The 144,179-nt window shown below is 36.0% G+C and overlaps 2 protein-coding genes across 3 annotated transcripts in view; both read left to right on the forward strand.

Moving 5' to 3' along the window:
• The first annotated feature begins 20,884 nt into the window (after positions 1 to 20,884).
• Positions 20,885 to 98,582, forward strand: LOC140141234 (transcription termination factor 2-like). Of its 2 annotated transcripts, XM_072163038.1 has the most exons (21): positions 20,885 to 20,949; positions 36,477 to 36,731; positions 37,362 to 37,584; positions 38,530 to 38,764; positions 41,983 to 42,040; positions 43,481 to 43,703; positions 44,675 to 44,924; positions 48,176 to 48,233; positions 50,581 to 50,723; positions 52,319 to 52,462; positions 56,856 to 56,993; positions 59,641 to 59,873; positions 61,134 to 61,330; positions 61,803 to 61,870; positions 63,004 to 63,092; positions 65,213 to 65,304; positions 70,922 to 71,192; positions 72,366 to 72,542; positions 81,613 to 81,914; positions 85,690 to 85,848; positions 94,778 to 98,582. In XM_072163038.1, the coding sequence occupies exons 2-21, from the start codon at positions 36,517 to 36,519 to the stop codon at positions 94,923 to 94,925; spliced, it is 3,423 nt and encodes a 1,140-aa protein (XP_072019139.1). In that variant the 5' UTR covers positions 20,885 to 20,949; positions 36,477 to 36,516; the 3' UTR covers positions 94,926 to 98,582. The 2 variants fall into 2 exon arrangements, with proteins under 2 accessions (XP_072019139.1, XP_072019140.1); XM_072163039.1 differs by lacking the exon at positions 56,856 to 56,993.
• Positions 98,583 to 118,887: 20,305 nt separating this feature from the next.
• LOC140140532 (uncharacterized) overlaps positions 118,888 to 144,179 on the forward strand; it is a 105,861-nt gene continuing 80,569 nt past the window's right edge. The window contains exon 1 of the mRNA XM_072162291.1: positions 118,888 to 119,126. Within this exon, the coding sequence (XP_072018392.1) occupies positions 119,109 to 119,126 (18 nt within the window). The 5' untranslated portion in view covers positions 118,888 to 119,108. The remainder of the gene's footprint in view (positions 119,127 to 144,179) is intronic.

Genomic DNA, 144,179 nt, shown 5'->3' on the forward strand with positions numbered 1-144,179 from the left:
TGATTATTGAAGTGCCTTATTTTATAGATATACGCATACGATTTAGGGCAAGGTCATCATCATCATCATCATCATCATCATCATCATCACTTTCTACATTTTTTCTAAACAACATACTGTTTTAATAAGATTTTTTCTTAAAATGCATGTAACTATAATTATTGTTTAGAGCGTGATGAAATAAAACATCACGATTTTCATCACAAAACAAATATAATGCATAAGAAATCGTTTGTTTTTAGAGCGTGATGATGAAATAAAACATCACGGTTTTCATCACGAAACAAAGTAATACATAAGAAATCAATTTTTCGTGAGTGATGAAATAAAACATCACGATTTTCATCACGAAACAAAGTAATACATAAGAAATCGTTTGTTTTAGAGCGTGATGAAATGAAAATTGAAAGTGTTATACAACTCCCGGATACATCTTTAAAAAAAAATTTCCATCTCATGATTGAATAGGAAGTTTGGTCAAACAGAGTATAAGGCATGATATTGATAATAAATACATAGTCTTAGGAAGCAAAAACATTGTTTAAAATTTCAACCATTTACTAGAAACATTTTACCTTCATTTGTAAATATTTATAAAAACGAAATATTTGGAGCAAACATCGCTTTTCAAAATATTTTTCAACTCCAAAATAACATTATGTTTAGAATGATTTGTACAAAGTTTTCAAAATGTTTTTGGAATGTTATAAGAACGTAAAACATTTTAATAACATTTCAATGTCGCATTATATAAAGGTCGTGAAAACATTTTAAAAACGTGATTGTAAATACTTGGACAAACATTTTTTTTTCAAAATATTTTTTCAACTCCAAAATAACATTCTGTTTAGAATGATTTGTACCAAGTTTTCAAAAATGTGTTTGGAATGTTATAAAAACGTAAAACAATTTAATAACATTTAAATGTCGCGTTATATAAAGGTCGTGAAAACATTTTAAAAACGTGATTGTAAATAGTTGGAATGCAAACAAGGGAAGAGGCCTACGCATCATACACTGGAACATAGAAACATTCAAACATTACAAACTAGCGCACGAGATCAAATTAATGTTGCTTAATCGTATTCTTAATATATCAATATACAGGGAAAGAAGAATTACGCATCGCACACTAGCACAATTAAACATGAATTTACAAATGGAAACATTACACGATAGGCAGACTACCAAAAAACGTTGACAACGTAAAAAGAAAGCAGCAAGTTTAAAAAGCCCCCACCTCGCTCACTTTTTGAAACTTGGTCCCATTTTGAATATCAACAGCAATAGCATCATTGCCATTAACATGCCTACTTGTTATTCGCTTAATTCAATCATTGATCATGAAATTAATAATTATTATAAAACAAAACATATATAGGATATTGGCCAAGAACAACCTTTCTGATCGCTCCAGAATGCTGAAAACTTAATATCGTGATCGGCAAATTAAAGATACATAACACTTCTGCAAATGTTTTAAGTTGATAATTATGACAAAGTTTAAATCAGTATCTTTTATTAAATGGGACCAAGTTTCAAAAAGTGAGCCGAGGTGGGGGCTTTTAAACTTGCTGCTTTCTTTACGTTGTCAACGCTTTTTTTTTGGTAGATTTGCTTTCTTTTTATGAATGAAGCCGAGTAGCTCCAAGCTTGAAAAGTCATCCGTTACGAAGTACTCCATATGACGAATAAAGCGAAAAATAGAAGTTTGAATAATATTATCCTTGATTTATGATAATAAAAATACGAGTATATGTAGCTATACCTATAACTAAAATGTAAGTGGTTCTTTGTAGCCCTGGGGCAATCTAGTTGGATATCCAAATGTCGCCGTTTGTGGGTCTTTGTAGCCCTGCAGGCAATCTAGTTGGATATCTCTATTGAGCGGCGGTTGTTGGCGGTCTTTCGCGGTTCGTGGTATTACTTTATTCTTCAAACCCTGTCCTCTATCGTGGCTGATTTATTGTTTAAGCTTGTTGGATAGCCATATTTCGCGGTGTGTGGTTCTTTGTAGCCCTCAAGGGCAATCTAGTTGGATTTCCAAATTTCGCCGTTTGTGGTTTTTTGTAGCCCTGCAGGCAATCTAGTTGAATATCTCTATTGAGGTGGTTGTTGGAGGTCTTTCGCGGTTTGTGGTTATAATGTTCCTTATCCTTCAAGCCTTGCCCTTTATCGAGGGCTAATTTATAGTTAAAACTTGTTGGACATCCATATTTCGCGGTGTGGGGTTCTTTATAGCCCTATGGGCAATCTAGTTGGATATTTCTATTGAGCGGCAGTTGTTGGCGGTTTTTCGCGGTTTGTGGTTTTAATTGGTAGGATATCCATATTTCAAGATTTGTGGTTCCTGATTCCTGCGGGGCAATCTAGCTGAATATCCAAATTTCGCGGTTTGTGGTTCTTTGTAGCCCTGCGGGACAATCTAGTTGGATATCCCTATTGAGCGGTGGTTGTCGGCGGTCTTTTGAGATTTAATTTTCCCTTTAATTTCGGGCCGCCCTCCTCTACATCCCGAGGATGCTTTTCAAAATTGTAATTATACGGTGTCAAAAATTACTATTACTTGGTATGGTAATTTATCTTACTATGTTGACTTATATTGTTTGTTAAGGCAACTTTCATGTTCGTGGTTATAATTTCCCTAATCCTTCAAGCTTTTGCCCTCTATCGAGGGCTAATTTAGGCCTATAGTTAAAACTTGTTGGACATCCCAATTTCGCGGTTTATGGTTCTTTATAGCCCTGCGGGGCAATCTAGTTGGATATCCAAATTTCACGGTTTGTGGTTCTTTGTAGCTCTGCGGGGCAATATAGTTGAATATTTCTATTAAGCGGCAGTTGTTGGCGGTTTTTCGCGGTTTGTGGTTTTAATTTGTAGGATATCCATATTTCAAGATTTGTGGTTCCTGAGTCCTGCGGGGCAATCTAGCTGGATATCCAAATTTCGCGGTTTGTGGTTCTTTGTAGCCCTTTCAATGGGCAATCTAGTTGGATATCCCTATTGAGCGGGCGGTTGTCGGCGGTCTTTTGAGATTTAATTTTCCCTTTAATTTCGGGCCGCCCCCTCCTCTACATCCCGAGGATGCTTTTCAATAATTTAAATTCTACGGTGTCAAAATTACTATTCCTTGGTATGATAATTTAATCTTACCATGTTGACTTATATTGTTTGTTAAGTCAACTGGACGTGACAAAATATCCTGCTATGTAGACATTAATTTGTTGCTAAATTGACAGCTATTGACTTGGCATAATAATTTATTTCGCGAAGACGATATCCATTTTTGGTATGTCGACTTAGCATGACAATTTATCTTGCCATGTTGATTTGTTTGTTCAGTTGTCTTGGCGAGATATTTTATATCGTCATGTTGACATAATGCTGATAATAAGGCGACATGGCAAGATAATTATCTTGTCAAGTTGTGTCACATCGACGCTTCCGTACTATATATGCTTGATAAATGTTATTTGGATATTTTTTTTCCTGCTGGCCTTCCATACTAGCGGAACAATTTTCCACACCTACAGAGTGTTTGTAATCAACCTACCGGGACGGTATGACAATTGTCATGTTCTACGATAGCTGAAGATGACAGAGAGTCAGGTCTCTGAATCGATTCAACAACCATTCATACATATCACAATCATGTTTTATTGTCCTATTATCATGCGAATTTGCCCGTGGTAGGACAAAATATATTTAAATTAGAATAACAATGAGTAACGTCGTATTGCATACCCTATAATACCTGATCTAGTTTCTTGGTTATTCAGATTTCTTTTGATCCTTGATGGTGTTGTATCTCATTATGCTGTGTTTTTAAATAGGCCCTTAACACAATAAACAATTTCCATGAGAATCAAACAACTTGCTTTAATAAAAAAATAATATCACAATAGCACTGGATGTTTAAAATTATGTTATCCTTGATTAATGACAATAAATTGTTTAATAAAACATTGAAGAAAAAAATCAGTTGGTCACCGGGTTGCGAACTCGGGATAGCGTATCTGGAGTCAAGCGCCCTAACCATTAGACCACGGGCCTCTGCTATAAATTACTGTGTCGAAATACAGCATTTATTATATAAATGGATGCGCCGTCCGATATGAACAAAAGAATGGTGAAAAACTTGATTTTTTGGCTAATGGGGCTCAGAATTTGTATGTAGGGTATCCAGGAAACTGCTAGGGTATATTTGGAAGTGAATCTGAAAAAGTAGTGTGAAGGTGATAACCAGGTAGACCTGTAGCAGTGTCCAAAAATTCTGGATCAGTATGATTTGCAACTAATTTTCGCTATGAAATACCGCGTGAAATGGAAGCAAAAACATTTGTTTATTACGAACAATGATTGACTGTAGGATTGGTGGCCCTTTTGGAATTAATGAGTTGTCACGATATTACACCTGGGACTGTAAATAACATTTAGCATGGTTTTAGATACATTTTGTACCCAGCGAAAAATAACATCGAACAATAGAAGTCAAGTGTTTTAATGTTAGGTGTAAATATAGTCTCAAGGAGCATCTGTTATTAGTCTTCTTTATCAGTCTTTTTTTTTTAAAAACTTGCTGGTCACGGCTACCGCGTGACTCTAATATACCAGAGTAAAAACTCCGGACATACCTGCCTGTGCGGGGACTCGAACCCCAGACCTCTCGCTTGTCGGGCGAAAGCGCCTACCACTGAGCTACACAGACTGTCCCTGATAAACAGGACTCAAGTCTGGTACTTATGGATATGAGCAGTCATGCGGGGTAAACAGTACAAACAACACATTAGATACCAGTGTACGAGATCAATTAATGATGCTTACCCACCGCCTAATATAATCATGCAAACAAGGGAAGAGGCCTACGATCATACACTGGAACATAGAAACATTCAAACATTACAAACTAGCGCACGAGATCAAATTAATGATGCTTAATCGTATTCTTAATATATCAATATACAGGGGAAAGAAGAATTACGCATGGGCATGAAACTTGGTGGGTACAGTCAACATTGCTAGGAAACTGTCTATACATACAAAAACTTCCAACACACGGCTCGGGTTGTTTTGGTAAAGCAATACCAACACCTGTTGTGAACTCGACACCACGAGGGATATCCCATATCCCAACCCGTGCTCTGGGCATCTTATAAAACATAAACATTACACAGCTGTGCGGCCTATTACATTTCCATATTATTTCCTTCTTTAATCACCCCACACTCCCCATCCACCATCCAGGCTTCGCCCATACAGGGTTCTGAAAAGAAACTCACATCTAAACACAACCACTACCATACCATCACCCAACAACCTTACACACCAACTTGGCGTATGCGAAAACCGCTAACCCGAGAACCGCTCTTTTGTTATTACTATCAATAAACCATCAAGAATTTAACAATAATTGTGTATATCTCTGTCTTTGAGTCACATTTGTATACCATATCCAACTTGGACCTCGGGGACAGGGGGGCACTCAACTTTGGAAGTGACGGGTATGTGCCTACCGAGTCGCTAAGTAGGGGCCTATCGGGTACAAAGCGTTATTTTTAAAACTAAGGGGGTCATTGGGTACAAACAAAATAAAAAAGGGGGTCATCGAGTATAAGATTGAAAGAAAGGGTCATCGGGTAGAAAATTGTGAAAAAATGTAGCAAAATTTTGAAACTTTCGCATAATTTGGAAAAATGAAGCAAAATTGGACAGTTTCGCATTTTTAGTTGCATTTTGATGATGCTATTATAGAAAAAATGGGGTTATGGGTAGCCGCAACCAAAGAAAGGGGTTCATTGGGTAGCCGCAACTAAAAAAAAAAAAAAAAGGGGGGGGTCATCGGTATGGATTGTAAAGTCCATTTTATCACGTTAAAATTGGGACAATTCTCCCATGAATTTATGGCTTTGGAATAAACTGAATTCTAAAAATAATAGAATCCAAATTATATGAGTTTGGTCTTGTTGCGATGCATTGCACTATTACACATGTTCTTATACCAACAAACAGCAAAATAGATAAAAATTAATGAGACTGATTGAGACTCTTTTTATGGTTTTTACAACTAAACTAAAAATTTGATACGATTGATTCTAAATATATTACAAAAAATAAGGTCTCTCGTCCCAACGCAAGCAGTCGGGCTTTCTTGTTAGAACGAGGCATTCCCTCATACATTATGTTTAGTCGTGCATTGTGTTTAAGTAAGGAACACTGCGAGTTCTCAACTATGAGGTCTATACCTACACGCAAGTGTGTCCATTAATTACGGAACACTGCGAATTCTCAACTATGTCCACGCCGATTGCGGCGAGGTCAAAACCTACACGCAAGTGTGTCTATGTCCTGTTAAGAAGCATGCTGTTTTCAAAGCCCCATATCGAATTCAGAACTACGCCTCACGCCGACGCGCCAACATAAAACCAAGACCTATAAGCCCTCTATCGAATTACGCTCACGCCGACGCGCCAACATAAAACCAAGACCTATAAGCCCTCTATCGAATTCAGAACTACGTCTGCGCCGACTGCGCCAACATAAAACCAAGAATTGCGTGCATATCCTATTTGGACATGGACGACTTGGTTAATGGCCCATGGTGCGGAACCTTGACTACTCAAATAATGAGTTTTCAACTGCGCTCACGCCGAATAATCCCGGCGAATAATACCTTATGGCTAAATCGCCCTCTCTGTGTACAAGTGTGTTCGGTTATTTGTCTAATTTCCAGAATACGTCTTAAAAGACGTGACTGTAGGGGGATTATTTGTCCAGCTACTAGATAGATGGCGCCGTTGAAGACACTGCGCTCACGCCGACCAACACCGCCGGGTTGTTTTCAATCAACACGCCCTCTCTGTCTGAAATTATTTGTCCAAATACCAGAATCCAAAAAGCCATGTCGTGACTGTAGGGGGATAATTTGTCCAACTACTAGATAGATGGCGCTCGTTGAAGACATTTGTCCAAGTCCCAAAATGTAAAAAGAAATTATGATGTGACTATAGGGGATTATTTGTCAAAATACAAGAAAATATCAAATTGAGGGGGCTATTCCCTTCGAAGCAGCTCGGGGCTGTGCCCATGGTGTGGTGGGTATTGTGTAGTTATGCCAAGAAGTGTATGTATTGAGGTGGATATTTGAATTGAAAAAGTTCAGTGACATTTTTGTGACCCTCAGTTTTTGACCCATGAAAAAAAAAAAACCAGAGGCCATTTCAGCATACATATTTATTTGGATTTTTTTAAAAACTTTTACATAGGCTTATAATAGCGGAGATGCCACAATAACAGGTCCTATGATTTAAGATTTAGAGAGGCCAGTGATTTTGAGGTTTTTGTGCTTCTAAATGGTGTTAAAATTTATCTACACATTCCGATCATATCATTTTACCTTGTTGTTATTTCTGAAAAGTGACATGTGTGTTGAAATGCAGTTTTTGTGAGTACAATTTTTACCAAAAATGTGAATATTAAAATAGCTATAACTTTGAAACTACATTAAGTATGAACTTCATAATTCATATTTGCTGTGGAGAATTATACATGTCATATGTACAGGGTTGTAGCTAGTGATAGTTTTTGTTGTGGGCAACATTTAATGAAAATCTTGCATATTTGGCAATTTTTTGCCAAAATGGGCCAAATTCTTGACTAATCCAATAAAATTGTGCAATTTGGGCCTCTGAGTGGTGGGCTCCAGTGCTAAAGTTGCAGCTGACTGGTGGGCTCCAAAACTGAGTGGTGGGCTCTGCCACAGTGCCACCCACTACCGCCCACTGTAGCTACATCCCTACATATATTCAATATTTGTTAACAAAAAAATTGCATCTCTATATCTTGATGAAATAGTTGGAGGATATACATTATTTTGGTGATTTTGTACAATTTTGACCGAAAAAAAAGTTAACAATGGTAAATAATGGAAAAACAAAATTAAAGATATTTGGAATAAAGAGTATACCTGTATTGATATGAATGTGTACATCAAAAAAACAAAAAGTCAATCATTGCAACTTTCTAAAACCAAATGTTTTTGACCTATGACCTCTTGAAAATCAAGGGTCAGCATAAAATGCTTGTTTTGGGCTGTAAATTGCCGATGCAATTTTTGGGTACAAATTTGAAATTTTGGTTTAAATGGGCATTTGTTTTGTTGCTATAGGCCTACAATTTATACAAAAGCTTTAACTACAATTGATGTTCTTGATGTTAAATGGTACCACAATTTCAGGATATTTGCAGAAGTCACAGGTTGTTCAGCTACCATAGCAACTATGTTTCCCACCATTTTTCAGTTGATTTTGATGGCAAAACTGCCAAAAACTATTTTATGTTGACATTTGATTTTCAAGAGGTCATAGGTCAAAAACTTTGGTTTCAGGAAGTTGTCATGATTGACTTTTTTGATGTACACATTCATACCAGTGTATTGGTATACTTTTTATTTCAAATATCTTTAAAAAAATTAAATTTCATTTTTTACCATGTAGTCTGTAGATAAAATTAACTTTCTTTGTTCAAAATTGAGCAAAATCATCAAAATAATGCATTTCTCCCAAAATATTGCATCAAGATATCATATAAAGATGCATTTTTTTGTTAACAAATATTGAAAATAACAAATTCACAAACTGCATTTTTCTACCCAAATATCTCTGCTCATTTGAAAATGCCAGCTGGGTTAAACAGAAAGATGAGTCTCTAAGGCAACGAAAAAAGAAAACCCTGTTCTACTGGCCCGACTGACCAAGATTTTGAACAAATTTGGGAAAACTTTTTCCATGTACAAATGAATCCCGACCCAAATTTAGGAAATTTCAGAAACAAAGTTTGTTTTTGTATTTTCTCAAATTGCAAATTATTTAAACTTGAGAGTTTGGTGCTTTTTTGGGTCATTTAAAAAAAAAAAAAAAGCTGACCGACCCTACTTGAAAGGTCTGTTCGCCTGTAGAACAGGGTTTCTTTTTTTCGTCGCCTAATGGTTAATTCTAACCTAGCTGGCACCTTTGTCTAATAATAATGCACAAAAATCTTAACTAGAGCAGATAGACCGAAGTGGCCTCTCTACTAATTATCATGGTTGTTTTGTACAATTAGTTGTTGTTTGTATTGTTGTTAGGTTGAGTTTTTGAAGTGTCAACTGTGCGGTGGGTCATAGTTTTTTTGGACCTGAATTTGGCTCGGACTCAAATATAAATGGACTGGGCTCGGCTCAGTCTTGAATGAAGTGGACTCAGGTACAAAAAATGGTCTAATAATTATGTACCAATAATTAAAATTAAACCTGTAAGTCGATGTGGTTGTGAAATGTTTTCAATTATGAAAATATAAATGTTTGTAATTTACAATAAATGTGCATTTGAATGTAAATTTTATTTTTGTTGAAAAGTCCAAGTTTGGAAAATGTGCATTCAGGACAAAGTCTATCACTAAATATGTTATGATTCTTCTCAACTTTCAGACCAAACTTGAGACTTGTCTCAACCTCAAGATGACTCGAAACTTAGGTTTAGTGACTCAACTACAAGTCTGTTGCAAAACAAACAGCAAAAACAGCTATTTACAAAATGTTGGAGGGCAAATCCTAGTGTATAAATAAAAAAAATTTAACTTCATATTAAGACTTGCTCTTACTTAATGGTGGTGTAAGGTGTTCCTCAAGGCAATGTCATTGGTCCTGTTTATTCCATTTTACGGCAAGATTAGTGATCAAGGATGATGCTTTGGATGTTCCAAACTCTACAGAAGTTTGGAAGTAATGTTGATGATTTGACCATTGGTGAGAACAGGGCCCACACTACAGGCTCTATCAAAACGATTGGTACCCGTCAATTTGGATGTTTATTGAAAAGCCTGCCTTTTCCAAATGCAACATTGGAAACTCTTGAAATCTCCAGAATGTATAGTTCATGACTTTTTATGGCAGTTAATCTACAAATTATTTGGATCTGTTTTTTTATCCGACATTTCAATTTTTTTAATTTTTTTTTCGGTCTGTTAAGAATAATTAATTAAATCTGGTTTTATCATTATTAAATTTTTTCTAGTGTACAATATTAAATAAAATATGTTATACTTAATATTGTCATAATATTGATATTTGTAAAAATGATGAAAAGCTACAATGTGAACAATAAATAATATTAATAAAACAAAGCACGTGTTACAGATCTTTAATAGTAATTGTCTCATGGCTAGTAGAACTCAATACATGTACTAGTCTCCAAAATTAGACATGTTGATGTTAGAGGTTTTAAAATCACTAGATATGGTTTTGTTGTAGGACTTTCAAATCAATGCACGAGCCGCTTTAATGTTTTGTAGAACAATGCGGGGGACAATCACTGTTATGCGGGCACCTCACTGAAAAATGGGTGATGGTGATGTGTGGCCGACATTTTTCAATTAATGTTCACCCAATGACCGACCCTCTTTTTGTTTGGTGTTATCCAAATATTTTTGAACTAATGTTAGATAAGCTCTCACCAAATTATCCTTTTGAGTCAACCAGAGTTGTGCAATTTTCCCCACCTCACTGAATTTTCCCCAAATTTTACTCAATTTATTGAGGCTCCTGTTTAACCCAAAACTTGCTAGGTTTCGCTGAATAAATCCATTTGGGGGCTTTCCTACACTCTGCTGTTTCAAGCAGAACATTATATAATATACCAAACTTATTCTCGGCAAAACTTATCCCCATTCCAGTTTTCTTCTACCCGAGCTCTATACATCGCTCCAATTTGAATTAGAAATAACATACAAATGGTTAGGGCTATGCTATTATGAGCCCTGGGGAGGATAAAATGGAGGGGGGATTTGTTTGGCAAAAAAAAAAAAAAAAAGAAGGGGGGCCCAAATTTATTTGCAGGTTGAAATGAGCGGAAAAACTTTTGGCACACATTTATGGGGCACGACACCTATCAAACAGTACGGAAACGTTCAAATTTGAAATAGGCCTATGTTTTGCTCGGCCCCCATATTTTGAGATTTAGATTATCAGTTTTTCATCCACACCGGGAGAGCCTCGGAGGGGACATGAGTGGTAGGCTTAGATTATTTTTTATAAATTGTTCAAATACAATGCAATGGCCCTGAGCAAATCGCACCATTTTGGGCGGAATTTGCCCAATTTTAGAAAAAAGTCCCAAAATGTGTCAGTGACCAGAGGCAATGACCCGCACGGGTTAAAACAAATTACGGCCCCATGAAACTCCCTATCTCGGGTTTGATGACACCCCTTCCGCGCACAGATTCCACAAAGTTCAGGTGTTTAATTCCCGTTTAATTATTAGGCCCCTATAGGCCTAGCTAGGCCTATTAGACCTAGATTCCACAAAGTTCAGGTGTTTAATTATATTCCTAGGCTTATATAATTAAACACCTGAACTATAATAGGCCTACTGGTCTGTTTTGTTCCCTTAGGCCTAAGCCTAAAGTCCATTTGGAAAGCGCGCGAAAGTTTTGTAGGCCTATTGATTGTAAATCAACTAGTTTTTCAAACAATATTTAGGCCTAGGCCAATTATAGGCCTAATCCCAAATAGGCGCCTATCATCATGAATGTTATGACCTAGTAGCGCTTCTTCCCACCCCCATATTTTTATGACCCCCTATATAGGCCTAGGCCTATTCATGGCCCATCATACCCCCCCTCCACCATCCAGTTAATACTTCTACAGGGAGTAGGCATAGGCCTACTGATTTGGAGGTATCGCATAGAATCCAAGATTCTGAGCATGGAGTTGTTAATGATGTGTTTTTATTTACTTTGAAAAGTGTATTTGCATTTCTGTATTTTAATTTTGTATAGGGCCTACCGCCTAAATAGTTGTAGGCGTACTGTACAGGCCTATTCTATATAAATTGCATGTTGATAATTGTTGTGTAAATGTATCGCAGGGCCCCCGTTAGACCAGCTATTTGGTTGAATTGTGCTACCCTGGATTATGAATAAAATAAATAATAAATAAATAAGATAGAATTCAAGAACTCCCCTAAAAAGTAATGTAATATGATTTATGATAGGCCTAATTATGATCTAGGGGCCCTACTACATGACTATCACAGCCGAAACTGATGAAGGATCCGCAATAACCTCCAACCCGATCCAGTCCCCTAATGTTTGTGATTTATTCCGTATTCATTACGTGATAAAGATTTTAGGGAGTAGGTCGAGATTGAGGTTCCCGCGAACGTCGTCTGCTGCCTGGGTAATCGATATCGACACAATTTACAGTCTCAGTAACAGACTCAACGGATCGCTTACATAGCAACATTGACCGGACCTGTGAGTGAACTTTGACGCCATGAGGTTATTACAAAAGCTAAATTTTCTAGAAAACGGCCCATAGATACTGGAATATATATGGCTAAAATTTAGATTGTATTTTTTCTTCCTATGGTATTAATTTAGAGTCATTTCAGAATGTAATGAAATGGGGAAGATCAAATGAATGTCTATGTTTCTCTTTGTTTTTATATTTCTAACGATGGTGCTCAAAAAATCCCTACACCACGTTAATTTGCGTATTTGGGCAATCATATTTCCCTGAATCCGCGATAGTAGTATTCAGGTAGTCAACAGGCGATAATCCTCCTTCCCCCCCTGGGAATGGTGCCTATTCGTGTCATTGACACGAAATAGGAACGAAATGACCTCCGTGCTGTTTGTGTAAATGCCCGGTAGAAAGACGCTGATTGGTCATACTGCCAGACCGACCGTGCTTGTCAATATATAAAATTGATGTAGGACAAGTTCATCTAATTATAGAAGTACGCAAATAAATCTTGCAAAGACAGATGTAAGGAATTTTGAAAATTTGTCAAAAATTGGGAACAATTTCTGAATGAGGCCTACTATTAAAATAAACAACTAAAAAGAATGGGCCTATATACTATCACTTTCCTTCTTTTATTCACGCACTGTGCTTCTTATCTAATTCTAAAATTCCAGAAATATGACAAAATTCTCACTGTCAAAAATAAGGAACTTTAAAATTTCCAGAATAGTGACAATGCTCCATTGTCAAATATTAGGAATCTTATTAAAATTCCAGAATTGTGACAATATGCTCACTATCACGTATTAGGAATTCAAAACAATTCCGGGATTCTGACAATATTCACACTGTCAAATATTAGGAATTTTAAAATTTCCAGAATAGTGACAATGCTCCATTGTCAAATATTAGGAATCTTATTAAAATTCCAGAATTGTGACAATATGCTCACTATCACGTATTAGGAATTCAAAACAATTCCGGGATTCTGACAATATTCGCACTGTCAAATATTAGGAATTTTTAAAATTCCAGAATTAGTTGACAATGTATAGGCCTACATACTGTCAAATATTAGGAATCGTAAATTCCAGAATTATGACAATAAGCCCACTGTCAAATATTAGGAATTAAAACAATTCCGGGATTCTGACAATATTCTGACTGTCAAATATTAGGAATTTTAAAAATTCCTGAATTTTGACAATGTTTTTACTACATGTACTGTCAAATATTAGGAATCATAAATTCCAGAATTGTGACAATATGCTCACTGTCAAATATTAGGAATTAAAACAATATTCTGTCAATATTCTCACTATCAAATATTAGGAATTTTAAAAATTCCAGAATTTTTACAATGTTCTTATATACTGTCAAATATTGGGAATTTTATTGAAATTTCCAAAATTGTGACAATATTCTCCGGGAATATTCTCAGTGTCAAATATTAGGAACTTTAAAATTGAAAACACCCAAATAAATAAAGAAATAATTTATTAAATATTTATTAAATAGAAAACCTTAATAAATAAATAAATAAATAAATAAATAAATAAATAAATAAGTAAATAATTAAATAAATAAATACGATTTTTGTGAGCAAAGTAGGGGCCTACTTGTATGTACTAGGTATTTATTTATGAGCAACGGAATTAAAAAAAGAAAGAAAGGGATTTATTTATTTATTAAAGGGGCATTTCGTGATCCACAGCCTCATTCCCCACTTTTCTCAAAAAAGTTGAGATTTTTATATCACTGGAAACCTCTGGCTACATAATGTTTATGTACAAAATATTTCTTGCAGATTAATTCGTTTTGCAAAGATATCGTGAAATTTGAATTTCGTTCTGGTACACCAGAACGAAATTACAACGTATTGTCTATGGAGAAGTATAAGTGTAATACACATAATCATGCATAACTCGCAAACGCAAAATCGGAATCAACTGAAATTTTGGGAATAGGCTTTTATCGTGGATATGTACTGAAAAATGACATAAAAAGAGGATGCTAGTATCACGAAATACTCCTTTAATTAATTAATTAATTAATTAATTAATTAATTAATTAATTAATTAATTTATTTATTTATTAATTTATTTGTATTAGTAGGAATTGTAACATGCTTGGAATTTTGACAATAAAAACTGTAAAATTCCTGAAATTTGATAGATAACTTTTGCAACAACATTAAAGGGGGGTAACCCTATTGGTTTTGGATATGGATTGTCTTTAAAATTACATAATAATATCAAATATCGCCTCCTTTATGCTGCTTTGTGAAAAACGAGAGCATTTTCAGCGTAAATGTGAATAAATAGCCAAATTTGCAATCCAATACCTTGGTATACGTGAATTGCATTCTGGGCAGGCAATGACGAATGCTGACATGCTGTACAATGCCCGGCCCGTATTGAACGGAAAATGGTTTTTTTTGGTACCGTTACAGAAAAAAAGGAAACAAAATATATTTCCCCTTGCAATATGTACATTTCAAATGAATATAAAAAAGTTTGGGTAAAATGGAGAGGAAAAAAACCCTTCCGAGACCGGGTTTTGAACCAGGTACCTCTCGGGTAAAAACAAACGCGCTAGTCAATTGAGCTATTCAGCACACCACGCTAATACCGTTGCCGTTTTCATAACTATATACGGCGCACCGTCTTGCGGTGACTGATATTTCGCTCATAATTCCCTCCCAGAATTCCAAAGTATTTACCATTGTTTACAAACTGGTATACCTGTAAAACCGCTGTGATTCATGATTTCTCGAAATACATCGACTTGGAGCGTCAAATTTCAGGATAGTAATGAGAAAAATAGTATCTATTATGTGATACCAAAACCTCATCAACAATGAAAAAAATCGGGGGATGATGCTGTCGATCGGGTTACGGACCTTTAAGATATTTCTGCAGCGCGTCACCACCACCATTTGAGTGTGGCTGGGAAGTTAGATAGACGTTACGGTATAACGTATTATGTGAGGGATTTCAATGCACTTAGGCTATGCGGGCTGATCGATAAAGTGATTTCAAGAGATTTAAAGGGGTATTCTGCATGGTGACTAAAACATCAGAAGCATTGTAAAACACATTCAACATAGGCCCTAGGCCTACGTTCATATAATAATATAATATGTGTAGGCCTACGGTACCGGTAGGCCTACTGAATTTAAACAATGGACGAAATCGTTTCTTGTTTTATTTTTATTTTTTTCATTATTATTTTATTCAAGTTCATTCATTCATCAATATTAAAACTATATTAACACCATACAAAAGACAATTGACTAAATTCCAGTATATGCCTACCCCCCTACCCTCTACATTACCGGTACCGGTATTAAACTGTAGGCCGCAGCGGCCCAGGCCTAGGCTCATAGGCCTACCCGTTTCAACATGTTCCGTACGGCACTAAGGGGCACCTGATTGCTCATATTTTCCCTGTTTTTAATTGTGAAGACTTACTCATTCTTTCATTTCTCTTGACAATTTTTCATTTGCCCGCCCTATTCCTTTTAAAGGAATTTTTATCTCCCAAGCAGTGCATGAAGGATCATCCTGCCACTTTGTTTATGTTGTCATATGGCAATGCATGTGACTTTTATCTTTGTGCTTCTCTTGTTGTCTTGAATCATGTACCTTATTGAATCAGTGGAATTGTAAAATTGTGTGTAAGGGGCTGTGCAATAAAGTATGGGGGTAATTTTTTTAATTGTTCCCCCCCCCCCTTTTGGCCTGCCAACAAACATTGCTTTTCCCCCAATCTTGGTCTGTCAAAATAAAATCTTTGCAGCCCCCCCACCAATTTGCACCTGCCCAATTTGCAAACTTTAACATCAGGCTATCATATTCCTCAAAGGGGTCCCAAATATAGGGGGGGTCATACAATTTTGATGACCACAATGTAGGAGTCACAAGATGACCACAAATAGTGTGTTTATTTTATTCAAAAAGACTGATTTCAGTACAATTTTAGCCTGTTTAGGGGATAGGTGTATTGGTGGTGTACATGGGGGTCATAAATTTTTTGTTCCCGAAATACAGGTAAGGTGGTTGTAATTTTATTAACGCAGACCTTTTAAAAAAAAATTTGGGACCCCCTTCCGAAGAAAATGATAGCCCCCTAAATGTGCTAGAATATGATGGGAGTGTAGCGAGCAGGAAATGTGCATATTTAATATTTCTGCAAATGTTTTCCAAAAGTTGCCAGTAAATATGTGCCCAAAATTGCTTCCCTCCCCCAACCCCCTCTCGTCGTGCCAAAAATTGCTTGTGCCCCTTCTCAGCTTGCTAAAAATCTTATCCCCCCAATTTTACCATCCCGAGGGCTCATAATTATTGTAGGCCTACATAGCTCATACCAGGCTACTGTGGCCGTGCACTGAGCAAATAGGCCTACGGGTCGTTTTGGGAAAATCATGCCCGGTCGTATTTTGCTTTGTAACTTCACTTTCAGTGAACCAATCCTCCGTCTCAGAATTTTTTAATAAGAAAACATCACTCCAAATCCAAACATTATTTCTTAGTTTCAGGTCCTAAAATGAAAAACTCAGCTTGCCACTGGCATGGTTTTGGCAACATTAAATTTTACACTAACTTGAAAATTATGAGGAAATTTACGTTCATTTTTTTTGACATGAAGGCGGAATGTAAAACGATGTTTTTCGATATTATTTTAACCAAGCCAAACCATTAATGCTGATAAAAGTCATGACTGTAGTGATTATATTCGTCAAGTTAGTTTCAATTCATCCGATCGCGTTATTTATAGACAGTAAAAAGGTGAAATTTCAGTATAGTAATATGTAGTTTACATCAAAAGTGACATTTCCGATTTCTTCAAAGTTCCCGCCTCCCGGTCCGCGCATGCGCCGTGCGTTTGTCACAAACCGGCTGGTACCGAGACTAGTCCTATATCAACCTCTTGTGAGCCCTGTGAGATTTGGAAATCCCCGAAATTTAAATTTGAATCTGTAAAACTCTGACTGCTCTAGTCGGGATTATGCACTTTCAGTTTCTCACGCGTTTGAACGGGAATTGGATTGCGTACTTTTTCGATGTCTAGTGAGCAAATTTCTTCAATATTTTGAGAAAATGATGTCAAATTTTCTATTCTTTATTGTTTGGTAATAATGTCTTTTGCCAATAGTATGTTTAAAGTTGTAATTTTGTGTTTTTGATCGCAAAGATCGGATATTCGTTCGATTCAATTCTGAACCCTTCGCAAGGGTGCCGATTTCGCAGAACTTTGACGATAATTTTGCCTTTTGGACACTAAAATGCATTCGATCCTTAATTTTGTTTCAACCGAGTCTTAAATTAGCAAGCACAATAAGGTTGGTACCACTTTTATATACATTGATAAAATTTTTAAGATTTTTTTTCAAGTTTCTAGCCGGCTCAAATCGTTAAGTGTGTATTTCCCATTGACATCCAAAATGGGAAATACGAGTCTGATGGACATAGGAACGGCGTCCATGAGACTCAGCGAGTCTAGACTGCTCTGACCATGGAAATAAGAGAATAAGAAGGAACCACAACTTCATGGTGATGAAAGTACCAGTCAAATTGCCGACACTTCACATAATCCCCAATTACTGCAATCCTATCAAGCGCGATCGATTTGATGACGTCATAAATTTGCGAGTCTCATTTTTTTCGTCAATTTCCGTTAGTTTCCGATATGTTCGATTCGCCCGTAAATTACCGAAACCAGCCGAAATTCGCCGATAACTCGTGTGCGTATTCATGGAAATAGTGCATGCTGGGACTGTTTCAATATGGCGTCGTCACTCTCGACAGTTCGTGAAACGATTCATGCAACAAATGAAACAATTTTTGCAGATATGGAAAGCGTATTTCCAACTTTGGAAGAAATTGGTTGTGCAGAAACCGAAGAGAAATGCGAAATGTGCGATAATATCATCTACAGTGGTGTAATATCGTGCAGTATAAATGGTAGAAATTGTGGTGTTTATCATTTTTATCAGTTTTATAATTACCGTACTGACGCTAGTATAATAGTCCCACCTTCGAGTAAAATTCCATCCCAAATTTTCAAAAAATTTCAGAAATTTATTTATTGTTTTTGTTTATGTCATACTCTATTAATGGTTTTTTTTTCGGCTTTGGAGTATCGCTGGACCTAGACCTAAATGCTAGGATCATTCATGGTTGATTTAAAAAAAAATAATAAAAAATTGTAGGCCTATGTGTTTTGAATAAATTTGTACTCATGTCATAGGCCTACTCTATTTAATGATTTCAAAATGCATTGAATTTGTATGCATTTTGAAAACATTAATAGAGTATGACATGAATACAAATTTATTCAAAACACATAGGCCTACAATTTTTTTTTTAATCAACCATGAATGATCCTAGCATTTAGCTCTAGGTCCAGGGACACTAGCTACAAAACCGAAAAAATAAATAAATGATGTGCCAAGGGGGGGGGCAAGCTTTTTTGCACACATTTTTGAATATATCCTCCCTACCCTGGGGAACATAATTATTGCACAGCCCCTTATTCATTCTATTTTTTTCTAAAGGCTAAAATAACTCCAAAATAACAGCCAAAATCAGACACTTATATGGCCATTTTTTTTCTAAGTTCTAGTAAATTTTACATGATTTCAATTGTTCAGCAAATCAGGGCCGTAAAACATTGCTTGTTTGTTTTTTCTATCGCCTCACCCATGGAAATAAGTCACTCGTGCCTGGTGAGAGGATCTATTACATGTAGCTATTTGACCACTTGGATTTGTATTGTAAAAAAATAAAGCAAGTCACATGGACTCCTCCCCCCCAACTCAACACAAAAATTGACAACCATGAGAGTTACCAAATAGCGGATAGCGTGGAAAAGGGGTAACTTTTTTACCAGTAACAAGTAAAATTATTAAACTAAAAACCCAGAAAAACAGTAAAATTGGGAAAATAGGGGTATTTAATTTGGACAGTCCACAACGTTTGACCGTGAAATCAGCAAAATAGGGGGTATTTAAATTTGCACTGTCCGCAAAATTTGGATAAAAGGGGTACCGTACTTGGGAAAATCCGGTAATTTTATGTCAATATTTAGTGTCACTGAAAAGGGGTGTTTGAAATTCTAGTCATTGAAAAGGGGTGTTGGAAATTCTAGCTAGTCTAGTCATTGAAAACCGCAAAAAAGGTTGTTTTTGGCCAAATTTTGTCCTCGGTTTTGCATGAAAAGCGGGGGTAAATTTGATGAAAAATCATTGCAAAGGGGGTCTTTAAAAGATTTGTGTTCAGTTGGGGGGGGGGCTGGGCATGGACTCAGTCATGGAAAAAATCAAATATTATTTAAGCTTTTTAGCCTTTAGCTTTAAGCTTATCATGAATTAAAAAATATCAGGAATTTCGATCCCATTTTTGCCAATAAACCTGTCAATGTTGTATCAACAAAAAATAAGACTTTCTCGGAGAAGCTTGTCGTATTTTATTTTGCATGAAATCAAGTAACATTTACAATAACAATCAATGTCAAGATAATGTGGCATATCAACATATCAATCAATCACGAAAAAATTACACGTTCAAAATCATGATTGGAGAAAGCTTAAAACTTGATGTGCTTCGGGAGATCGGTAAAACCGGAAGTAGAAAGTCAAAAAATATGCCAACTTTTTCGTCAAAATTTGGCATTTGGGAAACTTTGGGATTGTAAAAAACGTTGCCTACAGTATTCTTTACTCGTGTAACATTCTATATTTAGATCATTCTACGTTCGCAAATGTTCGGAAATATTACTTTCATTTTCTTAAAATTTACTTCTATTTGAGGTCACAAAATATCACAAATTGATCGGCAATAATAGTACTTACTTTGCTTGATCGTAACTTCGCGAAAAAGTGATGGATTTTGATGCGGTTTTCGATAAATTACAGCTGAATATTGTTGTATTTCATTTGCCTCGAAGATGTTTGTAAACAATGCTACCATGGTATCACTGCGCATGCTCTAAAAATGAACTTCCGGGTAGGTCAAAAATACGTCATGCGATTCGATTGTTCGTGAAAAATTACTTGCGATGTCCTCCAGTGACTTTTTCACTCGCTCAGGTGATTATCGGCAATGTGACTGTCCCAGAGAAAATAAAGGTAGAGAAGCGACACTCTCTGCAAACTGCCCATACCGTGCTATACCGCAGCTGAAGACATCTAATACAGCAGAGTGAGCAGACAGTACATGTACAATGTGATTCTCTCATTTATAATTAGGATTACGTCATTGCCAGAGCTTTGTTTTGTGAGCGGTACCTGAGCGGTACAAAGAGTATAAGTCCGCCCACCGCTGTCAATCATTCTAATGAACAAATAAACAAGCTCTGGCAATGACGTAATCCTAATTATAAATGAGAAAATCACATTGTACATGTACTGTCTGCTGTACCATATGTCTTCCAACAAGTGCCGGAGTGTCGCGGGCCTGACTGTCCTGGAAAGGAAATCGATTGGTTGTGTACTCAAGCCTCTTCTTTTCATGAATGAATGGGTAAACGGGATTAGAAGTTTATGGGTTTTACGATCGAATGAAGTTGTGGTTCCTTCTTATTCTCTTATTTCCATGCTCTGACAAACAAAGAAAAGAAGTCAACTCAATTGTTTGGATTTCAACGGATATCATTTGATGGTCACGGTAAGATTTAGACTGCGGAACTCAGTCCTCAATGATAGTCAGTCATTTATCTTTTGGTCGTTATATGACTATCATTTGAGGGACTGAGTTGTTATAATATATCTTCCGAGGTGCAATTTCAGACAATAGCTGGGGATTAGTGGGGCAGAGGTTATCTATTGAATCCTTTCATGACCACTGAAGCATAGTCAAGTATGCCAAGGACACTCGGCACAAATTGAAAGACCATCACAAAAGAATGCATGCATGTCAGGTCATCGACACCAATTTGGTGTTTGTTATGACACAAATTTTGTGTCTGTTATGCACCTCGAAATATGTACCTTAAAGTCTGTATCTAGGTAAGATTGTTGGCAATATCGTATTTCACGGCCCACTATTTTGGCGCCAAAGTAGGACCCCCTAGCTTACTGAAAATTGGTCGCACTATACGCAAATAGCAAAAATGATGATGTTTTTGAATTGTTTAATGTTTTCTTGCTGTATTGTCCTATAATCTTGTTAAAAAATTTGGTAAGATATGTAGAAATGTATCTTGGTGAAAATTATAGTAAATTTAAAAAAAAATGAAATAAAATACAGTTTGCCAGTGTTGCTTTTGTCTTTGTTGAGAGCATTTTCTTTCTAGGCCTATTGTCCTATCCTACTATGCCTATTAAAACAAAATTGGGAGCGGTAAATCGTATAGTTATAGTACATTTTGTAAACGTATGCGTTTTTAACCCGGGTTTTTAACGGAATAAATAGCAATCCAGAGGGCCTATACTATGGCATGCCATTTATTCCGTCAAAATTATGCAGATAAATCTGTTATTGTCGCGTGTGGGCTATAAAATGACGGAATAAATCATAGTAGTAGGCCTAGGCATAAAGTATGCAATTTATTCCGTCAAAATTTTGTCTGTAGGCCTAATAATATAAAAATGTTTTTTTTTTAATTATCAGTTTTATTCTTTTAACGGAATAAATCGAATCAGTGTCACTTCCCAATTTTTAAACACGGGATCAAGTCATAACATGTTACAGTAATAATGGAATAAATCATAGTAGTCCTAAGCATGAAGTATGCAATTTATTCCGTCAACATTTTGCCTGTAATAATAATAATAATAAATCTTTTATTGTCGCGTGTCGGCTATAAAATGACGGAATAAATCATAGTATAAAGTATGCAATTTATTCCGTCAAAATTTTGTCTGTAATAATAGGCCTATTTTTAAAAAAGCAATTGCTTTTTTAATTATCAGTCTTATTCTTTTACGGAATAAATCGAATCAGTGTCATTTCCCAACTTTTAAACACGGTATCAAGTCAAAGCATATAACAGTAATAACGTAATATGCAAATATTTGTTGATTATATACATGTATACATGATCATGCTGACATTCTAGTGCCGGTATGGTATGAGATATAGGCCTATACGATATTTTTAGAGGTAATAATAAATAATTCAAGCGCAGTTGATTAATTTGCTTTATTCCGTACCTACCGAAAGGAATAAATGTAAAAACTAGGAATGATTTCAAAGCAGCCTACATTGGCTTAATCATACAGCAATATTCTGTGTTACAGTCTTAACGGAATAAAGGCAAAATCAAGTTATAGGCCTATTGCGTTGATTTATAATTATTTTAATCATGCTAGGGGCCTGTTTTTTGTGACGGCATGATATAGGCCTATTTTTAACGGTTTATTGTTGAGCAATCTCACAATATATTATAGTGTCATAGAATAAACAGTTTTATAATTTTCCGCCTTTTTAAAACTTAAGTTTCCGCCAAAATGTTCCCGCTCTTTCTAGTTTAAGCTTGTTATAGCCCCATAAAATCTTCTAAACCCGCTTTTGCTGCTTAATTTATCCCCCAAAGGAAACCCTCTTTCTCGTCCTCCGGACGGGGACTTGTTTTTAGTTTTAGCTTGTTGGAAAGCCTATATATATATATAATCGTGTTTGGCGGCCCACCCTATGGGAATATTCAATTATTTGCGTGTAGGTGGACCGCCAAACACGATTATATATTAAGCTTGATGATGTTCGACCCTATATATATAATCGTGTTTCATGCGGCCCACCCTATGGGAAAATTCTATTATTTGCGTGTTGGTGGGCGCCAAACACGATTATATATTAAGCTTGATGATCCAAGTTCAGTTTTATAATTTTCCGCCTTTTTAAAACTTAAGTTTCCGCCAAAATGTTCCCGCTCTTTCTAGTTTCAGCTTGTTATCTAGCCCCGCCACATCTTCTCGTCCCCGCTTTTGCTGCGCGGTTTGTCCCCCCACAGGCAACCCTCTTTCTCGTCCTCCGGACGGGACTTATTTTTAGTTTTAGCTTGTTGGAAAGTCTATATATTTATAATCGTGTTTGGCGGCCCACCCTATGGGAATATTCAATTATTTGTGTAGGTGGGCATAAACACGATTATATATTAAGCTTGATGATGTTCGACCCTATATATAATCGTGTTTCGGCCCACCCTATGGGAAAATTCTATTATTTGCGTGTTGGTGGGCGCCAAACACTGATATATATTAAGCTTGATGATCCAAGTTCAGTTTTATACTTTTCCCGCCTTTTTAAAACTTAAGTTTCCCACCAAAATGTTCCCGCTCTTTCTAGTTTAAGCTTGTTATATAGCCCGCAAAATCTTCTAAACCCGCTTTTGCTGCGTAATTTATCCCCCAAAGGAAACCCTCTTTCGTCCTCCGGACGGGACTTATTTTAGTTTTAGCTTGTTGAAAGCCTATATATATATAATCGTGTTTGGCGGCCCACCCTATGGGAATATTCAATTATTTGCGTGTAGGTGGCCGCCAAACACGATTATATATTGCTTGATGATGTTCGACCCTATATATATAATCGTGTTTCGCGGCCCACCCTATGGGAAAATTCTATTATTTGCGTGTTGGTGGGCCGCCAAACACGATTATATATTAAGCTTGATGATCCAAGTTCAGTTTTATACTTTTCCCGCCTTTTTAAAACTTAAGTTTCCCGCCAAAATGTTCCCGCTCTTTCTAGTTTAAGCTTGTTATATAGCCCCCATAAAATCTTCTAAACCCGCTTTTGCTGCGTAATTTATCCCCCCAAAGGAAACCCTCTTTCTCGTCCTCCGGACGAGGACTTATTTTTAGTTTTAGCTTGTTGGAAAGCCTATATATATATAATCGTGTTTGGCGGCCCACCCTATGGGAATATTCTATTATTTTGCGTGTAGGTGGGCGCCAAACACGATTATATATTAAGCTTGATGATGTTCGACCCTATATATATAATCGTGTTTCGGCCCACCCTATGGGAAAATTCTATTATTTGCGTGTAGGTGGGCCGCCAAACACGATTATATATTAAGCTTGATGATGTTAGACCCTATATAATTTCACTTGCACAACTACGCAATCTCTCGTCTTTGTATTTCACCGCGCACGACAGAAAAACATCCAAATACAGCTCGCAGATATTATTGATTAATTTTCAGTAAGCTAGGGAGTCAAATTTTGGCGGCAAAACAGTGGGCCGTCAAACACGATATTGCCAGATTGTTAAAATGGCATTACACGGAAGTTAATTAGTTAAATGTATGATAGTCCTGCTTGTCTTATGGGATTAATACTGGAGTGTACGTACCACATAATATAAAATACTGCGAAAAAAAATAGTACGTACGAGGTTAGCTCGAGATACTCTAGCTAAATTAATACAGGTTTACATTTACTATCTTACATTATCTTGCTGTATTTCAGCTAGAGCTCCAAACGACAAGCTTCCGGGTTTTTGGAGAACAATACTGTTACGTAAGATGAAGAAGAAACCCGCCTCGAGCCCGCCTACAGTACTCATTATTTCATTGCAATTTGCCTCCACACATTACGTAATCAACACAAAGCTTTTGTGAGGATTAGTGAGTGGATAAGAAATTGACAGTGGAGGATACGAAGGACACGCCGATTGTTAGTTGTCAATCATGAATTGCCGCAACGTATTAATATTTTACTGCATGTCATTCCGCAAACACCAAGACAAATTATGCCGTATTTTTCCAAAGATCATCTCATATGAAGTAAGCTGAATGCGATTGTAACATTCCGATCGCTTTTGATCACCTATTATCGGCGAATTTGCTTGAAAACATGTGAGTTCATGTTGTGTAAACATAATTAGCATAGACACAAATGAAATTACAATGCAATACAATGCAATTTGAATGCGCAGCAGATCTATAGAAATAACGTTGCCCGGTTTTATGCAGAATTAGACCCTGTCTGTACGAGGTCGAGAGGAACCCATACCGTAGGTACATGAGTAGCTCTGCACAACGGTATGGGATGAAGTGTATACACAAAGCTAGTGCAACGTTGCACTAAAAAATACAAGGCTCCTGTAGCTTAAATAGTTGCATGTTTGTCATAATATTAATTACACAGCTTCTTGTACTTCTTGTCTAAACTCTAGATCTTATGCTTGTAATCAGTGTCCGAAATAAGGAAAATATCATGGAGGTTGTCCCGAGGAAAACTAAAGCATGAATTCTGCTTGTCCTCAAAACATTTTGGTTGTCCCCAAAATATATATGTCATGTTTTTGAGTGCAAAGAATCCAAATAGTGGTTGTCCAGGGGATAAGTACATAGCTCAATGGTTGTCCCCAGTGATTTTTGGACAAGAGGACAAGAGGATAAGTGCTTATTTCGAACACTGCTGAAATTGTAATTACCCGGTAATACCCCATTATTTATTCAGAATATAGTAGGTATGCTAGGTGAATTCAAATTTGCCATCAAACTGCATCATTTTACATATACAATTTATATCAAATTAAAGCCCTTAAAGAAAGCCAAAACTGAAAACATTTTTGTCATAGCACTTTCCGTAACAAAGGTACATCTTGTCAAAGATTGACTTTCATCAAAAAGATTCTGCTAGCAAAATTCCCCAAAATGGCATTTAGGGGTGTTTCTAGATCTTAGTCTCATGGCGATAGCAGCTTTTTTTAATGGAACTGCTATCAAAATCCTCTAAAATTCCATAATGCGACTTGATTATCACCATAAAAATCATATATTTGGGTCAAGTGAAGTATAGAAAACATATTTATGTAGGTTTCCTTCACCGACCTATCCTCAAAAAAAATTCAAATTTCTATGTAAATATGGGCGACTTAAAAAAAAAATGACTCCTTTCAGTTTCCACCCTATGTAAATTGAAATGATTTTTAGAGCAGGTAATTATTCTTAAATATGAGTTATGATGCCCACCTTTCATTACCAGAAAATTTTTTCTATGGCTGCTTCAAAAAAAATATGAGAATTTTGATGCCAAAAATGGTCAGGAGGGTAACGTTTTTTGTGGACATTGAAATTCAACATGAAATTTCTGTAAGCTATAGCAAAAGTAAGACCTATTCAATTTGATTCCTGATATTTGTTCCAGTAACATGTACCCTTATATTATAATTGTACTAAATATCTGTGTAATTTATCTTTTGTAAGTACCAAAAAATGTGTCATCTACCAATGAAGTCAACATTTTAAAAAAAGGGGGTCAAATTCTAATTTAGCAACAAAATCACTCAAGAAAGAATATTAATCAACAGCTGAAAATTCCAGTTTCCATATTTTGAATAGGTGTTCTGTTACCTTTCATTCAACATTCAATGCTAAATTGATGTTTGTAAATTACATTTTCTTATTATAAATTTGAGTTCAAACTGTGTACCCTAAGAATGTCAGGAGTGTAACATTGAATTTTATCCTGGATTTTGACAATGTTATTGCTGATGAAATTGAGCAATCATATTTTTCTGTTGTTGTATCTAGTGCAAATAAACTAATAATGATGGAAACAGACATGCTATGTTACATGTGTCTGCTTCATTGTGCATTAAGTTGGTTGTCAGGAGTGTAACACCATTTTAAAGTTACACCCCTGACAACAAAACAACACCAATGCACAATTGTAAAGTGAAATTTATGGCAATATTATCAATAATATATCATGTAATCATATAAACTAAAGTACAAACAAGAAATGTCTTTAAAAAAGACAATGCCTCAAGAGATTCCAGCAGGCACCATTTGTTATTAGCTTATAAGAGATACTTGAAATGCTAGCTTTAAGCCATCTTGCAATGGTAATAATTCTGATGTATTTAATGCAGGAATACCTGCATGCCGGGTGGTAGTCCGAATAATCAGTCCCAAAACAAAATATTTACTGACATGATCGATGGACCCTGCATTTTTCAATATATTGATGCTGTAGCCTTCGTACAGAGTGAAGAAGGGTACACACAAGGAAACTAGGGTATAATCACGTATCATGTGCCATGGATGCGTATAGATAATATAGGGCCTCCTTCAACTCCCAACTTGTGACCACAGAAATAGCTTAATAACTGTGTAGAAAATACAAATAAAATTGAAATTTTGACACCAGAAACTTCAGGTTGAAAGTTAAAAAGTGTCAATTGGTACACCTTGATACAGACGTTATCATACAGTGATAGTAAGATTTTTTCAAATAAAATCTCTTTTCTGTAAAATTGATTGCTGTGCTGAAAAATGTTGCATAATGGGTACTTGCTTTTTTGTACAGTAATTCATTGTAAGGTACCGTCAATGATGGTCACAGAATTTGGCAAAATACATTTGCCCATAGCTTTGCTAATTATTTTCCTACAGACATGGTTGACCCCTCTTATTTTAAATTAAATAATCACCTTTCTAAACAAAACAATTTCAATGTGAAATACCGTACTTGCAGTACTTAAAAGTACTAAAAAGTACTAAGCAAAAAACCCCTTTTTTTCTAATAATTTATCCCAAGCGTCATTTATGTCGACAAATTGTTTGCAAATCCACAGTAGGGTTGCAAATATACCATATGACACTTTCGAGTGCGACAATTTGTACAGATAAATTTATCACAGGTATTTTTCTATTAATTTGACCATTCGTCTACATATTACCAAATATAACCCATTTTGGGCTACGGTTTTTCCATGAAGGTCATTTATGTAAACAAATTGTTCACAAATCCACAGTAGGGTTGCAAATATACCATATGTCACTCGGAGTGCGACAATTTGTACAGATAAATTTATCACAGGTATTTTTCTATTAATTTGACCATTCGTCTGCATATTATGAACTAAAAAGGACTAAGCAAAAAAAACCCTTTTTTTCTAATAATTTATCCCAAGCGTCATTTATGTGGACAAATTGTTTGCAAATCCACAGTAGGGTTGCAAATATACCATATGACACTCGGAGTGCGACAATTTGTACAGATAAATTTATCACAGGTATTTTTCTATTAATTTGACCATTCGTCTGCATATTACCAAATATAACCCATTTTGGGCTACCGTTTTTCCGTGAAGGTCATTTATGTCGACAAATTGTTCACAAATCCACAGTAGGGTTGCAAATATACCATATGTCACTCGTAGTGCGACAATTTGTACAGATATTATCCCACAGATATTATCCCACGACCAAGCTGTCAAAATCCCAAGATCCAACCTGGTCAGCCACCAGAGGTCATTCCTTCCATCCTCAGCTCACCTTTGGAACGCTCTACCTGGTCCAATTATCTCTAACCCCCGGGCTCTAACCAGAATCGGCTGAGCTTCAAACAGGAGGTTAACAACTATCTTGGCGCCAACCCATCAGCGATATCATACCGATAGCAGCTGTTAATGCCTTGCATAGTTTAGACATAAAAAAAAAAAAAAGATAAATTTATCACAGGTATTTTTCTATTAATTTGACCATTCGTCTGCATATTATGAAATATAACCCATTTTGGGCTACCGTTTCTCCGGGAAGGTCATTTATGTCGACAAATTGTTCGCAAATCCACGGTTACTTTTAAGGATATTAATATACATGGCATAAAATGTGACAATTTATCAAAATAATTTTAAAATGAACGCTTTTATGGATATTTGCCAATACAATATACCGTACATCTGACATGGTATATATGATATAGGTATGCTTGTGTAGGGAAACAAACTTGGCAGCTTACATAGACAATAACAATATCGGAATTAACCATCTAACAAAAACGGACTATCTGCACCTTAGAGGTATCGAATTAAACAACTTGCCAAGAACTATATCTCTTTTTTAAGGTACTTCTTGACAGTCGGCATGAACACTTGACAACAAATGATTTGAATATGAATTATATGCATCCTTCTATGGTCAATAAATGTAGTAAAATAGACATGAGCCCCTCCAGCAAAAGGGCTGCCAGTAATTTAAATGCTAATGTTTATGTTGATGATATTGAAAATTCTAATCCTGATTCTGCAATTTATCTACATATAATGCAAAGTAATTGTAACTCAAATGTTAATCATGTTCCTTCAATTGGTAATGAAAATACTATGTGCAATAATGAATCTTATGACACCAATGATATTAATAGAAGTAAGAAAAGATCTTCTAAAAACTATAATAATTGTGGTGAGTGTTCTTGTAAAATTGATAACTGTAATTATATTGTGTGTAATAACTGTAATCTTGACTTCCATTTATCTTGTACTGATATGAATACTTCCTGTTGTAATAATATTGATTCATGGATCTGTAACAATTGCTTTTTTAGAGTGTGCAATGATGAGCTTCCATTTGGTGAAACTTTTATTGATTTTAAATGTTCTCTTTCAAAAGGTTTTAATATATAGCCCATGTAAATATCAGAAGTCTGCGTTATAAAGTTGATCATATCAGAATATTACTTGATGAGAATAACATTGATATTTTATGTTTAACTGAAGCATGGCTAAATGATAATATTGACAATGGTGAACTTCATATAGATGGTTATAATATTAGTAGACTTGATAGATATATACAAGATGGTGGTGGGATTTTATGTTATATTAAGGATGGTATTGTTTTTAATGAAAATCTGATTTGCATAATAGTAATGTTGAAGCACACTGGATAGAGCTCAACCTGCCCTACTCAAAGCCTATCCTTCTGGGTACTGTATACAGACCACCTGACTCAACGGTTGATTACTTGAACAAATTAGATTTTATTTTTCAAAACGCTACATCTTTATATGATGATGTTATTGTTGTTGGAGATTTTAATCTTGATATATGTAAGCGCCGAATGCAAGTAAAGTTAAGAAAATTTCAACTCACAGTAACCTTAATCAATTAATTAGTGACTATACCAGAATAACTGAGACAACTAAAACTATTATTGACTTAGCATTTGTATCACAACCTAACAAAGTATCGTGTTCAGGTGTGCATAGTTTAGGGCTTTCTGATCATTCGCTTATTTATATTGTACGAAAAAATAAGAAAATTAAGGCTCCACCAAAAACTATTAAATCTAGATCTTTTAAGAACTTGAATGAACATGACTTTGTTGACACTATTAAGAAAACGAATTGGGATGATGTTATAAAATGTTCTAACGTAGATGATGCACACCATACTTTTCAAACTATGTTTGATGATGCCTGTAATTTTCATTGTCCTGTTAAAGAGAAGCGTGTCAAGGGTTCATTACCTGATTGGATTACAGGAGATTATATAAAACTTTCTAAAGACAGGGACTATTATTTTGCTAAAGCTCATAAAACCAATAATTCTGATGATTGGAATATGGCAAGACACTTAAGAAACAAAGTCAATAAACTTAATAAGACATTGAAAAGGAACTATTGTAACAAGGCCATCAATGAAAATGTAAAAGATTCTAAGAAATTATGGAGTACAATTAGGAAAATAATTCCTAAGAATAAATCGAATGTTACTAATGTACAAACTCAGAATGGGTTCACTTCAAATGATAAAGAAACAGCTAATCATTTTAACACTTACTTTACCTCTATTGGAAACACATTAGCTGATGAATTTAAGTGTAGTAATGATAGTGTTCACAAACTCAATAATGATGTTGAAAATGCAGATTTTAAATTTGATATTATAACACCAAGTTTTGTATTTGATCAAATTTGTCAGTTTTCAAATAACAAAAGTACTGGTATTGATAATGTGTGTATTAAACTCTTGAAATTAGCTGCTCCTGTCATCTGTCACCCCCTTGCACATATATGTAACCTTTCCATGTTAACTTCTGTCTTTCCTACTGTGTGGAAAAAGCAAAGGTTACACCTATTTACAAGGATGGTGGCAAGAATGAAGTCAGCAATTATAGGCCTATATCAGTTCTGCCAATATTATCTAAAATTTTAGAACGAACCGTTCATGATCAATTGTACAACTACCTTACATTAAACAATATTTTAAATCCATGCCAGTCAGGTTTTAGACTTAATCACAGTACTAATACTGCTCTCCTAGATGTAACTGATTATATCCTGAATAACATGAATGATGGTAAAGTAACCGGGTCAATTTTCTTAGATCTTAAAAAAGCCTTTGATACGGTAAATCATGATCTTTTATTTGATAAATTGTATTCATATGGTATCACTGGCATGTCACTGGACTGGTTCAAATCGTATCTGAGTGGTAGATCCCAAGCTGTCAATATAAATTCAACTCTCTCTGATTTTAAAGATATTAATATTGGGATACCACAAGGATCAATATTGGGTCCTTTGTTATTTATTATTTTTGTTAATTCTTTACCAGAATCTGTTAATTGTAAGTGCGTAATGTATGCAGATGACACAACTCTTTTAGTTAGTTCACCAGATCCAACAATATTACAGTCTAATCTCAAGAGTAACCTAGATATGATAGCTAAATGGTTCAAGTCTAATAAACTCACTTTAAACATTAAAAAGACTAAGATCGTGCTATTCGGCTCTAGACAGAAATTAAGTAAATTTAAGGATATATCTCTTGCCTATGGAAATGAGAGCATAGAAATTGTAAATAAATACAAATATTTAGGTGTAGTATTTGACCCAAACTTATCTTGGAGTGAACACGTAAATTATATGTCATCTAATGTATCTAAAGCGTATCGGTGTAATTGGTAGAGTCAAGAATTATCTTCCACCTAGTACTGTGAACATGCTCGCTAAAGCTCTAGTCTTCCCTCATTTTGACTATTGTAGTTCTGTTTGGAATAATTTCAATGCTAATTATCATCATGAGCTCCAGGTCTTGCAGAACAAGCTTGCTCGAATGCTTCTCCATGCTGACATCAGAACTCCAATTGACAAAATGATGGAAGACCTGAATTGGGTAAAACTAAATTGTAGATGGGATAATCAATCACTGATTGTTACTTTCAAGTGTCTTAAACAAATAGCTCCATCTTATCTCTCATCTATTTTCAGTTTTACACATTCAAGTCATGACAAAGGTACTCAAGTCAAACTCATAATGCCCTGATTGTTCCTACATGGAATATTTTTGCTGGTAAAAGAACATTCAATTACAGAGCTGCAGTACTCTGGAATAATCTTCCACTGAACATTCGATTTCAAACTTTATGGCCATGAGTATGTATGAGTTCAAAAATGCTATTGCTGTTTAACAATACTGTGTATATATTTTGTAATTATGTTTTTGGTTTATGATAATAATGGTAATGATGTAGTTCCTATTATTTTCATCTTTTTTCATGCCTGTGTATATACATTACTGTATTATTTTCATATCCTCATTTGTATTATAGTATTCTTTGTATTTTGATTGTTTAATTTATTATACAATGTATATTGATATTGTCTGATCTGGACCTCTTGGGAGATCAGTACTTATGTATTGAAAGAGCTTACCAGAATAAAGATAGATTGAATGAATGAATAGGTGAATTCAAATTTGCCATCAAACTGCATCATTTTATATATCAAATTAAAGCTCTTGAGTAAACAAAGCCGCAAAGTTGTCCGCACCCCAATAAAACGTCCAATTATGTTTTTGTTTACGTTAAGGGTGTCAAATTATGTTAATTAGTTTCAAAGGCAGGGCAAAGGCAGTGGCAGCGCACCTGCATGCTACAACTTTTCACGCCAACACAATACACTAATGTTGACATAGCCTGAATTAGGCCTTCTATCCTGTCATCGGTGTGAGGATATTATGCCTGTAGTCTCAACTATTACATGACACAGTAGAAGCAACTATTGCATGACACAGTAGAAACTCAATTAACATCTAAATTGTTTATTCAACTAATTGATCAACATTAGCATGTATTCTGTGTTCTTATGGAGAACCTATAGTTAAAGTGAAACTTTTGAAGGACAAATTAATCAGGGTTGCCAAACCACACCATGAATAGGCCTACTCTGCTTTGTGGTAGTGCTATGTTTAATGTTATCAGCATAATGTACGATCAGGTATGATCATAACTTTATATGAAATAGAGTGTAAGGAAATGCGAATAAAATTGTCTCAGCTGCACAGTGGTGTAGCCAGGACTTTTCAGAAAGAGAGAGAGAGAGAGGGGGGCGAGGCAAATTTCATGGGGGGGATTGTCACAAATGGGCTAAAGAGTACAACAAATTTATCCAAAATGGGCTAACAAATAAAAAGTACAACAAATGCATAGAAATCTAAAATATCAGATCAGCCAGCAGGCCACAGGGGCCAAGAGGGATGTGAATAAAATTGTGTTCATCTGCTCAGTGATGTAGCCAGGACTTTTGCAGGAGGCGGGGCAGAAGGTACATTTCAAGGTGGGGGACAAACTTGGATGAAAATGATAAAAAATGAGCTAAAAGGGGCAACAAATTTGTCCAAAATGGGCTAAAAAGTACTGCAGAAACAAATGCATAAAAATCTTAAATATCAGAGCGACCAGCATCCCACAGGGGCAAGACATGATCTAATTGCAATTTCAAGCCCGGGATTTCAAGCCATTGATTTATATGGAAAAGATACTAAATATTATACTTCTAAGTTCTAAATGAGCGTGTTTATACTGAGCGTACGGCTTTTTGACCCGCTATTTTCCGGGCACAAAATACCGATCATAATCCGGCCACCGTTACCCAGCTTGTTTCTACTGAGACCAGAAAGCCGTGTCTCATAGACGATGCACGGCATTTTTTTCCTGTAAACCGAAGTACGGAAAACAGATTTGACGGTTAATTATATCCTAAATTTAAATGTCTCACGGATGGCAGCTCATGGCATATGACCTACAATCACAGTTTAGTATTTTCGTAAAATCCAAATTGCATTAATTTACCAGTGGATCTAGTAATTGGCTATTATGATAATTAATTTACAGCTCATATATAACCAACTCATTAATTATAAAGATATAACCAACTCATTAACTAGGGGGCCTATAAAAAGTAGGCCTAGACTAAGTAAAGTCATATCCACTTTACTTCATCAAGTTCATGCGAGTCACACATGTGTCCAGTGTATATAATATCGGAAAGAAGGAACCTACTACATCATAGGCCTAAGCTAGACTATACAAGTAGAATATAAATCGCGTTATTTTTGCAACACGCATGTCCTCGACCCGGCAACCAATGACACGGCTCGTTTCTACTGCGCAGATTACACGCTTTGACCCGGCATGATCCACCTCAAGAGGTGGTTCACGAAAGGCGAGCACATGACCCGGCATGACACGGCAACCGATTACCCCAAGTCGTTTCTACTGGGCTCGTTACCCGCACGGCACGGCACGCGACGGCATGGCCCGAATTTTACCCTCAGTAGAAACACGCAGAATGATCATCTCCTCTCATACATTAATCATATTAAATAAAACATTTACATGTACACAAAATGTACAAAATTTACCAACCGCGAAAGACCCTGACCGCGAAAGACGGGTGACCGCTAGTTGCCAATATTTTGCTAAAAATCCATGCATAAATGTTCAGGGTACTTTTATTTTGCATACTTTTGCCTTGAAGTGTTTCTAATATGTTCTAATGTATTATGCAGTGAAGCCACCCCCTAATTTGCATAATTAATTAGCATTTATGCAAATTAGCTCATTAATTATGCAAATTAGATGGCGACTTCACTATATAATACACTAGAACATATGAGACTGACTGTACACCACGAATGAGTCATAAAGTCGGCCAATTGTATTCTGAGTTACAGTGTAAAATGTGCATGAAGGTCGTATTCACCTGTCAATTTGTTGCTATACATGGATCTCATTTTGACAGCTCCCGGTCAAACACCTTTGAAACCAATCAATAATCCTATTGTTGAAGAGGATAATAAGCTTCTACCTAGATGTTTATAGAATTCTTAAATAGCTCTAGTATTTGTTTGCTTTGGCTAAATCCTTTTCAAGTGATGGGTTACAAAGCATTGTAGTTTAGAGGTATGTACTATAACTGGGATAATAATGTAAAAATGGTGCTCCAAATGTGGGACCAAATGCCTTCAATTGGGACTCCCATTTTTCAAAATTCTGCAAATTCGGAGGGGGGCACATCTCCACTCAGACATCCACCTGCACCTGATTTGCAACTTTTTCTTGTTTTATTTAACAGCGCTAATTTGCTTCTTTGCTATAATATATATTGAGCCCATATATTCGTGATAATTGAGTGGCCCTGTATAAAAACGGCCCATGGCACATTTTTGAAAAATAGAGGGCGCTGTTGAAAAATGTCAAAGGTCACCAAAGGTCATCCATACAAACATAACACATGAATGTAACTCGGGAATGTTGTCAATTTAATCTTGCATCAAATTTCTTATGTATTTTATTGAACATTCGTACATTTACAGTGCCGATTTCTCCCAATGATGAAAAATGTGCCATGGGCCGTTTTTATACTGGGCCACTCAATTGTAAGAATAGTGCAGCAAATGCCTTCAATTGGGAGTTCATTTTTCAAAATTCTTCCATTACCGAGGGGGGCACATCCCCCTCAGACATCCCCCTGTGCCGTGCTTGCATGGCGATATGGCCGCTATGCAGCCATTACTTCCATCTTTTAATCCTAAATATGCAAAAACGAACCCCCTAACTCGGGAGGGCTGGCTACAGGCCTGTATTCTTTATTGCAACCCCATGAAACAAATACTAACTTGTGTGCGCTAAAAGTTTGACCAATTTTGTTTCACAATAGATGGTTATTTAATTTTAAAAACAAGTTGTAAATATTATGAAAATGATATCTGAAAACATATGTAGTAAGATATGGGGTATGGGCCTTTACAGAATAGCCTCATAATTGACACAAAATTGCATTTTGGATTGACATCAAAACATCTTTATAGGCCTATAATATTAGTGCTTAAATTTGTACATGAAAAGATCGAAGATTCGCCTCTCCCGTATCCTGGACAGATGTAAAATAATGCAGTTAATTGTCCCAGCCATCCCCGGGTACCCAGGGGCAGGGGTTGCAATTGACATGTGCATAAATGATAAAATTGGATGCTTATATACGCCCAATGCTTTACATGTATTGGTCTTAAAATGGACTTGACTACATGTACGTTGTCCAATATATTAAATTCATAGCTCGACCTACATAAATCTCAATCTATCCAATTTTATATCAAACTTGGTCATAGGGCTTGGGTTCACTACCCTGATCTTTGGGTGCCTTTTTGTTTTTTAATTCTAGAATCATTTAGAAAGACCACATTACCACAACAAATTCCAAGATGTCTTATTTGTCTAGTGGTTATTATGGCAGAGACTGTAAGGTGTATGTAGGAAATCTCCCCAACAACGCAAGAAAAGGAGAACTTGAAGATACCTTCAATCGCTATGGTGGTCTGAGGAACGTCTGGGTAGCAAGGAATCCACCAGGTTTTGCTTTTATCGAGTTTGAAAGCAGCAGAGATGCTAAAGATGCAGTCAGAGAACTGGATGGAACGTAATTAAATTTTCATTGTTCATCAAGGATCAGTGCATGTGAAATTTAGTGTTACTTCAACTTGGAAGCTATGTGCTGACCTAGCATAAAAAATGTGACTTTTTAGACGAAGTAGGAATGAGCAAAATAAGTGATTTTTAAGTCTAGAAAAAGATCGCAGGGGTGGATATTAAAATAATATTTAAATTGTCATTTTCAAGTGAAAGAAACATCAAAAATAAGTATCAAAAAATCTCAAATTTGGGCGTGGATGAAAGTGTCTCTCCTAAGGGTACAAAGCGATCCTATAAACTTTCCTTATTGGGGGAGGGGTCATATAGTCGAGCTGTTTACATAAATATTTTGTAAAAATGTAGTTTATAATTTATTAGGTTTTGAAAGCACTTGAAATCGTTAAATTATAGGACGTCATCAAACTTTTGGTTTGTCCTAAGGGTGCTCTGCCCTTAAATGATTATAAGAATGACCTACCCAAGTTGTACATGTAGTATGATCATCAAGATGACTTGTTACTAATGCTAATTTATATAGCAAGTACATTGTAGGCAAACTGTTTCACAGGGAACACTTTATGATTATTTTCAATGTCGCACATTTATTCTAATCAGTTTTGTATCTGCAATCCTACAGACGTATCTGCGGCGGCAAAGATGTCAAAGTTGAAATTGCCAGAGGACGACGTAGGGGTGGTGGTGGCGGCAGAAGCCCACCACGTAATAGACGTGATGAGAGTTGCTACGAATGTGGGAAGCGTGGACACTTTGCACGTGACTGTAAACAGAGATCTGGTGATGGAGAAGGATTTAGGGGTGGCAAAGGAAGGCGTGGTCAAGTGGTTACAGGCCCACCAGAGGTAAGGCAATTGAGCACAATTCAAGTTGGTATCTGAGGTAATGGGTTTTCCATAAGCTATTGAAGTGCATCGAAAAGTGTACAACAAAATGCCCATGGATATATCAACTGAGAATGCTAGAATTATAAAGCAAGTTAAAGTTCAGTATAATTTTTTTAAATTGCAATGTATATACTAATTGTCTTAATTATTTGGAAGTCACTACAAGTGGTGAACATTAAACATTTTCCTCCACCTGCCAATTGGGTGAGTAGATCTTTGAACTTCCTTGTTTAAAAAGACAAGGTTACTACGTTGGCATGCATAGTAAAACCTACAAGTAAGGTTCCAAGAAAAGTGTCAAATGCTCAAAATAAATAAAACATTAACAGTGTGTCTCAAAGCATTTGTTTTTGTGGGTCATTTTCATAAAATTGTAAAAATATTTCTCCCATTTTGGTTTGGTTCATTTTCATAAAATTGTATTAAAGTTTATTTGCTTCTTTTTTAAGTCAAGTAAAATCTTCTGAAAAAAAATTACCCTGACTTCCAATTTTGTCTGTCTTGTTAAAATCCAGCATCAAAAATAAAATCCTCATGAAATATTCGGCAATACATTACCGTACATGATCCCTTTGTGGCATATGCAGCAAATTATCTATTTATCATGAATCCGATACAACTATTATTAGTAATTGTGCTAAATAATTTGATATTTTTTATCAGTTGCTAGCTACATCTTTGTATAGCATTCCTATTGAAAAGTGAACAGTACAATTACAAATACATTAGTGATTATTATGTATTTAAAAACTATAAATAGCCAGGTGTGTTTTTAAAGATATTTGAAAAATAGGATCTTTTGGTTAAATTTGTGAAAAATGTTTTGTAAGCAAACTGCACAAGCATCATTATGATTATAATGCTGTTCCTGTTCTGTTCTTTACTTTTCTTTAATGTTATCAGAATTCAGTATCAAGAAAACCGCTCCAAACAATTAATAAGACTTCACAATCAAATCATTCCGAAGATCAGCAGAGATTGACAGCCAGTAAGAAGATAGTAAGTCTGGATGGAAGGATGCAAGATAAGTCTGGCTGGAGACAACATGCATCAGAAGATGATGATTGTTTCATTGTTGCTGAAACAAAAGCAAGGAAGCCTTCTGACTCCAGCAGTACCAGTTCCTCTGGTGCTCAAAGTAAGCTATTCGATTTCTACATACATGTATATCAGCAGTACAGGGGACCTATTCATCAGGCCCAACGTGTCAGTGGTGTTTTGAGATGATACAAGACAAGACTATAAATTAACATAAGTGAAGGACATAAGCCGGGGACATAAGTTGGGACTGTCTCTGGTACTAAAAGTATACCTGTGTGTAATTCATATTTTCTGATTTGCGCCAATATTCTTATTCTTACGTCGCAAGTTTCGAATTGCATGGCGATTTTAATAACAGCTTTTTCATGCACTGTCTGGATGGCCATGTCTATTCCCTATAGAGTGCCAATTAGTAAAGGAGCTATTTCATTATAAATGACACATTCACAGGGGCGTAGCCAGCCCTCTTTGCCAGGGTGGGCAAGGCTCCAAAAATTTCACCCAAGTTAATAATTAAATAGAGCGAAGCGAGCATAACGAGCGGAGCGACCACTGGCGTGGGGTCCAGGGGCCTCTTTAGGGCCCCTGGTGAAATCAGAGGCAAAGCCCCGAAGCTCATGGGTTTTGGGCATTTTTATACCATCAGGTGAAGCCTCCTTGCATACATTTGTAAAAATTTTGCCATGTAAAAAATGTAAAGTTTTGATTTTAGAATTTTTAATATCTGAAAGGAAACAAAAATGAATTTACAATGTAAGAAGTAGAACAAGAGCTATATAGAAAGTCATGCGAGACATGACACACAAGCCGACCTGTTAATGGGTCGAGTTTGAGCAATTTAGAAATTTGACCTTTGACCCCTAAACTTTGACCTTTGGGGTCATAAATATTTTTAATATGTTTAGAATGTTGTAAGAATAATTCCTGTTGAATTTGAGCTCGATTGGACCAATTTCGAAATTTGACCTTTGACCCCTATAACTTGACCCCTGGAATTGCTTCCCCACAATAAAAATGCAAGTTGTTGTTTCTTTCTTCTTTCATTCCCTTTCCCTATTCCTTCCCCCATCCCTCTTAGGCTTCCCTTTTGTTTTTCATTTCCTTTTCCCTTCTTTCTTTTTTCCCTTCTTTCCTTTCTTTTCCCTTCTTTTTTTTTTCTTTCCCCTTTCCTTTCTCTCTTTTCCTCTTCTCGCTCCAAAATTTCCCCAGATTTTTCCAGGCGTGCCCACCCCTAGCTACGCCACTGCACATTCACAAAAATAGCTTTTATCATATCTGGTTGATATAATTAGGGTGATAATGCAGTGTTATTAACTTTATTCTAAGTATGCCACAAACTACAAGCTACTTGAGCATTTTTACAGATTTCTGTCTATATTTTGTATAAAAAATTTGCCAAAAGGTACATTTTTAACCCAATTTTGGAGTCTCATTTCATTTTGCCCATGTATTCTGAATTAATTCTTTGACAAATTAGGCAATGTGCTTGTTGCAATGAAAATATGATATGTGTGGAACATCATGCAAGTTGAATGGTGAAAATTGGTGCAAAATGTTAAAATTCGGTAGATTCTTGTAAAATTGGCATTTTCGTTAAATAAAAAAATGAGTGTACGTCCTCTCCAGTACATGCTTCCATTTTGTTAACATTAAAGAGGAAATATAAACCCTTACTCTACCTGTATAATCTGTGTTATATTACCAATTGATGGGACAGGGCACTGATTTAGGAATTCATTTATTTTACATACAGTAGACCACTTGTTCTTGATACCACAGTTCCGCGTTAAAAATGTGTTCTCTTCAGAAATGAAGTTAATTACTAATTGTTGAAATAAGAAGGGTTATAGTATTTAATGTGAAATTTGTAGAGGAAGAGTGGTCTTCCTTCTACCAAGGTGGCACATGATTTGGTATTCATTGCATTTTTGCAACCCTGTATCCACGATTCTGTTTGCAATTTAACACATGTCCTCTCCAGCACAATTATGTCACTTCCATGAATTGTTAAACAAACAGAGCCATCTCTACGTGAAAATTTTGCATTTTGTTGCAAGTTATGCTTACAAACCACTTTAGTGTACAAATTATTGTCCAGTTGTTGAGAACACATATGGTATCATTCTGCCATTAATTGAACTTTGGTTAACTAAAAATTGCAATATTCCTAATTTAACCAGAACATTACCCCTGTTTGTAGTGGATTTTAATTGCTGGGGATCTTTTATGCAATAATATTGATAGTTTCTTGTTAATGCAGCTATTTCTAAAGTTTAAGTATGCTTTATTATGTGTTAAAAAATTGGTCCTATCCAGAACAAATGACACAGGAGGGTCTTTTATTAGCCCATTTATACAGGTTTTCCATGACTAGTACAACCGATTGATGCAGAATCCTCACTTATGCATCGGTGTATCTATTGGGCAGGACAAAATTACTATTTCATGAATTTTTCATGTGAAGATAAAGTTTAACCTTAAAAACATGTAGTAATTTTGCATCTGGATGAGTATCAATTTACTAATTGTTTTATATTGAAACTGGCATATTTAAGACACTGAAGTGTAAAGGAACATACAACAATTATTACAGACTAAATATGAGTAAGTATGAACCCAATGTTGGTTACAGATACTCTTTCAAAGTTGTGTATTAAATTGTTAAACAAAATGTTCTCTCCAGATGGCAGCTATGTTTTACACAGCACAAATTCAATTTCATTTTTTAAAGGTTCCTAAGGGTTTGACACTCTAATATTTTGAGAATTATTGACACCCCATCTGAACTTTGAAATGATAATGAATTTGCATGAAATAAAATAATGAGTTTTTACCCCTTTTGAGACTCATTGTTGTCATTTATAATGAAGTAACCCAAAGAATATGTTTACAAACATGCCACACTGGACATACAAAGAGCAACCCAACACAATTAACATAGTGTTAATTTTCAAACTGGAGCGTTTTCTTGTTAATTATGCTGGCCTCCAATTAATCCTATTGGCTAAAACGAAAAGACCAGTGAAGAAAAACGTGAGCAAGCACGTCATGATTAAGATGCTAAGATCACATAGATATCTCTTGAACTGGGGTTCATTGGATGTCAGTTGCTTGATTTTGCAGTCAAAAATATCGAGAAACCTGGGTCAGTAAATTTTTTGCTGGGCCAGTAGCTTTACAATCTCACTGGCCCAGAGTAGAAAACAAAAACTTAAGTCAGACCATGATATTGGGGATATTTAGGTGATTTACATTTTATTTTTATACAATCAAAAGAATCAATTGTCACTTGTTTTTGATCAATTAATTTTGCAGCACAACAGAAGGAGCTTTTATATGGTGGTCGTATGACGGCAGTGAAAAAACTCCACAGGTTAGTAAAATATGCAATGTACATGTACCAGAGCTCTCTATATGTGAAAAGATCCTGGGATATCAGTTTAAGTACTTTGACATATGTGATGCGATCTGCTCCATAGGGGCCAAAGGAGGCATATTTTTAAAATTGAGTTACTATTATAATTATTACCTTAAACAAACATTAGGCTATCAGATACTGAAAATACCAAAGGTATGGCATAGTTGGTTTTAAAGTCTGTTTTCTTACGTATTTTATTGTTGCCTTTATCTCAATTTCAAATTTGCCGTCTTTGGCCCCTATGGACCAGATCGCGTCACATATGGGAGTTGTTTCTTATGCCCATCATTTTAGTAGAAAGTATGACTTGAATTAATAATTTGTGATGCTTCTGACAAGGTGTCACAAGAGAGTTCCCAAAATACAATATATCGATATTAATCTGAGATGGTATAAGGCCTGCTGATTACGAGCTGATCAAACTAAGTGTTTATTGCATGGTGGTCCCAATCATTGTAAACAGCAAAACAACACAAAGCGAAGGTATGCCAGCATATTAAACTTCATCTTACAGTTTCTTTTGTGATGAGAAACAGTGATTTTATGTCAATATATAGTTCAATTACATGTTATTAGAGAGTGTGCATGTAGCAGGAATAACACCAACATTTAATCATAAAGCAGTATTAGAAAGTTGTTACTAACTATAGCAGTAAGGTTACAGAATTTTTGTGCATGTCCCGATTTCATGGAAGTCAAATTTGCTGAACCTATCCACAGTGTAAATGGGTGTGGGAAGCTTGGTTACCATAAATTGATGTGTTTTTCTTTCTTTCTTCGGAAATACATTGATTTGGAATGTCAAATTTCAGGATGGTATGAGAAAAATAGGATCTATTAAATGATACCAAAAATCTCATCAACAATGAGGTAAATCAGGGGGATGAGGCTGTCGATCGGGTCAAGGACCTTAAACTTGGCAACAGATACAAGTGAAGGCCATAACGCTGTAAGGTCAATTCAAAAAAAAAAAAAAAAAAAAGGTTTGTCTCAAAGCTCACGATAAATTTAAAAACAAATGCGAAATGCGATTTAAAAAAAAAAAAATTTTATTCCCAACTTTTTCATGGTATGGGGTCATATAGTCGAGCTGTTTACATAAATATTTTGTAAAAATGTAGTTTATAATTTATTAGGTTTTGAAAGCACTTGAAATCGTTAAATTATAGGACGTCATCAAACTTTTGGTTTGTCCTAAGGGTGCTCTGCCCTTAAATGATAATAAGAATGACCTACCCAAGTTGTACATGTAGTATGATCATCAAGATGACTTGTTACTAATGCTAATTTATATAGCAAGTACATTGTAGGCAAACTGTTTCACAGGGAACACTTTATGATTATTTTCAATGTCACACATTTATTCTAATCAGTTTTGTATCTGCAATCCTACAGACGTATCTGCGGCGGCAAAGATGTCAAAGTTGAAATTGCCAGAGGACGACGTAGGGGTGGTGGTGGCGGCAGAAGCCCACCACGTAATAGACGTGATGAGAGTTGCTACGAATGTGGGAAGCGTGGACACTTTGCACGTGACTGTAAACAGAGATCTGGTGATGGAGAAGGATTTAGGGGTGGCAAAGGAAGGCGTGGTCAAGTGGTTACAGGCCCACCAGAGGTAAGGCAATTGAGCACAATTCAAGTTGGTATCTGAGGTAATGGGTTTTTCCATAAGCTATTGAAGTGCATCGAAAAGTGTACAACAAAATGCCCATGGATATATCAACTGAGAATGCTAGAATTATAAAGCAAGTTAAAGTTCAGTATAATTTTTTAAATTGCAATGTATACAAATGTATACTAATTGTCTTAATTATTTGGAAGTCACTACAAGTGGTGAACATTAAACATTTTCCTCCACCTGCCAATTGGGTGAGTAGATCTTTGAACTTCCTTGTTAGAAGACAAGGTTACTACGTTGGTATACATAGTAAAACCTACAAGTAAGGTTCCAAGTAAAGTGTCAAATGCTCAAAATAAATTAAACAACAGTATACATGTATATACTGTCTCAAAGCATTTGTTTTTGTGGGTCATTTTCATAAAATTGTAAAAATATTTCTCCCATTTTGGTTTGGTTCATTTTCATAAAATTGTAAGTTTATTTGCGTCTTTTTCAAGTCAAGTAAAATCCTCTGAAAAAAAAAATTACCATGACTTCCAATTTTGTCTGTCTTGTTAAAATCCAGCATCGAAAATAAAATATTCATGAAATATTCGGCAATACATTACCGTACATGATCCCTTTGTGGCATATGCAGCAAATTATATCTATTTATCATGAATCCGATACAACTATTATTAGTAATTGTGCTAAATAATTTGATATTTTTTATCAGTTGCTATATCTTAAATGTATAGCATTCCTATTGAAAAGTGAAAAGTACAATTACATATACATATTGATTATTATGTATTTAAAAACTATAAATAGCCAGGTGTGTTTTTAAAAATATTTGAAAAATAGGATCTTTTGGTTAAATTTGTAAAAGAAAAGTTTTGTAAGCACATTAACTGCATAAGCATCATGCATTATGATTATAATGCTGTTGATGTAACCTGTTCTTTTCTTTTCTTTAATGTTATCAGAATTCGGTATCAAGAAAACCGCTCCAAACAATTAATAAGACTTCACAATCAAATCATTCCGAAGATCAGCAGAGATTAACAGCCAGTAAGAAGATACATGTAAGTCTGGATGGAAGGATGCAAGATAAGTCTGGCTGGAGACAACCTGCATCAGAAGATGATAGTAGTGATGATGATTGTTTCATTGTTGCTGAAACAAAAGCAAGGAAGCCTTCTGACTCCAGCAGTACCAGTTCCTCTGGTGCTCAAAGTAAGCTATTCGATTTCTACATACATGTACATGTATATCAGCAGTACAGGGGACCTATTCATCAGGCCCAAAGTGTCAGTGGTGTTTTGAGATGATACAAGACAAGACTATAAATTAACATAAGTGAAGGACATAAGCCGGGGACATAAGTTGGGACTGTCTCTGGTACTAAAAGTATACCTGTGTGTAATTCATATTTTCTGATTTGCGCCAATATTCTTATTCTTACGTCCGCAAGTTGCGTAATTGCATGGCGATTTTAATAACAGCTTTTTCATGCACTGTCTGGATGGCCATGTCTATTCCCTATAGAGTGCCAATTAGTAAAGGAGCTATTTCATTATAAATGACACATTCACAGGGGCGTAGCCAGCCCTCTTTGCCAGGGTGGGCAAGGCTCCAAAAATTTCACCCAAGTTAATAATTAAATAGAGCGAAGCGAGCATAACGAGCGGAGCGACCACTGGCGTGGGGTCCAGGGGCCCTCTTTAGGGCCCCTGGTGGGGGTCCAGAGGGCAAAGCCCCCGGAAGCTCATGGGTTTTGGGCATTTTTATACCATCAGGTGAAGCCTCCTTGCATACATTTGTAAAAATTTTGCCATGTAAAAAATGTAAAGTTTTGATTTTAGAATTTTTAATATCTGAAAGGAAACAAAAATGAATTTACAATGTAAGAAGTAGAACAAGAGCTATATAGAAAGTCATGCGAGACATGACACACAAGCCGACATGTTAATGGGTCGAGTTTGAGCAATTTAGAAATTTGACCTTTGACCCCTAAACTTTGACCTTTGGGGTCATAAATATTTTTAATATGTTTAGAATGTTGTAAGAATAATTCCTGTTGAATTTGAGCTCGATTGGACCAATTTCGAAATTTGACCTTTGACCCCTATAACTTGACCCCTGGAATTGCTTCCCCACAATAAAAATGCAAGTTGTTGTTTCTTCCTTCTTTCATTCCCTTTCCCTATTCCTTCCCCCATCCCTCTTAGGCTTCCCTTTTGTTTTTTCATTTCCCTTTTCCCCTTCTTTCTTTTTCCCTTCTTTCCTTTCTTTTTCCCTTCTTTTTCCCTTCTTTTCTTTTTTCTTTCCCCCTTTCCTTTCTCTCTTTTCCTCTTCTCGCTCCAAAATTTCCCCCAGATTTTTCCAGGGCGTGCCCACCCCTAGCTACGCCACTGCACATTCACAAAAATAGCTTTTATCATATCTGGTTGATATAATTAGGGTGATAATGCAGTGTTATTAACTTTATTCTAAGTATGCCACAAACTACAAGCTACTTGAGCATTTTTACAGATTTCTGTCTATATTTTGTATAAAAAATTTGCCAAAAGGTACATTTTTAACCCAATTTTGGAGTCTCATTTCATTTTGCCCATGTATTCTGAATTAATTCTTTGACAAATTAGGCAATGTGCTTGTTGCAATGAAAATATGATATGTGTGGAACATCATGCAAGTTGAATGGTGAAAATTGGTGCAAAAATGTTAAAATTCGGTAGATTCTTGTAAAATTGGCATTTTGCGTTAAATAAAAAAATGAGTGTACGTCCTCTCCAGTACATGCTTCCATTTTTGTTAACATTAAAGAGGAAATATAAACCCTTACTCTACCTGTATAATCTGTGTTATATTACCAATTGATGGGACAGGGCACTGATTTAGGAATTCATTTATTTTACATACAGTAGACCACTTGTTCTTGATACCACAGTTCGCGTTAAAAATGTGTTCTCTTCAGAAATGAAGTTAATTACTAATTGTTGAAATAAGAAGGGTTATAGTATTTAATGTGAAATTTGTAGAGGAAGAGTGGTCTTCCTTCTACCAAGGTGGCACATGATTTGGTATTCATTGCATTTTTGCAACCCTGTATCCACGATTCTGTTTGCAATTTAACACATGTCCTCTCCAGCACAATTATGTCACTTCCATGAATTGTTAAACAAACAGAGCCATCTCTACGTGAAAATTTTGCATTTTGTTGCAAGTTATGCTTACAAACCACTTTAGTGTACAAATTATTGTCCAGTTGTTGAGAACACATATGGTATCATTCTGCCATTAATTGAACTTTGGTTAACTAAAATTGCAATATTCCTAATTTAAGCAGAACATTACCCCTGTTTGTAGTGGATTTTAATTGCTGGGGATCTTTTATGCAATAATATTGATAGTTTCTTGTTAATGCAGCTATTTCTAAAGTTTAAGTATGCTTTATTATGTGTTAAAAAATTGGTCCTATCCAGAACAAATGACACAGGAGGGTCTTTTATTAGCCCATTTATACAGGTTTTCCATGACTAGTACAACCGATTGATGCAGAATCCTCACTTATGCATCGGTGTATCTATTGGGCAGGACAAAATGACTATTTCATGAATTTTTCATGTGAAGATAAAGTTTAACCTTAAAAACATGTAGTAATTTTGCATCTGGATGAGTATCAATTTACTAATTGTTTTATATTGAAACTGGCATATTTAAGACACTGAAGTGTAAAGGAACATACAACAATTATTACCGACTAAATATGAGTAAGTATGAACCCAATGTTGGTTACAGATACTCTTTCAAAGTTGTGTATTAAATTGTTAAACAAAATGTTCTCTCCAGATGGCAGCTATGTTTTACACAGCACAAATTCAATTTCATTTTTTAAAGGTTCCTAAGGGTTTGACACTCTAATATTTTGAGAATTATTGACACCCCATCTGAACTTTGAAATGATAATGAATTTGCATGAAATAAAATAATGAGTTTTTACCCCTTTTGAGACTCATTGTTGTCATTTATAATGAAGTAACCCAAAGAATATGTTTACAAACATGCCACACTGGACATACAAAGAGCAACCCAACACAATTAACATAGTGTTAATTTTCAAACTGGAGCGTTTTCTTGTTAATTATGCTGGCCTCCAATTAATCCTATTGGCTAAAACGAAAAGACCAGTGAAGAAAAACGTGAGCAAGCACGCCATGATTAAGATGCTAAGATCACATAGATATCTCTTGAACTGGGGTTCATTGGATGTCAGTTGCTTGATTTTGCAGTCAAAAATATCGAGAAACCTGGGTCAGTAAATTTTTTGCTGGGCCAGTAGCTTTACAATCTCACTGGCCCAGAGTAGAAAACAAAAACTTAAGTCAGACCATGATATTGGGGATATTTAGGTGATTTACATTTTATTTTTATACAATCAAAAGAATCAATTGTCACTTGTTTTTGATCAATTAATTTTGCAGCACAACAGAAGGAGCTTTTATATGGTGGTCGTATGACGGCAGTGAAAAAACTCCACAGGTTAGTAAAATATGCAATGTACATGTACCAGGGCTCTCTATATGTGAAAAGATCCTGGGATATCAGTTTAAGTACTTTGACATATGTGATGCGATCTGCTCCATAGGGGCCAAAGGAGGCATATTTTTAAAATTGAGTTACTATTATAATTATTACCTTAAACAAACATTAGGCTATCAGATACTGAAAAATACCAAAGGTATGGCATAGTTGGTTTTAAAGTCTGTTTTCACGTATTTTATTGTTGCCTTTATCTCAATTTCAAATTTGCCGCCTTTGGCCCCTATGGACCAGATCGCGTCACATATGGGAGTTGTTTCTTATGCCCATCATTTTAGTAGAAAGTATGACTTGAATTAATAATTTGTGATGCTTCTGACAAGGTGTCACAAGAGAGTTCCCAAAATACAATATATCGATATTAATCTGAGATGGTATAAGGCCTGCTGATTACGAGCTGATCAAACTAAGTGTTTATTGCATGGTGGTCCCAATCATTGTAAACAGCAAAACAACACAAAGCGAAGGTATGCCAGCATATTAAACTTCATCTTACAGTTTCTTTTGTGATGAGAAACAGTGATTTTATGTCAATATATAGTTCAATTACATGTTATTAGAGAGTGTGCATGTAGCAGGAATAACACCAACATTTAATCATAAAGCAGTATTAGAAAGTTGTTACTAACTATAGCAGTAAGGTTACAGAATTTTGTGCATGTCCCGATTTCATGGAAGTCAAATTTGCTGAACCTATCCACAGTGTAAATGGGTGTGGGAAGCTTGGTTACCATAAATTGATGTGTTTTTCTTTCTTTCTTCGGAAATACATTGATTTGGAATGTCAAATTTCAGGATGGTATGAGAAAAATAGGATCTATTAAATGATACCAAAAATCTCATCAACAATGAGGTAAATCAGGGGGATGAGGCTGTCGATCGGGTCAAGGACCTTAAACTTGGCAACAGATACAAGTGAAGGCCATAACGCTGTAAGGTCAATTCAAATAAGGCAAAAAAAAAAGGTTTGTCTCAAAGCTCACGATAAATTTAAAAACAAATGCGAAATGCGATTTAAAAAAAAAAAATTTTTATTCCCAACTTTTTCATGGTATTTTGAGAAAAAAGTCTGATTTTCGCCGATTTTTTATGGAAAAAACTAAAAAAAATTGAAATAAAAAAAATTTCCGCATTTCTTTTTTGTCAAATCGTGTGATTTTACAAACGCGCGCGCAAGCTTTGAGACAAACCTTTTTTTTTTTTGCCTAATGAGAAAATATCAATTCATTTCTAGTGAAGACACAGTATATAGGGAAGGCATTGTAAGACTTATAAGCTGAAATCTATGCTGAAAAAGGAGGGAACGTTTATTGAAAATATATGAAATAAGTTAATGCCACCCTAAAACAAACAAACAACAACAACAAAATGGGGGAAATGAAACCACTGAATGAATGACCCACTATTTGCAACATACATGTACCTGCTTTAAGGGCTGGGGTATGAACGTTTGGACAGTATTTATTGTGGGACATTAGAGCACACCAGACATACCGAATTGCATTCTGAATATGAAGAATGTCCTTCTGATATCAAATAATTTTGATTTTTTGAAATTCGCAATGTAATACACATTTTATGGCAAATCATTAAAAATTGATATTTTGATATTTAACAGTACTCAAGTAAACTTTATAAATCTGATGATTTATACTTAAAGTGTATGTAAGTGGGATGAAAAGCCGATGATCAATTGAAAATTTTGACCTTTCGTATTGAAGATATGAATTTTTTCCCAAAACACGTATTCGGAATGCAATTCGATATGTCTGATGTGCTCTCATGTCCCACAAAAAATACTGTCGAAACCCTCAAAATGCTCATTCCAGATCCCTTAATAAATAAATAAATTTCGGTGTTTTGTATAGCGCCTTTTCCCAGATCTCAGAGGGATCAAAGTGCTGTAATTTCACTGCCATGGTGAATCATCACAATCAGATCGCATCAACTAGGCTGGTTGCAGCCGAACTTGGCGCAAACCTATCCGCACTTAGATTGTAACATCCACCAATTATCTTTGCAGCTCCCCAAATTCCATTGGGTGAAGGAAGTTTTTGATAACCAAACAACTAATCACCGATTTTTGAAAGCAGGAGATCCCGGAGAAAACCTGCGAGAGCGAGCATGGAATCGGGATAAATCAAGTGCACATGAGTCCTTGGGCTGCACCGGGCTTTGAACACGGGAACTCAATGGTGAAAGGCGAGGAAATAACCGCTGCGCCAACTCGCCCAACTCGCCTTGCTTTGTGTTTATCATTTATAACATTTTCTTATTTTTGACTCAGTTCTTCTGAAACAAAGCCACCAGCTGATCAGGAGACCAGAGATCCAGAAGGTCTGATGATATCACTGATGCCTCATCAACAACAGGCTTTGACTTGGCTTATATGGAGGGAACAGCAGCAACTTCCTTGTGGGGGCATTTATGGTAAAAAAATAGTCTGTTCTTTATTGATGGTAGGTCAGTGGTAAAGGCCAATGGCTAATGATCGCAATATTTGTTTTTTTAAACCCAGATTGACTTTGCCTGATATTTTATCTCGTTTAGTTAGATGCTATATATAGTGGGGTCTGGGGATAATCACAATTCAAGGCCTATTGAGAAGTTGTAATTTTCTGACCATCGGCAAAAAGAAAATTGTTGTGTTGCCCTTAAATGGGAAAAATCAGGATGTTTTTTAAAGGGGCATTTCGTGATCCACAGCCTCATCCCCCCACTTTTCTCAAAAAAAGTTGAGATTTTTATATCGCTGGAAACCTCTGGCTACATCATGTTTATGTACAAAATATCTCTTGCAGATTAATTCGTTTAGCTAAGATATCGTGAAATTTGAATTTCGTTCTGGTGCACCAGAACGAAATTACAACGCATTGTCTATGGAGCAGTGTAATAATACACATAATCATGCATAACTCGCAAACGCAAAATCGGAATCAACTGAAATTTTGGGAATAGGCTTTTTTCGTGGATATGTACTGAAATATGTCATAAAAAGAGGATGCTAGGATCACGAAATCCTCCTTTAACCTTCAGTTTTTGAAAATCCCCAAAATATTAAATATTCCATGAGGAACAATTGGCAATTTTGACACTGGATAATTGTTAGATAATCAATTTAAGACTAGTCTTTCAATAAAACATGTATTAAGTGGAAAACACTGAGACTTTAAACATGTAAAAATCATCATTCAAAAAAAAAATTGCAACCTTGATTTTTCAGGATTTAGAGTCGGTCGTTGAGAGCAATACAACAATTGTTTTTTCCCTTGGCCTTATTGATTTAATGTTGTTATTTTCAAGTGAACGACACCAATTAAATGTAACTTGACTCTGTTATTAACATTCAATGTGCTATTTAAGGTATCATATCTTTTAGAGAAGGCATTATACACGAAATGATTCAAAACTGGAGAGGATGAACGGCATGGGCAGTAAATTTTAGCATGGATATTGCATTTCTAGCTGTGGTGGGAAGTTTTGATGACCTGGAATACAAGTTTTTTCAAGAGACACTTTAGTTTGATGCTGTTTCACAAAACCTAATCCATGTCAATGAGCCATCTAAGGCCTAAAAAAAGATTGTATTGCCCTTTCTGACCGACCCTAAAATCCGAAAAAATGATACGTTTTTTTTCCTTCCATATTTGAATTTTCATACAGTTGGTATAAAATTCACAGAATGTTTTGCCTCTTTGTATTTTGTATGGCACAGCTCTGATACGTTAAAAAAACCCAAGCCTGACAGAACCTTATAGATCATTGTTTACCATGGTATTTTGTGGTGAACTTGCATTTTTAAATGTTGTATGTGGCAAAATATTTTAAAAAAAAGTAAACCAACCGACTGATGACCCTGACTTTGGGGCTTTAAGGGCAAAACAAATTTTTAGGCCTAATTTACTCTGAAGAAATGTCACCATTTTGCATTTACCTAAAAAAACCAAAATTCTGAATAGTTACAGGAATAAGGGAACTTACATTTTCAAATTTGAAGAATATTTTGTTATTGTTTTCTTCCTCAGCTGATGACATGGGGTTAGGAAAGACCTTGACCATGATATCATTGGTCAAGAAACAAAGGGAATTAAACCAGCTGACGGAACAAGACAAAGAACATGATAACAAGGAGAACAAACAAGATGATAAGGATAAGGAAAAAGATCAAGGTGAGTAGCTTCTTGTTTGGATTGACCAGATAGACAGTCTATTATGTGCATGGATTAAGGTGTTATGGGAGGGATTGGGTGCTAAAAAAGCAATTTTTGGAATTTCTCTTAGGATATTAAACTTTCAGCTTGTGTTTTTACTTTATTTTATACAAATCGAACATAGCGTTCAAAAGTTGTGGGTGAAAAACTTTCAACCGATGACGCGAACAACTGTCAGAATGAGCATTTTTCCTATATTAACATATGCATTATATTACTCATGTATTCTATTGCTTTCAAACAGTGTTATTTAAGTAATCAACTAATAGAAATTAATTACAGGCCAAAATACATCAATGGCACAGAACAAATTGCTGCATATATAAAATTCAAGTGATATGACAGTAAAAATAACTATTTCTTATCATAATATTATGCTAATTAGCTAATTAATATTCATATTTCAATGTTATAACTTTAAAGTAGATGTGGAGGCAAATGTACCCCCCTGCAGAGCTCAAAATTGGCAGAAATACTCTCTAAACCATAAGCTAGAGCATGGCCTTGGTTTGAAATTCACAAAGTCTTTGCTTTTTTCAGCAGGACAGAAGATACATGTGGTACAAAATCAGTATAATGCCTGGTATTATCCCCCCCCCCTTAACCTGTTGTGTTTTTTAAACCAAGACCAAGCTCTAGATCTTTTCAAAAGCTTTCATTTGACACCTCAACCAACTTCATACGATATTTTATTGTCGAGCTATATTTTTTTTAATATTAAGCAATTTGGGCTAATTAAATATGCTAATTAGCTAATTAAGATGCATTGCATAATTTGTTTTTTCTTAACATTTTTACTTACGTTAAGACATACTTGTTATATATACCAAATATGGATTTACTGTGATAATTATAGAGAAAAAATCTCAATCCCTCCCATAACACCTTAAATTAGAAAGGTGGGTAGATTTGCATCAATCAAGATTTGTTTCATGCTAAGCTCACAGCTTATTGGACTGGCAAGTTCACAGTTTGATTATAAAACTGTTGTTGAGGGGATGGGGGGAAAAACTGTTTTACAGGCCCGACTGACCCATATTTTTGGATTTGGGATTTTTGCTAAAATCACGTAAAATCAGATATTTTGAAAATGTTTTGAAAAATCATATTTTTTGCCAGTTTTTTGAAGATTTCTGTGATATTTTAGGGTAATTTTAGCCCAACCAATCAACCCTACTTGAATAGTCAGCCCGTAAAAAACAGGGTTCGATTATTGCCGGCAAAAACCTGTTTTTGCCGGAAAAGTGGCAGTTTTTGCCTGGTTTAAACCGGCAAAAATGGCAAAAACTGGCAAAAACTCACATATAGTCAGTCAAGTATTAAAAAGTAACACAGAAACCTCATAAACATTAAGGAGGCACACAGGATCACTAATTATCCATTATTATTCACCTCATAACTCGAAAACTATTTATGTAAAGTATATAAAAGTATACATTTTTTTGAACGGAAATGAGCTCATAAATCCATTTAAAATGACAGTTTTGGGTCAAAAAGTACAATTTTCGAGAAAATCCCAAAAAACGGCTTTTTTGACCAAAAATTTTTGGTCCGCCATAAAAAAATTATTTGAAAATCAAAAACTGTAAAACATAAATTTTATTAATTTAGACAAATAAATCTAGAAAGTGTTTTTTTATTTTTTCGAAATTTTGCTTAGTTTTTAAAATATAGGCAAAAAATCAGTAAAAACGTGTGACCCGTGTTCAAATTTTTGAATCATGGGTGATAAAAAAGTTCTAGGCCCTAATTTAAAAAATGAAAAACACTATCTAGATTTTGGCCATATCTAAACGTTTGACTTAAAAACTTACCTCAGTGATGCTTCATTTAGACGCTATGGCGGACCAAAAATGGTTAAAAGTGGTCAAAAGTGAACTTGCCGAAAATCGCGATTTAGAAAAACACAGCGGATTTTAGGTCCATTTTTGAAGATTATTCCATAAATATATAATCCGGTGACTTGTGACGTTTGGTCAAGTTAGAAAATGAGAAGGGGCGTCCAACTGCAGCAGCTTGGCATTTTTTTGGTGATTTAGAAGGTAAAGTATACAATATGACAAAATTATCCGTGCACATTCGGCAGATGTTTATCCACATGGTGTAGCCATTTTATTTACTGCAGTCTTGTTTCCATGGTGCAGCAGAGCTTCCGCAAGGTCGCGGCGTCAAGCGTCGGCGTTTGAGGAGCAACATGGCGCGCGGACAGACAGACAGGTTACGCGAATAAGTTGCACAGTGCATGGCCGTGTTGCCGTGAACGAAACCATGATTATTTAAGCACAATTTTGTCCTGTTCCGTATAAAAAGATCATGCTCTGTATTAAAATTTGCGGACATCAGAACATTAAAATTAGCATAGAATAACTGACAAGCAATTATTTTAGCAGATAATCAGGAAGTTTTATGAAATGAAGAATAAATTGAGACATAATCATGATAGGGCCTAATTGCGATTTCTGTTTTGTACTAATTTTCATAATTTTGCTTTAAAAATGCAATCTTCAATCTTCAATTGTTTTTAATTTATCGTTTTTGGTGATTTTCTTTCTTTTAAATTTTTTTTTATGGTGTTGACAAATATTGCATTTTTATGTTCATTGTCCTTTTCTGAACAGCAAACATGATGTTTTTACTACTCGTTGCTTTTTAGTTGGTGCTTGAGAGGCACCACAGCGGCCCGTCCGCGCCAACGATAGGCATTTTAACGCCCGTTATAGCTAGGCCTACACCACAGGAATCCCAAGTAAAATAAGATTCTGATGTGTCGCATTACTCAATATTCCGTTTTTGTTATTGTAATTGTTTGTTGTTATCATATTTTATTTTTAACTTTTACGGAATATCAAACACGTACAAAAGTCATAGGCCTATTAGGCCTATAGGCCTAAAGCCACAATAAAGTTGTAATTTATTTTGTACCGCATAAAAAGTGAATAAAACTACAACAACAAAACTTTAAAAAAGTGTGTCTGTTGTTGTTTTCAATCAAATAAACGTGTAAAAAGTGGGGTAAAAGTTGTAATATGTCTTGAATAAACTTCTTGTAAAACGGACAAAAAGTAGGCCTAGGCCTAGGCCTATATATATGTTAAACGGGCAAAACACGGAGAGGTCACAAGAAAACTGAAAAACACGGAAATTTACATAGCCTAACAAAACCGAATTTCAAAAGTAGAAAACGGAACACTTATGGCTTTAAATTAGATTGTGGTTTATGTAGTAGGCCTACCGTATATAGGCATCATGCTATAAAGAGCGTTTTAAAACACTGCATGAAATTCACGAAAAAATGCTTTAAAGCAGTTTACCTTTTAAAGTAGGCCTATGCAGAAAACATTATAAACGTGAAAGTTGAAAGCCAGACAAACATTGCAAATAAAAAGGCACTCGGCCAAAACATTCGCAAAAAGTGTTGTAAAACCAAAAGCTTTTATCGCAATCATGGTATATAGTAGACCTAATAGGCCTACTAATGGAAATGTAGTTAAAATGGGTTATGAAAAAAGCGTGAATTTGCGTTTTCGATTATATTTCTCGTTTGAAATTATTATTTAGCATTAAAACATTCATGAAAATGCTTTCATAAACGTGTGCTCGCTGTGCCGATTTCAAATATCGACATTTTTGACTTAGAGTTGTAGGCCTATGCCTTGATGGTCGATATAATATATTGAAATGTCAACGTTTTTGACATTGCGTTAACGGTCAATCAGTTTCATATTTGCCAACCTCACAATCAAGATAATTTTGCCACTTTTTTTAGCACGTAGTGTCCGGAGGAAAATAAAATGAAAATCAACTGAAATAATACATTTGAACCAAACTTGAGTGTGTCAAATGAATAATAGAAATGTTCACATATTATTAGGGTCAGTTGGCTTTGAAACGTTCATAGGCGTAAATTTATTTTGTATTAATTAGGCCTATTATAGTATATTATCCAACTAATTTAGTGTACTTGTTTAGAATGCTATCTTACAAAGTGCATTGTGTTTTAATTTATTATACTGTAGGCCCTATTATTCATTTTCTTTTATTATTGTTGCAATGTAAGATGGAAAAAACATATGTGAATAAATATTGAATTTAATTGAATTGCGTCCTCTTTTTATGAAATTTTTCAATAGATATAATATTCACGAAAAAGTTTCACGATATTTTTGCTAAACGAATTAATCTGCAAGAAAGTTTGTTTACAGAAACATTTTGCAGCCAGAGGGTTTCCATTGTTATAAAAAAATCTCAACTTTTTTTTTTTTTTTTGAGAAAAGGGAGGGGAGGGGGTGATGCTGTTGCTGTGGATCACGAAATAACCTTTTACGCAAACTCTTTCTTGTATTGATTTCAGGGAAGGCAATTGGAGAAGAGGATGACAATGTCCCACTTTCCCACATACAGAAATCTCAGATAAGGACGGACGATGATGATGACAATGTCCCACTTTCCCACATACAGAAACAGATGGCAAAGACTGGTGAACAAATAGGTAAACTTTATGTTGCATTCTCAAAATTGTGAAAAACTTCAAACATGAACACGGTAAAAAAGAAATATTTGGATTACAACAAAATGAAACCTATATCTGCTTATGTGATATCTCTTCTTAGTTGATATCCTTTAAACCATGTAACATTACGGATGTTCAGTCAAAGAAGGCATTAAACGGGCATGAGATTAATCCCGGAATTCCCTTTTTCCCCTTTTTTGTGGTCTTTGGGTTCACTGTAAATTTGAATTAAATGGGTCTGTAAAGGGTCGAGAAAGTTTTATTGACATTTGTAACACGTGGTCAGAGGCTCTCAGAAAATGTGTGTTTTCCCCATATTTTTTTACATATTAAGTAGGCCTAACCCAGCAAATACAAAAACCCTATATTGGCCTAAATGTACACAGAAATTTCCGATGATAAATTAAATGAATTGTTTAGTGTTGTGCTTGTAAATTACAAATGATTTTTCGATCAATTTATGCTTATAAGCATGTATTTTATGCAAAGCACTATTAATTTTCATAAATGATAATGTATTGAGATGCATGGTATAATTATATTCGGAATTTTTAGAATACTATATACAAGTCATGAAATAGGCCTAAATGTACACTTCATTTCCGATGATAAATTAAATGATTTTTTGTAGTTTTGTGCTTGCGTGGTAATTACCTATCATTTATGGTTATCATTGATCATTTGTATTGCAATAGGCCTACATATAAAAAATAACGAAATGTTTTATATTTGGAGTTAAAATCAGACTGTAACATAATAAATTATTGATTTATAGAATATGACTAATATTTTAGTCTCTCATAATGACAAAAATCTTACAAAAAGTTTTGTAGAGACAGGTTAAAGCGTTGAATAATGTGATTTTTAATGAAATTACGATTTCAAAAATAGCATTATCTTGAAAGAGGGTTATAGCTTTTCCTTTTAGGCACAAGCCCATTATAAGCGACGTTGTTTTAGATGTTTTGTATTAATAATGAAAATAATCAGAATTGTAGTTGTAGATGTTTTGTATGAAAATAAAACATTAATTTCGGGCGTTAATAAACTGATGTTTGTATTTGACCCTATTTTACCCGTGCTTCTGAGTATTACCATGCATAACACGGAGTATTCCGTAGTATTTGTCAGCCGTGCATGCCGATCACCAGAAAGTGCCGTTTCACATAGTGACGTATTTGCGTCGTATTCTTTAAACGCGAAGAAATGCATGAAATGCCCCGTTTCACATACTGACGTATTTGCGTCGTATCTTTCAACCACAAAGAAGTGCATGAGATGTCCGTTTCACATACTGACGTATTCTATTTTTTTATGATTTTATACTATTAAGAGACAAAATATTAACTAAAACGCGATATAAATATGAACTTTGATATATTCTTCACATTTTGAATAACATTTTGTGGCACTGATATGTTTCAATCAAACATACAAGGACAATACATTGCATAAAAATTTCAAAGCCGGTTTTCTCGAAATACGCATTTTGCAAATACGTCAGTATGTGATGCGGCCGACGAGTTAAATAGAACCTAACAGTCTTATGCAGCTATTGATTTTATCTTGTTTGCACAAGTACTTATATGTTAGTGTAATTTCTATTGTCCTCCCCTACCATGCATGCACACACATTTTGTGCAGATGAAAAACTGACAAAAAGTTTTAAATTCCATTATTTCCTTCTGTTTTATGTGAGCTATTGCCAAGAAAATTATAGAATATTTTTCTGAATACCTGTTGTCTATGATTATGTATTTTATTTATCATTAGAGGTAAAATATCTCAATAAAACAAGCGCTTAAACTGCACCGGAAGTCTCTGAAATTGAAGCTACTTTGTGTACAGTTCAATGGAAATTTATTGGAAGTCGGCAACTCAATATCTGGGTGAAAATGAAACAGAGGTGCTGATTGGAAGTTGGAAATTACGGTAGTAAAGTTCAGCCAATCAACACAAAGTTAATATAGAATTGTTCAGCACAAGACAAGGTTGTCAGTGGACTTTCTGTAATTTTCATAGCTTATGTGGTTTGCGGTTATGATGCTTGGTAAACTACGAGTGCAAAATTACATGAAAATTCTCAAAATAGCAGTGTGAAATGTCATCATACTGCACTGTTATACTTTGTTCATCACTCATTTTACGGTTTTAATTTATTTAATAAAAATATGATTTATATATGATAATTTAAAGCAAAATCTAAGCTTTCTAAAGCTGTTTCTGTAAGCTGAATATGTTACTTATAACTCAAACGCTGATCGTTGGAAGAAAAAATTGCTCATTACGGCCTATCTCTCACTACACAACTTTTGTGCATTCAGCCTTGCAGAGTGACTTGATGCTTATATGGACACAAGAAATTCATATGGGGCATGTAAATGTAATGTCACAACATAAGCAAGTATTTGCAACTCATTTACCAATAAGGAATTGCCAAATTCTTATCTTTGCTTTCCTTGTTGATCATTAGTTTTAATAGTTGCTAGAGCTTTAGACCTGTAAACCAAAGGTCCATGTTTTTAAATCTTGAATGATCAATGGAAAGGAATCTTTTATTCATACTATGTGGTGATGAAATTGATGTTACATGTTAGTCTTTTTTTTTTCTCTCCCTTTACTTCAGCATTTATCAAGTCAAAATGCACACTAGTCATCTGCAATACAGAATTCCTCCTGCTGCAGTGGATGGGAGAGATTGAGACGAGATGTAAACCAAAGGATATATCCATGTATCAATACCATGGCCCCAAAAGAGAACAGGATCCAAAGAAACTAGCTTCCTATGATATGGTCTTCACTACGTACAACATTGTTGGCAAAGAGTGTGCAGAAGATAAAGGGGACCAGCCAGCAAAGGTATGTATATCTGGTCATATAATGATATTATTTTCTTTCTGTCTGTGTGTCTGCCTGTTATGCTGTCTGTCTGTTTCTTTCTTGCTTGCCCTATTTTCGTTTAAGTGTCTTTTGTTTTGTTCTTGTTCTCTTTCTCTCTCAACTAGTCTCTCTGCTTCATTTCATTCTCTGCCAAATCTGCATAATTAAAATGTGCACCTTTTGAATGGCACACTTAATATCACATTGTTTTAACTCAAGGTATGTGCACAATTAATGTTTTTAAATTTTGCAGGGTTCAAAAATTGTTGCGGATATACTATCAGCAGTGTGCTAAAGGTTATGCACTGCATAAAACATGCCAATCTGATAAAAAGAACCCTGCAGATAATAAACACATCACATAAAGTAATTACCACCTTCATTACGAGATAAGGCGAAAAAAAAAGGTTTGTCTCAAAGCTCACGAGTGGTTTGAAAACAAATGCGAAATGCGATTTTTTTTTTTTTTTTAATTCTCGACTTGGTATTTTTATGGTATTTTGAGAAAAAAAATCTGATTTTCGCAGAATTTTCCCGGAAAAAACTAAAAATTATTTTTTTTTGAAATAAAAAAAATTCTGCATTTTTTTAAAATCGCGCGATTTTACAAATGCTTGCGCATAAGCTTTGAGACAAACCTTTTGGGGGGGGGCCTAATAACTCAAAAACTATGCATCAAAATTTTAAAACTGAAAAACAAATTCAGTTGATGGCCTCATGTTTGTCTCAATGGCTCAAAATGTGTTGTTAAAGTGACCCTTCAAAAGAAAAAGATTCAGATTCAAAAGTTGCATCTTAACCCATGGATTGAAAATGTTGCTTTTGTTGTTGGAGTACCTGGTTGTCACTGGTCACCACAGGCATCCTTGACCAGTCATGTACAGAGAATGTAATGGTACAATGACTTGAGAAGGTTTTTAGTGTAACTTTTGAATCTGCATTTTTTTGCAATCAAGGAGTCACCATGGCAACACATTTTGAGATATCAAGACAAGTGCGGTATCAAAATTTGCAGAACTAAAATGGGTATCTTTATGCTATTTCAATTTTAAATGTGATGCATAGATTTTGAGGTATTGTCTCATAATAAAGGGGTGATTACTGTTTGCTATGATATTTTAACCTGAGTAAAAGGTAAATGTGGCTGTGGTATTTAAAATGTATTTAAATATTTACAAAGTAATAATTAACAATCTTAGAGAGGTTAGACATCTTGAAACATTGTCATTTCTTGATCAGGATGCCACCTGTACAACATCACAACCAACCTTACTCCAGATTGATTGGGAACGAATCATCTTAGATGGCGCACACAGCATCAAGGATCACAAGAGTCGGAAAGCCCGCTCTGTGTGTCGACTCAGGGCCAAGTCTAGATGGGCAGTTACTGGCACACCTATTCAGAACAATCTCTCAGATATGTTCTCATTATTAAGGTATGTACAACCCAATCAAACAATATGACAAAGATAGCAAATAAAGTAAATTTCCATGTGTTACATTTTGGTCTAAAATGATCAATGATTCACAATGTTGTGGTCTTAAATGAAAAAACCAAGGATTTGATTGATTAATCTGTTCATAAATCAGAAGTATTATTTGTAATATATAATATATATTTATTTGTATCCACGGCCATTGAAATGTGCATTTCTGAAGATCGTTAGACTCATTTTCCAGTCGTTTTATTGTGACACATAATTTGCTATCAGAGGTACACGGACACATTTTTGGTAAAAGTGGAAATTGAAATCAGTCAGAAAAATTAAAAAAGCGGATTTCCGCTATTTGAGAGATTTTGAAAAAATCAGAATTCCGCCAAAAATCTGAGATTTCACAGGCCTGAAAAATACTGTAGATAGAGATATTTAACGATTTCTTCAATTATCTGTGATTCCTCTTTTGTAGGTTCCTGAGATGCTCATCACCATTTAATAAGTACGAAGAGTGGACGGAACAAATAGACAATAACACACGTTAGTTGTAATTATTTTGTATGGTATAAGGCCAAAAAAAAAAATTGTTGTGTTGCCCTCAACCGTCCGACCCTAAATCCTGAAAAATCAGGGTCGCGTTTTGTTTTATTTTTTTTGAATGATGATTTTTACAGATTTGTTCAAAAAATCAATGTTTTTCACTTATAATTAATATTTTATTGAAAGACTAGTCTTTAATTGATGTCTAACAGGTATCCAGAAGTCAAAATTGACAAATGTCCCCTAATTGAAGAAGCATTATTTAATATTTGAGGGGATTTTTAAAAACTGAAGGCTTAAAAAAAAAAAAAAAAAAAAATCCGACGGTCCGATCAAACTTTCCCATTTTCCCACTTGAGGGCAACACAACAATATATTTTTTTTGTGCTTAATATGGCACAAGGTCCCTAATTTCAACCCATACATGACACATTTACACACTATTGACTTTGAAAAAACAAATTCTGAATTTAGATTAGAAGTTAAGAATTCCACAATGCCCCATTATGATACATTATAAACTTGGAGAAATGAACCTTGAGAATATGTACTGTCTCTGTGTTGAATGTTAATCGGTCAGTCTCATGAAGCTTGCAGTAAGTTTTTATAGAAAGAGTTAGGTATAACTTGTGGTTCTGATTGGATGTTGAAAGCACTCTGTCCTTTGGAGGGGGTGTGCTGTTATCATTCTTCTTTTTAATGAATATGTTGGTATATATGTTGTGTAAGAGTGGATGCATATGAAGTGTGGTCGTTAGCGTGTGGTGATGGTGGTGGTAGATTGCAGTACCATTAAAATGCACTAGAAACAGCATTTGCAGTTGCAGGTGTTCATGTTCATGGTCAGCCCTTTGAAACTCAAATGTTTATGTCTGCAGAAATAAGGTGAATAAAACTCAAGTGTGTATTTTTGTACACATTCGTTGGTGGTTATGTGTGTGAACATATTTCATGATTGTTACAGTATTAAGTACAATATCAGGCCTCTTTGCAATATCATTTATGCTATGTTTTACAACTAACAAATTGTCTAAAATCCTTCAATAAGCAAGGTGAATGAGAAATAATCAAAAATGTAATTACGTCATAAATTTATTCTCAAGCATTTATTTTAACTTATCTTTCACTCTTAGTAAAAGGCAGAGAGAAGCTGAACATGTTGGTGAATGATTTGCTTCTGAGGAGAACCAAGAACCAGGAAGGGACCAATGGCAAACCATTGGTAAGTGACTAAATGGAATAGGTTGAAAAACGTGCACATAGGATAAGATGTTAAAGATGCATTTCATTCTTCTTATTTGTAATAATTAAGTTGGATATCCCTGAAATGGCTAAATAAAATACTATAAGCTTCTATAATTTTATTCAACAATATGAATGTGTCATAGTATAATCATGAATATATTTCTTAAATGAAGTGTAAGATCAGCTTTGATTGGAGTTTTGGCATATCGGAAATCTGATATTGTGTAAATAATTGTAGGAAATCATGAAAGCTGACTTAGCTGGACATTATAATGTTCCATTTTTCACTACCAAGATGATGAGTTTGAATATTCCTTTTCTCTGTTTTCTGTGTGTTTGTCTCCCCTGAACTATCAGTGAGAGACTGTTAGTGTAATTGACCTCAGGGATTTAAAAAAATCATATCATAAGTAACATGTTGTAACGTTATGAATAGTCTGTGCTTCTACTAAACACATTACAAGAAATAAGTCCCCCTCTCAAAATTACGTCATAACATCGTAGAATAAAACTTTGTACCAATAAAACTGAGAAATAATTATATGACTGTTTGCTAAGTGTTGTGTGAAAATGAAAGATGTCAATGACTTCATGGCTGAATGAGCCCAAATTAAAGACTGCCCGTTCCAAAAGTCACAAAGTAGGCCTATTCTTGTTAACTGCAAGGTGTATTGGGACAAGGAATGAGACTGACCATCTTACCACTCACTGTGCTGAGCTCTGCATCAAGATGGGGATTTGCATGGCTGAATGATCAAGAATGTTCACTTGGTGAGGATTTTAAACTGCACCCAACCACAGTCCACATGGGTTTTGCATTAGTGACAAGCCATGAATCAACTTTTGTGGCCTACTTTGTGACTTTTGAAAAGGGCAGTTTTTGTCTTCAATATTGGCTCATTCAGCCCTGAAGTCATGGACATATTTCATTTTCACACAGCATTTAGTAAACAGTCATATAGGGCCTAATTATTTCAAAGTTAGTTTTATTGGTACAAAACAAAACCTTACAATGCTATGACGAAATATTGGGAGGGGGACTTATTTTTGTTGATGTGTTTATATTGATGATGTGTTGCGGTTAAAAATCCCAACATAGAAATAGAACTTAACAATGCATCGTAACTTTAGATTTTCAGACTTATGATACATGTATGTCGAAAAGACATGCCTATACGCTGGCGAAGTTACGTAATAATCGGATTAACTACCATAGCAATAGGTACAAACAATTTTTGATTATTTCGCGCTGCACTACTACGTTCATGTGGTACCTCTGCATTGAACCATAGATGTCAAAGAAATGCTAATCACTTGCACCTATAAGATTAGTCTCTTTGAAAAGAGCGGTATTGTATTCAATCTATTATATGATTGACGACAGGTGATGAGTGCAACCTGCTTGTAGTGCAGCGCGGTATATTCAAAATTGTTTGTACCTATTGCTATGGTACTTAATCCAATTAATTACGTAACTTCGCCAGCGTATACAATTGAATACCAAATCACATTTGTTCACCGCTTGATACAGGGTGTCCCAGAATGATCTATACCGTGTTTGAAAAAAATATTAAGAATATAAAATCAACAGTGTATTTGATTTTGATATGTGCCATACAATGCACACCTACTAACACTGTGACTTTCATTGTTTTTTTTAGCCTGATTCGTTTTGGCGTGACATTGTTATTATTGAAAATGGACGAGAACTTCATGTGTGTAATTTACAGCGCAAAGGCCTCATATAACACATGGATGCTTTATCAGTCACCATTGCCCAGCCATACTGTGCAATATATTGGAGAAACCATACACTCTTTTTATAGGAAATACACCAAATTTGGCACAGATGTAAAGCTTACAATGCTGAATAATTCTTGATATTTTACAAGATTTCAATATGAGTTCAGATAATTGGGTTGAAAAACATACTTTTATGTGATTTTTACCACAATTTTAATCCAAATATGTCATTTTTACAGAGGATATAACTACCTCAATGAAACATTGCAGCAAATTTAATGTTCACCTTTACGGAGTAGCTGCAGGTTTGCCAATATTTAATATACTGTAGACATAAATTGTTTTCCCCCTCAGGTCAGTCTACCAGCGAAAATACACCACACTCATAACCTGAAGTTATCACCAAAAGAAAGAACAGTGTATAAAGAACTGTCAACCCAGTACAAGTAAGTGATTTATTCTCTCACCCTACTTCACTCTTATATTTGGGATCTGCTGATCATGATGATATTAATGGGCTGTTCCATTTGAAATCCATACACCCCTATGGAAAACATGACCTTAATCTTCCACACAGGGAGTGTGGATTTCAAATGGACGGTAATTACCTGAATGTGTGACTCCATTTGAAATCTACACTCACTGTGTGGAAGATTAAGGTCATGTATTCCATAGGGGTGTATGGATTTCAACTGGAATAGCCTAATGATTTTACAGGTGTGTCATGTTAGGAAAAAATAGTACGCCTCATAGCGTTTGAAGATTGTAAAATCTAATGCAGAATGCAGTTTCTTTTTTCCTCTCCCCCCCCCCCCCACTTGAACTGGGTAAAAATAAACTTGAGATGCATGAAACTGGCTGTCAAAACCTACATTCTTATACAAATGCAGTGGAGTTAAGGTTACTGCCTCTTTTGAGGTTTTGAGCAAAAAAATTGGATGATTTTGCCACATTAAGTATCAAATTTGGCCCAGAAATAATCATCGGAAAAATAAAAGTTATACCTCATCTTAAAGGTAAAGGTTTATATATTATTATTTTTCCATTGCTATTTTAATTTTCAGACTCTGATTGGGACTGGGAGTGAATGAACTGGGTCATTGATTATAGCACTCGCTATTTTTTTTTGGACCAGTCATTTCATCAATTTTCCTCATTCCGATTTCTAAACCAAATTGTAGTCATCTATAAAACATCCCATAATAACATTCTTGCTATTCAGTTTTGATATCTCTACTTCAGAAATAAAATTACAAGTTGTAGAAAACCTAAATTTAAGACTGAAATTTGTATTTTTAAAAAAATTTCTTAATGAGTCTAGCTTTCATAGCTTGTTTAATTATTTTCAAAAAATTAACTTTGCAAGATATGGTGCATATCTTCGCTACATGTGCATACTCGAATTTGGGGATTACGATCAGCCAATTTGAAATATCAATTTTTTAGACGGTATGGTCAACACTTTTAAGCTTTTACACGATTCAGAGATATGGTCAATCGCGTAACATTTCTTTCAATTCTATGTTACTTATTTGACAAAGTGTCAAACGAAATTCACCCTCATAAGCCACGACAAGACCCGGTTGCTTGTGTACTTTGCTACTCACAATCAAATGGCTGCAACTGGTTAAATTCCTGATTTTCCTGGCAAGAAGACACGGAGAAATTTATATTTCACGCCCGGCCATGTGTTTACGTTTCATGAGGTCATGGGTCAATCCGGCAAATCGAGATGTACACACTTGGAGAAGACTGCCGCGGTTGTATTCATGTCATTGAATCAATAGACCTTCAACAATATTTGGTTGATCATTTATAATAATCATTTTTGTGAGCCCCGGGTTTCAGTAAATCTAATATAGGCCCATATCTTCCATATAAATATGTTTTCACAGCACTTCTTGCATGCCCGGGCTGTATGCAAAACAAAACACTACTGCAAGTTACTGGGCGCGGGCCCTGCTGGGCGCACGGTTTCAAGCACAGCGATATCCCGATTCCCGTTCGTACATCCCGTTTTGATATTATATGCCCAATTTGACGACGTTGCCGCACTGACGTTCTAATCGGAAACGCTTCAACTTGAGATTTAGTCTCCTTCACAATCGGTTTATGCTGTGGTTTACGTCGTTCTAAACACACGTCGTTCGTCCTTACAATATGCAGTCTGGACTCGAAACTAAGAGAGTAATTGGTGTATACCATGGAGCTTTTAATAAAGGGACCTCACGCAATACAATCAGAGTTTGTTTTCATTAGCAACGGAGACAAAATAGGGGAAATTACACATTGGCACTTTTTTCAGGATTCATGTTATTTTATATGAAGGGTATGTATGTCTTCTTGTCAAAAAAAAAAAAAAAATTTTCCCTATGTCAAGGTCATGACCCAAGAGAATGTACCCTTAAAGCCATATTATAACATTTCTGTAAAAATTGATTAGTATTTACCGTAACTACCCGGGTATAAGCCCACCTTCAGCTATAAGCCCACCCCCTATTTATCAAAACATTCTGGGAACAAGGGTGCACTCAGGTATAAGCCCAGTACTAAATTTTGGCCAAGTTCTTAAATCAAATCAATGCTTTGCTCTCATATTTAAGAACAAGTATAAAAAATATCAGTTGATAATTAACATTCCACACTTATAATTTTAAGAAGTTGACATAAAAGATAGAAATTTACTGGTACATTGGGCATATACCGTAAACGTTCGCCTAATGGCGCTATGGAGTGCATGGAAATGAAAGAGCGCCATCCCTGTAAAAGCCGACTATTATCACTGATCATTAAGGGTACGATGTAGTTAAAGGTGAAACCTATCGACACATACAATTATGAACAAGATCGAACAAACTTGTTCATGATAATGCGGTAATCATTCACCTGATACATTGTGGCCCAGTGAGCAGAGCATTAGACTATAGTGCGAGGATAAAGAGAACTTGTGGAGAAGATTGATGGTTCGAATCTCATGCAGTAATTTCTGACAGATTATGATGTCTGTCAATGTTTTTTTCTGATTTGAGGAAATTTTATTCTCTATTATATCTTTAACATTGTTTATATAATTTTATTATTTTATCTTGTATGTGTCTTTTTTCATGCTTTGTTTTTATCGTTTCATTTTAATCAAATGTTGTAATGAACCCATTTGATTGTATAAGCATTTGTTATGTGTGTGAGACGAACTTTCAATTCAGCGGGGGTCCTTGCCTATACATCAGTGGTCATAAGAGGTATATCATTTTATTCCAAGGGGGGGGGTCCCAAATATACGGGGGTCATAAAGTCTTGGAAAGAATAATAGGAGGGGGTCATAAAATGTTTTAGGGAGTCACACGATGACCACAGAAAGTGTGTTATTTTATTCAAAACGACTGATTTCAATACAATTTTGGGGTTTGGGATCATAAAATTTTTGTTGCCGAAATAGGGGGTGCGCAATTTTATTGACGCAGACTTTTTGTAAATTTGGGACCCCCCTTCCGAAAAAAATGATAGCCCTCTTAGAGGATTCAAAAGATAACCTCTGTCCCAATAATCCCTAGCTATATTTGTTTGCAACTGTTCCACGGAGGATGTATCATATAGGCTCAGTCTTCAAATGATATAAATAAAATTTGAATGAGTGAACGAACAAAATCATACAACGACCAACTGAATAGAGGCTGTGCATATGACGTATCATCCCGTAAATATGGCGGACTACTCAAATGCATTCAACAAAAGCATGATTGCATCTACCGCGACAGTTTGTCTCACACACATAACAAAATGCACTACGATCAAATAGGTTGATGACAACATTTGATTGAATGGACTGCACTACGCCATGATTACGGGGAAGAAACCGGTTCAAATCCTTTGTTTGGAGCCAATCGATAAACGCAAGGCCTCTACAGCTATCATTGAATACTGGCTAGGATTCCACAACACAATGAGAACATGTTATAAAGGCGCTTTGGAAGGCACACAATACCCCAATGGCTTTCCATATTATGTGCACTCAACAACTATTCAGTATCGAAGCCCGGTATTGAAGTTACGTAATGTTACTATGTCAACGGGATCACATGCTTAAGTAATGAACCACGATCGAAACAATCAGTACACAAAAAAGGCATACCAAAATAGCGTGATCGTAATGATCGCCATACAAACAGTGCTTGGTTCCGATACCATCACGGAGTTACGTAACTACCGTGGTCTGATAGTTATATGATCAATGGTCTGATCTACTTGGGTTCATCCTTTTAATAAAAGAAAAAATAGCTGATCATTTATAATGCATAAATGAATAAAGTAATGTAGTTACACAATTTGAAACATTGAGGCCGTTCTATTTTTCAAAGGTCATTTAACTGTTAAATGTAGTGGAATATATCACGCATTGATAGGTAGCAAGTGGAGCAAATTTTGTCAGCGGTTTTTGTTGCCGTTTGTTCGCAGTGCCTATTTATCTAAAACAAAATAAGAAAATTAAAATTAAATTTAAAAAAATTCACAATATTCGTTAGTAAGATGGGGACAAAATCCAAAAACATTTCTTGACCCTTCTTCACATAAAAGTGGGAGCAGAAATCAAGATTCGAACAAGTACCATTCGCCATTCAAGGCGCACCCTCTACCGACTGAGCTAACGGGTCAGACAATAGCAGGGTGTAATTTTCAACTGAAGAATATTAAAAAATATGAAGAAATTACAATGATATAAAAAGATTTACCAAAATGAGTTAGGTATCACGTATGAATCGATTTATAAATTAAGTCAAATGGCACTTTGAGAAAGAATACCTGAAGAAACTCCAAAACATCTGCTGCTCTAGCAACTAACCTAGTGACCTAAAGTATTGGGTCATGTCACGATATTTTTTCTGAGGCATTATGTCCAGGTTGCTCAATTTAACATACACGTATCCTTAATGCTGTTGAGATTTTACAAGGATGGCGCTCTCACATTTCTAAGAATCCAAAAGCGCCATTAGGCTAACGTTCACGGTATACTCATGGGGGTGATTGTTCTTATTTTTAAATTCAGGCACTAGCCCTTCCCCGGTTATAAGCCCATCCCCATTTTTTAAGTGAAATCTGCCATCTAGGGGGGGTGGGCTTATACCAGAGTGGTTACGGTATTTTCCATAAAATCTTAGCTTTTACTGTCAGATATGTCCCCTTTTAATTTTGAGCCGAACAAGTAAGGTAAAGTAAAGAAAATTGGAATTTACTAGCGCCTATGCATGTTACTCCAGCGGTTGTAATACGGTACGACCCTCTGAGGTGTGTGTGTATGTGTGTCCCGCACGTCGTGTACCTACTCTGTTATCGCATACGTGTTCGACTAATATTTCCATTGTAATTTTTATAAAACGACGGTTCCTTGCATCGTTTTATTCAAAATCGCGGATTTTGACAAAACTACAGCACCTAAAGTCTTGATTTTTTCAGAGTATTTTTGTTTACTAAAATACATTACAATCGTGTAAAAACCAGAATTTAAAAATTTTTTGAGGGTGTTCTCCTCAGCAAATGTTATAATATGGCTTTAAGCAGTGGTAGAAGTTTTAGCAGCAGTGGTACTTGGTAATGGAAGTAATAGTAGGAACAGCAGGTTTGGTATCTTAAATGGGAAAATTGGTTAGACAGTCTGAAGAATAAAGTCCACTAGGGTCATGCATGTTAATGTGTCATATCACTTACCACCAATTACAAAATATAAACAATGCCAACACCAATTGACAACTGAAGGACAAAAGTAGGTATACACTGGTCTAGTAGCCTTGGTCTTGGGACAAATATGACATCCCACAATTAAGTACATCTATTAACAGGCAGTAAAATTTTACTCCTGTTGACAGATGTGTCAATTCCCTTTAAAATTATTTCGAACTTATTTAATAGCTAGAAACATTATTGATCTGTCCCTGTTAACTTGAGATAACATGCGTGCTGAGAATGATTCAGGTTATGGTACATGTACGATTAACTATGTTTTCTGGATCCCATTTGAAGAGTTGTAGAGCATTCTCATAAATATTATTGTTATCAAATATTTTATTACAGATCACAAGTAAAAGCATACATCAAGATGCATGAAGACAAACGAGATGGGGTGACACCATCCAACACCAATAGCAATGGTGATTACCGAAGCACTGCTAATGCCTTTACAACTCACAGTGAATCTCAGGGTAACATTGGTATAGGAGGCAGCCATCATCAACCAGGAGCAGACACTGACAAAGGCAATCAACCTATTTTGATCTTCAGTCATATTCTTGTCATGTTACTGAGATTAAGGCAATGCTGTGAACATCCGAGTCTACTGAAACAGGTACTTGGGGATAAATTCTTACCACTTATCAGCTGATAATGTTACGCGCGTATTAAAACCTGCCACACACAAAGATCTTTACTGCAGAGATGCCACTCTTCAGGTTTTTAACAGGGGTGTGAAATCTCCGCTACAGAGCAATAATCCGCTTTTTTTCATTTTTCTGACTGATTTCAATTTCCGCTTTTCAAAAATCAAAAGTGTGTCTGTGTACTTCTGATAGCATTACATGTGTGTCGCAATAAAAACGACTGGGAAATGAGATTAACGATGCTTGAAAGGTCATGAACCCGGCCCATACCCGGGTTATGAAACGCAGGTCATATATAACATCATCGCGATATTCTTTGATTCCTCGTTCTTACTCATTGTGTAACATGTTTGTTTGGGAACTGCGCCCATCGGAATGAGTTAAAAATGTCGTCGTGGTACCTGTGGGGAAATACGAAATACGTGATTGTTTGTAAGTGATTTTCAATCCGAACCATCCATCGGAAGTTTCACATTTGATTTCATAAAAATCATATGGAATTAAGAGAAGATACATCATGGCTACCATAAAATGTAATTTTGTCGAGCGACACTCACATTTAGGCCATGAAATGGAAGCTTATAATCTTCAATTTATTGCTGGTGAAATACACGCGGAATAGCATTGAATTTGTACTGTAGTTTGGTAGGTAAATTTTCCAATTTTTTTCGAAACCCACTGGTTAGTAAATTTTCCGCTTTTTTTTTTAAAGCCATTTCACAGGCCTGTTTTAAGAAGTATAAATGCTAAGGTGTTTATTTATTTTTAGTCCATTTTAAGGCTTTTTATCCAAAAATTCACATTCTTCTTCAGGTCTTTCTCACCATTTTCAGGTGTTTATAGTGGAACTTAGTCTCAAATTTTATGATCTTTGATTTGTTTTGTTCTGGCAAATAAAGCAGCTGAATATTTAAGTAAATCTTGGTGTACATTGCACCTCAAATGATGACCCCAGCTACAGTTGCTTAGTTCCGTTACCTGATATCTTGTATACTTGGTAGTATACATCGCACTGGATATAATTACTTCACTGGATCACTATTTGCATGAAAGAACTTACTTTGAAGATTGACTTTATTATCAAAGTACATCAACTTTGTAATTTTACATTGCTATTTATCATTAATAATTTTTTCATCCAGGCTATTGAAGATGAAACATGCGAGTCAGATGGAATTGAATTATCACTAGTAGATAAGATGAGTGAGATGGCAATAACAGATAATTGCACTATAGCTCGGCCTAGCGGCGACTCACAAGATATACACTCTGCTCAAGTCAGGTCCATGATTTCAGATAGAATGTTTGTCAGCTGTAAGGTAAGTGGATTAAATGATTAATTATTATGAATGTAAAATTTTCGTAAAGATTGTGAGATGTAGGCTGAATCAATTCCCAAATCCGCTTTACAACTTTAGCACCCAGGTGTCCCCTAAGACAAAACTTATGACTTAACCCCATGAGAACTACCTGCCGATTGGCCAAAAAGAAGTTTTCATTATCAATCGGACCAATCAGCAACATTGTTAGAAAAATTTCACCCCGCAGAAATATTGTAGTGAATTATTTGCAAAGCTCCATTCTGATTGGTGATTAAAGTGAAGATATCATGTAATTGACCAATCAGAGGCAATGTTAGATAGGCAGGTAGTGCTCATGGGGTTAATATAATACAAAACTTTGACTTGGTACAAAACTTTGACTCGATACAGAACTTTGATCTCTGACTATCTGGCCAAGGTATAGTCTAGTAGTAGGGACCGCAGAGTGTATTGTATAAAACAATCATATCTTTTCACCAAGGAGGACAACTGTTTATGAAGCAATTAGACCTGCTGAATATAATAAACATGTACATCAAAAACTTAAAATATCATGACCCTGTATGCCATTTGTTCTAACAACATAATTTCTATGTATAGTCTGGTCACTCCATCTAAAAAGACTGCTCACTATAATGAAAGACAAAGATAAAGACAATTTATCGCGTCTGACGTCACCTGTCAATCAAACACGAGCACGGTTTGTTTACAAGTGTCGTGATGATGACTTGCTGAACGCGGATTTATAACCGGGCGCCTTATTGTTGATTTTGCACCTTTCGACATGCAAACCATCTCAAAAGTTAGGTCTTTATAGTAGGAAACTTTCTTTGGTGAAGGCATCATGTCCACAATGCCTAGAAAAGCTGCTTTTTGCCTTGTAAAAGTACAAACTTTTTCGCCATTTGCTGCTATTCCTTTTCTCCGATCAGCACCAGATAGATCGGTCTTTTACGCGCTGATTAAACTGTGTAAACCAATCAAGGATCGGAATTGACAGTGACATCAGACGCGATAAATTGTTTTTATCTCTGTCTTTAATTATAATACACGGTTCCTGGATTTTAAGCGCGCGTTGCATTGTGGGATCGTCTGCTGATCAATTTCGGTACAGGTGAACTTCCGGTCCCCATATTGACCCGTAGTTTAGCATGTGTACCGTCTAAACATCGACAACGTTGGCACAGTAATACTATTTTTTTCCAATTTAAACATCAAAGTTGTTCTTTATCTTTACAGTAAATGATTTAACAGTAATTTGCTACATTTAAATCATCGTTGATATCGGCAAAATTGTGAAATTAGCAACAGAAATTGGGTGTTTTGTTAGTACATAAGCTTACCATGTACATGTGTTATTTAGTAGTACAGTGACCAGCGCAGCTGTATCTATTAACACAACAAATAGGGGTGCGAGTTGCTTACAACGTGTACCTAGAGACAGAAATGCATGCACTTTCCAATATAAAAGTGATAGTAAAATGATTGCAAATGGAGATTTGATCCATAATAAAAAGGTAAAATGGAGAATTATTAAATAATGCAATAAAACGGTTCCAAGTTTAGAGCAAATGCAATGTAAAGTAGTAAAAACAGTCAACAGAAGTCTTGCAAAAAGTCAAAACTAGTATAACTAGTTAAATAATGAGAATAATAAATATTCAGATTTAAGGGGTCGAGCTGTCTTGTATCAAATATCTCCGAAATGAGAGAAATTTGCCATGTTTGCTGTGAATTTTTGCCTAGCAATATTGATCATAGGTTCAAAATTGATGGTGCATATCAATGACCAAACTCTCTAGTTTTATATTTGAGCCTGATCACTTGTGTAAGGTCTTAGGAAATTATGTAAATAGGCGTGTATATTTGATGTTACATTATTGCTCACGCACTTTCTAGTGGCAAACGGAAGGTTTCATGAATTTGCTTTGCGTCGATTTCGCCAGAAGTTCGCCTTAATATGTTGGATACTCTATATAAATAATTACGGTACTTACTTTCAACTTGAGGGCAAGGCATGTGACTTTATTGGTATCGTTTGTGCACACAATTCATCGTGATTTTGCAAGCTTGGAAACGCCTATTTCTTATTGCAATTTTGTCCATCAAAATTTAAAAAATGTCCCACTTTTTTAACGAAAAAGACTTCTACACCCATTCCGTTAGCGAAGAAACCCAAATTTGTGTGTATTTAGTACATGCATCCTATTCAAAACGTCCACTTTAGTGCTGAGTTTTGCCTTTATATGTCATATCTACAGAATTGATGTTATGGAATTTTTTAGCATAAATTCATTGATTTTACTATTTCGTACTCACCGCCTTGCCTCGAAATTTCACACATAAGAAGGCCAAACACAAGCGTTGCACAGTGGTTACTATGTTTCTTCCGATTGGTGTTTTGAATTAGTATAAATCCACATTTTCCTGGTAAAAGTCCATTGCAATACTTCATAACTAAAAACATGTGTCACTCTGAGCAGCTCTGGATTCAGTGTCGATATATTTATCATCATTTCAAGGGGTCTCAATGTTGGTTGTCAATATACGCTTAATGTATAAAACCGAACTTAGTCTCTGGCCGAGATACTGCCCAGATCATTTTTCTACTGCCAAAATATGTTCTAAAAGCCTTCTAAACATTGATCGCCGACTAACGACTAAAATTTACAGGGACCGGCTTATTCTATACACTGTTCAATAGCCTTATTGTGATCTGGAGCTAGCGTTTTTTTTCATAAATATCGCTTCGAGCATCTATTGGAGTATAAACCATTCGATAAAGTAGGCTGAACATATATCGGAAAAAACGACAACCAATATCCTATATTCCAACATGTATAATTATTTTTAGAGTAATTTGGTGATGAGTTATTAGTAGAATTTAGTGTCGAGTTATTAGTAGAATAATAGAGTTATATCAGAATGGGGTATTTGGGGGTAGCCGGGGGTAGGGGTGTGTTTGAAGTCGATGGAGTGTGGATTTATTGATGTGAGTGCAGTAGGGGGGTGTGTGGGATGTGCGTGTGTGAGTATTAAGGGTTGCGAAGTGGGGTGTGTGCATAGGTGAGGAGTTGGAAGTCAGAATTAGGATTCAGAGAGTCAGGGGTTAGATAAGGTTTGGGGCTAGGTTTAGGTTTAGGATTAAAACTTTAAGGTTAAGGCGACGTTAATAGGGTTATGGTTGGGGTTAGGTTTAGGATATATTTGTGTCTTATCATTAATTGTGAACAAAAAGAAAGAAAGAAAAACAATAAAAAGATACATTTCAGCATATACCTTCATATTACATAAATGTTTCATTCAGTCAAACATTTTACCTCAATCACCCTAAGAAAATAATACCACAAGGCAAGGGCAAAAATTAGGAAAATGTACATTTTTCGGCAGGCATAATTGATGATGTTTTAACGTGAAATGTGTACAATATTTCAAAACCAAATTGTTTTTGTATATGACAACGGATCAATATTTAATATGCCACAAATGGCCATAATTATTAAAAGATATGCGCACCCTAAAACAAGCAACCCGCCCTACACACCATCACATGTTACGCCACACTATAGGCCTACATGCTACCACACAGAGAATGCTGCAGTATTTTAAAACGTAGTTTAAAAACTCTGCAAAGTAAATCACAACTCGGCAATATTATATTCCACAAATATGGACATTAATGTATTCGGATCACTGAGGTGTGTCCAATTTAGACATTGGAAATGATTTCTATAAAGCTTAACAATATCAATTGTTATACCTTTACGGTTAAGCTCGGTTGGTTTATTCAGGGATGAGACATGGGACAGCTTTAAGGTGATAGAGGCACAGGTGTGTAGTTCGATTCCAAAACCACTAACTACCATTCATACCTGTTTTTATCTGTATTATCATTCGAATTGCCTGTGGTACCTTATACGATGTCAAAATTTTATATCGATGATGAGGTTGACATGAGTGACATTATATTGTATACCCTCTGTTGCTTTAGACTTGACCAAGTCTTTTGACTAGCCCTACTAGTATAGGGCCTTTTGACTGTGGTGATCCAAAACCATGCATGCATAAAACCTGGCTATGTCCAGAGAGCTGCTGCCAGTGACTGCTAATTCCCCAGAATATCTCGGGGACAGCGGTTAGTGGGTTGTGAGCTGTCACTGGGTTTTTAGCAGTTCTCAGTATATAGCATGGTGTATATAATGTGTAATATAAAAAAAAGGCCCTGTGGTAGGGCTATCTTTTGTTTTGACATGGTTAGAACAGTAAAATTAATTTTCAGAGAAAATTCATGTAGGCTGTATAGGCCTATGCCTAAATTACTAAGTTATAAGAGGTGTGCGACATATTATCATTATCATTATCAAGATATCATAGGCAAGCCTTGAAATAAGTGGGCGCGGGGAGCAAATTTACCCTCTTAAAACCATCAATTGCTCCTGATCCTTGTAAAATTCACATGAACTAGGAGCAATTTTATAAAATAAATTACAGTTCTGCACTTGATGCAATCGTGCTGGTATGCTGTATTGTATATATGCAGAAAAGCGTTTAATATTGAAAATTGCTCCTGTTTCTTCAGAAATTGCTCCTGGTTCTTGTAAAATCCCAGTGAACCAGGAGCAATGTTCAAAACCAATTGCTCCTGGTTCCAGTCTGCTTATTTCAAGGCTTGATCATAGGCCTATTATTTTGTATTTAACATAGGCCCTACTTATGGTACTTTATGAAGTAGTGTCAATGAATCATAAAAAATTCAAAAATTCATGTAGGCCTATATACCAAAATTATTAACTTCAAAATCTTCCAAACAAGACATAAAAGGTATAATTTACGAGGACACTATTTTGGTGCCACACTCTACATGCATGTAATCTAAGACCAATTGTATGGTATTGAGTGTGGATGATTTGGTCAGTTTCTTGTGAGAACACAATTTTTGGTCCTACATGTATGTAATCTGGTGCCAGGTGCAATGCTAGCCATTTACATGTAAACATTAAAGAAACCACCATGAGTTAATATCAGCACATTTATATTTATTGCAAGCTGGATTTGACCAGGGATATGAGACAACACAACCGGGGGGCATATAAAGCAATTGTTGAATAGGAATATATTGTATGCTTTCCCACATGTGACTAAGGGCGTTCTCACTATGCCTGTTTGATACAGGACGTGGACTCGATCCTACATCGAGTCCACTTCCAAGCATAGTGAGAACGCGAAATAAGTGGATTCGAGCCTACATCCAGGATGTAGCATCGAGACCACCTCATTGAGGTAGTCTCGCATTCTAGGACGTGGTATCAAACAGCATAGTGAGAACGCGTTTACAAGTGGACTCGATCCACTTATACCGGAATTGTTGTATACACAACCTTGATGGCCGTCGTTGTACTATAGGCCTATACAATATACATGTCTACATTATATAATTTTCCATGATAAAATGTAAACATGCATTTTTAACTTAAAATTCGTAGCTGGTATTATAGAACAAATTTATACATGCATGCTTTATTTCATAAATTTAAAATATTTATTTTTTATGCGGAAAAAGTCGAGGGGAAAGTGGATATACACGGACGTTCGTTCGTTGTTAGAGATGCTTGCCGTAGTTTGATGAGCTGCATGCTTCTCGTGCAGTGTGAAAACAACGGCATCGCGGCAAGATACAGATTTTATCCAGTTTCAGAATTAAACAAAAGCGACATTGGGCTTTACAGTATAATACAAAAGAATATTCAGGTGTCATATTCGTTTTTGAGGTGTACATTTTGCTAGACTGAGTTAAAATTACCAATCAAAATTAGTATTTTTGATGGTGATTTAGAAGTTGTGTTGCGTGTGAATCGGCGTGCTTGACCAAAATCAGAAATAACAACCCGATGTATTTCTCTCATTTTACACGTATAGGCCTATATAAAATAACAGTTTTTAGAAGTGTTTATTTCAGATCTTTCCAAATACATGCATATATCACAAAATAACATATCCATAGATTGAAGGAATATATCAGGAGGCCTGGAAATAAAACATGATCTTTCCAAATTGATAGTCTACAGTAAAGTTTGATTTGTGCTGTGAGTTCGGCTCAAAACATGCATTGGAACAGAATTTGTGACGTCATGGTCATATGCATTGAAGCGCTTGATATTATAACATCCGGGTAAGTGGAGTCGATCCTACATCAGCATTTCGGTGTTAGTGAGAACGCGAAATCAATGTGGACTGAGTCCACTTGTATGTGGACTCGGACCTAGGTACGAGACCCCATGTCTGTAGTGAGAACACGACCTTATAGAACCAAAGCCTTGGGCCAAGGCTACTATAATTGCTTTAAGCAATGCATTATGTAAAGTCACAAAATTTATTATTCAAGGTCTGACCGTCTGTTATGACCTGGCAACAGACACGCCCACGGTACAAATAGTTGTAGCTTGTAAACATGGTAAAATATACTGTTTAAAAAAAAAAACATTAAAAAATGATACTTTAAGGTATTGTTTTGTTAATTTTTGTATGGCACATCATACATACACATGTGCTGAGGTCAAAAAGGTAACAATGTTGTTTTTGACCCCTGATTCACCTGTCATTCAAAACAACCCCTTAAAGTGAGTAATTAAATAGATGTGGTGGCGAATCGTTTTTATCATAAAAATTTGTTGTAGAAAAGGTGCAAATGAATCGCGTAGAGTACAGAGGTTAATAGTGCAGGCATTGGAAAGCGTACGTTGTGTGTGTGGTAAAATTGCACTACTTTGCTGTATATCAAATTCCGGGGTGGGGGGGGGGGGCACTCAAATATTTTTTGGTTGGGGTGTGCCACTGCCAGTTTCGAACTTGAGGTCTAAGGAACTGATCGGCCGGTCAAAAAGGGGGTCTAGGGAACTGATCGGCTGGTCAAAAAGGGGGGTCTTGGGAACTGTTTGACTGGCCAAAAGGGGGGTCTTGGGAACTGATCAGCCGCCAAAATCTGAAAAAACTCAGTAACTAAACCATGCAGGCCAAACCAGGGTTCAATTTCGTTGTGTTTTTGCCACAGATTTTTGAAGGAATCGATTTCACTTTGAATTGTGCATTCAATTATTAAATCAGGAAAACCATTAACGCAAAATAGGTCTGGTTTGGCCTATTACGATGAAAATCTTAGCAAAGCAAAACAGCATTCGAATCAATATTACTAGACCCTGCAGACCTACAATTTACAATGTACAGCCTACTGATAATTATAGCAGCAGCTAGCAGCATTACATAAAAGCCCACCATAAAAACAAACCCATAAGAATATTTTTTTCAGTGCCGAAAAGAAAAACATTTCAACTACCGTACATTGAACTGCATGAGATAATTGAGTGAAGTGTGCAGAATTTGACACCATTCCACTAGACCAGTAGATCGTAAATTACCTTTTAATTCACTGTTATGGCCAGCTACAAGGATGTGTACATAATTATTTGAGGTACTTTTCCTCATATTTGGCAATTTTATTTCCAAAAGAGATCTCAAAATCCTTTATTTCTAGCAAAATGTTCATCAGCTGAAGGCGTCGGCAGGCACTCGGCAGTGCTGCAATCACTGTTTACAAACAACCAACCAGTGTTGCCACTACTAAAAGGAGCCCAAAATCCCGCCCAAAGTTCACCTTATTCCTTACAATGTGTTTCAATGGGGAAGAAATTTATGGAAAATTCCCTTTGAAGTTTTTGGGCTCGCAAAAGTAGCTTTTGGGCTTGAAATAGTAGGACAGAAAACACGCCTATCAATATGCCGATGAGCGGAAATCGATGATCTGAGGGTCTATGGAACGGCTAGAAAAATTTCAGGGCTTCAGAGCGGGCAATCAATGAATTCAGAGGGTCTAAGGAACGGCTAGCGGCTCTGAAAAAGGGGGTCGTCGCTGCGGCACATACCCGTATAGATGGGAAATGTGAGTGCCCCCCCCCAGATCAAATTGTTATATGCGAGTCTGAGCAGATAGACGTATATTAGCATCCAATATGGATTTTGTACATAGGTGGAGAGTGAGAAAAATATCAGGTTATATGAATAAAAGACAATCCTGATGACAGGAATGCAAAGACATGGTGCAAAGTGCATTTATTTGTGTTATATGGGGGTTGGAGTAGTACTAAATTAGTAAAAGAATTAAATTATATAACCATTAGTCCATTACTCAAATTATGTTACAATAATCATAAAGGTGAAGAATAGTACTATATTGTAAACAAGTGCAAACAGCATTAGGGTATAAAACATAGCATCATTATGTGAAGTCTTCCAAATTCGGCAGTCCAACAAGTACGAAAGTTCACAACTGAAACTCAGCGAAAGTCGAAAACTACAGAATCACAGTTACGGAATAGGAAGAAATTATAGTGTTGAAATGTATTCTGTAAATATATAAACGGTCAACAAGTGAAATAATTTGTTATTAATGATTACACTGCCGGCATACTCGCCGGTGAATCGTACGTGTTCTGTCAAGTAAACAGCTGATTGCACACTCGCTGGCTTTTTAATGCAACCGGAAGCGGACCAACACCGAAATTGGACTCGTCAATCCCACATTGCAATGCGCGATAAAAACCCAGGAACCGCGAATTAATAATTGCCCTTCCTGGCCAAATTCACAGCTTGAGTAATCTCTGGCACATTTTTATGATAAATCAAATGTTCTGCACAGTTATCTATTGCCTTGTATGTCAAATGGGAACTGTTAATTGGTCAGTGCCTCCAGGGGGATGGTTGGGTTTTGTGGTTGTGCATTCACAACAGGATTATCACCTCTATCGATAAGGCAAAGATTAATGTCTGTTTAGCTAGCCTGATCGAATTATAATTTCAGGGATGCAAGTTTTCAGGCTTTTGCCTGAATTCATGTTTTTTTGTTGTCCAGATTTATGTGATTTCTTTTATTTTCAGCCTGTTTTAGGGCCATTCTGGTCATTTTCACAGTTTTTCAGGCTTTCAGGCTTTTTGTCAAATGTGCACTTGCATCTCTGTAATCAACATCATCCCTTAATAAGAAAGTTCTACAATTGACAATATTTAATTTTCACAGATTGAACAAGTTCTACACTCTCTACAAGACATCCGTGCCAAGAGTCCAACTAGGCCAGACAAGAGCGTAATTGTATCTGAGTGGATCTCTATGCTTGACATTATGTCTGTACATCTTTACGAAGCTGGGTTCAATTACTCCACAATCCACGGGAACGTGCCAGCCAAGAAGAGAAGCGAAGTTGTGGAAGATTTCAACTCTAACCCAAGCGGACCTGAAGTGATGCTGGTGTCATTGAGAACTGCTGGTGTGGGGCTCAATTTAGTTGGAGGAAATCATTTGTTTCTTCTTGATATGCATTGGCAAGTATTAGAATTTAGTTCAGATAAGCAGCAGACTCATTTGATATGCATTATTTGGTAATAAATAGTTATTAGATAACTTGTCTCATTGAGTTTAGGACAGCATATATAATTATGTTTATACCAATATATTATCAATTTTATTAATTATATTCTTGCGGTTACATAATCACACGGGAGCTGAATATTCTAAAGAAAGTTTTAAAACGATGTAGTAACACAGTCGCTGATTTTACTCTGCAACTCACAGACTGATTTTTAGTTCATTTGCAACGCAAATGAGACTATTGTCATCGTCTAGATTTCTCTCTGTTTTTACTTTCTCTCTACATCGTTTGAGTAATGGAGCTGGTAATTTAAGGGGGTGATCTTTGCATGATTGTTCATGATTGTTACTTATTTAGCTAGAAAAATTCGAACCGGAAGTGTGATTTTTGGAGCATTTTGTGATGAAAATTTGTATAAGATTTCAGAGAATAGTCTCCTTTGCAGACTATTTGTCGTGCTGAACATATTACAAACACTGTACAAACTCCTTGATCTGGCGATGCTCTTGCATTTTGTAAAAGAGATGCTGCATTTAATTGCTTCAATGTTTGCTTTTCAGGGTTGCTTTGCCCTACATTTTGCAAGTCCATAGATATCGCACCAAGGCCAACTAATAACTCAATGGTGCTACTATGTGCTAATATGGGCAATGTTTCCAATTGGGAGGATTTGGGAGGGACCAGTAAACAACTATAAAGGCTTAGCAGTCATAAAATACTGAGTAAATAAACTGAGAGCTAATTAAATACACTTAATTAGGCGAGGCAAACATGTTGGGAAAGTTTTAATGATATGGAGAAGGTCTTATCTGGCAGCAATAGCTTCCCTATAGACATTTGATAATTTCTGCATTCTATATTGTACTTAATCTTAAAAATAAAGCACCTGACAGCTATTGCATAAACCATATGTGTTTTTACAATTTTGTGTATAAGAGATAAAGTACACATTATGGGTTTAGGGCAAGAAAACCCTTATCTGCAAATTGCAATAGCTGCCAGGTGTAAAGTGTGTACAATATAGAATGCAGAAATTACCCAACTGTCTATGGAGCAGCTATCACTGCAAACCCAGAACGTCTAAATTCAGCAAAACTTCTAGTATTGGAGATTTGAATAGAGTATTAGCCTTTGTTAAACTGATACTGGACAAAATTACCAATAATAGACACATTCATGGTCTGCTAGCTCCCAATTTACCAGCCCAAATGTTTTGTTTTACACTTTTTCTAAAGATCACTAACTATTATTCAATGTTGATTGTTGTACAACTATAATGTAAAATTACTGTTCAAATAATACTTTTAATAACATCACCATTGAAATCCATGCTTATTGTTTGTTAGCGATTCACTGAACTGGAAATTGTTCCTTTGCAATGATTTATAAGAGCCTATAATGATACCCATGTTTGCTTCTTATTCCAGAACCACCCATGTGTAAAATGCACCCTATGCTGTTTTGGGCTGATAGTGTCTAATTTTGAGTGTATTTATCAGACTACATTTGAGGTCTAATCTTCTCTGGATTCGAGGTATACTCCCCAAATAGTGGTCTAAATTTGTGCCTATCCGGGGTACCTATATTTAGTAATTAATCACTCATTGTTACTACCAAACCAATTCTAGACGTTTTGCTGAAATATAGGCACTTGGGTTTGCAGTGTATGGTCCTAAACCCTCAATATAATTGTTTCTAGTTTTCCTTCTCACCCAGATGTTTGTCTCCAAGATAAGTACTTAATGGTCCAATTAACATTATTGTTATCTTACTGACTATGCAGCTCGTAAAAATTTGGCCCTGCTTTATATTAAGGTGAGACAGGTGTAATTTGTTTTTGTGTGAAGATCATAGAAATTCAAAACTTGGTACAAAGTAACTGATATAAACAAAAATACTTTAACTCAAATGTTAAGCATATTAATTAGCTAATTTGCATATTTAATTAGGGAAAATTCTGCAAACTAAAAGAATGTAGCTCCACTTTATAATGTCCTATCAAGATACATGAGGTGTCAAATTTAAGAACTTGCGAAGATATACATGGACCTTTGCTAACATCAGGGTTTTGTGTTTTTGTAATTATGTACCAAATTGTATAAATTAATTTGACTAAATATTTCTATACACATGATCAATGTCCCAGTTCAATTTGACTGTAGGTCCAAGCTCTAGGAAATAGTCTAACAAAATGTGTTTGAAAATAAAGAAAACAAAGAAAATAATAAAAACACATTGTTTTCAGAGCTTTTTTAAAATCCAATTTGCATAAACATAATTTGTAATTTCTTAAATGTATTATCTAAAGTACATGTATGTATTACTAATAAAAAAACTAATTTTGATATAATGACGGATTTCTGGGTTTCTATTAAACACCTGTACCACCTTAATTGGAAATGGTTGCAGTTGATGAACATAACTGTATTTTAGGTAAACATGTAAAAGGCATGTTCAGACGCTTACGTGGGTACTAGTTGGCGTAAATTTACACCAGAATATACCCAACTTCACACGCACGCACACATTCACCCCTGCTTACTCTGACTAATTTGCCATGGCCTCGCAGCTAAATTTAACACGACCCTCGCAAGTAATAGAATACTTAACTTCCGGAAGTAAAGAGCAGAGCTGCATAGGCCTATTATATACACATTGTTGCTTTCAATAACTTTAATAATTTTAAAGTGGGGAGAGTTCCAATATGATTGGGTATCATCGAAGCGCCCAAATAAAATTTGTTTATTTATAAAAAGAAATTGCTGCTGACAATTCTTCTTCTCTTTTTTGTCAGCCGCAAAAATACATCAGCATGAAGCTTGGTGGGTAAAGTTACCATTAGCCAGGTAATCGTGACAGCCGAGAACCGCCAAATACGGTTGACCGCCTCGTAGTAAATAATGTTTCTTCGTCAATCATATTCTGGTAAACGGTCACTCAAGCCACCAATCACCTTCCAATACAAATTGTGCAACATTGCATTGTGCAAGCCAGTGATCTCCATGCAATACAAACCGCACACGTTTTTTAAATGTGTAAAACGTACAATTATGTACTGTGTAATTTCAGTTCTTTTATTTGGTGTGTGTATGGGCCTGTTTGGCGGGTTGCCCTTTTGCACCACACACCGCATTTTGACATTTATATACACTCTTTATCACAGCCCTGTCAACAAACTAATAAAAATTAACAACTGCACTTACAAACAACATAACAAATAAAACCTGCACACAACCACCAACACAATGAATTTCAATTCCTGACCATAACCCATAACAAATGAACTACAGCACCATTGGTGCTCTTGTTAAAGATATGAAGGATGTATAATATAACCACTGAATTCATATTGAACTTAGAAATATAAGTTTTTATCCTTACATAATTATTTGGAAATTTGTGCGAGATAGTGTCATAAAATATGGACCATTTTGACAAAGATAAAAAAGTCACATGCTTTGAACAATGATCTTGATGGATTATGCTATATCATTTTCTTGTTTTGATATTGAGAATGTGTGTGGGGGGAGGGGTGCATTTGTAACTATTCCCACCCACATTGTGTGTTTTCCGCACCAAATGGGGCATCATGACAACTGAACTGGAGTCATCCCCAGTTGTCACCACTTTCACAGCTTAACCCCCATTCTATTAATTGTCGCTAAAATGTTAGCCTTATCAGTATTAAATTGTGCATGCTCATCTCACCTCCCCATCCTATCCTATAGGAACCCAGCCTTGGAAGATCAAGCCTGTGGTCGTGTGTATAGGATGGGACAGACGAAAGAGGTACACATTCACAAGTTTGTGTGTGAGGATACTATTGAAGAGAGGATCCTATCACTGAAGAAGAGGAAGTCACAAATTGCTAGTGGCGTATTAGCTGAGTAAGTGTAGAAGAAAGAGGTAGCTATTTGTAAGTTTGTATGTAAAGATACTATTGAAGAGAGGATCCTATCACTACTACTTGTTTGTTTTCTGCATGATGCATTGTGCAGATCAGTTTAAAGATGCATGATCATTCAGTTTGGGATTTTGCTGCTGACTACCATAGCTGATCATATACAGTGCGCAAAAGAATTAAGGTACCAGTTATGTTCACCCCTGTGTATCCTAAACAAAGACAGATATGTCAAAATTGAGCTCGGATTTAAGACCTATTCGTTGAAATCGTTCAAGAAATAAAGACACTATGATCCAAAAAGTTACAATTTGCTCCATTGCATGCCCTATTGATTTGTAGTACACAAAGCGTTCTCGAACAAGATAACTACATGTAGAACCGAGCTTTCCATTGATTAGCACATTAAACCTAGCATCATGCTTTCATTGATTAGATCATAAAAGTGCAACTTTTGATTTCGTCCCTTACTTAGGTTTAGATCCCCGTTTCTTTAATTCTCTACCAATTTAAACAAATGAGGTTTAAATCAGAGCTAAAGAGTACAGGTATTGGCTACTTGTTTTAATTTTGACATATTTGTCTTTGTTTAGGATATACAGGGGTGAACATAACTGGTACCTTAATTCTTTTGTGCACTGTAGAACAAATATTGCTCCCAAAGTCAGTCAAGTTCCACTGAGAATTAATGTGTCACAAGTTTAAAAAGTGATAAGGATAAGGATTAAAAAAGATGAGTACCGATTTACTCTATTAAATGCTCCAGGGCATTGCAATTTGAAAAAGTAGGCGTTTATTAGAAGTATATTTTCAAGGAAAAGACTCGCAAAAACGACCATACAGGAACCACATATTATCCGAAAATACTACCAAATTAGATCTGTAAGTGTATTTTTATGCAAGTATGCAATTTATTTAGTTAAATGTATGAACATTCTACTGTAATGTGGTGATGAATTGGATGGAAGGTACAGAAATTATATTTCATTTCATGAAGTAATATACCCTTTCTCCCACCCTTTCTGTATAGACCGTCAATACAAACACTTCGGAGGTCCCGCATTCAACCATCTCTAAATTCCGCTAACTCATTGCACTTATACTCTTATACTTCCAGGTTAACAAAGTTCTTTGTATCTGATCCAGAATTTTCACTTACTTGTGTACGTTTCAACAACACCTGTTGTCTTTATCAACACTTGATGGTAGTGACTGCTACTGACAACCGGCGCTAGAAGTAGTTCCAATGTTGATCTTGGAGTTGCCAGTTGGTTTTCCTCCAAGGGATTTTTTAGATCCCTGTTTCAGAAACTCATCAAATATGTGAGATAGTTGGTACTGGCAACTGGCAACTCCAAGATCAACACTGGAACTACTTCTAGCGTCGGTTGTCAGTAGCAGTCACTACCCATCAAGTGTTGATAAAGACAACAGGTGTTGTTGAAACGTACACAAGTGAAAATTCTGGATCAGATACAAAGAACTTTGTTAATCAGTTTACTATACCGATCCTGATGAATCTGTTCAATCTTATACTTCCATCACAATTTTATTGGACTGATTTGTCTTCATGAGTTAGTTAACTTCCGTGATGGAAGTAATTAATGAGTTGGCGGCAGCCCTCAAAGTAAGGTCTAAGAGGGACAAGGCAGATTTTAAAGGGCAAATAGTAAATTGCCTTCGATTTGGAAGGGCACCAAGCAATTTTAGCCATTTTAAAAGGGCACCAAGGCAATTTTTGGAAATGGAAAGGGCACCAAGGCATTTTTTTTTCAAAATTGATATAAAACATGAAAAAGTGACATGCAAATACAAACATATTTTATTTATTTATATATTATTTATTTATTTGTAATTTTGTATATTTATTCATGTAATATGTTTATTTTATTTACTTTGTTCTTTAAAAGTATCGGCCATAAATTAACATAATTAGCGACAGATACCAATCAGTAAATGAGTTAGCATTAACTACGACCATTTTAGTTCATACGGCCAGCCGGCCGGCTGCACAACAAGTGAATGTGATTCACTTTCGCTTAAAACACGACTGCAAAAATACAAATTTCCTCAATATCGAATAATGTCAGCAAATTTGTAATCACAGAATTTGTGAGTGACAATAGTATTTACATAAATCTTCAAAATCTCATCAGGAAAATGGAAGGAAATAGTAGGAAGTGAGACGTGATCATGACCATTCATACTCCACTTGTATCATTATCAAGCCAGCAAAATTGGCTGATTAATACTGTGATCACGCACGATTGGGCCACTCAGCATTGCCGGTTCTGTATGATGTGACCAGGGTCCCGCCGAGATTGAATGATTTATTTACACTTGATTTGGCTTGAACACTTCACCTTAGCAAGTTTGGTTTTAATTTCTATCACCTGTAATTTGCAACAATAATTATTTAGAGAATAATGATAGATTTTGTCTTTTTGCCTATCCATATCGTGTCATAATGGATGGGCTGGCCAATATTTTGAGTAGTGGATGCCGGCGCAGCCGGTATCAACTACGATAAAAATATTGGCCAGCCCATCCATTATGACATGATATTGGATAGGCAAAAAGACAAAATCCTATCATTTATTCTCATTCTTATTCAGTTTTAATGTAATTTTTGCGAGAAAAACTGCCTTTCTTCAGAAAAAAATAACGTTACTTTTGTGAGGACATCCCTGTTGTTTTAAATGAACGAAACCATCACGAACATCTAAGCCGCCGAATCGCGTTCTTAGTTCTCGCATGTGTATTACGCGAATGCATTATCGCATGATCATTGAGGAGCAACAAGCGTGCCGCCGTTGCGTGGCGGCGCGCGCCCTGACTAATATCACTATCAACTATTGTGAGATATTATACACCAGAAAACCAATCAAATTACGTGAATTCTTTGCAAGACGCACCCATTGAATAAGAATGTTCTATGATTCAAAAGGAAAATGAAAGGACATAACAGCAATTGGATCACTAACAATAACGTGCATCGCTATTTGTGTGCATAATACAAATTATGAGAATTATACAGATGTGACCTATAACACTTATAAAAGCTTAAAACTTGAAAAAGCATTAGTCTGATGCTAGAATCTCGGCAAGGAAACTATTAAAAAATTAACAAAATGCAAGTAATTATATACACTGCAAACCAAGAACGTCTAGAATTCAGCAAAACGTCTAGTATTGGAGATTAGATATGAATAGGGTATTAGCCTTTGTTAAACTGATACTGGACAAAATTTTGGACAAAATTTTGGACACAATTACAGATCATTCATGGACTGCTAGCTCCCAAATCCCACTTTCTTGACCAGCCCAAATGTTTTGTTGTGGATTTTTTCAATATTGATTGTTGTACAAATCCACATGACAGTATACATGATGAATAATTATTGCTCCCTAAAGAAAGAAATGGTTAACAAATGGTTTGAATTCATTGCACAACCTTATAGTAACTGTATTTAGAATTTTGTGCAAGTTACTTGTCAATTTTTGCCCGAAACAAGCCTTTTCTATGGTTACTGACCAGCTCATTAGCACGGTTCATCAGACATTGGGACATTCTTAACCGCAGGTTTACTGCCCTCTGTTGATGACAGGGCTTCGAACTCTTACCAAGGCGATCTAAGAAGTGCAGGGAGCTGAATATTCTAAAGAAAGTTTTAAAACGATGTAGTAACGCAGTTGCTGATTTTACTCTGCAACTCACAGACTGATTATTAACCACAAATAGGCTGTTTTCCATGATTTCTTCAGAAATAATCGACTTGGAGCGTCAAATTTTAGGATGGTAATGAGAAAAAACATGATCTATTATATGATACCAAAAACACATAAACAGTCGCAATGTCTTACATTTACGTGTATTAAATGACATTTGCCACAGACCATTCAACAAGTGAATTGAGGTTTTTCTGCAGGGCCATTGTGTCATGCTCGGATGTTATTGACCTATACAACAAGCAGTCATCTGCAAAGAGACGTATTTGCGCAGAACTATTGAGGTTGTTTGATATATCATTAATGTAAATTAAAAACATCAGAGGTCCCTACACCGTTCCCTGGGGTACACCTGACTTGACTTAAGTTAGGCCTAAAAAAAATTGTTTGAGTGGCGTAACCCGACCGACCTTAAAACAAGGCCCAACCCTGACTTTTTTTTTCTTTCTTTTTTTTGAAAAAAAAATAAATAAATAAATAAATAAAAATCAATTAAAAAATAAGAAGAAAAAAGTACCAAAGCCTTTTTCAAACGAAATTTACAGCTTAGAAAGTTTTTTTTACGCCAATCAAACAATTTTTTTAGGCCTTAGTATTGAATATTCTCCATCCACAACGACTCGTTGTGTTCGGGTCGTCATGCAGCCACAAGTCTCTGGATCAGTTGCTGATGGGGAATGGTGTCAAAAGCTTTTTGGAAGTCTAATTTTAATTTATCAGTTTGGAGTTTGTTGTCAAGATTTCTAGCTAAGTCTTCCACAGTGATGACAAGTTGTGACTCACAAGAGTGCCGTGCTCTGAATCTGTGCTGGAAAGTGGATAATATTTGGAATTTCTCCATGTGTGACATAATATGAGAAAATAGAATGTGCTCGAACAATTTACAAGATACTGATGTCAACGACATGGGTCTTTAATTGGCAGGGATACTCTTGTCACCTTTCTTAAAAATAGCTGTTATATTTGCTATGAGCGAAATGGCAGGAACATCACCTGTATCAAGGGATTGTTGAAAAATCATTGGTGCAAGTTCTTTACTTTACTCTTTCAAGATTGCAGAAGGAACACCATCAGGACCACTTGATTTCTTTGGGTATATATTATGAAGCAACTTTTCAACTCGCTCAGTATCTACTCTAATGCACATGTCAAATGCAACCCCGGCCCCTGGGTACCCGGGGATGGCCGAGGATTTTGGGTTTAAAAGTTCCCGGGTAAACACCTGGCCAGTCCCGGACCCTCCCGGGCAAAATCTTGAGCCACTCCCCGGCCCCGGGGCAAATATCCGATACAAACTGATGCAAACTCCGGATATTCCACGGCCCAAGTTCCCGGCCCTGGGCATCAGAAATAGACCTATATCATTTGGTTTTAATATAGCGGCGATCTTGTCATGCGGGTTCAAAATTTGGTCATGCGGGTTCAAAATTTGGTAGGTATGTCTTCAATGGAGTGAGGTTTTGTCGCCAAAAACATTACCTAGGGCAGATCTCATAGCTATTATACTGCAGATCATTTGGTTGTTAATAAACTATGATGTGGAGACCGAACACTGATGAAGACCTCAGCATCGCTGGATTTAGATGTTTTTGCTGACTTGGAACTTTTGCCATGTTCAAAGACTCTTGTCTGACACAATGACAACGTTTATTTTATAGGCCTAATGATCTAACAGCACGCATCCAACACCCCACTTTTATCATGCATCTTTCATGCTTTACAGTGGCAAGGGGACGGGACAAGAGGGTGTCCCTCTAATTTTGCTGTACCACCACTACTATTATGCATGCTTCTTTGTTGTTTTAAATATTTTTACGAGACATGAATGGTCCTACATGTATAGGCTGAACATAGGTAAGATGTGAAAAACAAATCAACTGCATTACATCTATTCAGGATACGGGAGTGGAGAATGTTCGATCTTCGCATGTAGGTCTAAACATTTTAAGCACATACATACTATTATAGGCTTATATAAGATTTTTGATGTCAATCCAAAGAGCAACTTCAATTATGAGGCTATTCTGTAAAGGCCCATACCCCATCCAACTTAAATGCAGGCATCCTCAAACTACGGCAATGTTCACAGGCGATTTTACTGGTTGGAAACCCCCGGGTAAGTTACGACTCAATCCCGGCTCTCACCCGGGTAAAGTCCCCACCCAAATTCCTGGGGTTTTGGCCGAATACCAGTCCAGGCTGGTTTTGAGTCAAATTTTTGAGTAAAATCCCGGGTCACATGATATCAAGTCCCGGACTATCCCCGGGTACCCAGGGGCCGGGGTTGCCATTGACAGGTGCATATCTATGGTAGGTATAGGGTCACCTACTACAGTTGGTATAATTGATAGATTTTCTGTGGTAAATAAAAGTCAACTGAATGGAATCATGAAAATGTGGATATACAATCATATGATTATCCCCAAAATGACAGTGGAGTTCACTATATACAATCTCCCAAAAACCTACATCGAGAACCTGGAGGCAACCTGTACCAAGTACTTGAAGAGATGGGCCGGCATTAGCAGGTGCACCACCAATAGTGCATTGTACAGAAGTAAAGGAAAACATGGCCTACAGTTGAAAAAACTCACCACCACTGTCAAATGCATGCAGGTCATCAAATACCATCTGAACAAATACTCCAGAGATGGAAAGACCCAAATACTATATAGAGATTGTTTGGAAAATAAGAAAACCAAGAAGAGGTGGAATGGAGTTCGAACAGAGAGAGCGCCATCTCATCTTAAATGAGATGAGCCGCGGTCAAACTGACTGGGCAGGACTGGGTTTCAAGAAAACCCAAAAGCTTATTAAGGACATGAGCCAGAAAGAGCACAGAAAATGAATCACTAATCTGGTGAAAGAAGTGAATGAAAAAGATATGCTGGTTTACCTCTGCGGATGTGCTAAACAAGGACAGGGGTTGAGATGGGACTCTGCCATGCAGACTGACACCTCATGGAAGAAGCTCCTAGATATGTCTGGACACCAGAGCTCCTGTCTTTCCATATCAAAGCCATCCATGACCAACTTCCTTCACCTGCTAATCTGAAACTGTGGGGAAAACTAATCTTGGACTGTGCCAACTCTGCACGTAACTGTACTCTGCTCCACATCCTGAATTGTTGCAGCTACTCGCTTGAGAATGGAAGGTACAACTGGCACCTTGACCAAATAGCATCAGGTCTGGCACCATATATTAATGAGGCTAACAACAGCAAAACAACAGAGTATACTCCAGACTTCATCCCTACCATTGCTTTCCATACAGCCGATGGCACAACATACAGGAACCCAGCTCTACATACTCCAAAGACAGAAGTAAAAAACTTCCTGAAGAAGGATAGAGACTGGACCTTCCTGATGGATGAGGAGCACAAGCCAATAGTGTTCCCTCCAGAAATAGCAGAAACTGTCAAGCGGCCTGATATTACGATCTATTCAGCCACCACCAAACATGCAATCATCATAGAATTGGCAGTACCATCGGAGAAGAACCTAGCCAATGCGTACGCCAGGAAAAAGTGTAAATATGAAGACCTGGTAGCCGAATGTGAAAACAGAGGATGGACTGTGTTTTACCTCCCAGTAGAAGTGGGAAGCAGAGGCTTCTATAACACATCACTAACCAAGTGTTTAGTTGCCTTAGGAGTCCCAAAGGGGAAAAGAAAACCAATCCTAGACACTGCCTCCAAAACAGCTCTGAGAGCCAGTTACGTCATATGGCTATGCGGTTAACCCGCCAAAGTCTGGTCCTAAGTCCAGAGACCCCAGTGCACACTATACTGTGAAAATAGGCTTCGATGGTGAAAATGTTGATGTTTTACCAACGACTATTCCTCAATGACACTTTTCATAGCTATACACTAGTCCTGCCTGCTGCCTTACATCACCCTGGGTGGACCGTTGCAACGGTGTGGCACTTAAGCCCTGTTATTCATAGTACAAGCTGATTTTGTTGGTTTGTTAGTTAGACTGCAACAGGGTGATTTTTCCAATTTTGTCATCTTCCAAGAGAGAACTACACCAAGAGTGCTCATCATAAGAAGGGTGAAATTAGACTCCGAAGATGACGGCACTGGTGATCTACCAATGAACTACCCCACAGTACTGACTACTAAGAGCATTTGCCTTATCTTTCCCACTTACCATTTCTTTGCCATCAACCCGAAGTGTAGCAATACCTGTGCCATCATGTTTAAGGCTTTTTACATGGCCCCAGAATTTTTTGTTGACAGATGGTTTTGAGTTTTCTTGATCATTTTTTGAACGTCTTAGTTCTATCTGCACTGTCTTTTGTAAACTTTTCCCAGGTTTGGCTGTTGCATTGTATACCCTTTTCTTTTTACGGATGAGTCGACGAATTGGCTGTGTCATCCAGGGAACATCCCATAAAATGAGTTAGCATTAACCACACCCATATTATTACTACATTGTACTTCCGGGTCAATCAACAATCAATGCAAATTCATATGGCCAGCCGGCACAACATGTGAATGTGATTCACTTTCGCTTAAAGGGGCATTTTGTGATCCACAGCCTCATCCCCCCCACTTTTCCAAAAAAAAGTTGAGATTTTTACACCACTGGATACCTCTGGCTACATAATGTTTATGACCAAATATTTCTTGCAGATTAATTCGTTTAGCAAAAATATCGCCAAATTTGAATTTCGTTCTGGTGCATTGTCTATGGAGCAGTGTAATACACATAATCATGCATAACTCGCAAACGCAAAATCAGAATCATCTGAAATTTTGGAAATAAGCTTTTTTCGTGGATATTTACTGAAAAATGTCATAAAAAGAGGATGCTAGGATCACGAAATCCTCCTTTAAAACACAACAGCAAAAATACAAATTTCCTCAATATCGAATAATGTCATGTCAGCAAATTTGTAGTCGCCTCTGAAGTGTCTGTATTGACCATCTATACAGAAAGGGTGGGAGAAAGTGTAGATTACTTCATGAAATGAAATATAATTTCTGTACTTCGATTAGCATTAGGTTGGATCTTATACTTCCCTTATTGTTTTTCACATGTGCTTATCCAATCTTTTTTTGAATTCAAGGGGTATTGGGAAATCTCAGAAACAATTTTGCTTTCCCCAGCATGCCATTTATTTTGTTGAGACACTATTTAATATGGCTAATCGACAATGTATTTGTTTTCTTTTTTTGCAGTTCCAAGAAGAAGAACTTGAACTTGAACTTGAGTCTCGATGATTTAGGATTCCTCTTTGGTTTACAAAAAACTAAAAAAACTAAAACTGTGAGCTCATTAAATCTTGGCATCTTTGAACCAGCCCATGCTGTGAAGACATTGCATTAGTTTCTACTACATTTTTTAGACCAAATTCACAAAGACATGATACATGAAGAGCTCGGATACAAAAGCCGATAAACGACATTTTCAAACTTTTTGAGTTAAGATCACCAACATCTGCCTTATCATGCTTGCTTTTAATTGACACCCTACTTTTAAAATACCAATGTATATTTTTGAAACTATGATAAAAAACAACACATAATTTCTTATTTTGTTTATATTTGACGAGTTATATTTGCCTATATCTCAAATTGGGTAAAATTAATATATGGGTGTTTGTATCTGAGCTTGGGCGATATTTATATATTAATCCAAAATAATCGATTATTTTTTTTAATCCGGTACTCGATTATTTAAAAACATCGTAATCAAAATATCGACATTTAGATTTTATCAAAAATAATCGACTGTTTTTCTAAGCAAATAGATTATCAAAGCAACTGATAGGTGGTTTATAAAATAGTTCCATCTTTATAGGTGATTATTAGCTGAAACTAAAACCAGAATAACAAGTGAAACAACTGTAAACACATCTTTCTCCATTTAAAATGCACAGCAATGTTTAATAGTGGGATTCTATGCAACAAATGATGCTCAACCTATTACAGTCACGCGATGTTCAATACATCGAAAATAATCAATTAAAAAAATAAAAAAATTAATCAAAATCGATTGTTTTTAACAATCGCCTGAGCCTACCTCTTGAAATACATAAGAAGTATCCATAGTAAGTACCCTATGTATTAGCCGTACATCATTCCAACCAAGTAACCATTTAATGGACTTCTTTTGACACTCACAACACATCACATCAATGGTTTGCCAACTTGGGATACTTTTTTAGCTTTTTAGCCCCATATCCTGAAAAGCTGATATTCAAACCCTAGCTTGCCTGCATTTCAATTCCAAATTACTATGGCTTTGCAGATTTCGCATGAGCAGTCAAAATGCAGTGCTTATATTTATGTATCCCCGGATGCAACACCTAATAATTTTGAGTAGTTGGGTATATCTTATTATATTAACATAATATAATAAGCAATTCTACAGAGTATATAAATATCTTGGACATGGTTCGTTTTCCTTAGATACAAAATATTGGCAATCCAAATTCCATCATCAAACACTTTGAAACCAGTGGATTGAAAGAGTTGTATAAATAGGCTGACAAAACAGAAAGTATACCAGTGTGTATCAGGGTTGTTGATTTTTTTTTATTTAAAAAAAAAATAATAAAAAAAATAAAAAAAATCTGATTTTTTAAAATTTAAATCGATTTTGTATTGATTTTTTTTCCCCAAGAACTGCTATACCCCATGATAAAGTCAAAAGAGTACCAGTGGAATGCTATTCATATGCACAATCCTAGCAGGTATTTACAAAAAATCAAAACATGTTTTTACATGTGAAAATTTCAAAGAAAAAATTTGGTAAAATCATGGGGAACAAACCTGTTGAATTCTGCACCTTGAAGAAATTTTTAGCAATAGATAAGTGACATATCATGAGGTATTTTAATTGTATCCAAAAGTTGTAGAAGCATTAAGAATGAAATAAAACAGTCAATTTAAGCAAGAAATTAACTTACATTTATCAAAAATGGTAAAAAATGAAAAAAGTTGATTTAAAAATTCAGTGATTTACAAAAAAAAAAAAATAAAGAATTTCTACAAAATACTGTAAACACGGTTGATAACAATGGACACACACATAGATATTGTGAAATCAGCGATCGCATGTTCGAAAATACGGGTACTGTATGGCATTTGCAACATTTATGGAACAGTTTGGTTGAAGAAAATGGTAGGGACTTTTATATTAGAGGGGGTGGCTTTAATAAAAGAGAATACAGTACGTAATACCAGTGCCAATAATGTTGAAAATCTTTCACATTTTGGTGAACATATTCATCAAATTCTCGAAGACAATGTTCATGTAACTTTGAGTGGAAGTAAAGATATAATTTCTGGGATACTTCTTACCTTGTTGACGCTAATGACTGCTCAAGCAAAATCATTAAAGCCATAGCAAGTTGGAATTGAGGTGTTGTGGATATGAGTAGCCTATCTCAATTTCAGTGGCAGCTATTTTATCCTGTGGTAACAAAGGTGTCTCTAAATAGCTGCCGTATGTAAAAAGGCAATTTCAATACCTCGCAACTTCAACGTCAACGTTTTTTTTTCAAATTTTACACAGGGTGTTTTCTAGCCCAATGGAACATTTAAAGACTAGGTAGAAAAAATCTGCATGACATGAGTGGCATTTGATGCACCCTAATTTACATGTATAAAATCCAAATAGTATTGTATTTCACGCTGAAATGGCTTATGGTTTTCTGGAAGGCATAAGTCAAAAACTATAGGTCACAGCAAACTGCAAACTTTTTTAATTCAAAGATCCAGCTCAATATATTGATATACATTTCTTGTCAAATAAATTTTGACTCCAAAAAAAAAGCGTAAAAGTGGGCATTTTTGGTAAAAAATGATAAAAATCATGAAAAAAGCATGTTTTAACCCAAATTTTGCCTCAATATGGTATGATGGAATATTTTTGTTCACAGATATAAAATATTCTTATGCCCTCTATTACTCAGAGCAAAAATTAAGGTTGCAGTCAATTTTCTTACGAAGTTATGGCTACTTTTAGATTTGACATTTTTGGGTAAAAATTGGAAAAAAGTCACAAAAAACATATTTTTTGACCAAAATATCTCAGTTCACGTCACTTTTTCAGAATTGGCAGCCGGGTTAAACAGATAGAGGAGACTCTGACGATTAATTCTAACCCGGCTGGCACCTTTGTCCAAAAATGTTGCACGGGACCCTATGTAGCCCCAAAGTGGCCTCTGTACTATTACTTTTACCTACACTAGCATGAAATTACAGTAAAATATTTCAAGTATTAATGGAATTAGAGCAATTCTCTGGGAGCAAATTGTTATGTGTTGCAGAATAGCAGCGCCGATATACTTGCACTGTGTGACATCGCTAGTGGTAAGCTCTCAAATCTAAAATTATGTTTTTCCGCGTTTTTTACAAAACCTGGAATTTGGAAAACCATTTATGCGTTAATTCCAATTAAATGCAATATGGTAACTTAATTGGATGATGTATGGCTAATACATAGGATACTTACAATGGGTATTTACTATGTGTTTATTATAATACTATATATATATACTACTAGATTTCGCGGTTCTCGGGTGGGCGGTTCTCGTGATAGGCCTATCTCTAATTACCCAACACTCGTTACCCATAATACTTGTCCTGACCTTTCAAACTACTACAATATACGTCTCTCAATGATTAAGACACAACTATCAACTCTGTTTTGTAGCTGTGACGCTTACTTCGAACCCATAATCTGAAAACCCATCGTTCGACTCTTCCAAGCCCTGTCCTGCTACCACATCGGAGGACCCAAAAATACCCCGAAATTCTAGTAGTGTCTGGATGTAGGCCGTCAATTCAATCGGGAGAAATGTGAACGCAAACGGATTATATAGGCCTTACCATAACTGATGATTTTTATGTTAATCATATTTCTTTAAAATAGGCCTATTGGTCCGATGAGATGCACCTGTTAGTTACACTGTAATGCTTTCCAGCGCGCGATGCGGTACTCTGCACACACCCCCGTTGATAATCCGCGATAGCACACCGCATGAAAGCACGTGATGTCGCTTTCACGCCGCACGCGATATCGCACCGCAGCGATAACGCCGGACGGACGTGGCGAGCGGACGGACACTCTGTAATCAGTATTATGATGTCTTTGTGAATTTGGGCTACTAAAAGTAGTAGGAACTCATTAATGCAATCAATGTCTGCACAGCATGCAATGTTGATATGCCAAGACTTATTGGGTAATGAGTTTCTAACATTGAAGATTTATTGTAAACTTATGAAACCAGTGGACTGAAAGAGATGGCTGACAAAGTAGATAGTATGCCAGTATATATTTGAAATAATATTATAGTCAATCAAAACAGCTGAAATAGTGCTTGATACTATTTAATAGTAGAGCATGTAATAAAATATAAAAAACACGTAATAATGTAATTACAGCATGATTTCATTACTTGGGAGTTTCACGCCCCAACGTCGATCATCAGATAAAATTGTTCAGAATTCAGCAGCAGTTTTATCTGATGATCGACGTTGAGGCCGTGAAACTCAGAGTAATAAAATCATGCTGTATAACATTAGAATTATGTGGTTTTTATAGTTTATTTGAAAAGTATATAGTTATATTTTATGATTCTGTAAGATTTTAGATAGCTTATATTGTTTAGGTTTTAAATATGCTCACAGTTCTTATAACAGGTCATGATATCAAAGATTCGTGTAATACCTAATACCAGTATCAATAATGTTAGAGAAGCTTGTACATTTTGGTTTACTTAGGGAATGTTTGCCATTGGGATACTCCTGGCAAAGATAGTTGTGTGCATATCAAAATATTGAGGATATCTTGCAGACCTGAAACTTCCTCTTTTCAGCTGATTTCCTCTTTTTTTTATTCCTGAAATTTACGTGTTTTCTTTTATTTTCAGCCCATTTTGAGCCATTTTACCCCAATTGTACTCTGTTTTTCAGCGTTTTTTGAGCATTTTCTGCTTTTTCCTCTTTTTTTTATAAAGACCCTGTTTCAGGTCTGATCTTGGCTCACTTGTCTGTTGAATGGTTACTTATCTTCCAAAATAGTAGTATTTTAATACTGTATGTACTGTTGATATGCCACGACTTATTGGGTAATGAGTTTCTAACATTGAAGATTTATTGTAAACTTATGAAACCAGTGGACTGAAAGAGATGGCTGACAAAATAGATAGTATTCCAGTATATATTTGAAATAATATTATAGTCAATCAAAACAGCTGAAATAGTGCTTGATACTATTTAATAGTAGAGCATGTAATAAAATATAAAAAACACGTAATAATGTAATTACAGCATGATTTCATTACTTCAGAGTTTCACGCCCCAACGTCGATCATCAGATAAAATTGTTCAGAATTCAGCAGCAGTTTTATCTGATGATCTACGTTGGGGCGTGAAACTCAGAGTAATAAAATCATGCTGTAATAACTAATAACATTATGTGGTTTTTATAGTTTATTTGAAAAGTATATATATAGTTATATTTTATGATTCTGTAAGATTTTAGATAGCTTATATTGTTTAGGTTTTTAATATGCTCACAGTTCTTATAACAGGTCATGATATCAAAGATTCGTGTAATACCTAATACCGGTATCAATAATGTTAGAGAAGCTTGCACATTTTGGTTTACTGAGGGAATGTTTGCCATTGGGATACTCCTGGCAAAGATAGTTGTGTGCATATCAAAATATTGAGGATATCTTGGCTCACTTGTCTGTTGAATGGTTACTTATCTTCCAAAATAGTAATATTTTAATACTGTATGTGATGTTAATTGAAAATATTTTATGTACACAATTATAGCTTTATTCCATGATATTATGTCATATGGCCCAAAACTTATCTTTGATCGTTCATATTGTGATATTATGTGGGAAAATGTTGCAAAGGAAATTACATTATCTGTAAAACTCTGTTGGGAGAGTGAGAAGCTGTGTAATTTTTTATAACTAGCTATTCGTCAGCCATGTATAGAATATTTGGAAAAGCACTTGTCAATGCAAGAAGTGGCTGATGCTTTTAATAAGGATAAGAAATATTATCTTGTGGCTTTTAGTGCATGTTAAATAGCAGTATGCTTTGTATTGTTGCCCTCCCATGTTAAATGCAGTATCTACAAGTAAATAACATGGTAGATACATGTACTATGATATTCCATAGGAGGGCAAAATTTGATAGAAAATATGTGTGTCTGGATTACTCCTGATTCCAGAAAAATACAGCATTCATTATTTTGGATTACAAAATTATTACCCTGTATGGAATGGAGGTGCGTGCACACTAGTACTAGTGAGGGTTTGTATACCAAGTTTTTGTGAATATTGAATGTTTGAGTAGCCTTAGATCCCAATTTGGAAAACCATTTATGCGGTGCCTTGTGTTGTGATTGTCTAAATAATTCCATCAAATGGTAACTTAATTGGATGATGTATGGCTAATACATAGGATACTTACAATGGGTATTTACTATGTGTTTATTATAATTATATACTATGTCTTTGTGAATTTGGGCTACTAAAAGTAGTAGGAACTCATGCAATGTCTGCACAGCATGCATTGTTGATATGCCAAGACTTATTGGGTAATGAGTTTCTAACATTGAAGATTTATTGTAAACTTATGAAACCAGTGGACTGAAAGAGATGGCTGACAAAGTAGATAGTATGCCAGTATATATTTGAAATAATATTATAGTCAATCAAAACAGCTGAAATAGTGCTTGATACTATTTAATAGTAGAGCATGTAATAAAATATAAAAAACACATAATAATGTAATTACAGCATGATTTCATTACTTCAGAGTTTCACACCCAACGTCGATCATCAGATAAAATTGTTCAGAATTCAGCAGCAGTTTTATCTGATCAACGTTGGGGCGTGAAAGTCAGAGTAATAAAATCATGCTGTAATAACATTATTACGTGGTTTTTATAGTTTATTTGAAAAGTATAAAGTTATATTTTATGATTCTGTAAGATTTTAGATAGCTTATATTGTTTAGGTTTTAAATATGCTCACAGTTAATATAACAGGCCGTGATATCAAAGATTCGTGTAATACCTAATACCAGTATCAATAATGTTAGAGAAGCTTGCACATTTTGGTTTACTGAGGGAATGTTTGCCATTGGGATACTCCTGGCAAAGATAGTTGTGTGCATATCAAAATATTGAGGATATCTTGCAAACCTGAAACTTTTCCTCTTTTCAGCTGATTTCCTCTTTTTTTATTCCTGAAATTTACACGTTTTCTTTTATTTTCAGCCCAATTTGAGCCATTGTACCCCAATTTGTACTCTGTTTTTCAGCGTTTTTTTGAGCATTTTCTGCTTTTTTCCTCTTTTTTTTATAAAGACCCTGTTTCAGGTCTGATCTTGGCTCACTTATCTGTTGAATGGTTACTTATCTTCCAAAATAGTAATATTTTAATACTGTATGTGATGTTAATTGAAAATATTTTATATACACAATTATAGCTTTATTCCATGATATTATGTCATATGGCCCAAAACTTATCTTTGACCGTTCATATTGTGATATTATGTGGGAAAATGTTGCAAAGGAAATTACATTATCTGTAAAACTCTGTTGGGAGAGTGAGAAGCTGTGTAATTTTTTATAACTAGCTATTCGTCAGCCATGTATAGAATATTTGGAAAAGCACTTGTCAATGCAAGAAGTGGCTGATGCTTTTAATAAGGATAAGAAATATTATCTTGTGGCTTTTAGTGCATGTTAAATAGCAGTATGCTTTGTATTGTTGCCCTCCCATGTTAAATGCAGTATCTACAAGTAAATAACATGGTAGATACATGTACTATGATATTCCATAGGAGGGCAAAATTTGATAGAAAATATGTGTGTCTGGATTACTCCTGATTCCAGAAAAATACAGCATTCATTATTTTGGATTACAAAATTATTACCCTGTATGGAATGGAGGTGCGTGCACACTAGTACTAGTGAGGGTTTGTATACCAAGTTTTTGTGAATATTGAATGTTTGAGTAGCCTTAGATCCCAATTTGGAAAACCATTTATGCGATGCCTTGTGTAGTGATTGTCTAAATAATTCCATCAAATGGTAACTTAATTGGATGATGTATGGCTAATACATAGGATACTTACAATGGGTATTTACTATGTGTTTATTATACTTGAATACCTGAGTGGAAGAAGGGCCCAACTCCATCAAAACTGTTTTTGAGATATTAAGAAAAAACTTAATATTTGGAAAAGTTTTATAGACAGAATGTTTTCATCTTCAGGGGACCTTTAATACATGAACATACAATATTACATACATTCGAAATTATATATGATGTTTCCATGGCAACGGTACAGGTCTTAATACGAGCTGGAGTTGGGCCCTTCTTCCACCAATATACTTGCAAGTGCCAGTTCTGTAAGCAGATGTGTTATAAATAGCTACAGAAATTAGGTAATTATCCATTAATTGCACAAGTAGAAGCATGTAATATGTTAACAAGAAAGTTTATTGCAGTGAAAAGCAGATTTCATGGATGAACAAAATTCCTCTTTAATCCAATATTTGTGGAAGTAGGGCCCAACTCCATGGAGTGGGCCTTTCTTCCATGAAAATCATGATTAAGTTTACGTGGAAGACTATTTAGAGAGTGAATTTTGGCTCATCTTTCACACACAAGGAAGAACAATCTGCTGGCAATAAAATGCTGGGTCTAACTCATTTTTGTAAAAAATTGGAGTTGGGCTCCAAGTAGATAGTATGCCAGTATATATTTGAAATAATATTATAGTCAATCAAAACAGCTGAAATAGTGCTTGATACTATTTAATAGTAGAGCATGTAATAAAATATAAAAAACACGTAATAATGTAATTACAGCATGATTTCATTACTTGGGAGTTTCACGCTCCAACGTCGATCATCAGATAAAATTGTTCAGAATTCAGCAGCAGTTTTATCTGATGATCGACGTTTGAAGTTATATAAATAACGAAGAGACCAAGGAGAGCAATCAAATTAGGACAACAAAATAAAAAAATAAAAAACCCTACATAAATAAGATAATGTTTCCATGCGATCTCAAAAAAGGACATGTTGACATAAGTTAATTGACTGTGTGGTTATAGTATCATTAACAGATTTTATACGCTATAGTAGAACAGCAAGCACATACAAGCAAGTATTTTGCCAGTATTAATAAAACTATAATGAGGCTATTAATGTAGCCCAACTGTACGTAAAATCTGGCAATACCGCTAAATCTTAAAGTAATGAAAATATCTGTTGCAATTTTCGGATTTGCATAAAAGTAATTCTAGTTCATCCAAGTTGTAAAATGATTATTTCTTTTAATAAACACATTCCTTGGCAAGACAACTTTATAGCACTGTTTGAATATCAACATGAAGTAGTAATGACAAATTTAAATGTACACTATTGCCTCTGTAGTTTCCTGATTATGTAGACAGCATGATTATTTTCTGCAACGCTGTGAGGAATAAGTAGGCCAAAACCCATCGCAAGTGTGTGTGTGTGGGGGAGTCATTGGGTATAACAAAATGAAATATGGGGTCATTGGGTAAACATTTGACAGATGGGGGTCACTGGGTATAACATTTTGAAAAAGGGGTCATCATGTAGAAAATCTACAAAAAAATGTACTAAATTTCTTTATTTTGTTCCTGATTTTCCTAAATGTACAATTACAAATTTGCTAAAATAAGAGAATTTGAAAGTTCAAGTGCTGCATTATTTTATGGAAATTAAATGATAAAATGCTAGAATAAAAGGGGGCCATTGGGTAGCCGAACCTAAAAATAAAAGGGGTCATTGGGTACGACTTCAAAAAGATGTCATCAGGTATGGGGCCTATATTTGACTATAATAAATGGAGCCCACTACAATACCTGTTAGTTGTAAAGTTGAGTGCCCCCATCCCTTGTCAAAAAATGGAAACTATGGCCTTTATATCAAAGATTCCAACAGAATTTCAAGAATTTTGAACCAATCCCATAATATACAACTACCACAATGTAGGACTAAGCAGAGTTTCAAGGAAAATAACACCTTTTTGTCTCACACTGCCACCCCCCAAACATGTGACCCCACACAGTTGACACTTCACAGACACAATTATACTCTTCAAAGACTCAACCAAACCACCATTACAATAACTTTTTTAATACTGTCACCCAAAAACCTGAATACACATGAACACAGGTAAAGTTCTCTAAAAACTATTGTATCAGACAGCAGACTTGGAGGTGGGGGTGTGTGTGACACATTAGTGACATTACATGTAACTCACAGATGCACACAGGGACTAGGGAAGGGGCACTAGGCTGTGTTGCAGCATACACATACATGAAGGGCAATGTATTCAATGGGGGGGGGGGGGTAAATTATGGAAAAATATAATAATGATGATAATAATATGAATAATATGATAATAAAATAAATGATAATAATAATCCTATAATAGAAAATCACCCTTCAGAAATATCAAGAAGAAAATGTGTTGAATTGTTTTCCCAGTTTGCCATTTTATTACCGGTATGCAAATAGGCCTATTCAGCTTTACTCTTTACCACATTTATTAAAGCAGGCCTGAAAATTTGGATTAATGTGTTGAAAACTACACGTGTACAAAACAGTTAGGGGTGGGAACCATATCCCCCCCCCCCCCACTTTTTTCTTTCTTTCTTTCGTATTTTATTCCCTGTACTTGGGTTTGATGGGGGGAAAAAACATACAAAATAAACCATCAAACCCTACACACATAAACAAGCAAGATACATACATGTAATCAGTAAAGCACTTTATAATATAAAGGAAACAAACTTTAACTATAGACTGTATTCATAAAATGTAATTACAAATCAAGAGTTTCATAATTCATACAACATACAATGTACATGTACCTTGCAACAAAATAACACAACACATGACAAAAAGCCCAAAAAAATAATTTTTTTTAAATGTACAGTTCCTGAATTAATAAAATAAAGGGTTACAGCTCCAAAATCAAATTATCAAAGGCTCCCATTTTTTTGTGTGCTTAGCAAACTTATTATTTCTAACAGCAATAAACCTCTCTGACTTCTCAAAAGTTTTGACCCACGATGTAAACACAAAAATGCTCAAAGGCTTTTCCTCGATTCGGCACCTATAAATGTAGCGCGTGGCCAAAAGAATAATTAAATTTTTGAAACAATCAAATTCCTCGTTAAGCAAACCAAAACAAACTATTTTGAAAGTAAGGTTTATGAAAAGATGAAGATCATTTTTTATCCAGGAAATAATTTCCTTCCAGAAAAGGTTGGAGAAATTGCAATCCCACATCAGATGTTTAGTGGTTTCAATACTTGTCTTGCAAAAACTGCACAAATTTGTTTCTTTTAATCCTATCTTGTAAAGAAAATTGTTTGTCGCTAAAATATTATGAATAAATCTAAATTGAAAATATCTTGTGTATGTGTCGATACTGCTAGTAAAAGCCATAGTATATATCTCATTCCAATTTTCAATAGGTACTGGTACAACAAAATCATTTACCCTGGCATTCCAGTATGCCTGTGATGTGGGGCATGCCTGCTGTCTTAGCTTTTCATATGCAAATTTGCAAACTCTTTGTGTATTCCAAAGTTCAGTCAACAGACAGTCACTCATCTCATTATCATTCAAAAAAAAACCTTGCACTGTGCATTCTGGATGCTCCTAATTATACCATAATACTGAATAAAGTTACACTTCACATTGGGATGCTTTTTTTTAAAACCCTCAAAAGTCATAAATTGATTATTTTCAATTAAATCTGATAACAAGTTCACACCATCTAAACTCCAACTACGGTAATAAACACACTTCCGGTTCACCTTAATTTTTGAATTAAACCAAATAACTTTGTTTGTAACATCATATTCTGCATAATTTAAACCAGCCTTCCAAAATATTTTTCAAAAGTCATTACTTGTGTGACATTTAAAATCAGAAATCTTAGATGGCTCGCACTGCCATAACCAGTTACTTGTTCGGACCCACCAATTTTGTCAAGTTCTCTAGCAAAAAGTAATTTCCACTTGCCATTATTATCTGGGTTCATGAACCTTTTAACCCAAGATATTTTAACTGCCTCTTTAAAAAGAAATATATTAGTCATGTTCAAACCACCATCTTCAATTTTATTATACATTGTTTCTCTTTTAATCTTATCTTGTTTACCATTCCAAATAAATTTAAAAATAGTTTCTCAACTCTCTTAAGAAAAGCATCAGGGGGTTAGATAACACTGAAAGAAGGTAAGTAAGCTGGGACATTGCAAGCGACTTAATAATGGCAACTTTGCCAATTGGGGTGCGACCCCTTTGTGACCAAATATTCAAAACTGTGTTCATTTTATGCAATTGACTTTCATAGTTTAAATTAAACATCTCTTGTTTATCCAAAGAAATATTCACACCAAGAAATTTTATTGGGCCTTTGGTCCAAGTAAATTTTGTGCCAGGAATCAAGATATCGTCTTCATTCTTTGAAGAACCAATTTTTAAAATGGACGATTTTGAATAATTAACAACCAAACCGGAAATTTTGCCAAATTTGGTGATGGTCTCCACTGAACTCAGAAGGGAGTTTTCAGATCCGTCCAAAATTAAGGTAGTATCATCTGCGAATTGGGTTAATTTGACAGAAATAGAATCCTTAACTTCAATCCCTTTTATATTATCATTTTTACGAATGGCAATTGCAAGAATTTCTGCACAAAGAATAAAAACATAACAACTCAAGGGACATCCTTGACGCAGACCACGTGTTAATTCAAAATATGGTGAAACAAAACCCTTATTAATAACACAGCTTTGAATATTTTTATAAAAAGAGAAATCCATTTTTCAAACTCTCACCAAACCCAAACATGTTAATACATTTTTCAACAAAATTCCACTCCAACTTATCATATGCCTTTTCAAAATCTAAAAATAAGAGTAGGCCTGGAATATTTTTAATATCAGCATAATCAATAATATCTAACACCAGCCTGATATTCTCACCTATGTACCTATTTGCTAAAAAGCCTGTCTGATCATTAGAGATTACAGAAGGAAGTACTTTCTTCAACCTATTTGCAATTGTTTTGGTTGCTATTTTATAGTCTACATTGAGAAGACTAATCGGCCTCCAATTTTTCAACTGATCATGATTTTTACCCTCTTTAGGAATTAATGAGATGACTCCTCTACACTGCTCATCAGTCATACATCCCTTTTCAAAACAGTAATTGAAACAGTTGGCGACAATTTGGCCGATGTCATTCCAAAAATACTTAAAGAATTCAATTGTAAAACCATCAGAGCCTGGGCTCTTACCATTCTGCATATCATTCAACACTTCAGAACATTCATGCAGAGAAAGAATACCTTCACATAAATTACACTGGTCATCACTGATTTTAGGAATGTCCTCAGGCTGTATTCCCAACTCTAAGATACCTGTATCAATATAGTTTTCATCCTCACACTCTGTCGAGAACAGGTTTGAATAAAATTTTTTTAATTCATCAAGAATGTTTTTATCATCCATAATAATGGAACCATCATCCAACACAATTTTTTCGACAGATTTCCTCTTAACACGTGATTTTTCAAGATTGAAAAAGAACTTGAACTTTTCTCACCATATTCAATACAATCTGCTTTACTTCTGACCATTGCACCTTTAACTCTTTCTTCAGTAGATGAATTCCAGGTTATGTTTCTTGGTCTCAATTTTATTTCTAAGATCAACACTTGGATTATTAACATATGCATGCTCAAGATCATTTATTTCACCTTCAAGACTTTTTTCAGCTTGATTCATATTTTTGTACTTCTGACTTGCATATTTAATTGTTTCACCTCTAATAACACATTTCATAGTTTCCCATAGAATATCAGGACATGCCTCTGAATTGTTTGAACAAATATCCTTAATTACGTCATGTATCAAATTAGTATACTCAGTGTCCTGTAAGAGGGAGGTGTTAAACTTCCACATTCCTTTACCATGATTGCTTTCGTTACCATATAAAGAAAGCGTAACCAAAGAATGATCTGATCTTAGACCATGTTGAATCCCAGAATCTTTAACTTTATTCTTCAAACCTGTACTAATCAGGAAAAAATCCAATCTACACATGATAGGTGGTTGGTGATTTGATTTCCAAGTAAACATCATCTTACCAGGGTTATTTAAACGCCAGATATCAACCAGATCCCTTTTGGCCATACACTTGTGAATCTCTTCTCCCCCACTTTTATCAGTCGGTCAGGGGTGGATTATGCTGTTACCAAACAAAGTTCAAGCATGTGGTATGCTTTGTACCTGTGATATTAATTTAAAATATCTTTTCAAAATTGAACAAATGTGCAGCGAGTAGTGAACACACACAAACTACACATGTATTCTCTCGGTCGGGGTTGTTCCATCTAGTGCACTTACCCATTTCTCACATCTATCAAAGGGGACACGCTCACAACATCCCTATTGGATTGTACATGGCCTTTCAGTTCCAGTCAATTTCTCCGCATAGAAACACCAATTGTAATTTATTGGGAGCGTATTACCCTGATAAGAAATCAAACTTTTTGAATTGTTTCACAAAGAGGTATACACCAATCCCACTAGGCCATTACTGCGGTGTCCCCGACGTAAAACTGCGGTGTCCCAAGGTCGGGGGTTCCACCAATTACTTGTTAGTGTGCTATACAGAATTGTACACACAGTGATTTTCAATACACGATCATGAATTGATTGAACAAATTAAATCTCCCGCACTGGTACGTATGTGGTTCCGCCAATAGAGGGCCAAATACAGTTAACACTTCTTGGATTGGTGTATATTTATTATATGACATGTTTTGTGATCATTTCCCCCATTGAGTACAACGGTAAGTAATAATAATAAAAATATGGAAATTTATAATGCGCAAGTATCCGTCAGAGCCGCTCACTGCGCAACAACAGGAATATGACCACAAAGGGGAACATCATGAACAGAGCAAAAACAGATAATATACAACATACCATAATAAACATTCTACACTACAAGTCATCAGCAAAAGCGATATTAAACAGATGTGTTTTTAACAAAGATTTAAAAGAGTCCTAAGTATTACAGTTTTTAATGTGAATTGGTAGATTGTTCCAAAGTTTAGGAGCACAAATGACAAAAGAACGGTCGCCAAAAGAGTTGGTGACAGCTTGGATTCGAAACCAGTCATCTCTGAAGTCTCTCAGCTGACCTTCCTGACGAAATTGGTGGTCATCTTGAACCCTACATGTGTGATCTTTCACAAGACTGTGAGCGACCAGTAAGCTTAAAACAGTAAGCTTAAGCCTGCAAGGCTGCATATTAGCTTTTATTCTGGTTCACATACGAGTGTAAAAACAATCAGCAATGGCCACAACACATCGTGCGCCGAAGCAATGGCCTCTAACAAAGAACGAAACAATAAACTCATTTGAAAGCTGGAAACATAACCTCCAGTATACACTGTCATTAGACCCAAGCTTTTCTCCCTACTTGGTTGAAGGAGCGGTATGGGGCAAAAAGTCAAAAACTTCCCCTCTTCGAGGTCTCACTAACGGAGGTGAGGACATTCAGGAAGCCCAAAGGAAAACAGCAGTCCAGAAAAATGCTGCATTGGAGCTTATGCTTGGACAAATAGCCAACTATTGTCCAATTATCTCACGAAATACAATACTCAAAAACTGCACCAGCCTGAAAAAGATATGGCAAGCCATCCGTCTCCATTTTGGCTTCCAAACAACAGGTGGCCACTTCCTAGAGTTCAACAATATTACCCATGGCCCTGATGAACGGCCAGAGGACTTGTACCAGCGTCTAGTAGCATTCACCGAAGACAACCTCATGCGTGAAGGAGGCGGCATCAGTCACCATGACCAAGTCATCGATGAAGATGAGGAGATTACGCCTACACTCGAAAACTTTGTAGTGTTAACGTGGTTGCGTCTTATAAACCCTGATCTGCCCCGATTAGTAAAGCAGCGGCACGGTACAGAGCTAAGATCCGCACCTTGGCTTCTATCAAAGCCGAAATTTCTCAAGCTCTGGATTCGCTCCTGGATGAGCTGAGCTCAAGCGATGCTGCTCGCAGCATGCGCACTAGTAGTCAGCGTGAGACCGATGCCTAAATTGAAAGCTAAGAAATCATTTGGTAAATCCTGCCCTCTGTGTGAGCAAGCTGGTCGGCATGACCATGCGCATTTCTTAAGCGAGTGCTCGTACCTCCCTGAAAAGGACAGAAAATACCTGGCCTGCGCTCGTCAGCTTAACATCCTTGATGATTGTGACAGCGACTCAGATTTAGCATGCGCCTTTGTTGACCAATCTGACCTTAGTGCGCAGCCCAATGTTCAGACAGCGCTGCGCATTCATGTTGATCAGTCTCCTTATGTAGATGCATTCCACAAGCACCATGCGGTCCGCATCACCATTGACAGTGGATCCACTGGTAATCTCATTCGCGAAAACACTGTCCAACGATTAGGATGCCCCATTCATCAGAGTTCGCAGTCTGCCCGTCAAGCTGATGGGTCATCCCCTCTTAAGGTAGTTGGGGAAACAACCCTCACCTTTACTCGTGACAGACACTCCTTTGTCTTTAAAGGTCTAGTTGTTAGAGACCTTGACGAAGAAATCCTTGCAGGTATTCCCTTCATGAAATGCAATGATGTCGCAATTCGCCCTGCTAAGAACCAAATCATCTTGACAGATGGTACAATTATCACTTATGGCGCCAACAAGAGCCCCAAATCCCAGCACACTGTTAAATGTCGTGCCCATATACTTCGTGGACCTTCTCAAAACACTACCATATGGCCAGGCTCATACGTTGAGGTAAATCTCCCTGTACACATCGTTGAATCAGATGCTACTTTTGCCATTGAGCCCGTGTTGATACCCTTTCGGTAGGTTCCTACCGCCCAAACAAGCCTGGCCCAAGCCTGATGTAATCACAAGTATTGCAGGCAGGGTTCGCATTCCCAACAATACTGGTGTGCCACTTGTCATCAGAAAGCATGAACATCTTGGCCAGATACACACTGTTTTTTCACCATCACTAACTTCTAAGCCATCACACACTGCTGCAGCAGCATCAGTCAATGTCCCAAAGCCCAGTTCACCGGTTAACTACTCAGCTGCTGTTGCCCTTGACCCAGATGGTATACTTGGCACTTGTGAGCAATCCAACTTCTGCAGTCTTCTCGATGAGTACGATGAGGTTTTTGACCCTAGTTTCCCAGGTTACAATGGTGCTGTCAGCCCTTTCAAATCTGTGGTTAATATGGGACCGACAGAATAAGGCAAAAAAAAACATGTTTGTTTCCTGTACCAGGTCTAAAAAGTCAAATGCTGAAATGCATTTTTTATTTATTTATTTTTTTAAATCCATGCCTTGAAATGAACAAAAGAACTTTTTTAATGCGAATTGGAATGGGAATTTACAGTGGGTTTCTTCGACAACAAAAAAAAAAATCATATTTCTTCATGTTCAAGAATAATTTTATGATCCCCTTTCAACAAATTAAAAAAGGTATTTAAAAAAATGTGTGATGTTTTCTCCAGTAGTTTTTCACTACACGCATTTGTGTAATGTGTAAATGTTTTCTCCAGTAGTGTTTTATATTATTTTTTTGCGATTTTCTGTTTTGTTTTTGTTTTTTCTCCTTTGTAAGTAAAAAAAATTCGAATGCGCAAAATAAGCCGTCAAAAACGAAATGCGCGAGCGCTATAGGAATTTGATTTGAGTTTATTTAGCATATCATCATAGGAGTCAAAAAACATATTGCACATAATACAAATTAAAACATAAAATATTGACATGCCAAGGATGTCCCTTAAAGTCAACGACTTATTTCCAAAGGGGTCCTTAAAAATACACGATAAACAATGAAAATATATATATTACAACTATTTAAAACATGAAACACCTAAATTACAACATTAAAAAATATATAACCATGTGGTCTAAAAGGATAATTTTGACATCTTTTTTAAACATTGATTTTGTATTGCACAATTTTACATCATCGGGAAGCTTGTTCCAATCATGGATTGCATTGTAAAAAAGGAAGCAGAATCTGCTGTTTTATTTTTTGGAACTTGGAAGTTAAAATTGCTACCCCTAGTGTTATAACGATGAAGATTAGATAATTTGACAAAGTTTTGTTTCATATAGCTTGGGCAAACATCGTGAAAAATATTAAAAACATGGTTCAAACGGAGCTGCTCAGCCCTTGTCTTGATACAAGAACAAACTTTTTTTGGCCTAATAACCCTACCCATATATTTACTACAGTAGGATGAGCTGCCATGCATACTGCATGGTCCAGTGTGCATGTTTTCTCTCTTTCTCAGCTGGTATCATAAAGATGCTGACAGATAGTAAGCCCACTTTGTAAAATATAAGAAGAATCACAATACACTCAGATATGTGGAAGAAAACATGCAGGTATTATTAGAAATATTAAGGTATAATTTATATTTTCGAGTCATTTTTAGCTCATTTGCGCCAGCAAATGAACTATAGTCTTAGTCTAGATTTTTCTATTTTTTTTACTTTCTCTTGCTACATCGTTTGAGTAATGGAGCTGGTAATTTGAGGGGGCGATCTTTGCATGATCGTTCATGATTGTTACTTATTTAGCTAGGAAAATTTGGACGGAAAGTGTGATTTTTGGATCATTTTGTGACGAAATTTTTTATCAAATTTCAGAGAATAGTCTCCTTTGCAGACTGTTTGTCGTGCTGATCATATTACAAACACTGTACAAACTCCTTGATCTGGCGATGTTGTTGCATTTTGTAAAAGAGATACTGCATTTTGTTGCTTCAATGCCCGGCTGCAATGTTTGCTTTTCAGGGTTGCTTAGATAGTCCATAGATATCGCACCAAGGCCAACTAATAACTCAATGGTTCTACTATGTGATATGTGTAATATTTCCAATTGGGAGATTTTTTTGGGGACCAGTAAACAACTATAAATGCTTAGCAGTCATAAAATACTGAGTAAATAAACTGAGAGCTAATTAAATACACTTAAATAGGCCAGGCAAACATGTTGCGAAAGTTGTAATGATATCGAGAAGGTTTTATCTGCAATAGCTACCCTATAGACATTTGACCATTTCTGCAGTCTATATTGTACATAATCTTAAAAATAAAGCACCTGACAGCAATTGCATAAACCCTAGATATGTGTTTTTACAATTTTGGGTATAAGAGATAAAGTACACATTAGAGGTTTAGGGCAAGAAACCCCATCTATACTGTTGATAGGGATAGCAAGCATGCAGAGAAAATATCTTACCCTTCCCAGAATCCTTTGCAACATAATACATCCCTCATTCCAACAAATGCTCCCATTACTTTGTACAGGTTTCATTTTTTTCATTTTTAATGTTTTCATTTTGAGAATAGACTGGCTGAACAAAGGTCGCTAGTCAAGAATTAAACATATTTTGCAAGATCTGGACGTGCTCTGTTTACTGAGCTATATTTTGTCGACCTGTGGCACAACATAGCAAATCAGTACAGAATATTGAAATGGAAGAAATGCAATATGGGAACTTCTCTGGCTAACATAATAGTTCTAGTTTCTAGTTTTTCAACTAACACATTTAATGCTACAACATTTAATGGTTTATTGGTCTTGCACAGATCCTGTACACTGTAAATATAAACCCAGAAATGAGGAAAATCAATTGACTATTAGCATGGAGGAAATTAATGTCCAGACTTTCTGTCTTTTTAACATATTAACACCTACTTGTTAGGCCAAGTTGTTGTAAATTTCTCAGTATCAATAAAATGACTGAGCAAACACAGATAATGGAATTATCTAGTAATATCTAGTAATAGAATCTAATATTATCTAGTATTATCTAGTAATAGAATTATCTAGCAAATACCCTTGATTCCAAAGAGTAGATGATCATACAATCTGATTTAAAAAAAAAAAGTAAACTCATGTTTAAAGGGCTGTAACTACAGATCTATAATAGGCTGTAAATGAAAATATCATTGAAAAGAGCAAATTCTACATGTTTCAATAAAAAAAATGTAACTGTAAATGTAAAAAAGATGTAACTGCTCACAGCAAACCCAAGTTATACTTGTTTGAATAAAAGCACCCATATTTAGCAGCAAACAAAGTACACAGGTTCACTTCCCACATACCTAGTGTATAATAGGCTCATTTTTAACATAATGTGACATAAAAATGAATGAATATGCTTCAATTATTATTGAACCTTACCTCTGGCAAAACTACATTTTCCCAGATTATTGTGCAATATATTCATTTGTATGGCACAGTTGTATACAGGTTACTGTATATATATTGGTTATGGGTTATCGCATTTAACTCCACAACTTACAAAATTCGCACTCACACAACAAAAGTCCTAACATTCCCAGCAACCAACTCCACACAACGCATCCCTATCAAATACCTTCAACTATAAACTACAAACCAGCAAACATGAAACAATTCTATTATGCCAAATCTACATTGCCTGCCCAATGCAACCAGCCAAAAAGCTGTCAACAGCACCAACTTAAATACACTAACAAATATCTACAACCAATAAGACAGGTACACCACTAACCACTACATCTCAAATTAACTTGTCAGAATACCTACTTTGTGCAATTTCACTAGTGGTTATTTGAATTCTGCGATGTCTTGAAGTAATTTGGCAACTCAATTTTAGTATAATATTGTATTTCTAATGTATTTTATAGTGTTTTTTAAATGTGTCTATAATTATGTACTGTGTAATTTTAGTTCTTTTATTTGGTGTGTGTATAACGGACCCCATCTAGTGGGCCTGCGTGCCTGTTCGGGGTTGCCCTTTTGCAGCACACACCACATTTTGATATTTTTTATGTGCAATGAAGGTAATAAACTAAACTAAACTACACTCTTCATCACAGCCCTGTCAACAGACTAATAAAAATTAACAACTGCACTTACAAACAACATAACAAATAAAACCTGCACACAACCACCAACACAATGAATATCAATTCCTGACCATAACCCATAACAAATGAGCTACAGCACCATTGGTGCTCTGGTAAAAATGTCGATTCAGCCACAGTGACTCGAGTCACAAGCCTTGAGTCATCGAGTCGAGTCATCAAATTTCGAGTCGAGTCATCAGCCCTTGAGTCGTCGAGTCACCTTGCCTCGAGTCGAGTCATCGAGCCACCAAAACTCGAGTCGAGTCATTTCGAGTCGAGTCACTACAAGTCTGGGATATTCTAAGATAACAGTGAATTTTAGGAAATATTCTAAAATAACTTGTCTTTTTTTGAGTTACTTTGCGTTATCGATCAGGTGACATAAGAGGTGACATGGGGCTTCTCATGCAGTAGAATATTTTGCGCGTAGGTCTAAATAAAAATTGGGAGAGACCTGGTGGTGCTTACACAGCAGTAATTGGGATGTGTGATTGAAAATCTGATCATTCCATGTCCTTTCTGTATCTATATAAATAAAAGGAAGTCGCTAAATCTTGTCCAGAAGCAGGCTCCGAGACGATTTGACTTTCAGCTCTGATTTATTCGTACATTGATCGGGTACATATTGCCATTAAACCATCTGGCGTTCATTTTTGCAAAACTATTTAATCACTATGGAAATAACAAAAAAAATGGTCAGTTGCTAGGCCGTTGAGGTCAATAACCTTATGGGTCAGATCATGACAGCAAACGCGTGAAGTGGCGAGTCACGCACCTGCGCGTACACAGCATCATGGTTTCACGCGCTTTACCGCGCATGGTATGGACGCACTTAATGTTGGCTTATACCGCGCGTAGGCCTGTGTACGTGACTGACTTCTTCTGTAACACAGTGGCGGATCCAGGAATTTGGGAAAGGTGGGCACACTCGAAGTTTTTGCCGCCACCTTCTTGAATGGCCACGAAGCACCATTGTGTCGCGCGCCGTGCAGGGGGTTATGTCCCCTCAGAATTGAAAACTTGGTCAAAGTAAACACCTTGAAGCCATTTCGGGGATAATTGGGTGTAAGCTGATGCAAAAGGGGGTCATTGGGTGACAGATTTGCAAAAAAGTCCACTTTTCAGAGGGAATGTTAACATGTAGCCAACAGGGACCGAATTAGTCGTTAACTGTGCAAAGGTAGGGGGTGGGTGAAAGTCCACATTTAAGGAATTCTGCGGCCCCAAATCCTGGCAAGATATAGGTTTAGCTATTAACAATACGGAATCGCTTAAAATGTTTTGCAGCAACTTTTAAACATGTTTCTTACATGTTTTATACTATTATAACCTGGAATTGAAACGTTTTCTAGCAACCTCTACTAACCTTAATGTTTTATGTTTGTTGGGATAAAGTTGAAATCAATCATTCTGTCACGAGCTGTTTCAAAAGTAATCTGAGGATTGAGTGAGTAGGCCTACCAACATTATCACAGGTCTGGATAATTATGTTTATCAAGCTAACATGATCATTACTATACTGGATTAATAATTTACACCAAGACACCGTGATTATCATCCCCGGGTTATCATCACCGTTTACCATGTTTACTAACCACTCCCGTTTACTAACCGCTCCCGTTTACTCAACTAGCGGGGACCCGCGCGAAGCGCGGGTCTCCCGCTAGTTGTTAATAAAGCAGTGTTAATGTTAATTTCATAGAAATTAATAATAATCACTGTAGTCTGGTCTTGGTTCTGGTGTTGCATTGATAGGCCCTATGTCACAGGGGAAGTTGCCCGAAATTGTCAAAATTGACAAAAATTTCGCAAAATTGTGCTAAATTGCGTAAAGTTGTCAATCGACTTTGCTAAATTTTTTGCAATTTTGTGCAACTTTGCATTATTAACCTCGAGTAACTTTGCGCAATTTTATGCAACTTTATGAAATATTGAGCAACTTTGCGTAACTTTGCAAAATGTTTAGGCAACTTAATGCAACTTTGTGTAACTTTGGTCAATTTTGACAATTTTGGGCAACTTCCCCTGTGACATGGGACCTTCTGGGGGAAATACCTAAATGACAATTTTAATTACTTTATCCTTCACTTTTATTTTTTTTGCACACTTTCAGTGGCCAGGGCCGGATTTACCTTTTTGGGGGCCCTGGGCCAGGCCAAAATTGAGAGGCCCCAAGTTCATCATCAGGCAGGGGCGTACCCGCTTTTTTGGTCATGGGGGGGGGGGGAATAAAATTTTCAGGGCAAAAATGGCAAAGAGACAGAGAATTTACATATTAATAAGTTTGATTGATTGATTGATTAAGTCTTTGAGGCTTTATTGAGACAATATGCATGTATAGCGAGCATATATTTTGTATTTTACACTATTTTGGCCCATGATCAGGATGAATTTTGGTGGAAATCGGGCTCCTGGCGCCCCTTTTCTTTGCCTTTCCGATTTTCTCTTTCATTTTTTGTCCGAGGGCACTTTTCTCCCCTTTTTCTCTTTCATTTTTTTTTGTCGGGGGGGGCACTCTGCCCTCCTCTACCCCACTGGCTATGCTACTGCCGTGAGGAAGTTTAGATTTACAAATAGGGGGCCTACTATAAGATAGACAGTGGCAGCGGATCATAATTTAGAGGGAGCCCAGCATATTTTGTTCCAATTTTACTTGGACATTTGCTCGCGAAGCCCGAGAAAAATGTCAATTTCTGACAAATATTATAGCCCGAGATGAAGATGAATTTAGCTATGAAAAGGACCAGTATGCGCGAAGCGCGCAAAATTGTGCTATTTTGGTCCAAAACATGGTGTCACGGCAGGGGCGTAGCCAGCTTTTTTGGTCGGGGGGGCAAAATAAAATTTCGGGGGGCACAGATTAATTAGGCCTACAGCTAAAAAAGTTAAACTTACAGCTGCATCATACAATACATAGAGACTATGTTTTCGAGCTTCCAAAAAAGGCTTTATTGGGACGATGTGCACAAAAATTTGGCATGTTACACTATTTTTGCCCATTTATATCAGGATGGAAAAGGCTTTATCTTTTGTATTTTACACTATTTTGGCTCCTTGTCCCTTTTCTTTTCCTTTGCCCTCGTGATTTTCTCTTTCATTTTTTTGTCAGAGGGCACTTCCCCTACCCCCCCCCACCTCGCTGGCTACGCTACTGTGTCATTGGGGGCCCAATGGTAAATCCGGCCCTGTCAGTGTCATTGAATAGCTTTGAATGGGCCTTTAAATTTGACATCATGGTTATTTTTAACTCGTGACGTCATTATTGCAGGGAAAATCCCAGGTCAGATCTGAGCTTCTGAGGTCAAGTTGATTTTGGTCGCTGTGTCATGCAATGCATGTTCGAAGTGAAGATTTATAGGAAGTCGATTTTAAGAACAGTTAAACTTCGTGATCCGGGTTCACTATTGCAAATATATATCCATGTTCGAGTGCAGCAGATTTTGGACCCAAGTGCAATGATTGATCATCAGCGAAGGACACGCGCGAAGCATTTTGAAAGATCATGAAACAGATCAGTCAGGTAAGCTTAAAATTTACTCGAGAACTCTACTTCGAATTTGCACAGTATGAAAGGTGAATTCAAATTTGCCATCAAACTGCATCATTTTATATATCAAATTAAAGCCCTTGAGTAAAGAAAGCCAAAACTGAAACTTTTTTGTCATTCACTCGGTCGGACATCCGGGAACATTGTCCCCTTCGTCCCCTTTGCACAAGTTGTTAGGGATGTTCATAAAATTTTGAAGTTCAATATTTTTAGCTGAAAGTTCTTTCATTTGAAAGAGAATTAAATTACCTAAACAATAAGGGGTCAATCATGTTTCTAGTGCATATACTTTTGAAGTTACAGACAAAAATAGTGTCCTTTCCTTTCCTTTCTAGTACTTCCTATACTATATAGCAGCTCATTTGAGCTAAACTGGAAGTCCTCTGGAACTTAGAAAGTGCTGTACGGTGCGACCATTTTAGTCGCATTGGCGACTAGATATTTTCTGATGCGACTAAATATTCAATCCCTGGCGCCAATGGCGCCCAACTGTTGAAGCTTTTAATCGCCAGCAAATGCAAAACATGTATGTAACGTAGCATTCAAGAGTACGAATGTATGCTATGAATATCATGATGTCTCGATGGGGACTTCCTGGAAAACATATAGGCCTACCTACACTGTACATGCTGTGTATGAAGTATGTAGCATTCAATGGAAATATGTAGATATGAGTACAGCAGCTATGAACATTCAACACACGTGGCTGTTCAGTTGGCGCCTCAGATTTTTTACCTGGGAGCAAAATATGGGCGCCCAAATTTATAAAGTTAGGAGCCATTGGCGCCTCAATCAGTTTTGCACCGTACAGCACTGAACTTAGAGGAGGTGAATATACAGATATCAGAACAGGGGATGATCCCCCTTCTCTTTTCGAATAGCTCTGACACTTAACGTGCACAGGATTTGACTCTTCCTGTACACGGGACCACCAGCTTTACGTGACTTTCCAAACCACGAGACACCGTTCATACACTACATATATCTGCATGTGCTACGTAGTGTATGTGGGCGAGAAGGAATTCTACAATTATATTCTATACTGCTTCGCAGCAGAGCTGCTTCACACTTTCGATAGATATCACTGAGAAAAAAAAAATCTGAAAATTTTGGTCTCTAACTGTTGAGATTTCTTCAACTTGCAAAAGCGACATCGTTTTCGGCGATTTGAATCGATTGATCGGCTTGACGCTCTGGAAATGTAAGTAAACATTTCTGCAAAAGCGATCGAGTATAAATTCAGCTTAATGTATGTATTTCAAATCCAGTCTGAACTCAATTGGTTACTCTGGAGCACATTTAGTATTTCGGATGTAACTTGACCCCCTGAAAATCAACATCACACATACATTTGAATACCTGAGTGGAAGAAGGGCCCAACTCCCAATTTTTTACAAAAATGCATTAGACCCAGCATTTTATTGCCAGCAGACTGTTCTTCCTTATGTGTGAAAGATGAGCCAAAATCCACTCTCTATAGTCTTCCACGTATGTACACTTAATCATGGTTTTCATGGAAGAAAAGCCCAACTCCATGGGGTTGGGCCCTTCTTCCACAAATATTGGGTTAAAGAGGAATTGTGTTCATCCAAGAAATCTGCTTTTCACTACAATAAACTTTCTTGCTATTACATGCTTCTACTTGTGCAATTAATGGATAGTTATCAAATTTCTGTAGCTATTTTATGTACAGGGTGTAACAATAAAATTTGTACAATTTTGAAAATAGAATGACACAAGTATACCGTTTATTTTTTGGGGTGATATTTATATGTCTGGTTCTGGTTCTGGTTCTGGTTGATTACTCCAACTAAGCGGGATCCCGCATCAGCGTCGGAGGAGGTGACCTAAAGCTAACTTGAGGTGGAGTCGATTGTCGTCAAAAGGTCGCGGAGCCTTGATTTAAAGATTTTTTGAATTTGGGGCGTCGAAGATGTGGTGTGGTAGGTCGTTCCAGTGCTTTACGGTCCAAGGAAAGAAGCTGTCGGAGTAGATGGTCGTTCTGGTTCTCGGTCGTTGAAATGAAGAAGGATGGGTGCGTTTTAGTTGTCGTGTAGGTCGGGTCAGGTGTGGTTCCCAATCAACATCCACTAGTCCACCGTTGATTTTGAACATCATAGCAAGTCTAACGATGATACGTCTGGTCTCAAGATCAGTCCAATTCAGGGATGAAATCATAGCTGACACGCTGGACTCACGTGAGTAGTCGTTGAGACACATCCTTGCAGCTGATCGTTGAACCATGTCGAGCTGATACTTAGCTTTTTGGTGCTAGGGTACCACGCAGTGGTACCATATTCCAATTTTGGTTGGACAAGGGACAAATACAGTCTTGATTTCACGTCCGGGTACAAGATTTGAAGTTCTGACGAATAACACCTAAAACTTTTTACATCCTTTTGTAACTTTGCTAATGTGAGAATTCCAGTTAAGGTCGCTACTAAAGGTGATACCAAGATAAGGATGGCTTGATGTCACTTGAAGAACATTTTCACATAGCTTATAAGGGGTGATTGAAGGTAACTTTTTAGATGTAAAATGCATTGTGTAACACTTTTCTGTGTTAAAAGACATCAACCAGTCAGAGCTCCATTTGGTTAAGGCATTCAAGTCACTCTGAAATAACTGCGTATCTTGATCAGAGTTAATTTCCCGATATATGAGAGCATCATCCGCAAATAGGCGGATCTTGGTGCCATTTGAGACACAATCAGGCATGTTATTTATATAAATCAGGAAACACAGAGGACCAATGACGGTGCCTTGTGGCACGCTTCGACGTGACGTCAGCGGTTGAGAAAGTTTTCCATCAAGCGTAACACGTTGCTTTCTTTTGGTTAGGAAAGTATTTATCCAACCAAGTTCCTTCCCTCTTATACCGTAGTGATGAATTTTCCTAAGCAGACGAGTATGCGGAACGCGGTCGAACAGCGTTTTGAAAAATCTAGTAAAACAGCGTCGACTTGCTTATTTTTTTTCAAAAGATTTTGCAATGTCACTAATTGTGGTGACAAGTTGAGTGTCACAGCCCTTCTTTTCTAAAGCCATGTTGGGCTTCAGCAAGAATATTGTGTTGGTCCAAGTGAGACATGATATTACTGGTAAGAATGTGTTCCAATATCTTACAGCATATTGAGGTTAATGCAATTGGTCTGTAATTACTAGGTGAGTTTTTGTTACCTTTTTTAAAAATTGGTGTGATGTGCGACATGAGCCAGTCAGTAGGGAGTTGGCCTGTGTCCAAGCTCTGGTTGAAAATGGCTGCCAGAATGGGAGCTAATTGCTCGGCGCACTCTTTCTAGCAGGAAGTTTATCAGGTCCTGGGGACTTGTTAGGTTGCAGGTCTGTGAGAAGCTTTTTCACCCCCTCTGGCGTGACTGTAATGGGTGGCATCTCAGGGTATGGCATCCCAGCTTCAGATGGGATATTTGTAATGTCCTCCTGTGTGTATACTGACTTGAAGTAATCATTTAAGATTTCAGCCTTGTCCTGACTGTTGTCAGTTGTAGTGTTACCATGATTAAGAGGCGGGATGCCTCCATTGTCAATTCTTTTAGATTTGACAATTTTCTAGAATTGTTTGGAGTTTTGATGCATGTTATCAGACATAGTGTTGTTTATGTAATCCCCTTGAGCGTGTCTGAGTTCTTTCTTGTAATTTGTTCTGTATGTTTTAAAAGCAGTTTCATCCTCTTCTGAGTTTGATTTCTTTTGTTTATTGTAAAGTCTTTGAAGTTTACGTTTCATACGTTTGAGTCTATTATTATACCAAGGCAAATTGTATCTACATGACGACAGTTTTGTTGGTATATAATTCTCCATCAAATCTGTAATTTTTTCTGTCAACAGAGTCCAATTTTGTTGGACAGAGTTTTTATGCAAATTTTGAATAAGGGATTTCCCAAAAGTTTCAAGGTCTTTACACAACGATGAGAGGTCGCCCTTAGAATACTGGAAGATCTTACGTCTGAGCTGACTCTTTTTGAGGGGTTTAATATCACAAGTGACTTTAACAACCTCGTGGTCACTCAAGCCAGGGAGCGTGACAATCTGGTTGACAAGAGTGGGGTTTGTGGTCAGAAACAAATCAAGCGTGCTCTTACCACGAGTTGGAACTCTCACAGTTTGGGTGAGGTGGTAGTTGGTACACATATCAAGGAAGTAAGCACATTGACTTGGAAAAGAGCCACCAGGCTTGACCGAGTGATTACTCCAGTTTATGTCCTTCATGTTAAAATCTCCACTCAGCCAGAATGAGCAGTTACTACTATAGCTGGAATGAAGTTTTGAAATTGATTTGTCAAGTTCTTATAATGAGTACATAGATGTGTCAGGGTTGTAATAGGCGCACACATAAACAACAGAGTTTTACCTAAATCAAGTTTTATCCATAACAGCTCAGCATCAACAGTGAGGTCATCCAAAAGCTGAGCAGGCATGTTTTTGATCGCAATTAAAACACCACCATAGCCATCGTGGCGGGCCTTACGGAAAACTTGATAGTTTCCCGGAAAGAGTTCACAATTTTGGATGTCAGGGTTAAGCCACGTTTCCGTGCCTATTATGATGTCTGGTTGCTCACTGTCAATAAGAGCCTGCAGTTCTGGCACCTTGCGTTTCAGACTCTGAAAATTTATGTTAAGTAAGCTTAAACCAAAAGTTTTTTACTATTGTGGGTATCAGTTCTCCCGGTATGCGTTGCTAAATCATCAGATGAGTTGACATGGTTATGAGGCACTGTAACTGGATTGGTAATCAGAGGAACTTGATCACTATTACAAATATTGATGTTGATAATTGTTCCACCACGATGTTTGTTGGTGGATGGGGCATAAGGTTCAGTTCTCCCGGTATGCATTACTGTACCAGCTATATTGTCTTTGTTTACTGGGTTGGCAGTCTGTGGTACTGGATCACTATTACAGTTTTTGGTGTTAGAATTTGATCCAGTACTAACTACTAGTTTTGTTTATATTGAGAGTAGGGCGATTTTTTTGCACCCTCATTGGTTTGGTGGAGGATTTTGGCTTGGATGAACTGGGGTTGGGTTTACAAGGCGATTTACTGCTTGAACCCAAGATGTTACCTATGAATGAGTCACCTAAAACTTCATAGTAATTGGAGCTTTCTATTTTTGTAAAGTTGAAGAATGAGTCATTGAAATTGACCACATCACATGCAGGGCACAACCATGCAAAATCACTTACTTGAGTGAGGGTGTTATACTCATCGTCACTTACATCACCACACTGAGTATGAGTCCAATTACCACAACCATCACAACTAAGTGCACGCTGGTTGTCGTGTACTTCGTTACCACAACATGTACATGGGAATTTGGGTTTTTTCATACGCTTGCCTCTCTTGCTTTTGGACAAAGGCCCAGGATGCAGGTGGATATCACCACACAAACCCAGCAGAGTGAATAAGTTTGAGGCAGAAATAATACTGTTGTTGTTTGAATCAGGCTGAAAATTGACAAACATGGAGGGGAACAAACCCCTGCTTGCTAAAAGATGAGTATGTAATTTACAGGATGTATACAAAAGAGTAACATGATCAAATTGGTCACTGTTAACAACGTTGCTTACCACATTTCTTACATCAGGGAGAATACATGATCCAGAAAACAAATGGTTGGATCCTACCTTATGATTCAGACCTGAGTTGTAAGCATGGTGTCCATCGTCCCGCATAATCCAAATGGAGAGCAGGAGTGATGTGAAGGTGAACAATGTGCGTGTAGAATGCATATCTCCAGAGTATGAGTTCTATAGGAAGAATGGTACAGGTCGGGAAAAACACAAAATGGCGTCGTGGTACAGGAGTGGGCGGGGTATTTAAAGATGGCGTCTCGTATCGTCGAAGCAGAATTGTAGATTGCACAGCTTGAAGTCCAAGGTTAAAAACACACAAAACACGAAGAATATATCACAAAATCGCTGACGGGACTGCTGGTGTCTTGTAGAAACCGATGGAAGTGGTTTAATGACCTCTGAGATAGTTCAATTTGCAGAGAACTTGGTGAAAGATTTTCTTCAGCAGATGAATCATCAGTGGTGTCCGTAGTCAACCAACGTAGGATATACAGGTACACAAGTGCGAGAAATATAAGTTAAAATTTCGGGTATTTAAAAATCGTAAAAAGTCTTAAAAAACACCAAACTTGATTGAGAAGATTATAATATAACATATATTACGCGGATTGGTGCGGATGAAAACTTAAAGTTGAAAAATAAAGGTGATTTAAAATCAGCGGAGGCTCCGCGAAATTTTTCACGTCTACACCGTTCAGAGGTCAGGGGTCAGTCTATCAAGATAATTTCTTTAGCCACCAGCTAAGCTTTGTTCAATAAAATCGACGGTATACAAGTGAAGATATGGCCAATTATGTAACCTAGTCTTAAAACCGCTTGGGCCACCTTTGTCTAAGTGTTACAAAAGTGACAGAATAGAGTTGAACCATGGACCATTTGGACGATGCTCTTATGATAGATAGATTTAAATAATGGGGTATTCGAAGTGGTAGAAATGATTACATAATAGAATATTAGTTTTTGAAAGTCACAACTAAGCACTGACTTAAGGGCAGAGTAATGGGAGAGAACATGGACCTTTTCGAGCATCATTATTTTTGAATTGTATGTCCAAAGTTTATAAAACTATACATTTTTGGAAAGGAAATGAGTCAAGGAATCCCATGGTGACGTCAGATTTGTTCAAAAATATCGAGTTTTTGAGAAAATCACAAAAATACACTTTTTACCCCAATTTTTTTGTGACAACTTAAAAAAAAATCCGTTCGGAGTAAAAAAATTTTAGATAGTTTTTCATGGAGAAGAGACATGTTTTTTTATTTTTTAAATTCGTCTTATTTTTCGAAATATTGCAAAAAACATGTGAAAAAAGCAATTTTGTCACTCTATTAAGCTAAAAATTGCACATAATGGTGTATATTTTGTTCAAAACAAATATTTTGAAAAAATGAGAAAACCTTCCCCAGACTTTGATGAGCTCTAAGCGATAGTGCAAAAAGTTTACCTTTTGCTTGCATATTTTTAGAGTTATCTTGTCACAAAAATCGTGCAATATTGTCAAAAATGAACTCTGAGAAATCGACGTTTTAGTAAAAAAATGTCAAAATAATGCACAAAACGTCCGTATATTTTAAAACGGTAAGACTTTCACGCTTGTAAAAGCTGTATCTGGTGCATGGTCTAAATATGCATCTTTTTGCACCAATGAATCTATAATGTCTGGTTTTAGTGCGCCAAAATCCAAAATAATTAAAAAATCTAATGGCCTTTTCACTACAAATTTTTGTTTTGTTTACATCACATTTGCTGGCGTTAACAACATACCGAATGCGCCTTGACTGCGTTGGATATACGGCAAGAGAGTTGTGTTGGCGTCACGCTTGGCGCTTGAATCATGAGCGTAATCACAATATTTCGCATTCTCGCATTTCTGACTCATTATTTCCGCCAATTTACTAAGCTGTCTTGAGCCATGTGACTTTTTAGAGTTGAAAAGAGTGAAATCAATCAAGCAAAAATACGAATAAATATTGGCAAGTTGTATTTGATCAGTTTCGAGTGAAAGAATACATCTTAGTGTTGATAAATATCAAAAAATCTCAAATTCGGTCGTGGACGAATGCGTCTTCCATTACTCTGGCCTTAATAACATCTTTTACTAAAAATCGTGACTGCTGCAGCTCAACAACTTCAACCCCAATTCACGTTGGAAGAGCGTATTTTTATGGTTGTGACATTCGGTAGCACATGGAGTCAAGCAGAAACCATAAGATTATTTATAGCTCATTTTCCAAACTCACGTCTTCCATAAAAGCATACAATATATAACTATGAGCAGTATGTAGAATTTGTTAACAGAAATGCCGGCAATAGTGGTCGCCCCAGAACAGCTAGAAGCCCAGCTGAACTTAATTTCAAAATCTTATTGCTTTGTACTTATGGATACAATTAAGACTGTTCTCAGTTTTACCAATGATATCTCAGGGATATGAAATTACTTTATTTATAAGATAATTTGAAAGAAATTTCACGGCTTCATTTATACAAAAATGTAGATTTTAAAGAAATATTATATTATTATTAAGTTCATGAAGAAACACCATTTTCTTTTATGTCAGTTCTTTGATGTTTAATGCGCGATAAGCATATCTGCGCGGTTCAAACTTGGTATGCGCAAACATGGCAAAAGTGGCCCAACACGTTTTCTGGACGATTTAATTAATCGGACATAACTTTTGAACCCAAACTAGTAAAGAAACCAACTAAACGTCTTCTTTTAGCCAAGATATTACTGATTTTATTGCATATAACATCTGTGCCATAACTCTTTTAGTTTTTTCCTGAGAAGTCAAAATGCAATTGTACAAATTTTATTGTTACACCCTGTATGTTCATGTATTTTAAAAAGGGACCATTGAAAGAAAAACATATTTGGTATCAAAATAAAGCTAATAACATATAGAATCCATTTCTAAAATGATAAACATAATTTTCCTTTATTTCACCCCCAAATCAGCAAATAAAGACAAAGCGCCCAATGTCGCGTCGCTCCGCCCAATTCATATGTGCAGAGACACGTGGCAACCCCTGTGACGTCAAAGTGGTTATCCTTTCCGCTGCATGGCAACACTGCATAGTCCAGACTTGGTCCTAAACCAACGCATGAACGTGTTTACAGCAATGAACTTTTCTGTGTCTTTTAGGCCTAACAAGTATATTAAAAAGGATTTTATAATATAAATTACAAAGCTACAATGACTTCTATGATAGGCCTATATATAAATTCTAGCTAGGCCTACAAAATTGGCCAACAACGGGGAAACATAAGTAAGTTAGGCCTAGGCCTTCATATTGACAAAGTCAAAGCTGTCAGTTCTAGCTGCTCGGCTTTTGCAAGATACTCAGAGTATCATTTGTCTTTATGAGGCAACTCTTTACTTATTTTCCTCTGAAATATCTGGTGAGGATAGGAAAGAGAAGGCAATGATGTTTCGGGTTAATGACATGCGACTTAATTTCTTCAGGCCTATATAGGGCCTATAGCCTACCTCCCGGGCGTGCGGCCTAGGTTAACCGCCGGGCCTAAAAGCATAAGCCGATCCTGACTCAAGTTTGGAAGCTGAATTTGCAGTGATTAAAGTGTGTTTGTTTGTTTCTAAGCGGTCGCTCCGTGTTGAGACAGACTTATCGGACGGGACGAGGTTCAAAACAAAAGTCAGGCTCGGGAGAGCGAGTTGGCGCGGTTCTCGCCTTTGCACCACACTGAGGTCCCGCGTTCAACTTCAAGCCCGGCCGCGCCAAAAGACTCATGTGAACTTGGTTTATCCCGATCCCGGATCCATGCTGCAGATTTTCTCTGGGATCTCCAGTTTCCTCCTGCTTCTCAAAAATCGGTGATTAGTTGTTTGGTTATCAAAACTTCCTTCACCCAATGAAATTTGGGGAGCTGAAAAGATAATTGGTGGATGTTACAATCCAAGTGCGGCTAGATTTGCGACAGGTTCGGCAGCATCCAGCCTAGATGATGCGATCTGATTGTGGCAGTACCATGGCAGCGAAATTACAGCGCTTTGAACCCTCCGAGATCTGAAAAAAGGCGCTATTATATAAAATCCGAAATATTTATTTTTATTTATTTTAACGGCCTATGAAAGCGAGAAACAAATTGAAGATAAAGAACCACAAGAGGAACATATAAAGGCCACTCCAAACAATCATATGAACAATATTAACTGTCAGCCTTTAGTTTGCGTTTTCGGAAATGCTTATAGGCCTACATTGTAATCCAATCTCAACTCCCACTGAAACTTGAAAGTGCAAAGTGTCCGAGCGTTTTATCAAAGGTAGGCCTACAGTTACAAAGTTTATGTTGATTGGGTAAATCTTGTAAAATACAGCGCACCTGGCTGGAAATGACTGACATCAATTTCGCATAGCCTATGCCTACCCCGGGCCTAACCATCCATGGATTAAAATAAGTGTAGGCCTATAATAGTTCCCATTTGATGTTTGTAGCATATAGGCTTTTTGAAGGCCTATGTATGTTTGTAGGCGCTCCTCGTAATTTATTTCAAGAACAGCTTGCATGTCAGGTTCTTCATCTGCCGTTCAGCTACTGCCCCAGTGCCAACGGCTCAAATAATATTGGCAAGTGTCCCGTATAACACATGGCATCTAGGGGAATAAATTTGTAAAATGAAAGGGCCTAGGCCTACTTTGGCATGTTTGGGGTATGAAAATAAGCACTTTTGAAAGTTAACTTATGGAAGAAAAGGCTTTTTTTTTAACCAATTGTCATCTCTTGAATATTTTAAGGTAGGCCCTACGAAAAAAATACATAGGCCTAGGCCTACTCATAATTAGTTCTATGGTTTTATACATGCCATGTAGGGCCTACATAAAGTCATTGGAATCATATCTTGGTCATGTTGACCGGTGGTTGAATTTATGAATAAGTAAAATAGGAAGCTGCATGCTTGCTGATGATGAAAAAAAAAGCCAATTGATCGTCCCCGCCTGGCCCGCTTCCTTTCGCATGGCATTGCCATTGAGGGAGTCTGAAATGTTTAATGCTATTTTCTTTATTATAAGGGAACACTTTTTTTCAATGTTTCAATAGTTAATAATATTGTCAATTGTTTAGATTTGCTTCTGTCCAATAAGCATTTCAATTTAGAGGCTCTGTTTTAATCATCCTCTCAGAGAACCATATAACAAGAGCCCCGGGCAAGAGCCTCGATCCTATCATCCTCCTCTACAAGTTACACAACTAATAATGTCCGGGAATAATACATAGGCCTAAATCCATTTGCATTGTAAAAAAATAATAAATGATAAATAAAAAGGCCCTCCACTTCCTCTTTTTGATAACATGTGGACAATCAACTGGTATTTTGTTTTTACTTGACCTTTAAATAATTAAATAATTACACGCTGGTAACAAAAGTTAATAAAACAATTTTGGCTAAATAATATTCAGCATTTAGTAACTAGTAGTTTCACGCCTCACGGCGATCGTCAGACTATTGCGCTGTTGTTGTTATGATCCTTGATTACGGAACCGAAAAAATACGCAAAGTAGGCCTACGCATAAAGACGCGTGGATATGAAACATACGCAAAGTCGATCCACGCGGATAGGCCTACTCGAAATAGATGTGAATTTAGCTCGAAAATTTAATGGCACCGCATATCAAAAATCAAAACAACAACTTAATTGAGCCTACTTCTTTTTTCTTGCGTGGCGACATTTTGAGATAAGTTCGGATTTTTTGTTTAAGAGGGTTTCTTCAGACATTTTTAGAATATAAAGTTTTTCTTCTAGACAAAGATTGCATTGACCGGATTCTCGTCTCATAGTGTTTGATTGTTTAACTATTTCCCAGATGATTTCATAATTGGAATTAGGCCTACTTCTTTTAAGGTTCCAAACATGTTTTGAAAGTTCAGTTTCTTTTTCATATTTCTCGTGTCTGAAGGACTTCGTATGGTTCCGGAAGCGATCTTTGAACGTTCCTCCTGAAAGTCCTATGTATACTTTAGATTCCACATCAGATGTTACAGTAGCCTTGTACACTATTGCTTCAGTCAAGCATTCTCCACGGAGGGGACAATTTGCTTTGATTCTACAGTTGCATTTCCTTGCGGTTTCGGTTTGTTTATGAGTCCTTACTTTGATGACCTTATTATTGTGTGACTTGATTATTGACCTCATATTTTTCATGCAACTGTAACTAACCTTGGTATTATTGCGATTAAATATCTTGTGCAACTTGTGCCCTCGGGGAAAATGCTTGTTGATCAGTTTGATGAATGTTCCGCCAACATTTGTTTTTACGTTCTTGCTGTAAAGGCGGGTTAAACCATATTATCTTCCTTGAGCGGTTCTTCTTCTTTCTTGTTTTCCTGTTGTCTTCTTTGTTGCTGCTGAATTTTATGGATCCGTCGTATCCGCTGGATTTCAGTGCTTCGTTGTAACATGGTGCAGCTTTTTCAAATGTTCTTTGGTTCGATGATAGCCTGTTGATTCTCTTTTCTATGGCGGCAGGGATGTGCTTGATGATTTGTGGAGGATGGTTGGACTGCTTGTTAATGTACATTGGCTCATTATTTGGTTTCATGTACGGTTGGTGCACGCCGGTTGCCAAGTTCATGTTTATGTCGAGGTAGTTCACTGATTTCAGGTTTGTCTCCACAGTTATTTTGAGGTTCAGAGACTGAAATATGGTCATTTTCACGGTAAAGGGTGTAACTTTGGATTTTTAACATTTTAATCCGTAGTGTTCTAATAAAGCCACAGAATTCCATGATTTTTGGCCACATAAGTCATCTAGTTAGCAGCTACCTTGGGTAGCATAATCAGCTTTGGGAGTTACTGCGTTTAGTTTTAGCAGGCTTAAATGTACTTAATATTGCCATTTTGAAAAACTATAAAAAACAGTAACATTTTTGTAAAACCGTGTGTTATATTCAGTTAGTTCATGGATAATTTATCTTATCCTGAAAGTACAGTCATATGTTCAGTAAACACTGCCACATTAGATTTAATTGTGAACAGCCCTGTATTTTTGAGAACCGGACTTGATATTTATCGTTTCGGAGGCTTCATTTTCCGTTAACAAACTTTGTGGGTGTAGCTTTGGTTCATAATTCTTGGTTATTTCTTCACTTCTTCTTGATTCATAACAGTTGTTATCTTAACTTGAAATGGGTAACAAAAATTAGTCGATTTGCAAGCTTTTAAAATTTTTATAAAATCTCGACTTCAAAGAGCCGTTTTTCCGTTAACTTTTTTGAAGCCTCCGAAACAAACTGTTCAGCAAGCTTGTGGGCCATTCTTCGGTCACGTGTGTGACATAACTAGGGGTATTTCACACTAATGCTCCTGTGCCAGCTTTGTAAATAAAACAGATAACACCATATCTTTTGCATGATAGTTACACTAATGTCTATACTTTTCAAAAATATTTAAAAAAATTTTTTACGTTGTGTTATTTTCGTGTCAGGGGTCAACAAAGGGTCTGTCACGTGTGTGACATCAGACGGATGCAAGTTTTTGGATTTTAAAATTCATTTCTAAATTTCTGTGAATGTTAAAGGACCTACATATTCATACCAAATGTAGTAAAGCATTGATATCTTGCAATTACAATAACATCAACATTGACAAGAAACATTTGTGCCTGGCTGTGTTAATTGAGGGTTTGATACTAAACGTTTGGTAACGTGTGTGACATTTGGTTTTGGTCGTCTGAATGTCACACACGTTACCAAACTTTTGGGTGAACAATTAAAGTATTTTATAAATGTAAATTTGTTTCCAAATTTATTTATTATATGCCCTATAACCAACTAAATGTATTGTTTAGGGAAAAACAGTGGTGTCATGTCAACAATCACTTCATGCAAACTTTCCATTAAAACTGAAATAACCGGATGGTGACACAGAAATCCATATTCTTAGGGGTAGGGGTAAAACTTGGGTCAGTTTTTGCTCTTTTAAGAATATTTCAGGTGATGTTGAGCTAAAACTTTGTGTTTAGGTTCATTTTGTGATTTACTTTTACATGTATATGGCAACTACAAATCAGGTAAAAATTACATGTTTGGGTTTTTTTTCTTCCATAAAGTCCATTTGTAGCCTATTTGTGTGTACAATCAAGGTTTTATCACATTTGTGAGGACACAACCACAAAAAGATACCATAGCAGCAAGGTATCAAAAATGTTGGTACGGTACTTATTTTGGTGTCAGTGGATAGAGGAGGCCCATAGCTAGATACATTGATACCAAAATTCAACATAGGGTGCTCTTAATGGAATTCCATGGCGGAATTTGTATGTCACACACGTTACCAAACTTGTCACACACGTGACACGTGACCCGGTCACGTGTGTGACTTGTTAATTATCATGAATTACGTAAAAACTAACAATAATAATTTCCATTTAGGAAGCTGGAATGGAGGGTATAATCAGTCTACCTTTTGACATAAAATATGAAGTTCAGTTAATAAAATCTTTTCTGATGGTAAAAACAATTGCATGTTTTTGGTCACGTGTGTGACATACAAAACCAATTAATTTGTTTCGTTAATTACGCGATTGTTGCACGGTTTGAAAAATTTTTCAACAGTTCTGATTTGTTTTAGTGGCGTCATAACAGCATATTTTTTAGGAAATTAAAAAAACAGAATTATAAAAAGTTAAAACTACAGTAAGTGTTAAAATGGCCCAAAAACCTTACTTTTAGACCCAAAACTAACAATTATGTTAATTTATGCAAATTAGGGTGTTCGGCGATTAATTGTTCATGAAAATTACAGTTCTTAAAACTTTGAACTGTACTTGTCGAAAAAAAGTTTTAAAATAAATGATACCTACAATTTGATTTTTTTCAAATTAGTTTCATTTTCTGAAGAATGGCCCTTGTGCAAATATAAATAAAAGAGCTCATCCAATCTATTTATCAAAATGTAGCAAAGTAGATCCTCAAGTCACATGTTTTTAAATCGTGGAGATATATATCACCGTTTGAAAATTGGACCCAATACAAACTTTCCGTTAACAATTGAAGCCTCCGAAACAAATGAAGCCTCCGAAACAACAATAAGATTAATTATCATCTATGCATATCTAAATTGGTGTGTTTCATACTGATATCTGCATTGTAATTATTATTTAAAATAAAACAAACGACGACGGGAAACAGTTGTACAGCAAATTTTCGGTACTGGGCGTACCTTCTTCAGGCTTTATTACATATGAAATGACACAAGAAAACAATCTAAAAACAAGCAAGAAAATTAATGCGAAACGCGTAAAAAAACAAGCATAAAAAGATCGCGACTTAAAAAAACGCAGTGTGAAGGCGCATCTATAAAATGCGCGCGTGAAAAAAGGGGGGGGGGTCCTATTCAATAAGATTAAGGCCTTCGGGCTGAAGGGAATGAAGTTTGTTGATCCAGAATTTCTCGCGCTGCTGACGTCTAAATTTGGATTGGCGACCAAGTGATTCAATGACCGTGACTTTGACATCATCGATGCTATGATCAGGAAGGGAAAAGTGCACGGCAACTGGCTTGTCTGCGTGTTTGGCGTGGTGCTTGATGGTACATCTGTGGTTACGCATTCTTTCTCTTATATTATTACCAGTTTCACCCACATACTGAATGTTGCATTTGGCGCATTCAATGAGATAAACAACATTATTGGTACTGCAAGTGACTTCTTGATTTACGGTGTAGCATTTGCTCCGATTTTTGTTACTGAAAGTGCTGGTGACTTGCATAAAGGCGCAGTTTTTGCATCGAGGTTTCTGACAAGGTTTGCAGCCATTATCAGTCTTGGGATCTATATTGGAATTTTTGTGAACTTTGGCCTTAACAAGATGTTTTCTCACCCTAGCAGAAATTCTATACAGCAAGAAGTGTATCAAAAGTGTATCAAAGTGTATTAAAACTGTATCAAACAGCAATTTAATACAGTTTTGATATACAAAGGGTGTATTGAAAATGTATCAACTGAAAATATAAGGTATCAAAACTGTATCAAATACCACCTAACTGTATCAAAAATGTATCAAAAGTGTATCAAATTTGAACTTAGTTAATTTTGGCCATGCTTGTGGTGTATCAAAAGTGTATCAAATTGAACTTTGCAATTTTTCAGTGTATGTAAAGTGTATCAAAGTGAACTTTTTGGTGCTAGATGTATATCAAAAGTGTATCAAATTGGACTTAGTCAAATTCTGGCTGCATACAGTGTATTAAAAGTGTATTAAATTGGACTTTGCCTGTTTTTTAGTGTATGTAAAGTGTATCAAATTGAACTTAGTTAATTTTTGGTGGCTAGAGGTATATCAAAAGTGTATCAAATTGGACTTGGTCAAATTCTGGCTGCCTATAGTGTATCAAAAGCGTATTAAATTGGACTTAGTTTATTTTGGGTGGCTAGAGGTATATCAAAAGTGTATCAAATTGGGCTTTCATAAACTGACCTTTTGTAGTGTATCAAAACTGTATCAATAACTGATCACATGTCTAGATAATGACTCATCATTTTCAAATTTGCCCATGTGGCATGTATGCAGTTAACACCAGGATTTGCATTTGGAAATGTACTGTATTTTAGAGCAAATTATGGTGTTTTATTTATCATGATGAAGATACAAACATGCTTGTAGACTGCACATTAGGTTACAATGTAGTTGTAATCAGGGACTGTGATTAAAGAGGAAATATCTGACTTTGTTCTGATAAGGTAAGCTTACTATATATTATATATAGGGCCTCAATGTATATGTATTAAGCATGAATATAGCACATGCCTGTATAGTAGATGTTATTGGTAGCCTTTTTGTCTCTTTATTGAGGGTAACAACTTCAGTGACAAGCACTGCATTCCAAGCAGGCCCTCTGATGTATGTATGTTCCATTTTGGTTGGGTTTTGCAAGACTTTCTCACACATTTATCCTATTGCGTTGTAATTTTGATCGTTGATAGGGGTAAGTGCATTGAGCTGCTCCGTGATGGGGGAAAGTGCTAGAGGTCAGCATTAGCAGTAGAGGGCAGTGTTGAATTTGAGCTTGATTAGACTAATTTCAAAATTTGACCTTTGACCCCTTCACTTTGGGGTCATTAATGTTTGCAAATATGTTTAGATCATGTAAGGATAATTCTTGTTGAATTTGAGCTTGATTGGACCAATTTTGAAATTTGAAAACTGTATCAAAAGTGTATAAAAAACTGTATCAAAAGTGTATCAAAACTGTATCAAAAGTGTATAAAAACTGTATCAAAAGTGTATCAAAAAACTATCAAAAGTGTATCAAAAAAACTATCAAAAGTGTGTAAAAAACTGTATCAAAAGTGTATCAAAAAACTATATCAAAAGTGTATCAAATGGCATGTATAAAAAAATAGGGCGGTACCGCTGGCCAGCATTAGAATTGGGCGCTGATTTGATACAGTGACATATTTGATACACTTTTGATATAATTATGTATAAAATGTGTATAAAATGAAAGGATAAGAATTTCAATGCTAATTTGATACAGTTTAAATTGGAACGCTGATTTCATACAGTGACATATTTGATACACTTTTGATATAATTATGTATGAAATGTGTATGAAATGAAAGGATCAAAATTTCAACGCTAATTTGATACAGTTTAAATTGGAACGCTGATTTGATACAGTAACATATTCGATACACTTTTGATATAAATTATGTATGAAATGTGTATGAAATGAAAGGATAAAAATTTCAACGCTAATTTGATACAGTTTAAATTGGAACCCTGATTTGATACAGTTACATATTTCATACACTTTTGATATAATTATGTATGAAATGTGTATGAAATGAAAGGATAAAATTTGACGCTAATTTGATAGTTTAAATTGGAACACTGATTTGATACAGTTACATATTTCATACACTTTTGATATAATTATGTATGAAATGTGTATGAAATGAAAGGATAAAAATTTCAACGCTAATTTGATACAGTTTAAATTGCAACCCTCATTTGATAGTACAGTAACATATTCAATACACTTTTGATATAAATTATGTATGAAATGTGTATGAAATGAAAGGATACAAATTTCAACGAAAATTTGATACAGTTTAAATTGGAACCCTCATTTGATACAGTAACATATTCGATACACTTTTGATATAAATTATGTATGAAATGTGTATGAAATGAAAGGATAAAAATTTCAATGCTAATTTGATACAGTTTAAATTGGAACCCTCATTTGATACAGTAACATATTCGATACACTTTTGATATAAATGATGTATGAAATGTGTATGAAATGAAAGGATAAAAATTTGAACGCTAATTTGATACAGTTTAAATTGGAACCCTTTTGATACAGTAACATATTCGATACACTTTTGATATAAATTATGTATGAAATGTGTATGAAATGAAAGGATAAAAATTTGAACACTAATTTGATACAGTTTAAATTGGAACCCTGATTTGATACAGTTACTTATTTGATACACTTTTGATATAATTATGTATCAAATATGTATGAAATGAAAGGATACATTTCATTTGATACTTTTTTGATACATTATCTTGGCATTTGATACACTTTTGATATGTATAAAATGTGTATGCAATGTTAATTTGATACAGTTTTAATACATAAAAGTGTATGAAATGAGGGTTCCAATTCAAAGCCTTTTATTTCATACATTTTTCATACGTATCAAAAGTGTATCAAATTTCAGCCAGGGCAGGTTGGGTGGTCTCTTGTATGAAATGAGGGGAACTTCGGGAAGGGCTTTGTGTAAGTGAGGGTTAGTCTCGATCATGTGCCAGTGTTTCCTGATGATCTCTGACAAATGTGGGAGTCTGGGGTGATATGTAACCACGAGGGGGACACGTTTGGATTTTGATTTGATTTTGTATTTAAGGGAATTCTCGCGTGTGGTTGAAGCAGCTTTTGTGATTTGGTTAGAAATGTTGTCTTCCTGGTAACCACGATTTATAAGCTGTTGTTTAAGGGTTTCAGCTTGGTGCTGGAAAGCACTTTCATCTGAGCAAATGCGACGTAGCCGTGAGAGCGAGACTGTAAGGGATATTACGAGTGCAATGCCTAGGGTGACAGCTTGTGGGTAGCAGATAGGTATGCTTGTCTGTGGGTTTGCTGTATAAATCAGTGTGGATCTGTCCCTCTGATAATTTAACAACAACATCATCCAGGAAGTTAACTTGAGTAGGTGAATAATCACTGGTGAACTTGATTGATGGGTGGATTTGGTTGGCATGATTAATAAATTGTTCAAGTTCGTCTTTGGAATGAGTCCATATCATGAAAATGTCATCGATGTAGCGATACCAAACAAGTGGTTTAAGCGCAGACGTGTTGAGAAGAGTTCCTTCATGCCATCCCATGAAAATGTTGGCATAAGAAGGAGAGAACTTGGCCCCCATAGCTGTGCCAGAAGTCTGTAGATAATGTTCATCGTTGAATACAAAGTTGTTTGATTTTAGAGTAAGTTCAAGTAGGTTTATAAGATCATCTGTGGACGGTATATTTGTCTACAAATTGTAATTATTATTTGATATGTGCAGAATGTCATAAATTAAAAAAAAATTGACATTATGGTTAATGTTTGAAAAATATACTGATACCCCAAAAAGCCTGTTTCGGAGGCTTCACATGCAAAAAACACCATACTTAAAACAAATGGGTGAAAAAATTAACATGCGATAAATCTACAATATCTGCCGCATAGAATCATTGATTCAATACACACAAGAAAATAACAGCTATGATCCCAACACTGTTGTTTTCAAAAAACTACTTCTGCAATGTTTAACAATTGTTAACATGAAGCCTCGAAACAAAAAAAAATGACTTGCTGTGATAATTTAATTTTTGTCACAACTGAAATTCAATACTTAGAAGCAAAGCATGAAAATTGGTAATTGTGATATTTTTTACCTATTTTTTTATGTCAACTTGTAGTAGTTAGCCAAATATTTTACTTTTATGATCACCTGTGTTGTTAACTGAAGCCTCCGAAACACAAATCGCTTGAATTGCCAATTCTAAAAAATAATTCCAATTTCTGTGAAACTTGGCTGGGAGGTTCCTTTCATCAAGTAGTATTTGTACATGAAGTTAGACATTCAAATTATTTTAGGAACCCAATTAAAACTTAAAAAAATATGTTTAAGGTTTGGAAATTTCCATTGTAAATGACACTTGATGTTAAACATTTTCAAAACTGCAATTACAAACATAGCAAAACATGGTATAAAATTTAACTTATATCTGTTGACTTACTTTGGAATGGGATTTCACATGTATTCCAGCTTTCATGTCATAATTTTCTGAGGTTATGTAAAATACATTTTTTCTTAGATTTTAACCAAAATGTTATGCAAATGTCAATTTTTTTATTAGAAATCAAAAGGTTTAAGCCTTGAAACATTATTTTACTGGAATTTAAGTTGCTTCTATGCATGATTAGAGTCACGCTGTAGCCGTGACCAGCAAGTTTTTAAAAAAGACTGATAAAGAAGACTAATAACAGATACTCCCGCGCGACTATATATACACCTAACATTAAAACACTTGACTTCTATTGTTCGATGTTATTGTTCGCTGGGTACCAAATGTATCTAAAACCATGCTAAATGTTATTTACAGTCCCAGGTGTAATATCTTGACAACAAATAATTCAAAAAAGGGCCACCAATCCTACAGTCAATCATTGTTTGTAATAAACAAATATTTTTGCTTCCATTTCACGCGGTATTTCATAGCGAAAATTAGTGGCAAATCATACTGATCCAGAATTTTTGGACACTGCTACAGGTCTACCTGGTTATCACCTTCACACTACTTTTTCAGATACACTTCCAAATATACCCTAGCAGTTTCTGAGATACCCTACATACTGAAAACCTGAGCCCCATTCGCCAAAAAAACAAGTTTTTCACAATTCTTTTGTTTTTATCGGACGACGCATCCACTTATATAATAAATGCTGTATTTTGACACAGTAATTTACAGCAGAGGCCCGTGGCCTAATGGTTAGAGCGCTTGACTCCAGATACGCTATCCCGAGTTCGAAACCCGGTGACCAACTCATTTATTTTTTCAATGTTTTATTGAACAATTTATTGTCATTAATCAAGGATAACATAATTTTAAACATCCAGTGCTATTGTGATATTATTATTTTTTTTATTAAAGCAAGTTGTTTCATTCTCAGGGAAATTGTTTATTGTATTAAGGGCCTATTTAAAAACACAGCATAGTGTGATACAACACCATCAAGGATCAAAAGAAATCTGAATAACACAAGAAACTAGATCAGGTATTATAGGGTATACATGCAATACGACGTTACTCATTGTAGTATTCTCATTTAAATATATTTTGTCCTACCACGGGCAAATTCACATGATAATAGGACAATAAAACATGATTGTGATATGTATGAATGGTTGTTGAATCGATTTAGAGACCTGACTCTCTGTCATCTTCAGCTATCGTAGAACATGACAATTGTCATACCGTCCCGGTAGGTTGATTACAAACACTCTGTAGGTGTGTAAAATTGTTCCGCTAGTATGGAAGGCCAGCAGGAAAAAATATCCAAATAACATATATCAAGCATATATAGTACGGAAGCGTCTATGTGACACAACTTGTCAAGATAATTATCTTGCTATGTCCAGCCCTTTTGCCCCGCAGGACTCAGGAACCACAAATCTTGAAATACGGATATCCTACAAATTAAAACCAAAAACCGCGAACAACTGCCGCTCAATAGAAATTTCCAACTAGATTGCCCGCAGGGCTACAAAGAACCACAAACCGCGAAATTTGGATATCCAACTAGATTGCCCAAGAGGGCTATAAAGAACCACACACCATGAAATATGGATGTCCAACAAGTTTTAACTATAAATTAGCCCTCGATAGAGGGCAAGGCTTGAAGGATAAGGAAAATTATAACAACGAACCGCGAAAGACCTCCATCAACCGCCGCTCAATAGATATCCAACTAGATATCAATTGGATATCCAACTAGATTGCCCCGCAGGGCTACAAAGAACCACACACCGCGAAATATGGATATCCAACAAGCTTAAACAATAAATTAGCCCCGATAGAGGACAGGGCTTGAAGAATAAAGGAATACCACGAACCGCGAAAGACCGCCAACAACCGCCGCTCAATAGAGATATCCAACTAGATTGCCTGCAGGGCTACAAAGAAACACAAACGGCGAAATTTGGATACCAACTAGATTGTCCCAGGGCTACATTATAGAACCACGTACATTTTAGTTATAGGTCTAGCTACATATACTCGTATTTTTATTGTCATAAATCAAGAATAATATTATTCAAACTTCGTAACTGGATGACTTTTCAAGCTTGGAGCTACTCGCTTCATTCATAAAAAGAAAGGAAATCTACCAAAAAAACGTTGACAACGTAAAGAAAGCAGCAAGTTTAAAAAGCCCCACCTCGGCTCACTTTTTGAAACTTGGTCCCATTTTGAACATCAACAGCAAAATCGGCGTTTTTATTTTATTTTTTTTTAAACAGAATACAGCGTTTCCAACAAGTTATGACGTTTTAATAATAGCATGACTGGCATTATATTCCTACTTGTTATTCATTTAATTCAATCATTAATCATGAAATTAATATTATAAAACAAAACATATATGTTGGCTTACCATACAAGAGCAAGATTATAACCTTTCTGATCTTACAAATTAATATCGCATCGGCACATTAAAGACACATAACACATCTGGAAATGTTTGAAGTTGATAATATTATGATAAAGTTTAAATCAGTCCCAGGAAATCAATCGTTTTACAAATGGGACCAAGTTTCAAAAAGTGAGCCGAGGTGGGGCTTTTTAAACTTGCTGCTTTCTTTACGTTGTCAACGTTTTTTTGGTAGATTTCAGTAAATAGAAACATATAAAGTGGTTTGAAATTTTGACCCTAAAAATCAAAAGTTCCACCCTTTACTGTGAAAATGACCATATACGTATGATTTTTTTACGTTTACGATCTGCTTGAGGGCCTGAGTGGTTCTTTAACACTGCGAGACCATCGTCTCTGTATAATCCTACCTGATGTGCATCGAGCTCCTTCTCGATTTTGGTGAGAATATAAAGGCCTGCTAGTTCGCATACTTCGGCCCCGTCATATGCCCCCATGGGCACGTCGAATGCGTTATCAGTGTCACGTTTTACCCATGGGTTACCCTTTGCGTCGTACAGTAGTGATTTTCTTGCATGTAGTATTGTTTCTTTTTCTACATTTGAGATGTTTGTGTGCCTTTTGGCCCAGTTCAGAGTTTCAAGGAGCAATTCCTGAGATATCGATGGGTAGAAGTCTACCACATCGAATACCATGAACGTGAGTTTGTCCTTGTCTTTAAGATCGGTGAACCATGCAGTCTATTACTGAGTTGGTGCTTCTCCATTGTTTTACTTTAGTTTTCTGTCGGATGTCATTGTTTATGCGATCTAACATACGTTTGCTCACCTTGCCTATTTCAGTCTTTGTTGTAGGATTTATAAGTCTACATTTCGGGTTGTTCTCGAAGTTGCTCTTGTGGTCTTTTAGAGTTACGAATGCCTGTTGTTCTGCGGTGCTGTCAATCCTGTCACTAATGTTGAGTTTATCAGCGATGCTGTGGAATTCTTTCTGTATGTTGTCCACTATATCGGTGTCAGCTGCTTTGTATTTCGCTGTGATGTTGTTTGTAAGTAACGCGTCGTAGTCCTTGTGTTCCAATTTGGTAAAAAACACGGCAACAACATTGACTTTCCCAGAGATTACATAGTACATGCAAAATTAAATATGTGAAGAAAACTAAGTACTGATACCTCTGCTTTCACATTTTAGGACAAAGTTTCTACAATGTTGTTTACCAAACTTTTTAATGACATAATTTCAAGATCCCTATTTGTATTGATTCACTTGGAATGGCCCATATGCCCTGGAGAGGGGCACTGGTCTTTGACCAGGGGTATCATCAGTGCTGTACGGGTGACCATTTTAGGCGCATTGGCGACTAGATTTTTGCTGATGATGGCGACTAAATATTCAATCCCTGGCGCCAATATGGCGACCAACTGCTGAAGCTTTTAATCGCCAAAAACAAAACATGACTGTATGTAATGTAGCATTCAAGAGTACGAATATATGCTATGAATATATGCATTTATCATCATGTCTCAATGGGGACTTCCTGGAAAACATATAAGCCTACAATGTACATGCTGCGTATGAAGTATGTAGCGTTCAATGGGAATGTAGATCAGAGTACAGCAGCTATGAACATTCAAGGATGTTCAGTTTACGTTGGCACCTCAGATTTTTTACCTGGGAGCAAAATTTGGGCGCCTAAATTTATAAAGTTAGGAGCCATTGGCTCCTCAATCAGTTTTTGCACCGTACAGCACTGGACCGTATCATGCGTGACCAAACAGTGTTGGAAATAAGAAAATAAAGGTGGTTGATTGTATAGTGTATTTTATGTGAGCTTTTTAAAATTGTGACCATCCATCTTAAACCGCTCGTAAAGTCGGCAAATTGTATTTCGAGTTACAGTGCAATATATGCATAGAGGTTGTATTCATCATATGTCCCTAATATTTGTCCGACATGTTTCTCATTTTAGTCCAGTCAAACACCAATCTTTAATCCTATTGTTGAAGAGGATAATAAGCTTATACTTATGTATAGCATTAGTAAAAAGCTTTTAGTCTTTGTTTGCTTTGGCTAAATCCTGTTCAAGTGGTTAACCAACAATTAAGGTAGCTGTGTACTCTCAGATACGCTTGTAGTAAAAGTGCCATAACTTTGTAATCATTCACGCAAGACATGTAAAAGTATACATTTTTATGAAGGCAAGACATCAATGAATCTCAATATAAGTACAGTTTTGGTGTAAAACAACAATTATGAAGAAAATCACAAAAAGTGAATTTTTGGCAATTTTTGTTCGGTACATCATAACAAAAAAACACTCTTTCCAAAAATTTTTGTTTTGCTTTTTTCTTAATCTTGAGGCAACATTCCAAAAACGTTTTTTTTAGTTTTTTGATATTGGCCTTATTTTTGGAGATATTGACCATATATATAAGGCATCAAAATGAACTTTTTAAAATTCACAACCGCCTATTTGCACAAAATGATGCCTAAAATTGGAAATAGACCAAAATATAAAAAAATGAGAAAACCGTTTCTTAAGTCAATCATGCTTTTTATGATGAGCATAATTGCTTACCTATAGATGCTGTATTTATTGAGTTATCGTGTACCTAAATCGTCATTTTACCGAGAAAATGAACATTGAAAGAAAGGCCGTTGAAGTTTAAAGTGGTCAAAGTTTTCACTTTGATCGAAGCTTACAGGAGAATGCGGCAGTTTTATTTTTCTACCTTACATTACATAAACATCGGGTAA

Source organism: Amphiura filiformis, chromosome 19, assembly GCF_039555335.1.
Source record: "Amphiura filiformis chromosome 19, Afil_fr2py, whole genome shotgun sequence".
NCBI lineage: Eukaryota > Metazoa > Echinodermata > Ophiuroidea > Amphilepidida > Amphiuridae > Amphiura > Amphiura filiformis.

Bases quoted from the DNA above. Each gene is read 5' to 3' on its own strand.
- LOC140141234 (XM_072163038.1), top strand. From the start codon at position 36,517: ATGTCTTATTTGTCTAGTGGTTATTATGGCAGAGACTGTAAGGTGTAT. The intron at 36,732-37,361 runs GTAATTAAATTT...GCAATCCTACAG, and splicing joins GTCAGAGAACTGGATGGAAC to ACGTATCTGCGGCGGCAAAG. The intron at 65,305-70,921 runs GTAAGTGATTTA...ATTTTATTACAG, and splicing joins GAACTGTCAACCCAGTACAA to ATCACAAGTAAAAGCATACA.